This window comes from Lampris incognitus, chromosome 18 (assembly GCF_029633865.1).
Source record: "Lampris incognitus isolate fLamInc1 chromosome 18, fLamInc1.hap2, whole genome shotgun sequence".
NCBI classification, from domain to species: domain Eukaryota; kingdom Metazoa; phylum Chordata; class Actinopteri; order Lampriformes; family Lampridae; genus Lampris; species Lampris incognitus.
Window position 1 is genome coordinate 26,617,084 of NC_079228.1, and position 104,549 is coordinate 26,721,632.

The 104,549-nt window shown below is 42.2% G+C and overlaps 6 protein-coding genes across 8 annotated transcripts; all 6 read right to left on the bottom strand.

The window, feature by feature from the left end:
• Window positions 1-9,822: 9,822 nt before the first annotated feature.
• Window positions 9,823-18,388, bottom strand: apoea (apolipoprotein Ea). The gene is made up of 5 exons (XM_056298702.1): window positions 18,309-18,388; window positions 17,349-17,412; window positions 17,080-17,209; window positions 11,646-11,921; window positions 9,823-10,332 (listed from the first exon to the last, which is right to left on the bottom strand). Exons 2-5 carry the CDS (start codon window positions 17,389-17,391, stop codon window positions 10,017-10,019), a joined length of 765 nt encoding a protein of 254 aa, XP_056154677.1. The 5' UTR covers window positions 17,392-17,412; window positions 18,309-18,388; the 3' UTR covers window positions 9,823-10,016.
• Window positions 18,389-25,642: 7,254 nt separating this feature from the next.
• apoa4a (apolipoprotein A-IV a) lies at window positions 25,643-26,982 on the bottom strand. Of its 2 annotated transcripts, none has more exons than XM_056298886.1 (3): window positions 26,892-26,982; window positions 26,596-26,749; window positions 25,643-26,492 (listed from the first exon to the last, which is right to left on the bottom strand). In XM_056298886.1, exons 1-3 carry the CDS (start codon window positions 26,929-26,931, stop codon window positions 25,910-25,912), a joined length of 777 nt encoding a protein of 258 aa, XP_056154861.1. In that variant the 5' UTR covers window positions 26,932-26,982; the 3' UTR covers window positions 25,643-25,909. The 2 variants fall into 2 exon arrangements, with proteins under 2 accessions (XP_056154861.1, XP_056154862.1); XM_056298887.1 differs by having other exon boundaries at window positions 26,596-26,746; window positions 26,892-26,973.
• A 1,883-nt stretch (window positions 26,983-28,865) lies between these two features.
• tomm40l (translocase of outer mitochondrial membrane 40 homolog, like) lies at window positions 28,866-42,414 on the bottom strand. 2 transcript variants are annotated; one of them, XM_056298555.1, is made up of 10 exons: window positions 42,386-42,414; window positions 41,485-41,696; window positions 40,982-41,049; window positions 40,611-40,703; window positions 40,383-40,484; window positions 31,248-31,353; window positions 30,885-31,007; window positions 30,576-30,652; window positions 30,178-30,280; window positions 28,866-29,703 (listed from the first exon to the last, which is right to left on the bottom strand). In XM_056298555.1, exons 2-10 carry the CDS (start codon window positions 41,693-41,695, stop codon window positions 29,564-29,566), a joined length of 1,023 nt encoding a protein of 340 aa, XP_056154530.1. In that variant the 5' UTR covers window position 41,696; window positions 42,386-42,414; the 3' UTR covers window positions 28,866-29,563. The 2 variants fall into 2 exon arrangements, with proteins under 2 accessions (XP_056154530.1, XP_056154529.1); XM_056298554.1 differs by having other exon boundaries at window positions 41,485-41,736; window positions 42,386-42,410.
• A 699-nt stretch (window positions 42,415-43,113) lies between these two features.
• LOC130128733 (probable ATP-dependent RNA helicase ddx6) lies at window positions 43,114-67,161 on the bottom strand. Its single transcript, XM_056298438.1, has 13 exons — window positions 67,015-67,161; window positions 65,097-66,190; window positions 64,915-65,019; window positions 56,640-56,769; window positions 56,005-56,151; window positions 55,746-55,840; window positions 55,093-55,215; window positions 51,772-51,900; window positions 51,044-51,160; window positions 49,205-49,268; window positions 49,010-49,111; window positions 48,231-48,449; window positions 43,114-47,884 (listed from the first exon to the last, which is right to left on the bottom strand). The coding sequence occupies exons 2-12, from the start codon at window positions 65,337-65,339 to the stop codon at window positions 48,235-48,237; spliced, it is 1,470 nt and encodes a 489-aa protein (XP_056154413.1). The 5' UTR covers window positions 65,340-66,190; window positions 67,015-67,161; the 3' UTR covers window positions 43,114-47,884; window positions 48,231-48,234.
• Window positions 67,162-68,117: 956 nt separating this feature from the next.
• On the bottom strand, window positions 68,118-71,960 carry LOC130128390 (trypsin-2-like). The gene is made up of 6 exons (XM_056298007.1): window positions 71,921-71,960; window positions 71,530-71,680; window positions 70,981-71,237; window positions 69,956-70,092; window positions 69,023-69,124; window positions 68,118-68,296 (listed from the first exon to the last, which is right to left on the bottom strand). Exons 1-6 carry the CDS (start codon window positions 71,958-71,960, stop codon window positions 68,249-68,251), a joined length of 735 nt encoding a protein of 244 aa, XP_056153982.1. The 3' UTR covers window positions 68,118-68,248.
• A 1,154-nt stretch (window positions 71,961-73,114) lies between these two features.
• On the bottom strand, window positions 73,115-82,056 carry lipea (lipase, hormone-sensitive a). Its single transcript, XM_056298762.1, has 11 exons — window positions 82,030-82,056; window positions 80,418-80,659; window positions 79,765-80,049; window positions 78,956-79,046; window positions 78,690-78,835; window positions 78,349-78,534; window positions 78,014-78,166; window positions 77,386-77,530; window positions 76,121-76,348; window positions 74,480-74,871; window positions 73,115-74,239 (listed from the first exon to the last, which is right to left on the bottom strand). The coding sequence occupies exons 1-11, from the start codon at window positions 82,052-82,054 to the stop codon at window positions 73,973-73,975; spliced, it is 2,160 nt and encodes a 719-aa protein (XP_056154737.1). The 5' UTR covers window positions 82,055-82,056; the 3' UTR covers window positions 73,115-73,972.
• Between the last annotated feature and the right edge of the window lie 22,493 nt (window positions 82,057-104,549).

The window sequence follows — 104,549 nt, forward strand, 5'->3', positions numbered from 1 at the left end:
ATAGATGTGAAAATGCTGTAAGACAATACAAACGTTCCATTTTCTGTTTTTTGTTAGAAATCCCATCTAGATCTGTGAAGACATGGTACACAGACGGGGTCGCAGAGGCAGATTAGATCGTAGTTTGGCTGTGACCAATGCACAAAGAAGTGGCTGTGAGAGGGAACGAAGAATAGATGTAAGACAGGATGAGGAGGAAGCCATCATCTCTGCACTCCAAGACGCCTCATCAGGGATTCCACACCAGCATACATTTCATTTAAAGGTGAGCCATTCCAGTTTTCAAGAATTGTAATTGTTCATTGGTTACCTTTTCCATCATAAATGTTACTATAGCTTTGTTCTTACCTGTTTAATTAACAGGAACCTGAACCAGTTGAAGGAGGCAGATTTGACCGCTCATGTCATAGCAGGGCAGACCATGTTACTGATAGACACGACTCTCCACCGCCTCTCCACTGCCTGTCAAAGTCCATGGTTTCAGAGAGAGCTGCTGCAGAGAAACAAGTAAACAATCTCGTCCAAAAGAACTCTCTGTTTTCTTTAGGGTGTTCTCACACCACCTGCTTAACAAATGTTGAAATGGCAGATACAGGGTGTAGAGATTATGTTTGCATGAAGGCGGATGGAGAAGCCTGTACTGTTGAGAAAGGTACAGCAGATTCCTTAACTCCAAGCAATCAAAAAGAGTGCAAGGAAGGCGATGCAATGCCGTCCAATGCAGTCATCAAAACACGGGGAGCTGTAGCCCATTATCCTGCAAATGACCAAACATACACTCCAAAGCAAGATGATGGAAGTGATGCAAATATATCTCATCAGTCTGTTGTAGAGAACCAGGAAGAGAAGGTGAGCTATTGCTCAATTCTTAATCAAATGCAGCAGCAGCAGCAGAAGCGCAAACCTGGCCGGCGATTCAAGAGGAAAACTCTTATGAAAATGGCCAAACTTCTAGTAATAGCTCAAGGATGGAATTCAGAGGTCACAGAAATGTCAAACATAGAATGCTCTGGCAGCCCTCCTATGGAAGTGGAATTGTTAGAAGCCAAGGCCAAATCAGGTACATTAGACTCAGCTTTTTCAAGTCAACCTCCAAGTGACACAGTTAATGTCACAAAGTCCATTGAGGACAGAAGCAATGACTGTCCCAGAGAGACTGAACGTTTAACAGATTCCATAGACTTGAGCTCCACAAGCCAAATGTCAACGTCAAACAGGCTAATGAAACTGAGAAAAACATGCAAAAGAAAAAGGAACGCCTCAAACAATGAAAAGCAAAATGAAGAAGAATCACAGCTGTCAAGAGCATCAAAGAGAGACAACACCACTTCCAGAGATTTTCTTGATGCAGCAGTTTTGGCACAAGAAGCCCCCCTGCTTTGTGGGTCAGTGAAAGCACCAACAATTCAAAGGAAATCCAGTAGATGGATCTCAATGACTTTCAAAGTGGATAATGAAGTCAAAGATAACATTCTACTTAGTAATAATCCAGTAATAGCCAATCACAATGTACCTAACTCACCAAACTCCAAAAGGAAAAAGACACCCAAAGCCTCAAAAAACAGAAGTAGTGGTGCAGTAAAAAGAGTCACTAGAAAAAAGAAATCATCTGAAACATTAGTCGATCATCAGGATGTGACAGAAGGCTCCAAGGATTTAGATGACACTCAGAAAAAGGAAGGAAAGCTAAGTGGCTGTGACAAAGACATAGCAGGCATGACAGAATCAGTAAGCACAATAACAACAGAAATGCCCAATAAGGAATACTGTGAACTCAGTAGCACAGGAGAGGTGCCGAAACTGAAAAGAAAACGTGGCCGACCATTAAAGAAAAAAACATTGATAAAACTGGCTAAATTGTTGCGAGTAGCAGAGGAGAGAAAATCCAACAATCATGGTAAAATGAAGGAGCGAGATTTCGGCAAAGGGCAGGTAATGTCTTCTGAGCAGAAGGATTTTCCACATCCGTCTCAGGCTCCTTACAGAGTTCATCCAGAGCCTATCCATCTGTCTGCTGAAGATAAAATGACCAAGACCATTAAAAAAGATGAGGAGAAAATAAACAATAAATCTAAATCAAACTACAAACAGGATCAAAACACGATTAATTTGCCCTCAGGAAGGAGGAGTTTTTTAAGGAGACAAACCGCAAAGGTTCGTGGTAAAACATGTGACTGCATTTCAACCCTGTCAGTACCAAAGCCAAATCATCAGCCCTGCAAACCACATACATCTGCTCTTAGAAATGTTAAGAAATGCAAAGAAAAAGCTAGAAATGTCCCATTACCTTGCCAGACTGAACCACTGATTTCATATTGTGACAATGGGATGAGATCAATGGGAGATCACTGTGCCTCCTCCAAATCCCTCCTGCAGAAATCCCATATTACAGTGGAGCCAGCACATGACCCAGTTTCACCACCATTAAATAAGAGGAGTCACTCAAAGGCAAGCAGAGCACAAAAAAGGACATCGCAAAAAACTAAATTTGAATCTCCAATAACTTTAAAAGCTAGCAATGGACATGATAGTGAAGGGCCTGATGTGCAATTTCGCCCACACAGTCATGAGAAACAAGCAGAAGAGGGCACATTAGTAAATAATAATGCTCAGATACCACCTGAAGGCAGAGGTCAAGGAAAAAAAAGAAAGGTGAAAGAAAAGAAAGCCAGAATTACGCAAACTGTAAGTCCTGATCTGGGTAAAGGCCATGAACCATATGAAGTAATTGTATTGTGCCAGCCTGATTCTCTTCCAACACAAGAGGAGAAAAAATCAGGAGAGATTCATGGCATTATAAATGCAACAAGAGCTAAATCTTGTAGGAAAAGGAAACTCCCCATAAAGGATAGGAGACATGCAGAGAGAGCTGCTAGACTCACATCAGTTCATGTTAGAGGAGAAGAACATCAATGTTCAGGATTTTCAGATAGTGAAGTTCATAGTGCAAAAGCAAATGAAGAAAAAGATAATAAGTCATTCGAGGACCAGGTAGAGGAAGTATCATCAGGGAGTGGTAGCATGACAGAAATGGCTCTCGAATCACTTTCACGTATGGGGGGGGAAAGGAGGTCAAAAGAAGAACCCAGAATTTTTTTTACTGAAAAGCCACAAAATCACGAGGATAGTGAAGACAATAAACGCAGGCAAAGTAAACGTGGGAGAAAACAGATTTCTGTCAAATCAATTGATAGTGATGAACATGTTGAAGGAATGATCGCACTCTTTGAAGATGGCGTTGATTCTTCTTTTAAAGCTTGCACACGGAGGAAATTGACGTCAAAACACCAACACAAGAACATGTGTAAGGCAAATGAAGAAGCTCCAGTAATGCACAAAGTAACAGAGGAAAATAAAGGTACAGTAGATCAAGTTCAAAATCAAGACACTATCCCAGTTTCTGTGAATGAAAATCTATCAGGTGTTGAAATAAGCGGAAGCAGTGAGACAAAATGCAAAAAAATAAAGAAGAAACAAGAGAGATTTGGTGAAAAAGCTGGCGGTGTCAGTAAGGTCAAAGACAAGGCCGCAAATCCAGAAGACAGCCTGGTGGCCTCCTCAGAAGATGGTTCACTACTAAATAAAAAAGCCAAAGTCGGAGGTAAAAAGAAAAGTTTGGCAGGAAGAAGAACATCAAAAGCGGTGTCTACAATTATGACAAATATACTTGTGGCTGGTCATGTCCCAAGTGCCGAAAGTTGCCAAACAACCAAAACAGAGAAGGCGAAGCATGACAGAAAAGGGAAGGCATTAGTTGACCCTATTGATGGGTTCAATGAAGTATTTGATAATGATTCAAATCCCACCCAAACATCTCTAACTAAACTAAATTCAGTTTATGTAAAAGTGAAGGAAAGGAGGAAATGCAAAGCAGCTAAACAGAAACAGTCTATGGTCAATTCATTGGTGAATGAGCTAACTGTCACTGATGTTGTCTCAAACCCTGAAGATAACAACACAGTTTCTTCAAGTGAAAGTTGGCTAAAGAGTCAAGAGACAATCAAAGACGAAAAGAAAAAAGCAACAGCAGAAAAGAACAGGAAGAATAAAGGAAAGATGTCAACAGCTGAAGTGCCAGACCTTGAAAATAGTTTCACAACTGAGGTGAAGGGTGACACACCAGAAAATCTTAAGGCAAGAAGCAAAGATAAGAAGAAAACTGGAATGACGATGGAGCCAACTGCCTCAACGACATTAGCAGAGGAAATGAAGGCGATTACAGTTAAAGTTTCAAGCTCTGAAAATGACCCACCAGCATCTATTGAGGTTAATTCTGGGGTCCTAAAATCATCCTTAAAAACGGAGCAGGACATCCAAACCGATGTCTCAGCAACAACCAAAAGGCGGTCAAAACGCCTAGCAGTACGGGAGGAATTAACACTGACCACAACTAATTTTACAGAGGAGGCCGGAGAGAAGCAAACTGATACAACAAAAAACAAAAAGAAAGTTGGACGAGCACTCAAAGAAAAGTCATCAGCGGATGTAGAAAATCAAATATTAAGTGGACAGCAAAAGCCTGAGAAGGATACAGATGGTCTTGTAAAACAAAACGTGAATAATACACTAGAGGAAACTAAAATAGGGAAAAAGACAACTGAAGTTCTCCCCACATCAAGAAGGTCTTGCCAGGGATTGAAATTGGCTAAGACTGAAGACGCAGGCTCTATTTGTGAGGCGGCTCTTGCTAATAGCTCATCAGTCCAAGACAAACCCCATTCCCACATCACCCTTTTAAAACAGGGACAAGTTGAAAACAAAATGGCAGACCAGTACTTCATGAACACCAGTGACCAATTGGCACCTAAAAAGCCTCTACCATCATCCTGTTTTGACAGCTGCGATGAAATTGAACAGGTTGAACCCAATCCATTGGTTGTCCCTATTACAATACCACAAGCTAAACCAGGGAGAAAGAAATGGAGGACAAATATAATAAGATGGGATACAAAAAAGAAAACATCTACACGAGCTCCCGCTGGCGCCCTCTGCAGTGACACAGTTGAAGTGATTTCTCAGACCGCTCTTGAAATTTCTGGGTGTTCGTTCAACTCCAGTCTCTCTAATTCCTCATTTGGTAAAATGGACATTTTTACTGGTCCTCAGTCATCTGCAGTGTTACGTGCCACACAAGTCCATAAAATGTCGAACAGAGATCAAACAAATAAGGTGAAAGTTAGAGCTAGATTAGTGCACTCTACAAAATCAAGACAAAAACTGAAATTGAGGAAACCACTCAAGTGTACTTTTTGTGGTCGTTCATTTCGACACATTTCAGCCTTTACAATCCACCAGCGCATTCACACTGGTGAAAAACCTTACAGGTGCAAGAAGTGTGGCAAGTGTTTTGCTCAGCTCCACAAACTACACTTGCATTTAAAAGGCCACAAACAATCTGCAGCTGTTCAGTGTCCGTGCTGTGTCAGTAAGTTCAAAAAGAAAGATGAACTCATCGCTCATTTTAAAATTCACATTAAAAGCACCAGGAAATCCAATGTGACTGTGACAGATGACACTGCAAAAGACACAGATGCAGGCAATCGACGGGAAGGTGCCCACAAGTCCCCACGAGTCACTTCCAAGGATGGTAAGACCTTTCAGTGCTCTCATTGTCTCAAAGAGTTTATTAATATGGCCACATTCATGATGCATCAGCAGACGCACGGTGTCACGAAGCCACTTGCCTGCTCTTTCTGTGGGAAAACATTCCACAAGACTTCAAGTTTGAGTAGTCACGAAAAGACACACTGGCCTGTGAAACCGTACGCTTGTACCGTGTGCGGGAAAGGATTTGCCAAGCTCAAAGAACTTAAAAGTCATTCTCAGATGCATTCGGGGTACATGCCGTTCTTCTGTGCCCAGTGTGATCAAGCCTTCAGCAGCTTTTCGTCACTGCGCTCGCACCAGGTCTCCAAAGTGTGTTCTGACAAATGGTACAGAGGTGATGGAAATAACTCTGACATCAAGGGTTTCCTTGTGACTCAAACTATTGAGGGGCAGATCAATACCCCGATGTATTTCAAATGTGTAATTTGCAAGCAACTTCACCGTTACTGGTGCCAGTATACTCTTCATTTACAAGCACACAGTAGTGGTCAGCCATATCTGTGTGACACCTGCGGACAACAGTACACTCAGACACCTGAAATAAGCATTCATTGCATATTTTGCTGCAAATCAAGTGGAGAGGAAAGGGCATGTGGTTCCTCCCTGTCTGAGATCTGGAAGGAGCCAGAAGCCAGGTGTCACCTTAATTCTCTGCCCAACGATGATCAGAATATATGCCTGAAAACAGAGCAAGAGAATCATGTGGCGGTTTCATCCCTCAAAGAAACAGTTAAAACCAAAACTATAACAAAAAGCCACCTCCACCTCCCGCAAGCACTGTGATCGGTCAGTCTTTAAATATTCACTTGGAAATCCCTCCTCCCTCTCTGAAGTCTGAAAAGTCAGACCCTTTCCCTCCTCGGTGATGAATTGTTGTCAGCAGCCTTGAGATTTTCTCCTCATTCTCCTATTGACAGATATTGTGGAAAACAGGCAAGAGAACAGTGTGGATAAAGTTATTTGACCATCTGAGTAAGCTGTGGTTGCGTCACATTCTTCACCAAATAATTAGAGGTTGCCTCACTGTGGTGTTAAGTTTTGCTTTCCTGGCTCTTATATGGATAATCTTCAATAACACAGCAGCACGGTGGCCCAGGGGTTAGCACTGTTGCCTCACAGCAAGAAGGGCCTGGGTTCGATCCCCAGGCTGTCCCAGGTCCTTTCTGTGTGGAATTTGCATGTTCTCTCCATGTCTGCATGGGTTTCCTCCGGGTGCTCCAGTTTCCTCCCACCATCAAAAAGACATGCATGTTAGGTTTAATACTACTGTCTGTGCCCCTGAGCAAGGCAATGGAAAGAAGAACTGGAGTTTGTCCCTGGATGCTGCAGCTGGCCACTGCTCCTATACAATAGGATGAGTTAAATGCTGAGAACAAATTTCATTGTAACCAAAAACAGCTGTACAATGAAAAAAATAAATTAGCTTTCTAAAAAAAACAAGCAGGCCAGAGGTCCTAGGAACATCTTATATGACACCTTTGTCATTCAGGAAACCTGCATCAGTCATTTCTATGAATGTCATAAGCTACGTGACTGATTAAATGCAGGATTTGTGGAAAGAATCTTACCAGTGGGAAAAGTTTGAGGAAACAGTCGGTTACAAAAGGGGGTCAGCTCGCTTTGTTTGCCACCAGCATAACCTCTCGTGCCCTTTGCTTTACAGAGAACCTCAGCTTGAAGGGCATGTCAATCCACTCATATTTATTCATCCCTGCCAAAGATGCATGACCATAACATGAGCATGGTTTTGCTCCAGCGCCGCCCAGGTTTGCCATTTCATTGCAGGGAAAAAGTCAAGTATCCTATAAGAAAATGTTGTACCAGTTGTTTTCCAGCCAGAGCCCCCCCTCCTCCAAAAAAACAAAACAAAACACAGGGGGTAATTTCAGATTCAACTCAGCAAATACAAAGCATATGAGTAAACAACTAAATGCACCTGATAGAGCACGTACCATACATGTATCCAGGCTGAGTCCTTACGGCAGCGGCCTGGGTTCAAATCCAGCCCAGACCCTTTGCTACATGTCATCCTCTCTCTCTTTCTTGTCTCTCTCTGCTGTTACTGTCAAACAAAGCAGGAAAAGCCAAAAAAAACAAAAAACAAAAACAAAACCTATTCAGGTACCCTCCTCATCAAGGCATATTCCATTGTGCCTATTAGCTCCTCATTCTGACTTGGGATCAGTTCAGATTCAGAGCAAAAATCCCACATGACAGATATTTCAAGTGCTTCCATTCCTACCTCTTCCAGTATCAGTGTGCTAACGCTACTTTATGAAAGACAACCAAGTGCTAATGACAGATATGCAGATATACCTCAATCCTCAGCACCTTATATGCCCATGGATTCTGACTGTCTTTAGCACGCTCAATGTGGACCTCCCACTGAAACACAAAGTCCTCCAGTTCAGTTCAGGATCCTACTCTTTGATTAACACTCCCATCCAAAGAGAATCACAACAGTGTGACATGATGTGGGAAATTGCTACTGTCTGTGACCATGATAATGGTCTGACTGAAGCCTCAGCAGTCTTAATGGCATCCATGGAAGAAGGGTGATGACATGCACGACAATGCAATTTACACAGAAAATTTTGGAGACGTTTCAAAGCTTCTTAAATATTGCTTAGCTCATACAATACAATACAAACAACTTTATTAGTTTTAATTTAATTAAAAGATTAGTTTGAAGCAGCTTGTTGTACACAAAACACTAAAAGATCTATATATTGATAGACTAGACAAACTTGGCAAGGAGAATGTTGAGACGGGACCTATAGAAGTTATTTTGGAAAAAAAAATAGGCTCAGTTTCTTAGACACAAATAATGCAATTTTAGGCAAAAGAGGTTGTATGAAGAGATCTCCTGTGAAGGAGAAACCTTGGGCTTAATCCTTGTCCATGAAGCAAGGCATCTGAATGTGTAGGTAGACTTTAAAGTCATTTCTTTATTACAGTTTCAAGGTGCTGTTGCAATCCAGAGTTGTTTTTCCTTTTCGTTTTGCTTTTGGTAGGCAACACAGATCCTAGTTACAGGTTTTTAATAAAATGTGTTACTGCACATTTTGAACTTTTTGAAGCAGGCCTATAACAGAAAAATACAGTACTTTTTACATGTTTATTTTAGTACTATGATGTTTTTATGCACTGCTGCAGCATTCAGGGTTTACTATTGTTGCGTTTGCTGACAGTTCATAAACATTTTATTAACATAGAAGTTTTCCTACCCTGCTCTAGGATATATGATGTGGGGTTGTTTTGTTTTTGTTTTTTTGTTTTTTTTAACTAATGCGTGTTTCTTTTGTATGCTCTGTACTGCCGCTGTTAGCAAAGTTTCATTTGTCCTCATGGAAAAGATACTTGATACCTGTATGGTGTCACACTGTCATGTCGTTGATATGTCTTGTAGTTATTCTTCGTGCATAATCAATACATTTCATAGCCTATTCAAACATCCACAGTCTGCCAGCCAGCCAGCCATGATGATTAAAGAGTCGTGAATGTTGGGGTTGTGACATTGGTTATCTCAGCTGTGATTTAGTGCAATGCATTGCACGGGTGACTCATTGCACAATGTAAGTCAGTATCTAGTATCCGTTACCATATACATAAATTGTCAGTATGTGATTTTTGATATCTAAAACTTTGTCTTTTGTTTTCATATGATAGGACTGACTATCCTTAGAAAGTTGAATGTGTGTACTGTATTATACAGTATACTTGATGTGAGTCTGTGTTTCTCTGGGAATCTTTTGTACTGTTGCATTTTTTTGCAGAAAAATGTGCAGAAAATTGATTTTTATCATTTAAATTTAATGGTGATTTTTTTATGCTTAAAACCTTTTCATTTCTGATCCATATGTATTGGTGGGAAAATACTGTGAATTGCCTCACAATTGTCACTTGCAAAGCTGACAAAGCACCAGTTGTGAAAATGCATATTATATTTGTGTTGTTTTACATTTTTAACAACAGAGAAGACCTGATCTTTTTTGTTTTTTGTTTTTTTCCGTTGAGCGTAAACTGTGACATACTGTGACTGTGACAACTGTGACTGCGGCATCTGTGACAATGGTGATCGGTCATGCAGAAACTAGGTTTGAATACTCGGGTTCGGAAGAGCAAAGTTGTATGGCTGAAGCCTGTTATCAAAGCCTTGACTTTGTTTTCTTCTTTACAAATAAAAAGTTGTTGAGCAATTATTGTCCACACATGTGTATGCAGGTGTTTTTTATTATTATTATTATTGCTGTTCCTTGAGTGACAGTGAAACAAAGATGCCTTGATTACATATGGACTGTGGTTGGCATTAGCAATGAACAGTTGTTACTTCTGGATGGAGCTATTAGTACAGAAACTAAATGGTAAAGGTGAACAGTCTAGGTTGTTATTATTCAATTTTTTTGTCTTTACAAGGCCTCCATCTTCTCTCTGATCATGGTGGTGTAAGGCTCAAACCACTGACGAAGCTCCACCATCTTCTCCTCCAGTGTGCCACGCAGATTCTCAGCCGTTCTCTCCACCCGTCCGCCGACCTCCACGGCTGTGCTCTGAACCCTGTCCCACATCTGCTCCGCCTGTTTTTTAAGCAGCTGGTTCAGGGTGCTCATCTTTGCCTCGACATTGTCACGCACCTGGGAGAAGTAGGGCTCGATGCGCATCCTCATGGTCTCCATGTTGTCAGAGGTGCGGGACTGAACCTCCTCCAGATAGGTGGTGACTTTCCTGAGACACAGAGGAGGAGGAGAAGGTGGAGGGAGTCAGGGGTCATATGTATTGTGAGGGCAGCTTACCTTTCAAATGAGTGCGCTTTGAAATTCATCACAATGTCCTTGGCACATGCAGATTCACTGAATACTCAGTGGCTTTAATAAGTGCCCTAAAAAAATAGGTAGACGCTTTAAATTGCAGGCCATTCATTATGCAAAATATGAGTTGATTTAACTGAACGATTATGACTGGTAATTACTGAATAATATAGTATGAGTAAAATGGCAGCTTTTTTTGTCTCTAGTTTGCGTTCTTGTCATTATAATGAGCTAAATATAATATTAAATATTATAGTATATTAATAATACTATATATATATACTATATCCATCCATTATCCGAACCGCTTATCCTGCTCTCAGGGTCGCGGGGATGCTGGAGCCTATCCCAGCAGTCATTGGGCGGCAGCTAGGGAGACATATCATAATACGATATAATATAATATTAAATATTATGTACTCCTAAATATAATCTTCATCAAACACTGATGGGATAAATTCACATCATATTGTGCCAAGCACAAGTATCTTGAAGCCTGTTTCAAGGGGGAAGTAATTAGCTGTTAAACTTGAATGTAAGGGCAATACTGAAGGTCCTGCAGAGTAACAACCATAGTAAAACTAGCACAATATTAAATATTCACTCTATATTCAAGAATAATAGCTAATTACTGTCCCTGTGACACAAAGGAGTCAAAATACTTGTGTTTGGTACAATATGCTTTGTGAATTTATCCCATACAGTGTTGAAGATTATATTAAACAGCATATTATAATGATGAGGAAGCTAATTAGCAATATAGACAATCACAAATGTTACTCCTATTTAGCTGTAATTACCACACACCTTAGTTCAATTACATCTATTTCACACATGTTACTCCTAAAAGGCTTCCAAATAGGGTTATCATATTGTTGATAGTCAGGTCCATAGGACTTGCAATTAATTGCATTAACTTTCCTCATTCCTCAGTAGAACACCGAGTGTGTTATAAAAATCAAGTGTTTTATACCACAAACACAGTTGCATTTATGTGGGATTTACGGAGTAAGACCTTTACTGACCTACATCAGAGGCTCACTAAGTTTTCATACTGACGGACAGGTTTGGTAATGCAGAACGCACAGGTTAGCCAAGGAGCTTCTCAACTGAAACTTATTTCTACTTGTTAGAAAAGGTTAAACTGTTCATTTACTTTACAAAATTCCTCACTGACTTCCAGCAAGATGCCTACGGGTCCTCTTCACACAGGTTATATTGTTCACTCACATGTTAATCTGCTGTGTGTCCTTGGTCAGGCGTTTCTTAAGCTTGTGGAGGTAAGCGTTGAATCTGACCCGGACGTCATCTGTGTTTTGCCCCACCACGACCTGCAGCTCTCTGCTGTAGTCGCTGACCTGCTCCATGGCGTCCAAAATGTGAGCACGCAGCTTGGCTGCCAGCAGTTTCAGGTCTTGGCCCAGGCGCTCAGCTGTATCCTGAGCATAGGGGGCCAGCTTGAGCTCCATGTCGATCAGCTCGGCCATGGTGTCCTGCATCAGGGTACTGGGGAGCGAGACATATCATTTCCGCTGTTTCGTTAGCAGTCACTTTTTCCAGTTAATTTACATGTTGTCTCAACAAAACAGTGAGGGATTTTGTTATAAGCGTGTAATAACATGAGGATATACTAGCTCACCCCACTTGACTATCCTGCCTCACACTAATAACACTGTTTTGTATGTGTAGTCAACCTTTCTGTCTCCTGACACACTATAGAAGCAGATGTTTCACATGTACACTAAAAGACAGACGAATCCTGTTTTGCCATGTTTTAATTAAGGCCACCTAATTTGCCTATTTCTCTAAGCATGTCCAGAAGCTGGCTATGCCATCAAAAAGAAACATTTTTGGGATAGAAATGATCAACTGACTGTTCGATTTGGGTACTTTTTTTATGTGGTGCCTTTTGCGTCCCCCAGTACAAATCAATTTGTCTAAATTTGGACAAATACTAATTTCACTTGGTTTTTCATGTATGGTCAATTGTTATTTATTATTAATATAATGATATGGCCTTCTTTCTTTTTTTTTACATTTTAAAAGCTTGGGTTAAACAGGCATTCTGGAATTTTTTCATGTCCCCAGTGCTGTTCATTCAACTTCGATCTAAGAAGTAACTAATAAAAATATACATTTCTGAATATTTTATTATCATTTCATTTTCCGGGGTGCTTCCGTAGCCGAATGGTTACAGTGCATACCACATGGCCACATGGTCGTAACCGTCGCAGGTTTGATTGCAGCTGGTAACCTTTGTTGCATGTCTCTCCCATTTCCTGCCTGGCTCTTCACTGTCAATGTCTAATAAAGGTTAAAAAAAAAAGCCCCCCCCCCCCCCCAAAATATTTCATTTTCATTTCCCTGGTCAAATTCTATTTGATCAAATATGAGTTGTTAAATTTTGTCCAAACATATGCCAGGAAAGAGCTCTACTGATGCAATGTTTGCTTTGAGAATATTGATGGAGAAGTATAGAGAAGGTCAGAAGGAGTTACACTGTGTCTGTGGATTTAGAGAGAGCATAGGACAGGGTACTGAGACAGGAGGTGTGGTATTGTATGAGGAAGTCAGGAGTGGCAGAGAAGTATGTAAGAGAGGTGCAGGATATGTATGAGGGCAGTGTGACAGTGGTGAGGTATGTGGAGGGGGGATTACTTCAAGGGTCGACTCGAAACCCTTTCTTATTTACAATGTTGATGGACAGGTTGATGGACAAGATCAGGCAGGAGTCTCCATGGACTATAATGTTTTCAGATGACATTGTGATCTGTAGCGAGAGTAGGGTGCAGGCTGAGGAGAGCGTGGAGAGGTGGAGGTATGCACTGGAGAGAAGAGGAATGAAAGACAGTTGGAGTAAGATGAAATACATATGCATGAATGAGAGGGACGACAGCGGAATGGTGAGGACGCAAGGAGTAGAATTGACAAAGGTGGATGAGTTTAAATACTTGGGGTCAGCTGTTCAAAGTAATGGGGAGGGAGGAAGAGAGGTGAAGAAGAGACTGCAGGCAGGATGGAGAGGGTGGAGAAGAGTGTCAGGAGTGATTTGCGACAGAAGGGTACCAGCAAGAGTTAAAGGGAAGGTTTACGAGATGGTAGTGAGACCAGCTATGTTATATGGTTTGGAGACAGTGGCACTGATGAAAAGACAGGGGGGTGGGGGGGTGGCAGAGTTGAAGATGCTATGATTTTCGTTGGGAGTGACAAAGATGGACAGGATGAGAAATGCGTATACTAGAGGGACCGCTCAGGTTGGACGGTTTGGAGACAAAGCAAGAGAGGCAAGATTGAGATGGCTTGGACATGTGTGGAGGAGAGATACTGGGTATATTGGGAGAAAGGTGCTGAATATGGAGCTTCCAGGCAAGAGGAAAAGAGAAAGGCCAAAGAGGTTGATGGATGTAGTGAGAGAGGACATGCAGGGGGTTGGCGTGACAGAGGAAGATGCAGAGGACAGGAAGAGATGGAAACGGATGATCCTCTGTGGTGACCCCGTAACGGGAGCAGCTAAAAGAAGAGTACAATATACTGTCGTTTTTAAGACTTTTGTGAGCTTTGAAAAAGTGCTATTTAATATGGCGGGATTTATTATTGTTTGTTTCCTCTGTGTGTGTGTGTGGGTGGGGGGGGGGTGCGCACACACACACGCATGCATGTGTATGCATGCACGTGTATGCATGCATGTTTTAGGCAACGCCTTCAAGGTGACAATAGGGCAAGAAATGGAAGGAGAAAGCTCCAACAGGAGATTGGCCCGTTTAAAGGCCCAACCGGATTGAGAGATAAGAGAGAAGGAGAATTATAAAAAAAAAGATGCTCAAGGTGTAAGACCAACTCCTCACCCCCACATGCATTGGTGAATAGGATGCTACAAAATTAGAGGGTCACTCCACATGACCCCAAGACCCTTATTTTTCACTCTGCCTTAGTTGCAGACATTGCTCAGTCTTACAAAGCCTCAATAAGAGAAAATGATAGCCAACATGACATGTGGTAGGCTATTAAAAAATACCAACTCCAGTCATTTGTTTGTAGTGCTCTTGGTTCTCCAAGGAGAGGGGGAAGTTTGACGGGGTTGCAGACCTGACCATTTTTCAGAGAAAGAAGAGTTCAAGGAGAGCGGAGAGTAAAGCCAGTATCCCTACCTAATTTCTTGTGACGACGCGAGACATATTACATCTGGGCGCAAGCAGACCATAACTGAGGAAGAAGAGGATGCAGAAGCAGCTGCTTACTGACAGGCTGAAGAATCTTCATAGGAGATTTGCATCTGAAAGGTGGAGAGGCTTTACTTCTTCAGCGATGGCCCAGCAACGCAGTACAAACAAAAGAGCAACTTCTACCTCCTGTCCACTGAGCAATTCAGGCATGTTTTCAAAGACCTGTCATGGAATTTCTTTGAGGCCACTCATGGCAAAGGAGGTCCAGATGGCATGGGAGGGACACTGAAGCGGTCAGCTGGCCGGATTGTGTGCTTGGGGGAAGTTATTCCGGATGCCTTCACTTTATTCCAAAAACTGAGGGGACCGGAACCTACAGTTGAGCTCTTCTTTGAAGATGAAGTTGAAGCAAAGGGAGGTAAACATGCCCCCAACCCCTGTAAAAACATTTACAAGTAGCCAAGTACCTCTCTCTCTCTCTGTCTTTCTGTCTCTCTGTCTCACTCTAATGCACGCACACACTCAGCCTGCTTTGTTGTCAGTTCTCAGCCTTTTGTGGCTCTCTATACATTGATTGTTGTTGTGATTGGTAGAATATTTTGAATGTTATATCTCATACTACTCTATGTCATCTCTTCTCGCCTCAGGTCCCTGCTCTGACTCCTTTTAAGGGCACAATGAGGATGCACCAGGTCAGCCTCTTACCTGGGCAAATCGAGTGCAGGGACATCAGTTGTTTCTGATCAGAGGCAAGATGGTCGACTGGATTGTGTCTGTTTCGAGTTGAAAATAACTACTCTGGATGGAGTTCCAGTGACACCCCCCAACACAGAACAGAGAGTCCCCATGGTGATCAGAGGCAGTTGGCAGCCAGTACATTGGCATGTGGTGTGTTGTCAAGTATGACGATGACGTGTACCCCAGCATCATTATGGACGTGGAGGAGCATAGCGTTCAAGTGAAGTGCATGCATAGCAATGGGATGAACAAATACTTCTGGCTAAGACCATGCAAAGATGTCAGCTGGTATTCAGATAAGGAACTTCTATGTCTCATACCGGAGTCACAGGCACTCAACAAGTGCTCTGTCCAACTGGAGAGGTCCACATGGAAATATCTAGAAGACCACTTGGGGAACTATGTAAGTAAACTAGAAATGTGCTCTGAAGTTATTTTCCTTTTTGTGTTCTTCCCGTTCTTCTATGGTCCATCATAAACCCAAGTTTATTCATGATAGAATTAAAGAAAAAAAAATCATTAAATCACATTGAGGTTTTGTCATTTGTTGGTGTTTTGTCCTCCCTGTTAGACCTTTGTCCACCCTGTTATGTTGGTATTTTTCTATCATAGTTTAATGAAACGACCAAATATCAAGTGTAGATTTAGTTATCTAAAGATATGGAAGGGGTTGATTATACATGATAGAAACTTTGAGTAGTCCCTATCAGAATTCACTTTTTTTGGGGGGGGGGGTTTCCCCCCACCTTTTCTCCCCAGTTGTATCTGGCCAATTACCACACTCTCCCTCTGCTGATCTGGGGAGGGCTGCAGTCTACCAGATGCCTCCTCTGATACACGTGGAGTCGCCAGCTGCTTCTTTTCACCTGACAGTGAGGAGTTTCACCAGGGGGACTAGTGCATGGGAGGATCATGCTATTCCCCCCAGCCCCCCCCCCTCTTGAACAGGCGCCCCGACCGACCAGAGGAAGCGGTAGTGCAGCGACCAGGACACACCCACATCCGGCTCCCCACCCGCAGACATGGCCAGTTGTGTCTGTAGGGACCTCTGACCAAACCAGAGGTAACATGGGGATTCGAACCGGTGATCCCCATGTTGGTAGGCAACGGAATAGACCGCCCCACCACCCAGACACCCAAAAAAGTCATTTTAATAGCAATCATGCACTGAAAATACATTTAAACAGTTATGTCTATGTCCTTAACAAGAAGGACATATCGTGTCACATGTTAATATATCTAAATATGATACGATTTAGGTGCCTGAGCTCAACCAGTACTGTTTTTTTAGCAAGTTGAATATGTCCTTTATATAAAAGAACATTAAAATATAGGTAAATCAACTATTTATTTATCCCAAGTTATGAAGTCCGAATGGCACCCTATAAAAATGATCCATTAGTCTCCTGGTGACAACCTGGTTGACAACAGAAAAGTGCCCAGTTAACTTGGAATTCAATCTACTGTGAGTTGCCAATCGAGAGCAACACAATATCTACGGCCCATTAAAGTGACTATAAACAGGCGATTCGTCAGAGCTGTATCCCTAATCACACTGAGGAGGTAGAAAAGCCATAACTATTCTGGTATGGTTGTTTCATATTTTACAGTGAGTTATAGAAGATATTTCGGCAAGAGCTTATGTAGTTTTGAGAAAAAAATCGCTATGTGTTTGGATAATTCGAAATGAATAATCAATCGCATGAGATCCTTTAAGATGTTCCACCCCTTGGACATTTGTTGCTCCCTGAGAATGGACTCACTTCAGTTCTCTGCGGACCTCCGAGCGTTCGATGTAGTCCATCAGGTCATCGGCTTTGGGGCTCAAGTTTCTTAGGTAGTCCTCAAACCTCTCAGCAGTGCTCTCCTGCAGCAGGCTTCGTCCATGGCAGCCTATGTCGGACAGAAACGAGAGCCGCAAAGTTCACCTCCAGCATAGAAACTGGAATTCAAACTGGAATTCAGATGAGAGCGATTCTAATAAGAATGGATGAGTGGACTACTATTCTCTTATTCAAAGCAACTATCTCACCTGAGGTGAGGGCCAGGGCGAGGATCACTGCAAACACCCTCATGATGATCAGAGAGATTGACACCTATAATAAGCATATGATGAACAATGTGAAGACCAAACTGACATTAACGCTGATACTTCCCCCCTTTTCTCCCCAGCCAATTACCCCACTCTTTCGAGCCATCCCAGCCGCTGCACCACCCCCTCTGCCGACCCGGGGAGGGCTGCAGACTACCACATGCCTCCTCCAATACATGTGGAGTCACCAGGCGCTTCTCTTCACCTGACAGTGAGGAGTTTCACCAGGGGGACTTAACACAGGGGAGGATCACGCTATTCCCCCCAGTTCCCCCTCCCCCCCTGAACAGGTGCCCTGACCAGGTGCCCTGACCGACCAGAGGAGGCGCTAGTGCAGCGACCACAACACATATCTGGCTTCCCACCCGCAGACACAGCCAATTGTGTCTGTAGGGACGCCCGACCAAGCTGGAGGCAAGACGGGGATTTGAACCGGAACCCCCGTGTTGGTAGGCAACGGAATAGACCGCTACACTACCCAGACACCCAAGAAATCTTATCCAGAGGAAATATCTTACTGTGCTGGTAGATTATTTTGCTTCTTTTGGGGATTTTTAAAAAAAAAATTGTTTACTTGAATATGCTAAATTTTGTCTCACATTTGACGTGGCAATTGTGAGGTGCTGAATATTGGCAGGCTGACATAATGATGAAATCTTAAACAATGAGTGCCAGTAACGTGTTTTTAGCAACACACATTTTTTAGACCATTTCTTTGTCTATCTGATCATGGCACACATAAACTCAGCAAAAAAAAAGTAATAATAATAACAATCACAATGTCAACTGCATAACACCTGAACATGAGCTATGTAGAGCTATCACTGTGATAACGAACTGATATTATTATTATTATTATTATCATTAATATTAAGGAACATATTGGGGAAATCGTCTTACCTCAGAGACGTTGAATGCACAGAGGGGACGGCTGACAGACTGGTTCAGTATTTATGCCACCTGGAACTGATGATGCTGTCTAATAAATGTCAGGAAAGTTGCTGACGGGTGTCCGAAGTTCCCAACATGACCTGCGTTGTTGTCATCTTTTATTGCTGTTATTATTTTTGCTCCACGTTGTACATCGAAAGTACACATAGAAGTACACCACAGGGTAAAGTGTTATCAGCCTGCACTGGGTTAAAGTAACTCTTCGCAAATGCATGTTTCATTTTCATAGGGAAACTTTGTTATCATGCCTCTTTATTGAATATAAGTACGTTGTGTCTTATTCCAGCTTACATAAAATTTAGATGTAAAAAAATTGAAATGTGCATTGTTTGACAAGTAAAAATCTGCATTGAATTACTTGTGTTTCAAACTCGTATTGGACATGTTAAACAATCACCGTCGTTTCGACCCACGTTACAGATTTCAAACGTTGATGTAAACTGGGAGAATATACGTAGCACCAAAAGGCCAAAGGCCATAATTGCATCATATCACTGTCTACATGACGTGACATGTAGACTGTCCTCACAGTCACCATCCACCTTTGTATTGTACGTTGATGGGAGACTTTCCAATAAGTTATCTCGAGTGGGGGAAGATACAGCGATTGAACAGAAACTTTATTTCCCTTTGGTTTTATTGTGGTAGAAATAAAACAAAAATAGGTCGAATCACGCACTGCAAGACATACTAGGACCATAAACCAGAGCTCAAAATACATGTGCGAGTACAAGTACTATGTTGTTTTACTCTTTATTTTGGCAAGAAGCTCAAATCATATCAAAAATGGTGATATTGGAAAGTCTCATAGTTTTCCATATGCTTTTCCATTGACTCAGAGTTTAGTGTTTGGAAGTTTTGCACTATTGGTAATGGCTGTTGACCTAAAACCCAAGTTCACAGTCCCGAAGGCACGCGATGCTGCATTCCGAACTGGTAATGCGGAGGCCTACAGTTCAACCAGGACTAACCTGAAGAAGAGCATCAAAAGGGCCAAATACACCTACAAACGGCAGATTTATGAGCACTTTGCCAGCTCTGACTCGTGACGCATGTTGCAAGGCATCCAGGCTCTCACTGATTACAAACCCCTAAACCTTGCCCCACAACCGGTGGCACCTCCCTCCTCAATGAGCTTTACCAATTCTATGCTCTGTTCGACTGGGACAACAACGAGACGGTCACCAAAGCTGAACCGCCTACAGCCTCTCTCATCCTCTCCACCACCAATGTGTGCTCCACACTGAGCAAGGTGAATGCACGAAAGGCTGTTGGCCCTGATGGCATCCTTGGGCTGTGTGCTGAAGGCGTGTGCAGGACAGCTGGCCGGGGTTTTCATTGACATGTTCAATCTGTCACTGGCCCAGGCAGCTGTCCCTTCACGCCTCAAAATACCCACCACTGTGCCAGTGCTGAAAAATTGAGCTGCAGCAAGCCTGAATGACTTCTGCCCTGTTGCACTAACACTCATCATTACAAAGTGTTAGTAAAGCTGGTACTCACCCACCTGGAAACCTGCCTACCTCCGGCCCTGGACCCTCACCAGTTTGCTTACCATCCCAACTGGTCAACAGAGGATGCCATCTCCACGACACTACACTCTCCTCTGACTCAAGTTCCTGGGTGTCCACACCTCCAAGGACCTCTCTAGGAGTATCAACTCCTCCACCCTGATCAAAAAGGCTCAGTAGCATCTTTTCTTCCTGAGGAGATGGAAGAAAGCTCACCTGTCTCTCCGGATCCTAGTGAACTTCTACCGCTGCACTAGTGAAAGCATCCTAACTAACAGCAGCTGCTCTGTCTCTGACTGGAAGGCCTTGCAACGGAAAGGGAAAAATGCCCAGCACTTTGACGGCACCCAGCTCCCCTCCATTGAGGACCTCCAACACACATGTTAATCGCAGAGGGCGTGAGGCACCATCAAGGACACCTCCACCAAAACCACAGTCTGGTTACCCTCCTCCCATCCAGAAGGCACTACAGGAGCCTCTGCTCCTGCACCAGCAGGACCGGAAACAGCTTAATCCCTGTTTCTGTTACCCTTTTAAACGCTGGTCCACTGCATTAGCCCCCCCCACCACCACCAAGGACATAACCCCCCCCCCCAAGACTCTTAAACCATATTTATTTCTGCATATCTTTTTGCACTGCTCATCTGTTGTCTGTTCCACTGGACACACTAAACTTTGCACACTATAATGTACATACACTGTATAATACTGTTTATATTTTTACTCTTTGAATTCATTCCCACTCCCATAGCATTACCTTATTTCATACACAATTGCACTACTGTAAATTTATATACCGTATATATACTGTACATCATTCATTACATACTGTATATTCATATTTACTGACATTCCATATTACTTCTGTACACTTGTATTCATTATACTTTGCACTTTACTGTACTATTTTGCACTTTCTGGTTAATGCCAAACTGCATTTCATTGTCTTAGTACTTGTACTGTGTGCAGTGACAATAAAGTTTAATCTAATCTAATCTAAAACATGGAAGCAAGTATCACAGTTTGTAAAACTGACCTGAAACAAATCCAGTGAGCTGGTTATGATTATGTCAAGCCGTTGTCCTTTTGAAACAGTGTTGGAAATAAATAAAATATCAAATCATTTCCCTTTTACACGTTTACTTTTTTTTTTTACACCTATCTTGTTGAGGGGAAGAAAAAAAATATATAAAATTTTAGTTACCAAACACCAAGTCAAATGACTTGGAAATTTCTCTATGCAGTGAATATACACAGCCTGCTATTTTATCTCTGTGATGCAATTTAATATGCGTATTGCTTCTCTCTGTATTTGCTATCCCGTCTGTAGTATTTTTACTGTCTGTTGACTAACAGACCTTGACCTTATGATATCAGCAGACGTGGAAATTAATGACGCTGGATGTCAAAAGTCGAAATCCCTTGATAGCATCCTGTCCCACCTGCCCTGTTATTCTTTTTTTTTTCAAAATAATTTTATTGCTTTTCACACAGGAAGGCAAATGCATTTATACAGTTATACAGTAGAATTAAGAATGATTGTGTTAGCAGTGGAACAATAAAGACAACAGTGTTATAATTGTCCTGCTAGTGATACAAAAACCCATCCCTCAAAGCAAGCCCACCCAATTCTCGAAACCCCCCTACCCACCACCCATCCCATGAACCCCCCTCCCCACCACCCATCCCATGAACCCTCCACCCCACCACCCATCCCATGAACCCCCTTCCCCACCCTCCACTCCAGTCCCCCCCCCCGCCCACTATCCCGCCCGTTCCCCTGGGGTCACATTCATACACACACACATTCATTTCAAGGGAGAGGGGAAGGAGGAGAAAAAAAAAAGAAAAGGGGGCCAACTAAAGAGAGTTGAGAGAAAACATGGTAAACGAAGAGAGATGGGAAACTAAAAGGAATAAAATAAGGATAACATGAAAAGAGTGAATAATGAATAATAAAAAAAAAGGGGGGGTCAGCTCTGATCAGTCAGTTTCTTCATTGATACTTAAGGTGTCAATGTGTTCTAAGAGGGGTTGCAATGTTTTACGGAATGTCTGTAGAGAACCCTTTAATGAGTATCTAATTTTCTCAAGCTTGATGCAGTGTAGTATCTGCTGAATCCAGCTATTGTGAGTGGGAGGGGAAGAGCGGGTCCATTTAAGAAGTATGAGCCTTCGGGCAAGTAGACTAGTAAATGCAATAACTTGGGTTTGTGGCCTTAGGAAACATAGGTTGGGATTCGGCAATTCCAAGGAGGGCAGTGAGAGGGACAGGGTCTATCACTGTCTCCGAGACGGTACTTAATGTATCAAAAATGTTTGTCCAGAATTCAGCAAGCCGCGGACATGACCAGAACATATGTATGTAATCAGCTGGAGACTGTTTACATCTGTTACATGAGTCTGTTCTGTCTGGATAAATCCTAGCTAGTCTAGCGTTGGTATAGTGGACTCTATGTAAAACCTTACACTGCAATAAACTGTGTCTTGCACATATAGAAGAAGTGTGTACAAGGTCTAGTGCCTGCCACCATTGCTCATCTGTCATAGTGGTCCCGAGGTCCTGGTCCCAAGCGGCTCTCAGGGAGTCTAGGTGAGTTGGGTTTAGTCTGAGTATGTTATTGTATAGGATTGAGATGAGACCCTTACGACTAGCGTCTAGACACAGAAACGAGTCTAATTGTGTTTCTGGTGGGCGACCAGGGAATTGTGGGAACTGGTTTTTAACAAAGTGCCTGATTTGGAAGAAGCGGAACAGGTGGGTGTGTGGAAGGTTAAATTTTGTTGACAGCTGTGCAAAGGAGGAGAAAACACCATTAGCGTACAGATTGTAGATGGTTAATAGTCCTTTTTCTAACCAAATTTGGAACACTGGATCACAGCAAGATGGTAAGAAGAGGTGGTTTCTATATACTGGGGCTAGACCCGTTGGAGAGTGCAGGCCAAACTGCTTCCTAAACTGGTTCCAGATCCTTAAAGTGTTTGTGACTACTGGGTTCTGTGATATTTTTCTAGCTGAGGGGGGTAACTGCGAGCAGACCACTGACCAGAGTGAGAGACGTGCAGAGGCCAGCTCCATCTGTGCCCAGAGAGGCAGGTTATCCTGTGCCACCGTGGTTTTCCAGAAGAGAATCTTACCGATATTACACGCCCAGTAATAGTAGTGGATATTTGGCAAGGCCAGACCACCTTCACACTTGGGGAGTTGAAGGGCTGAGCTTTTGATACGTGCCCTTTTACTGCCCCATAGAAATGAGTTAATCATCTGATTGAGTGTAGAAAAAAAAGATTTCTTGATGAAAATCGGGATGTGGAGGAACACATAAAGAAAACGAGGAGCAACTGTCATTTTAATCAGATTTGCGCGTCCTGAAAGTGATAGAGGCAGGGAGGACCACCTAGACAGGTCAGACCTAAGACGATCTAACAGGGGTTGGACATTTTTTACGAATAGCTCAGTAAAAGATTTGGTGAAGAAGACTCCTAAGCATTTGAATGCCTCGGTGACTCGTCTAAAGGGAAATGGAGCCTGGGGGAGTCTCTCCGCGGGAGGGTTAATAGGTAGATATTCACTTTTCTGGAGGTTAAGTTTGTATCCAGAAAGCTTTTTGAATTATTCCAGAATGTTCAGGATTACGGGAATGGAAGACAGTGGGTCGGAAACGTAGAGCAGCAAATCGTCAGCGTATAAGGACAGTTTATGAGACACCCCAAACCGTGTAATGCCCTTAAATCTGTCCTCTCCACGGAGCCAAATGGCTAGTGGTTCCACGGCCAAGGTGAACAATAATGGGGATAATGGACAACCTTGGCGGGTGCCGCGGTAGGGTGAGAACTGGCTTGATCTAGTGCCATTAATATAGACCGACGCTACAGGGGAGGAGTACAGGACTTTTATCCAAGAGACAAAATTGGCACCTAGACCAAATTTTTCAAGTATGTAAAACAAGTACCCCCCACTCCACCCTGTCAAACGCCTTTTCCGCGTCTAAGGAGAGCACTATTTCAGGTGAGTCGGTGGCGGAGGAAACGAGTATATTAAACAACCTTCTAGTGTTAAAAAAGTATTGTCTTCCGTGGATGAAACCCGTCTGATCGGGGTGAATCAGAGCCGGCACAACTTTTTGGAGGCAACACGACAGAACCTTGGCCAGTATTTTTAAGTCCACATTAAGAAGAGAGATCGGCCTGTAACTGCCACAGAGGAGTGGGTCCTTAGACTTTTTGAGCAGCAGTGTAATTGAAGCCTCTGATAAAGTAGAGGGCAAACAGCCTACTAAGAAAGCATCATTGTAGACCCTCACTAAGATTGGGGCGAGTACTTTTGAAAAGGTTTTATAGAACTCAGTGGTGTATCCATCAGGCCCAGGTGCCTTACTGCTTTGTAGTGACTTTATTGCATCCTTAACTTCTAGAATTATTATGGGAGCGCCCAGCTCGCTAGAGTCATCCACCTGGGGAAGAGTCAATAGATCTAGAGGATTCAAGTTGTCCCAGTCAAACAGTGATGACTCGGATGAGTATAATTTAGAGTAGTATTCAGAGAAGACGTTACTAATTTTTATAGGGTCTGTTGTGACCTCGCCAGTGTGTGACTGTATTTTAGGTATCAGCCGGGATGTACTTTCCGCACGTGCTTGGTATGCAAGAAGTTTTCCTGGCTGATTTTGCTTTCCAGTGGGGAGATGGCCATCTTGAATTCTGCAGAGAGAGCTTCCTTGTGGGTTTCAAGCAGGCTGACAATGGCAGCCATGCTCACAGCGCCATTAGCCATGCTAGTAGTCTGGTCGATGACAGCTTCAGCTTTAGACATGATGGCAGGGTCTTTTTTGTTCCTCTCTGACTTCTTATTTACTGGTTTACCTTCAGGCTTCGATTGGCTCATGTTTTTAGCAAGCTAGCGGAGTTTAAGATGTAATAATTCGAAATGCATTTGGGAGGGAGAGTGAAGCGCACCTACTCCTCAGCCACCATTACCGGAAGTCCCTGCCCTGTTATTCTTAATGTGTGTTCATATACATATTGTTAGAGGAAGTTGTGCATTAATTTCACTAATTGCCACCTGCTAGCAATATAGGCTGTTTATAAAAGCCCCATCAGGATGACTTGAGATATAGTTGAGTACTTATGTTTGCTGCTTCCAAAGCTGCCCCCGTCGGCCCTTTTTTTTTTCCTTCTCCCCAATTGTATCTGGCCAATTATCGCACCCTCCGAGCCCTCCTGGTCACTGCTCCACCCCCTCTGATGACGGGGGAGGGCTGCAGACTACCACGTGTCTCCTCCGATACACGTGGAGTCGCCAGCCGCTTCTTTTCACCTGACAGTGAGGAGTTTCACCAGGGGGACATAGCACGTGGGAGGATCACGCTATTCCCCCCCGAACAGGCGCCCCGACCGACCAGAGGAGGTGGTAGTGCAGCGACCAGGACACATACCCACATCCAGCTTCCCACCCGCAGACACGGCCAATTGAGTCTGTAGGGACGCCCGACCAAGCCGGTGGTAACACGGGGATTCGAACCGCCTTTCCCGTGTTGGTAGGCAACGGAATAGACCGCCACGCCACCTGAACGCCCCTCCAAAGCTGCTTTTGAGAGGACTGCCCCTTTTTCTCCCCAATTAAAACCAATAAACCTCTGAATTATTATGATGTTGACGAAACATGGTTTATATTTTCCATTTCAAGACAAAGAAAACTTTGTTGACGACACAAAATACATTAAATCTGTTTATTGTTGCTTCACTGAAAGGCAGAAAGTTGACACGTAAACATTCACCCAGATGGCTAAATAAATAGTCTTACTTTTTTTTAAAGGGCTGATAGCATTTCTCGAGCACATTAACAATTTGAAAATAAAATGTAGTTAAACTGTAAAAGGATTTTTTCCCATTAGTATGTTACACTTTTCATCTGTCCCAATTACAACTACCTTTGTTTAATTTGGAGAGAGGCCCAGACTAAAAAACACAGGGAAAAAGCAATGATGTGTCATCAATGCTATATTCAGTAAGGCCTTGACGACTTATATGTAAGTCCATTTACTGGATCATCTTTGTGAAGGACTTCCAGAGGTCAGCCAGTTGCTCCCTCACATCTTCAGCCTGAACATCTAGCACCTTCTTTAGCTGGCGTTCATAGGGTGCCATGTTCTGCTGAATCTCCTGAGTTTTCTGGACCACCTGGTTCTGGATGTTCTGAGTCAGAGGGATGAGGGTCTTCTCAAACTCTCGCAGGTTCTCCTCCATGTTCTGCTTCAGCTCCTCGCTGTAGGGAGTCATCTGGGTCTGCAGCTCCTGGATCTTCTTCTCCAGAAACCCCCTCAGCTCCTCGCTCCTCTGGAGAAGGGAAGCCTTCAGGCTCTCAGCATCCATAGTGGCCTCGGTGTAAGGGGCCATGTCCCTCCTGAGCTCCTCCACCTGCCTCTGGAGGTCCGCCTTCAGCTCCTCAGCGTAGGGGTGCAGCAGGGTGCTCACAGTGCTCACATCCTTCTCCACACGAGCCCTCAGCAGCTCGGCCTCCTGGGAAAACTTGGCTAAGAGGTCCTGGGTCATAGGGGTCACCTGAGTGTCCAGGGCCATGGTGAGCTTGTTGACGGCATCGGTGCTCTCAGATATAAAGGAGCTGCAATGGGCAGAGATGGTCAAAGGAGTGGAGAGGGTCAATTCAATTTGGAATAAATCTTAATATATGTTATTCTTAGTAACCATTACAAATTGAAACTTACTTAACTTCCTTTCCCAGCTCCGACTGTCTGATTGCATCCAGAGAGTTCCTAGCGGTGAATGTTGCCTTTGCCACGTAGTCCCAGAATGCATCTTTCACCATGTCAAGTTGTTGCTTGGGCTGGTTTTGCCACACGATGTTGGCATTGCTACCTGCTGAAGAAACAGCAAATTGAGGACAATGGGCAAACCAGGAGTATGTGTGCACAAGCACTTACACAACGTAATTTCACTGCCCCCCCGTCTATATATAGGTGGTGGTGTAAACAATCCTTATTTTCACTAAAACCCAATTTACCAGTAAAAGCAGCGAGGGCCAGCACCATGATGAGCTTCATGATCGACACTTCGAGCGGAGCTGAAAAGATCTGAAGATGTACTTGCTTGCTGCTCAGTAGGTTAGTTGCTTGCTGTGAGTGTCAGAGGGGTGGAGGTTGAGTATATATAGAGAGATGAGTGGTTATAACGAGACACATGGAACAAAGTCCATTGGTGAGCTGTACGTCCCTCTGTATCTCCTGTCTCCACATCATGATGACTCTTTCTTACAGTTGGACTTTTGAGGGTAAGATACACGTCAGGGACATCCCCTGACATCATTAAACCCCAACTGCACGTCAACTTACACAGTTCATAGGTCAACTTACACTTTAAGTTGTAGTTTACATTTGTATAGTATATTTAGAAGTTTGATGATGGTAGCGAGATGTTATTGAAATCTCAGAAGCATCTTTTTCTTCGTCTGGGATGAACAGAAGAAACGAGTGAACATACATTATCTTAACCTTAGTAGACACAGATGTGTGTCATCTGTGTGCTAATGTGGGTTCTGTGTATCACTGTGGTGTTCTCCTATATTCTGCTTTTATTTTGAACCTAAAACTACAAAATACTGCTAATTCTTGATATTACAACCCTCGCTTCTGAAATTAATTCATATCTAAACTATGATCACTGTTTCCATTCAGATAAGTTATTTGGCTCATCATGGCTACCCCTAACGGGAGCAGCCAAAAGTAGTAGCAGTAGTAGTAGTAGTAGATAATACATTTTCACACATTATAAACCCTGTATAGTATGTGGCATTAATAAACTAGAGAGGGTTGAAAAATAACAGGAGGAGCGTCTGGGTAGTGTGGCAGTCTACTCCGTTGCCTACCAACACAGGGATCTCCGGTTCGAATCCCTGTTATCTCCAGCTTGGTCGGTTGTCTCTACAGACACAATTGGCCGTGTGTGCGGGTGGGAAGCCGGATGTGGGTATGTGTCCTGATCGCTGCACTAGCGCCTCCTCTGGTCAGTTGGGGCGCCTGTTCGGGGGGGAGGGCTGGGGGGAATAGTGTTATCCTCCCATATGCTGTTTCCCCCTGGTAAAACGCCTCGCTGTCAGGTGAAAAGAAGCGGCGGTTGACTCCACATGCATAGGAGGAGGCATGTGGTAGTCTGCAGCCCTCCCCGGATTGGCAGAGGGGGTGGAGCAGCAACCGGGATGGCTCGGAAGGGTGGGGTAAGACCAAGTACAATTGGGGGGAAAAATCCAATAAAGAAAAATATAACTAAAAACATCTAAATGTGACAATATAGTGTCACAGTAAACCCAGCACTCTCTCACAGAGAAGGATGTGACTAGATTAGGACATGGGGGTCATTGACCCATGTCTTATTTCAGTGTTGTGGTGACGTACAAATGCAAATACTGCACTGTCTATTGATAACACAACATCCTCTAAACCTACTGACACACTGAGTAAACATGAATGTTTTCAGGGTGTCTTTGTAAAGTGGATATATTGGGAGATGTGGAATCAAGATGGACAAACGACACCGTCACACAAAATAAAAGTGTGAGAAGGTGCCAACAGGCTATTACAACCCTAATAGTTGTTCAGGAAGAATCGAGAAAATGCACTTGGAATCACCTTATATAAGTCTAATAGCGTGTGGCTCCACCGCTGCACCACAAAAAGCCTCTTCCAGTTTTATAGCTGCAGCTTTGACCTGCTGTCCCTTTACACATCGAGTGGAGGGAAACCTTTTATTTTGACGGGGACAACGGGTGGCGGATGGAGCCACGCACCACTTTTTTCATGTTAACCATTTTAACTGATGTTCAAATGGTGTGAATGGACTGCACAGGTTCCTATAATTGGGCCTTTAAGTGGGATAGGAATAGGAAGAGCGCCTTATGAAGATGGGAAAATTCACAAACACATTGGGGCAGATATACTGGAACTACGGAAGAAAAAACACCGGAGACAAGGAGCGAGATACTGACTTCCTTTTTTTTGTAAGAAATGTCATTTATCATTTCCTAATAGATATATACAGGTAATATATACTTTTCCATATGTACCATAAAGAAATGGTGAGAAATGACAGGCCGTGAACTGTGATATTCACTGCTTCAATAACCATGTCCCTAACCCGAGAAACCCCACCACCACCACCCACAAACAAATGAGAACATTCACTTCATATCAAGACTTGATTTTACAGTACAAAAATCGAAAAGGGCAAAAAGAAAAAAACAAAACAAAAACACGACAGGCACTGAACTGAGTGTTAAAAACAAAGAGCACTGTAACTGTTAACTCTCCTGACATCAGATGAGTTATGTGTTGCCTTTCTGATGCCAATTGGTCAGATTTTCTGCCATGTCCACCATCACATCCCATTACCAAATTTTCCCCCCAACTCTCAGACAAACAACAATCCTTGTTACAATTTGGATTAATTTCATACTACCGAATGCATTTTTATTTATATAATTATCTTCCAGTGATTTACATACAAATTATGTAACATGACAACAACATCTGGGAAGACCAGTAACTCTACCTGCTAGGAGATGGGAGACAAAATGGAGGTGATGCAACACTGAGTGGCATACATAGCATAGTCGGGTTGTCAATCTTCTGTGCCCTCTGTGAAAGTCTGCCTTGGGGGCTTTTCCCATTTGTTCCAGTTAGTCTACCCAATGGTAACACCAAATCCACACTGGAACTTGTTCTTGCGGTGGTTGAGGAAGGAGCAGAGGGCCAGGGAAAGAGGTAATGGAAGCAACTTCTTTTCTAACGTGGCGCCAACCACCCAGTTACTATCTAATGAACCTGGATTGAGGATACAAAACAGAAATTAAATGTGAGAAACAGGACAATATATAAAATGGGGGTAGTGGGACATAATAATAATTACAATAATAACAATATAGAAAAACATGATAAAGGCGTTACAACCAGGATGTAAAAATCCTACTAGCCAACTGCCAGTAAATGATGGTTGCAGTTTTTAAGTAAATCTATCCTTACAGCTAATTACGACCGGTAACAAACTGTTGATTGGCTGTTCTTTTTCCAAGCTAAAATCCTATTTGGTTGGCAAGTTTTCAAGAAATAAAAATGAGTTGTAACTGAGATTCCAAGCATTCTACAATTACAATTTACAATTTCATTTAGCAGACGCTTTTATCCAAAGCGACATACTACATCTGAGAGTTAACACAATACAAGCAAGGATCTGGTCAGGGAAAAAAAAAGAAAAAAAAAGCCAAATTAAAAAAAGTAAAGTTTATCCACATATTGTACCTTTAAATAGTAAATTAGCTTTAGGCACATCTAGCTGGTAGCCAAACGATACACTTGTGTCCTGCATACGGGTGCTAGCCTCAAACTCCACACCAACTTGCAGCTGCGGAAGATGAGAAACAGGGACAAGGTCAAGGTCAACTTTACTGTCATTACACAAGTTTGCAATTATGAGTTTGCAATTTGGGAAAACGAGTAACGCTTAAAACATACCAGAGTTTTTTGAAGGTTATGTTTGCATACCTCTGTGTACCAACCCTAGCTTGAGTTATCATAATTCAATAAACCCAACACATTCTGTATCTAAGGAGATTAAAAATGAACACTACAAATTCTGTGCAAAAAAATATTTGGCCAGGGTCCGACATAAATGGAAAGTGTAGAGGGTGAAGTTCTACCTGGTCATTGGCTTTGTGGTAGTATGAAGCATGAGCCCCTGCTCCCCCTACTGTCAACGTAGCAATATAGTTGCTTCCTGTAGAGGAATAATTAAAAAAGCAAGACAATGCATCTCTAATCAAATGAACAAAATTAACGTTTTGAAGAGTCAGAGTGAATGTTCCAAGACAACAGTGGAAGTAAGTCATATGACATTAAATCATCCTGATATTTATAATGTGTGTGTATGCATGTGTGTGTACTTGCTGGTATGCTGGTATTCATCACTCAAGACTTTGTGGCACTGTTAAGTTTAAAGTACGTGTCACCTGTATATCTGCCAGCCAAAGACATGACTGTGCCCTCCTCTCCTGGCCTGCGGTGGTAAACTAGCTCCCCTCCCAGTGCCAGGGATGGGGTTACAGACTGGAGGTAGTGTGCTACAACAATTCCTAATGGGTGAACAAGAAGAGAGGAAGAAAAGAACAGTTCATTTCTGCTAGGTTTTGTTCCAAAATGAGACTACATGCACACACTATGATGGACAGTGTATCCAGTATGGAATGAAATTAAAGTCTACTGGATGAAAGCAATTGTCAAATGTGCTAGTTCTATTAAAGACCAAACAACACTGTATTATCAAATGTTTGCAAATTCCCTTCGTAACTGTGACACAATGACAAATGACCTACCAGATCCTACAAGGACATCTGGGTTGCCAAGTGTAATAGCTGCAGTGAAATCCTCTCCCCTTAACTCGGCATCACCTTGCCAGTTCACAAACTTCTGCTGTTGCGTCTGGAGACATTACAGATATTGACAAAGCTGACATCAATTAAACCAACAACAAAACATTAACACACTGCCAGACCGACTTATTACACGAACTAAATCTAAGAAATACTATGACTGTATCAAGAGCAGTGTTGGAAATCATTACTTTTGGCGGTAACTAGAAATGTAGCTATTTTTTTTTCAAATTAAATAACAACAGTTAAAATTACTGAAATCTAAATGAGCTCGTTACTCATTACTTTTGCCTTGATAGCAGACGAACGCAGTCCCTGGATTTTCCGGTTTATGATCTAACATCACCCGGCCTTTATGGCAGTACAATGAGTGAGTGAATCAATCAATCAGCATTAGACTGTTCAGGAAATGTGAGCTTGCTGTCCTGGAAATATGGACATTATTTTTTCCCTCCTCGAGATCAAGGACAAAAACATAGCGCTGAGTTGTACTCTACGTGCAGGTGTAAGAACTTTATCCACATCAAAGAATAGCAATTCCAAGCTTCTGAAAAACCTTGTGAAAACACGCTTCTACAAAGCTAATCGAAAAAGACCCAGGTGCTAGCTCTGCCGACCAAGGAGGAGCCACTCCATCCAAGGCTTGATTTTAAACTCAAGAATTCATCTGCCCAGTCTGGAAGCCAGGCAGAATAAAACAAAACTGATTGCCAAGTATGTTGTTGAAGACTTGCAACCTATGTCAACATGTGGCCATGTGTACTATTCACAGAGGATTGTGGAATAGTTGCAATCACAGGATTGTAAGATGGTGACAGATGTACTCTTAGCCCCCCCCCCGGTTCAGGGATGGTGGTTCCCTCTTCACAACCAGTGTTCCTCCCCATTAAGGATGTGCACATCCTCATCCTGGAAAGAGTATCTACTGGCCTGTAGATGGGTGTAGACCAAGACGGCAATTTGCATGACACCGATCGTTGGTTAGGTCGTTATGCAACTGCTGGTTATAAAGAAACATTTCTCCCAATAAATGTTGTATCCAGATGAACTGATTAAACTTTCTGTGATTTCCTTACCTGGGTTATTGAGCATGCATCAAGACAGTTGAGTCTTCTGCCTTCAGATAACTAATAAGAAAAATACAGTGGCAAATATCTGCACCACTGCACTTTATCCCCTTATTTCACCTGTATATAGTCATACCTTGTGTATCTATCTGAAAATTGTTGTGTTGTGTTGTTATTCTATGTTAAGGACACAGACAGCCATGAAACCAGAGACAAATTCCATGTATGTGCAAACCTATATGGCCAATAAACATGATTCTGATGGATTCTGAAATAAAGACAGTGGACCACCATGGAGAACAAGGTCAAGCTCAAAAAGACATTTGAGGGACGTCCAGGTAGTGTAGCGGTCTATTCCGTTGCCTACCAACACGGGGATCGCTGGTTCGAATCCCCATGTTACCGCTGGCTTGGTCGGGCGTCCCTACAGACACAACTGGCCGTGTCTGCGGGTGGGAAGCTGGATGTGGGTGTGTGTTCTGATCGCTGCACTATCGTCTTCTCTGGTTGGTTGGGGCGCCTGTTCGGGGGGGGGGGACAGGGGGGAATAGCATGATCCTACCAAGCGCTACATCCCCCTGGTGAAACTCCTGTCAGGTGAAAAGAAGCAGCTGGTGACTCCACATGTATCTGAGGAGGCATGTGGTAGTCTGCAGCCCTCCCTGGATTGGCAGAGGGGGTGGAGCAACAACCGGGACAGCTCGGAGGAATGGTGTAATTGTCCAGGTAAAATTGGGGAGAAAAAGGGTGGAAAAAAAATCTAAAAAAAAAAAGACATTTGAGGGATTAGAGCATGTGTCTACCACAGCAAAGTTTTCTTGGCAGAACCGCACATTGGATAAAGCCATACAACATGAAATGCTGAAAAGCAGCACTGGCATTCTAAAGAATCAAGGGTTGGCATTCGTATGACAATATTGCAAGTGAGGTCGATAACATTCACTCGTCCTATGGCCTATCCTTCAAAGTCAACTGTCACAGACAATTGCTCCAATTTCGTTAGGCCTTTCAACTGTACCAGCCACCTGAGTCAGACTCTGAAGATAAAGAGGATGAAGCAACTTTTACTAACATTGGGGATGTGCTGCTTCTGAATAGTACCGCCGATGATGTTGATGACGTGATTTCTTTACCTCAACATCAGGGATGCGTATCACATACCTCGTCTCAGGCACAGATGTGGACATGTGGCTGATGTCAAAACTTGAAACGAAAGCAATTTACAGAAATGCTACCACAAAACAAATAAGGCGAGTCACTCCACATTAGCCTCGGAGATTGTGACGTTATTGCCAAAAGGCTACTTGTACCTTGCACTACCAGGTGAAATTTGTTCAACGACGCCCGGCTTGAATTTGAGTGCATAAGTGCATCTGCATAAGCTGCATATCATAAGTGCATTTATGAGCTCGAATTTATTTACCTATGGTTGAGTTGAACACCATCTCCTCCAAACTACAGTTGAAACGTATCATTGAAAGGGAACATGAGTTCTCACAGTACTGTGCTGTCATGAAGCCACTTACTGTGGCACTGGAAACAGTGGCACACTCCTACCCACACTGGAAACATTGGTGTCCAAGACCCTGGAATACAAATATGGTCTACAAATCCTTGTTTGCCTATCAGATGCAATTGTCCAGGTAAGTGTTATATTCTTTTACATTCATCTTTAATTCAGTCAATCATTCAATTCCCTCATATGGGTGTAGAGGCTATGTGCGACTGCAATTGATTTGTAGCCTACAGGTGTATGCTGATGAGACACTTATCTCAAACGACCTACACACACACCCACACACAGACATAAATATATACATATATATATGTCTATATATGTGTGTGTATATATATACTATATATAGTATATATATATAGACACACACACATATACATTCACTATGCTTTTAATGCTTAATGCAATAATGTTTTTGCACTCGTTATATGTGTCTTATTTTAGGGAATCAAAACAAGATTTGCATTTGTCCTTGAAAGTAAAGATGCTATCCTGACCGCTGTGACACTACCTAAGTTCAGACTACGTTGGTTGCGTGACCTGGGGTCTCATTTATAAAACAGTGCATAGGATCCTTACTACAAGTGTACATGTGCACAAAAGCCGAAAATGGCGTGCGGCCAAAAAAAAAAAACTAACAAGGGACTTAAAATGTGTGAGAGGCATCATTATACAATCTGGCTTCAATTCACCACCTCACCATCTGTGTTTCCGTACAGGTGCGCACATTCTCCCGTCAAGTTTGTTTTTATAGATTACAAATTTTGCATGGGAAGTGGCATATGCATATTTCAGGCTCTGCTTTGTGCGCACGCAACGGTTATAAATGAGACCCCAGGAGAGGAAGGACCTGGCAAAGGCAAGTCTGGTAGCAGAGTGCTGAAAACAGGTCCCTGAGCAGGAGCAGCAACCAGGGAAAAGCCAGACAACACAGCACCTGGGTTCTACCAAAGAGGAGTTATTTTCCTTTGAAGAGGATGAGGAGGACACCTATACCACTGCTGAAACTCAAGTAGCCGAGTACCTCAAATCAGGAGCGACAGACACTCTGAATCAATTCCCAAAATAAAGAAAATCTCTAAAACGTAATGCAGCCACTACGTCCAGCGCCCCAGTAGAAACAGTCTTTAGCCTGGGAAACCTGATTCTCTCTCCAAAGAGGAACAGGCTATCAGATTAAAAGTTTAAGAAGCTTCTCCTCTTGAAGTATAATAACTGGTTGGAGGGCTAGGTATGTTGTTGGTCACTGGCCAGAGATAAGGTAGCCTAGGAGTATTTTGTTAACACATTTAAAGATGGGTACCTTTTGTTAAGCATTGCACACCCAGACATTGCCGTCTTACTGAAAAGCATCTCAAGGTATGTGTTTAGCTTCTCCTTATGAGGCTGAAACTACATCTTAAAATTTATCCACCATTATTGATTTCTTCAGTTGCTAAATGGCCAGAGATGAGGTACATTATTTTTGTTAAACCATTTAAGGATGCCTTTGTTAATTATTATACATCCAGATTACCAGATCTGAGGAAAATATTGGGTAGCATCTCAAGGCAACTGTCTTAAGCTTGTCTTTGTGAAGCTGAAAATACTTTTATGTTTGTCCACCTTTATTGAAGATAATGTCTCCAGCTGGTGAACAGAGTGCAGTTGATATGAATTACCACTGAGATTACAAAGGATGTGTGTTGGTTTTTGTAAATAACTTTTATTACTTTTATTTCATTAGGCCTATCGTGATAATTACTTTCAAATGTCTGAGAAACAGTTATTTCATTTCACATTTCTAAAACAGCTGTCTTTATGCATGCTAAATAATCCAGGTGAGGAAATCACAGAACTTTTTGTGATCATTGCTAAAAGAGTATTAAAAACTGAATTGTGCTGTTTTATTTGAAGGCCTGTCGAGGCTACAATAAATAGGCTTATCAAAACATATCTACTGTGTTTTATTGTTTTGCCAGTTACTTTTCATCGCAGTGATGATGGGTACATTGATGGATAAAATTTTACTCTCTTGTGCCACTGTGCTGCCAGATCCTAAACGAACGGCGGCTTCTATTTTGACACGGAGAACATTGAGTTTGGCGGCTTTCGTGCATAGGCCACAAAGAAGAAGAAGAAAAAAGATTCACGAAGAAGAAAAATAAAAGGGGCTCACGACGGGAGAGACGGAGAGAGTGTGGCGTGAGCTGCGGATGTGTGCTAGTTGAGAGCCAACTAGCGAAAATTGGAGCGGGGGGAGCTTCATCTTGCTGGCCGTCTATAGGGATGCCACTGGTGGGCTAATTAATCCTTTGTTGGAGTTAGAATTCATTGCTGGTTCGCATTGCTGGCTGTTAGAATTCATTGCTAGTTAGCATTCTGTTATTAAGCTAATGTTAAAACGGTTATCTAATCACTCAGATTGCCTTGCTGTGTAGTTTATCTCATGTGTAATTCGCAGTTAGCTTGAGGTTAGCCATGTTATGTGCAATTAAGTACATGTGTATAGTTATACATCAATTTAATTTGGCAAAAGATGTAGAATATGAGTGAGAGTCATACCCTACATACATTTCATATCCTCTCTTTGTATTGTAAAGGTTTTCAACCTAACAACGTAATCATCAGTAAACTTAACAGTTGAAACTAATTCAATAAAACATAAAAAGAAGACTAAAGAAGATTGCTGTTTGAGTTGTGCCATACATTCCCTGCGGTTGGCTAAGGCCTTTTTCAAGTTTGGGCAGAAGCTGAAGCAAATTTCCCTAAATAAATTGACACACACTATGCCACAACAACACTAAAATAATATAGCTATGTGTGCATTAATAAGAGAATTAAAGCATACATTTAAAAGTAATGTAAAAGTTACTTTCCCTTGTAACTAATTACTTTTTATATGCAGTAATCAGTAATAGGGATGGGCACGGTTACACGGTTAAACGTGTACACGAAAAAAAATCATTATCCGTTTAGGACGCAGTACAACGGTTAAATGGAATTAAAATTCATCGCCAATGATATATTGTAAAATATACATTACCTATGTATAACCATTCCTTATTTTGAAAAATCACTTTTAAATGCAAATGCATTATTTTTAAAACAAAAGATAACATTTAGTCTGCATCATTTAAAAAAAAAAGGGGCAGGGGGGGATCAGCACACAGGCAACTAGAATGACGTGAACGGAAGTTTTCAAAATAACGACCGCGGGAAGAAAATAAAGTTGGTAGGCTAATATGAGTGGCGCAAAAGCCCCTGTCTGGAAACATTTTACAAAGAATGGAGAAAACTCTGTTAAATGCACACTTTGCGATGCGATTCTAAGTTATAAAGGTGGTAGCACAGGATCGATGAACAACCATCTGCGACTGAAGCATAGCAACGGTGATGTGCCGTCCAGAGCAGCAGCTAGCACAACCCAAACTAGAATACGTGATTTTGTGGGGTGCTCCCAACAGAGAACGGAGAAAATCAGCAAGCTGATCTCACAGATGATCATCCAAGACACATGACCATTAAGTGAAGTGGATGCACCAGGCTTCAGGGCTCTCATCAACTACATAGAGCCATCATAGTATATCCCAAGTCATAAAGCGATAACAGTGCGGATTCAGCGCTTGTATGATAGCGCCTTGGAGGAAAGGAAGTATCAGTTAGCACAACAAGAACACGTAGCAATAACTACGGATTCTTGGACAGGTCTCGCCGTACAATCGTACACCACAGTTATGGTGCACTACTTGGACAGCACCTGGAAAATGCAAGGTGGGGTCATCAAAACAACTGAAATGCCAGAACGGCACACTGCTGAAAATATAGCGGCCCGTTTGCATGACATAACAAAAGAGTTCGGAATAGAGTCAAAAATTGTCGCATGTGTGCATGACAATGCATCAAACATGATGGCTGCTGGCCGACTGTGCGAGTGGGAGGACGTATCGTGTTTCGCGCATACATTGCAACTGTGTGTGAATGCTGGGTTTGACCAGTCTGGACTGAAGATGACCATAGCAGCAGCTAGCAATTTGGTGCGTTTTTTCAATCGCAGCACTGTTGCTTCAGCTGCCTTAAAAGTAAAGTAAACACAGTTTGACACCCCAAATCATGCCCTGATCCAATCCTGCTGCACCCGCTGGAACAGCATTTACTTCACGTTTGAGCGTCTCGCTGAGCAAAGGTGAGCTTGAGATTCCCCATTTTTTAAAGCTGCTAGCTATATAAATAATCGTCATCATCATTATTATTATTATTGTTGTTGTCATTAACAAATATGCATATATTGTAGGTGGCCTGTTTGTGCTGTGCTAAGCGATCAGGATGTTATGAAGAAGGCCGACGGAAGACTGCTTGAGATGAGAGACAGGGACTGGCAGAACGTTCATGGCATGGTTCCTATTTTAAAACCACTCCAAATAGCAACAGAGGCGATGTCATTGGAGCAAAACGTTTCAATTTCGTCTGTGTACCCAATTGTTCACGGCCTAATTTCGAATCACCTGGTGACAAGTGAAAGTGAAGCAGCACCAGTTAGCAAATTTAAAGAAATCGTGCTTCGGGAGCTACACAGACGATTCAAGATCAACAGTGCCATGCCAGGGAATCCACTGATTATCGTAACAGCCCTCGATCCACGGCACAAGCATCTTTCCTTCGTGGCGCCTGCTCTTCACAACGAAGTTTACGAAAAAAATCAGTGATTTAATTCAAACCACGACAGCTGTCAACAGTGAAGACAATTCACCAGAAAAACGCCAGAGGAACGATCCGCCCACCTCAGCGCTTTCCTTCCTCCTGGGTGAACAGTATGGCGTCGGAGTCGGCATGGGACGATCTGAAGATGAGATGACGAAATACCTCAAGGACCCAGTTGAAGATCTTCAAGCAGACCCCAGTGATTATTGGAGGGCAAACCAGGAGAGATTTCCTGCTCTGTCGAAGTTAGCAAATAAATATCTTTGCATACTCGCGACCTCTGTTCCTTCTGAACGAGTGTTTTCGAATGCAGGCTTGGTGGTTAACAAACTACGAAATCGCCTACTGCCACAAAATGTAGACATGCTACTATTCTTAAAAGCCAATCTGAAATACACAGATATGGTAACACTTTAGTATGGGGAACGTAGTCAGCATTAATTAGGTGCTTATTAGCATGCAAATTAGCAACATATTGGCTCTTAATTGGTCATTATTACGTACTCATTAATGCCTTATTCTGCATGGCCTTATTATACAACCAGTAAGCCATTAACTATGAGTTTTCCCTCTATAACCTCAGAATTATTGCTTATTAGTAGTACCATCTCAATATGCTTTGCTTAGTATGGACTTTATAAGGTGGTAGTACCACAAGAAGAGTTATTCTCCCTTACTAACACTTAATGAATATGGTCTGTTCTTACATAACAAAACACAAAACTACAAGTGTTAATAGTGTTAAATTACTGTAAATTAAGTTTTTGTTACTTAGAATATGTTCCCCATACTAAAGTGACATCTTGATCATTACTAATTCACTAGTAATTAAGTTTTTTTATGTTCCCCATACTAAAGCGTTACCCAGATATGGAGTAAAATACCAGTCACAATCGGCACTATAGTATATGTTAGAATAACGACATTTTTGTTTATTTATGTATTAGTTACGTTTCACAAGAACACGGGACAGTGTACGTTATTTGTTAATTGCTTTTCCAATAGTCTAAGCCTAACCTTGAGTTAGATATTGTTATTGTTATATATAATCCCAAAATATAGGGATTACTTTTTGTGACGTGCACTTTATGGCCTTCTGTTTAAATGTAGGCTACAAGTTAAATAAAAAGCGAATGTCATTCAAGATATTGTTCCAAAATATAGGGATCACTTTTTGTGACGTGCACTTTATATCCAGTTGAATATATGATTTACATTTTTACACTTAAAGTATGCCTTCTTTTTAAATGTACAAGTTAAAACAAAAAAGGCAAATGTCATTCAACAACTGTGTCGTATAATTTTTTATATTCCTACTAGGCTATTAGGATAAATGGCAGTTATGTTGCTACTCGGTCTGTTGCGATTTAAAGCCCAGTTCAGATCAATGATTCGCAACGAGACGCAACGGTTTAGTGTGTTGCAGAGAAAAGTAAAATTGTAATTAATTAAAAAAAATAATTTTATCATGATTTTTTTTAACTTTAATTTTGTGACTGTTATTATTTTTATAATGCCGCGGTTAACCGTTTAACCGTCTAAAATTCCAACGGGTACACGTTTAGTAAATTGATCCCAAACACCCATCCCTAATCAGTAAAGTAATTAATTACTTTTGAGAGAAGTAACTAGTAACTAACTAATCACTAATTTTCAGTAACTTGCACAACACTGATCAACAATGATATGAAATTCCTATTTTTTTTCTCCAGACACTCCTAAACATTGACATTTCGGAAAGTGTGGCTATCTTTGTAAACCAGTGAGGTGAGGATGAATAAAAACATAGAAATAAGTAAGATCGGAATACTGTACCTGGAAGGCCAATTTGGAACGTATTCTGTCTGTGACCTGGTGGATGACCTGGGCATTAAGGCTGCCACTGTTGTCCATGTCCCCCACCATAACTGGAAAAGACTGAACACAGAATATCACACAATTGCATTTGATACAGTCCAGACTTTCAACAGTAAAAAACAAAACAAAAAACAAAAACATCTAATTTCCTAAAGAGGTTAGAATAACAATATTAGTACAGCATACCTCTGCTGGACCTGTCTGTTTTGATCCAACATAGGTTGCACCAAACCTGTAGGTGGAATCCCCCGTAGTGCTCAGCATCACCATATGGTTCACCTAACAGAAGTTTGAAATCACACGAAAAAAAGCCAAGTTACAGGACGACAGTTAACAGCATTTAACCTTGAATAAGTGTAATGACATGAATTACTTGCTTGTTAATCAAATTTGAGTTGTCAAAATCCCTGCACCAGAGCCGTGAGTATAAATTTATTAGACATAAAATTTAGCATTTCTATAACTTATTTTAAATCCAGTTATTTGCATTCACTCTAGTTTATGACTGAAGTCATTCCGATGTTTTGACTGTTCGTAGAAAGTAGAACTTTACTGACCTGGAAGTGATTACTAAGGCCCTTATTGATCATTACTCTGACACCCTCCATCTGCATAGGGAACACCTCTGGTGAAGAAAGAAGGGATTCGCAAAGTAAAAAAATAAGCCAATATAACAAAACAATAACAGGTAACAGATACATTTTTGCTTTGGAACCATGTTAATAATGCCAAGAGGACAGATAAGTTAAATTACATATTCCCAACACAGAATCGCAGGAAGCAGATTATAACTATGTGTCACATTATCAACTTTGTGTGCATACATGTGTGTTGTGTGTGACGGCAATAATAGAGCAGTCAACTTATATCGTACAACAGGATATTGCAAACGAATCCTTGCATTTTTTTCCAAGAAATTATTTTCTTAAGGTTACTTTTATCCATTTATATTGGCAGGAAAAATAGAAAATTATTTTGATGCCTGACCCAAGTTAACATCTAAAACCTAACACAAATGACGACAATGACCGCTGAAAGCATCATTTCGGTCTCAGTTTACCTTTGCACTTGCGGTGGCATTCTTCAAATGCACCTGGGTTGGGCAAGGGATTTTCTCCCTCCCCTTGCTGGCCTGAGTCTGCCCCAGTGGAGGGTATGATGGGTGACACTGGGGGCATGCCAAAGCCTGGTGGAACTGTCATTCCTGGGCCAGCAACACCGCCAGTGGCAGGTGGCGAACTGGGGGAGCTGGCAGCCAAAACACTGCCCATCCTAAAAGCGTGTAAAGGAGCAGTTTGGGGAACAATCCTGGCTATTTGGTGATAGGTGAGTGAGTGACACAAGGGGAGAAGCAATTAAAATGAGTTTATCATTAAGGTTGAGCACGGCTGCGTGCAGTGGTCACATCAGAGCAGTTACAAGCGTTGACTACAGAAGATGTAACTAAAACACACAGCTATCACATTTGATACCTAGGCGGTAACAGATCTACTAACGATACCAACAGACCCACTCAGGCGAAATTATAATGCATCAACAGTTCAACATATGATAACTCAAAACAAGCCAGTTAAGTGAAGACAACCATAACCTTTTGGATAGATTAGTATTGCTTATTCGCTGGAGAAGTAACAACAAAGGAAGATCAGCTAGTTGGCGGCAACAATATTCACATGGACGCCTAGGAAGAACACAGGCATCGCTTTTAGGTACACGTTCATTTCCGTTGTCACTATACTTTATGGTGTAAGGCTTTGAATGAAATCTGGCTCGCTGATTAGCAGTGGCTAGCTTGTTCGCTATTCTGTGAATAGTTAAAGTGCCTGGCAATCTCACAATAAACGAAATATCTGTTCGTTAAGTAAAAAGAAGGGTCAATCTATTAGATCGCCGGTGTACAAAATATAACGTATATTTTTTTCACCCAAACCTCGTGTCATAAACTAAAATTGGATACTCACGTTGTGATTTCCAGAGGACGCCGCAGCCGGAAGTGACATATGACCGTATCCTGTAAGAGAAACGGGACTGAGTCCGCCCAGTTTCTCAAAGAAACGCGCTGATTGGATAATTGATCTTGGCTCTGGAACCTCTTTAGCAGATGCGCTTGTCAGTTATTTGATGTCACCGGCGATTCCAGTCAGCCTGGCGTTGCCAAAGGCGTGGTTTGCTGTGGAGTCACACGTTCACTTACCACTAATTGGCTAATCAAAATGTATCAACTGTAAAGGGGAGGGTCCACATTTTGAGGCGCTACAGATTGGTGGAGAACTCAAACGGGGCTGGGTTGCGGTGCGGTATAATGTATAGGAAGAAACACGTTGAAGGTCAGCTTTGCAGTATGGTTGTCTCAGGTCAAAGTCAACAAAGAATACAAAATCTCTGGTTTGAAGACATTGTCGCCGTCCTTACGTCAAAGCTCAGTAGCAGCTGCCCTTCCTGCGGTAACATATTATATAAAGCCAAAAGGAGCCAATGGTGAGACCACAACGGCGAAACGTCTGCCATGATGTGCATCTTGCATAGGTCAAAGGTGGTAAGATTGCTCGCAACAGACGTTGACCCAAGCTGGAATCTTGGTGACCCTCGGTGTTAGTCATGTTTCTGTTAAATACCCCCCCCCCCGTCTATATATAAGGTTTCTGTGATCAACTGTTTACAACACACAAAAACAAGAGACAGTCAACTTTAATCCAATTTATTGTTTCACACCCGCAGCTCCCCCCATGTTATTACAGTGGTAGAGGACAAATTTGATAGGGCAAGTCTATCTTGTAATTTACGTCACTGCATTTATATGGGCACAAAGGGACAAATTAATTAGCACAAACCATGGAATAATTAAATTTTAGTGTTGCAATACATGCCAATCAAATTGCTAAAAAATTGGGAAAATACTAAACTGAGTACCTGATCACTGAGTTGAGTTTTTAGGTTGATCTAATTCATGTTATTAGTTTTGTTGTGGTAACTTAATATGGTTTTGGGAAGAAAAAAAAAAACAGATTGGCTTTTTAAGCACAAAAAAAATAAAATAATGAACACCGGGGAACTGGATTCTAATTGAGTGACAACAGGAGAGCTCTTAAATACAAAAGGTTATATACCAGGAATAGCAAGACCACAAGCAGTCATTTCAAAAATGTTGACACCTAATTCAGAATAATCAGATCTCTTGCTTTTGTCCATTTTCCAAGGAAAACACCACTGTAATTTTGGCATATACCACTGAGGGAGAAGTTTTTCAGTAAATTTGGCCAATATCTCCTGGAGCATGTTTACATCATGTTTTTAACAGATGAAAAGATCCAAATATCAATATGCACAAAAGAAAAACATGGGACAGATCAGCTAATGACATCAATTTAAATAGGGGGTACATGAGACATCAAATTTCTAAATTTCACAAATTAACACTCAAATACTGAGCAGTAATTCCACAGTTACCACGTTGTGCCCCGAATCCTACTCCTTTTGCAATTACTGTTTACAATCGTGTTTTCCATACCCCATTTTAACAGTCAATCTTTCCAAATTTGTTTCAAATAACACCCCCACCCCCAAAAAAACAAAAACCAACAGAAAACACAAGCAAACCTATTTAGTTAGGAGTGCACACATGAGAGACAAATCTCAAGACCAGATGACAAACATACCACATTACTCAACACTCTTAATTTCATTATCACAGCCTCCTTGGTGACCACAACACATGGACAAAAAGCAAAGAATTAGGTGCTGGATGAATTGTGACATTCATGTCCAATTCCATATTGAGCCCAAGCAAAAACTTCCTGGGAGTCTAAACGTAACCGAAGCATGCAAGACCAATTTTTTTCCCCATTCTATTAAGTTTTCCACTGGCAAGAATGTTTTTGAATTTTAAAATGAACCATTTAAAACCTTCCCGATGCCATCAGGTCTTGCTGGGTTTGGACACAAAAGTCAAACTTTGCACTTTATTTTCTCAAGTTGTAATGTCGGGTCACAAAGAACACCATGTAATGGTAGACAAGTCAGGGATGTGATGAGGAACACAAAAACGAAAAAAAGATGAAAACATTCACTTTCCTTCAGAAAAAGAAATGCTCACAAACCAAAGAGGAGGAGGGAAAAAAAAAAAATCACACCCCTGCCAAACAGAGACAAAAGATAACACATTGTCAATGATAACACATTGAGCCATAATGTGCATGTTAGCGCAACGGAGGAAAGCTAACATATTGCTTATGCTTACATGCGGCCTCAAGCTTTAGGGTCTACTCAACTCATTTGTTAAATGAGGAGCTGAAACTCAAGAATTTTACTGTCTTATGCTTTTATAATGAGACGTAACAAATAAAGAATCTTGAAATCCACTACCCTTAAAAAAAATAAAAACCTCCACTGGTCAACAGTAACCCAGCTAGCCAATTCCAAAGAAAGTTGAAAAACCCAAGGGATTTTCTCAGATAAACTGACCATACAGTTGAGTAAGTGTCCATTTAGGAACAGAGCCCATTTGAAGCTGCATGTAAACGTAGTCACTTGACAAACCTTACAGTCACAGGCATCCGCACACATCCCACATTCACACAAACGTGCTCAACCCTCATTCAGAGTAGCCTACGTCTCTCTCCCGCTCGCTCTTCCTCTCTCTCTCTCTCACACACACACACACACACACACACACACACACACACACACACACACACACACCTGTTTCTCCTCACACAGGCGCACAATACCGCAACATTTCACTTTTTTGGTTTTGCTTCAATGTAAATCCTGAAAGTCAGTATAAAAAATAAAATAAAAATAGAAAAAAAGGAAAATACCTCCACCATCATGAAGCAAATTGTTTTTTGTAATTGTAAACGACTTTTGTAAACAATGAATCATTTACAATTGGTTTCCTCAAAATGATTCTTAACACCTGGTATAAAGACTGCCTTAGTGGAATTGGAGTGTTTCCCTAAAAACAATCATTGCACTTCGGTCATCCATCACATGACCACGAAAAGCGTCGTGAGGATCACAGTGCTTCAATGCTTTCCAAGAACACCCCCCCCTCCCCATAACAACTAAGCACTCTCTCCAGCACTTAAAACAAGCAGCAAACAGATGGCAAGAGGTGTTTACAATGCGTGCTATGGCAGAAAGAAAAGGGGAAGGGGGGAAAAAAAAGTTAGGTTTCAAAATGCTAATGCCTTTGCTTCAGTTCTGCTGGAGGTCTTAAGGGCTAGAGAGAATGGAATAGAAAAAAAGGTGCCCCAAGAACACCCGATAAAAGACTTGGCTTATGTAAACCCACCCAAACCTTTCCCTAGTGCTAAAGCCTCACAATGCCCCCCCATCTGTTTTAAGCATTGTCAAAAATAAAAATTTACAAGAAGCAAAAAAATATTTTTGTCTTTTTTATTATTAGTGAAACTCTTAATGGGGGGGGGGGGGGGGACAAAGAAAAAAAGATCACAGCTGCCTGTTCAAAGATGCTACAGTTTCGCTTTCAAAACAGAACCCATCCCTCACATTTTCACAATGACAAACACAGCTGTGTCAGAGGGGGAGAGATGACATTAAATTAAATGAAATGGGACCCTCCCACCAACCAGGATATTGCTGCAATTGGGGAAAAAAAAATGAACAAAATAAGTAAGTGCATTTTCCAGTGACTTTCATGGTGTTACTTGAATTGATGGTGTACAGGTTCCTTTGCAGGCTGTGCCAGTTTGTGACCCTTGAGGTCCTGAAATCCTGTGTAAACCCACTGGACGATTTCAAAAATGCATGGCTGTCAATTAAAAACAAGGACCCCCCCCCCCCCACACAAAATTCTTGAAAAGGATCTAAAAAATTTTTGCCGATAGAAGGTTTTGATCCAAAAACAGCAACATGTAGCACGACTTGTATGTAAGGTTTGCCATGTCTTACTACAAGTCATGAATGGTTAAGAGCTTGGCATTCACCTCGTGGCAGCAAACACGTACATTGGCAACCAATACATTCATAAATTTGAAATTGCAATGAAGAGGTTTGAAAATAAAAACAAAACACAGAGTAATTTATAGAGCTTCCAAAATTCCTGGTTGGGGGGGGGGGGGGGGAGACCCCTCATATTTACTAGTCACCGTTGTGAAAAGCCAAAATTAATGATAGGGAAGTCAAACCATTATTTTGCAACAACCCCAAAAGAATTGGCCACCTTTCTTTAACCCATCAACCATTGGACCTCTGATGAACATTAACACTCAAATACAGTAAGTTCTGCGAATCATTTTTTTTTTTTTTTTTTAACCCTGACCCAAGTGGCGCTATGACATGCAGGCATGAATTGGTCTGAAACGTGTTGGTCCTGGGCTAGTCATTTGCAGGAAAAAAAAACAAAAAAACAACCCATCCATCAAATCACAGTGGTCGATGAATTTCTAAATTCACTGCTTTTGCAATTTAGCACACAAATATCTATTTTTTGAATGAATATGAGCCTCCAGAGGGTGGTCATCAGCTGGCTTAAAGCAGCTGGTAAGCTGGACCAACTTAAAAGCAATAGCAAAATATACCAGCATCTGGTCAGTGGCTGGTGCAAATGTTCCCACTATGTATTGTTTTCAAGCTAGCATTCAAAGTAGAGATGGAAACTCATGACATTATGCACATATATTCCTAGTGACGGGAAATGGTCACACAGTATTAAAATAAAGCTGCCCTTTTTTATTGCAACGTTCACATTAAAAAAGAAACATTCACATTCAGGATGGTATTCCAGGGGTTTGAGCCATGTTTCTACACACTTCCCACATGGAGAATGTGCAATTTTGCTGTCTCTTGCATAATGGATGTTGAAATAAACCAAGGTTACTGTACAATTCATCTTGTTTGTGCTCATACTCTGTCCGCTATGCACAAGAAGCAAACAGCAAGGTTATGACCAGATGAGATTGCATGTGGGGTTAAGTAAGGCACTTAAGTGGCAACAGCAGTGTTAAGTGGACAGGACTAGGGCTGGTGTAAACACACCATTGTAATATTAGAAAGTAATCGTCCTTTTAATAAGTTGCTGCTGATAACGGCATTCAAGGACAATTTTTTCAGACACGTTCAAAACTGCTTTGTCCAATTATATTGCAGCCCCTCTAAAAAGACAGCGCTCCCTGCTCTACCTTTCCCTTTGCAGACACACAAATAATGATGCTTCAGCAAGGGACAGATTTTGGGGAAGAAAAAAAAAAAGCGCTGGGCATGACAGGCTAACCACAAATACAACGCCTGGGCCATTTCAGGTCTGGTGCAAAACAAATTGGTTTGACTTCCTCAATTAGTGAAATAATCAGTTGAAAGCTCTTACTGAAGAACAAAAGAAAGCTTTTACATCCATTCAGCAGGCTTTGAAGGAATTGTCATATTGCAAGTTGTGAAGCTGAAGAGCTGCTGGAAGCCTGTGTGCAAGCGCTGATGCTTGTGCAAAAGCCTGGTGTGTCCTAGATGGAAGATGACACAGCAAGATAACAAAGAGACCTTATACATCTCAAGTATTACAGTAGACATGCAAGTTGCTGCCTTTGTGTTAACAACTGTCTGAATCTCACAGGTAAAGGCAAACAAAAGTATTTAAGAGAAGCCAACAGAGGAAAAACTGTGCCAATTTCTACAATGCAGACACATCTCCCTTTGAGATGTACAATTACAAATCGAAAAATGCCTTAGCAATTTACTTGAGATCAAGAGTTTAGGTTGTATTACCTGTTTAGACAAGTGTAAATGCAAAAAATTTCCCTTCCTCGATATTCCCGAGGGTGCTGACATTTTACCCAATGAGTTTCTCACCATTTTAGGAGTTGTCTTGTTGGCGTCCCACCTTTTCCTCCACCTCCTCCACCTCACAGTCGGGGTTGACAGAGTGGAACTCTGCCACATAGAGGCTCTTGTCGATGCTGCTGGGAATGGGCTTGATGTCGGTCACCAGCTGGTCTTCAATGGCCTTCAGATTGAAGCGGTCCTCAGAGGTGATCAGGTTGATGGCCAAACCCAAGTGACCAAACCTCCCTGAGAGAGAACAGAAAATAAATGGCGCTCAAGTGAATGTTTTAAAAAGGGTATCTTAACTGAACACCCCCACCCCCCATTTCCTCTGCCTTTGATGTCCAACCCAAGCCACTGTTGAAGAGCATCAGGGACATTTTTTTTAAATTATCGTTTATTTCAGAAGGGACAATTTACATTAATCAACATCAATATTTAGATTAGATCCCTCATACTAGCAAATTCCAAAGTTTTAGGAGTCAAGTAAAATATCTAACTGGGCAAATAAAGAATTGGTATTTCTATTATTCCATAGAATGAACTAATTTAAATAAACACCTTGGTTTAAGCATCATATGTTAAATCAAGGGACACCACGACCACTAGTATTACACGATGGGGATCCACTGACTTTCTATCTGGCTATTTAAACAAATGCTTGTTCATATGGTACATGTTCTCACTTGTTACACATTTTTAATGCCTTTTCTTGAGTTTTTAAAAAAAATAATTTTTTTTAACTGTTGTTCTGTTAAAAGAGGATGAATTACAGTACTTCAGGTCAGTGAGGGCCAGCGTCATACCTGATCTTCCAATGCGATGGAGGTAAGTCTCAGCATTCTTGGGGAAGTCAAAGTTGATGACTACGTTGACTGCCTGGATATCAATACCTCTGGTGAAGAGATCTATTGGAGGCACAGAAAATGTTGCATCTGTTCTCCATCACTTACGTCATATTGCTCTTTTTACAGAATGAATCCAGAATGTGAGAAACTTACCGGTGCAGACTAGGTTTCTGCAAAGTCCGTTCCTGAAGTCATGGAACACACGGTTTCTGTATTCCTGAAAGAGGGGGGGGGGGGCCAGAGAGGGCTAAGGACACTTATTCGCATAACATGGATAGCGTCATTTATTCAAAGATTTGTGCACAACTTTTGTACTTTCCAGAACAATCCAACTCACCATGATTTATCAAATGACCCTTTTCTACTGCATGGTACTGGCTCAAGTCTACGCACTTCTGGTAACAGTTACTTTTTCTCCATTTCATTTTCCACTGCAGATAATACCTCATCAGTATAGCTGGTTGTCATAGAAACACCATGTGAAACTGCTGTAATGTCATCTTCAACGTGATACACACAGAAGCAATGGAGGATATTAAAGGGAGTGTTTTTGATTCTCGGTGTGTGGCAGGTTGCCATTTAACCAGTTAATGTTAGTGCAATGACAAAAAAGAAAAAAAAGAAATTGCGGCCACTACAGTAGCTTGGCTGTTTAAAAATGACCGGTTTGTGCAGGATGTCCCGTGTCGAGCAATGATGACGCAGTGATGACTCTAGTGACGATTCTCTCTGACCAATCACTGGTCTGCAGTGTTTTCACATCACCTTTTAGTATCAGCTCAGCTCACTTGGAACCTTGATGGAGGTGGTACCAAAAAAAGTGCTAGGTACTATCCCCTAACTTTTGCCCAATGGGAAAAAAAAAAAGTGAGTAGAGTCAAGTCGGTACCATGCAGTGGAAAAGGATCATTTACAATGTCAATGCCAAAATCAGTGGTTTACACTGATTTTCTATATCAACCAATAGCAGCAGTTTCTCTCATTACCTGATGCAGGAATACGTTAAATCTAATTTTGTAACAGCTGTGTATCATATTCTTTCAAATAAGCGTTATATAAATGTAATCCATTATTATTATTATAAAGGATTACATTTGCCGCTTCTCCCTCTCATAGCCCCCCTTCCTATTCACCCCTGTACGTCTATGTTATGTTTATCTGTTGTCTTGTTTCACCCCGTTTATTGTAAATCGACTGAGTATTAGAAAAGCACTATGTAAGATTGATTTATTATTATTATTATTATTACTACAAATAAGGACCCCCCCTCAATCTCTTAGTGATTAAGGAGTAAATTAAGAAGCACATAATACAAGCGTGTATTCAGTTAAAGCTGCAGTAGGTAACATTGAACATTCCAATGCAAATCCTTCCGCCTACTCTGCTGCCTTGTACCACTTTGCCAAGTCTCATCCATTCACCAAATGACCTCCGCATCGCTCTTCAGCCCCTTACACTCGTGTACAACCAGAAAATATCAAAGCAATATTTGTATTACAGTGATAATCTATCCAAGTAAAAAATGTAGTTTTTCAGCAAATTTCTTAGTTACACTAATATTATTCATGTGAAGCAGCCATTTCACATTAGTCTTGTTGATTTTTTTAAGGGTTAGTGTTACAACCACAAGCGACCGGTGGGGCAGGGCGGATGCGAATTGATTGCGTACACGTGCATCTGCCCTTGTAGAACAGCTAATAAGAAAGCCCTCTCTCTGACATGACCTGAATACAGAGCCAAAAAGAGGTGTAGAAGTCTAGACCACTTGAATTAAAATATACTGAAAGATAATGGAATTTTTGCCCAGTGATGGCATAAAAATAAATAAATAAACAAAAAACCTGCCTACCCCAGCTTTAATAACATTTTAGTCAGTCATTAATTTTACGTCAGAAAAGAGCATGGTAGGAGTTAACAGGTCCCTGAGGCAACACAAACTATATCACTTAAACTGTTTCAGAATTAAGACAGCTGATGGGCTGGTGCTCTCACCTGCATCATCTTGGCGTGAATGTAGAAGCACGAGTATCCCAGCTGGGTGATCTTCTTGGCCAGGAGCTCAACCCTCTGGGTGGAGTTGCAGAAGATGATGGACTGGTTGATCTGAAGCTGCAAAGGAAAAGAAACGTAATTCTAGTTTCTACAGAGGATTACAGATTTCAAATCCAGGTGGCTGAGATGGACTGGCGGCCTGTCCAGGGTGTCTCCCTGCCTGCCGTCCAATGACCGCTGGGATAGGCTCCAGCATCCCGCGACCCGACTTCGGCTAACCGGCTTGGATAATGGATGGATGGAAATCCAGGTGGAGAAAAGGATTCAGAAAATCTTATGCCCTCCCTTTACAAAGATAAAATAAGGCTGTCATAGAACCCACAATTGCTCCAATGTAGCTAGTAAGCAGAACTGTGTGGTATATGGAGCAGTTCTCACAAGTAAATGCATGCATGCAACTGTGCGAGTATGGGGAAAAGAAGTACTTCTTTAAAGACAAAAAAAGGACATGTTTTCCCAAGATAAACCTTCCCTTAACTTCTCTGCATAACCAAAAGGTTAACTATACTGAATAATCAAATAGAACTATCAAGGTTGCACAGGATGTTGGACTCTCAACCCATCTTTTCAATGGGCCTGTATCCTTTATATCAACTTGTGTATTCTTATATTAACAACAAATGAAACCAATGTATATGTGTTTGTGTGCATAACAATTAGCCCTTTACCCTGGAGAAGAGTGTGTTGAGGCAGTGTACTTTCTGCCTCTCGGTGACATAGGCATAATACTGGGTGATGCCCTTCAGTGTCAGCTCCTCCATCAGGTTTATCTCATAAGGTTTTTGAAGGTGCTTGGCCTGCAGGACAGACAGATTGAGAGAATACAGGACAAAGGAATGAGATGAGGGTAGGGAACCAAAAGACTCAAAACAGGTAAATCAAAGTTTTCATAATTAAATGTAAACAAACATGCAGGGCTGTCAACCTAATTAATAATGATAATAGATTACATTTATATAGCGCTTTATCTTGATACCCAAAGCAGTTCACAGTGAAGGGGGGGAAACTCATCTCCACCACCACCAATGTGCATCAACCATTTGCGCTAGAACGCTCACCACACATCAGCTTGAGGTAGAGAGAGAGGGAATCATTAAGCCAATTATGCTTGAGGATGATTAGATGGGCCAGACTGAGAGCCAGATTGGGAATTTTGCCAGGACACCGGGGAAACCCCCTACTGCTTATGATAAGTGCCATGGGATCTTTAATGACCACAGTGAGTCCAGGACCTCGGTTTAACATCTAATTTGAAGGACGGCATCTCCTACAGCACCTTGTCCCCGTAACTGCACTGGGCCAGTGTGATTCGTTTATTAGGACCAGAGGGAAGACTGCCCCCTACTTGCCCACCAACACCACTTAAATTTAAGTGGCCATATCATGCTCCTTCCAGCTCTATATTCTTATGCTGGAGCTCAGCTTTGCCTGATTTACAGTTCAAAAAAATCCTTATCTTATACTGGCCCTTTATGCAGCCCCTCACTTCATCCTCTATCTGAAACAAGCCGTTTTAGCTTGTTTTAGTTGTCTCTTTAAGGCTCCCCACTTTAAAAGCCCACTGCTTTCTTCTGATTGGCCAACTTCCGGAAGCCTGCCAAGGTGCTTTTAGCACCACCTCATCCTCAGGGAGAAACAGAGCTCAAAGGGGAAACAAAGTTCGATACAAAACTGGTGTAGGAGGTTTCGTAAGCAAACTATGAACTTACTAAGTAACATAATTTCTCATTCTTGATTGTAAATGGCAACTTTTCAAATTCTTCTGTAAATGTTTGAGCCCAAATACGACCCGGAATATGAGTAGACAGCACGAACATCTGCAGCAACAAAGATTACAGCAGGATGTCTCTGGTAAATACTACGCTCATTACCTGCTTAATGTGACATAACTGTGGATTTAGTCTTCCAACCACAAGCCGTATATAAAAATGTTTCTACACATTCTGGTGTACATGTGGGAAATGCACTAAAATTCCAACTGAAGTGGAACATGTCTGCTGACAGGAAATAAATGTTATGTAGTTGGTAAAATGTTATTCTGCTCTGCTGTCCCCAAATGACTGTATAGTATCTCCGTGCATCGTTGGTTATTTGTATGCTGGGGTACATTAAATGCCTATAATACTACTCAAGTAGACCGTTTTGCGAGAACGTGTACAAACCATTTACCCAGAAGATTATAATTTGACAGGCTTAGCATAACTGCTTTTTGCATTATAAAAATGATAGTTGATTGCTTATTACTTGAAAAAAATGGTTTGTGGGATGGTGACATTGAATCTCGGCGGTTGTGTAAATAACGGCATAATCTTGACTGGATATGGTTGAAATAAAGGCATGCAATATGACTGCTCGGTACACGGCTGTATTGTTTTGAGCAAACCGCCATTAGCTCCCTAAATAACTTAAGCTTCATTGTTTATGCCCTTTGTCTGCACTGAAACTGCATTCACAAGCCATTTGGTCCGATTATCAATACAAGACAAACATTTCAGTGACATGTTACTAACAGCTTGTGCTTCTGACTCAACACGGCCCTTTACAGATGTTACAACCCCATCTTTTAGCACTAGCGTAGCTGAAAATGCGGCATGAACAAACAAACATTGGCATATGGCTGTTGTTGGCCCAAAAAAATAAACTTTATTCATGTTGTCTAGTGCCTTCTTCTTTAGGAAAGACGAACAAATCGGAAATCCAGCATTGAACTGTGTCTGTTCAGGAAGTAGTCCTCGGTAAAATGAAGGGGACATACAAGGTTGGGGTTGCACTGCTGAGGAATATTGGTAAAAAGGAATTTTAACCAATGATTCTTCATTCCATCTTCCTTTGTAAGGCCATACAAAGGGAATTTACCTTTGCACTGAAGAAAATGGCGTCTTCAACACTGCGATATGTGCTACCCAAACTCTTCCTGGTGTTGCACCAAAATCTGTGACCCATCCACTCTACCGAACTTTGTTTGAGAGCGGGCCAAACTAGCCCCTATGCGGGCATTATAAAAATGTGTTACATAGTGATGTAGATAAGTAACGGAAGAAAAAGCTGGACTACAAACAAGGCATTTCAGGCCATGTTTTCTGTCAGAAATAACTCCCTTTGTTGTGGACCTTGGGCTTTGCAACTCTACAGACGTTTTATATGCACCTCCCAGCTATATAACACACAAAAAGAAAGGGGGAAAACCCCAGAAGCATGATACAACCTCTTTAAAAGGTGCCATGTGTTAAATTTTGTCATTCTTGAAACATAATATGATGAGAAAATCTCAGGGTCTGCTGAATGGTAGTAATTGAATCAGAGTAAATGACTCACTATCCCTCCCACTCCAGCATAGCTGACTGAGTCATTTTTGTTTTTCGACACCCCACCCCAAGATCTTGGCTTGCATTTACAGCCTAAAGCAAACAATGTAGCAACTGCAGGGAACAATATCTGAGGGTGATCAAAATGGCAGATGTGGGCAAATGTGCCATTTATCAATTACTTCTCAATCTGAATTTGTCTTTCTTGGTTCCGTTTGTTTTCATTCACATTACTGAGCAGTCAAGGATTCAAGCAGAATAACACATAGCACCTTCAGTTTTCAATCACCTTAGAATTTGTTATATTCCTTTGTTGCATTCATAAACATTTTTACGATACAAAAACTTCACCTACACTGAATATTATCAGCACATTTCCTTGATAGCCTAACAATCACAAATATGTATTGTCTTCACCCAGACAGTGAATACCGTTCCATTTACAGGGAATCACAGTGGACTTTTTTTTTTTTTTTTTTACAGATATGCCAATTAAACAGACTATTCGATAATTACAACCACTTGACTAGCGCACGCACGCACGCACGCACGCGCACACACACACACACAAGTATGGTTGGGCATATTATCTGAACAGCTTGGTCTGTTATGAGGAGTCTAGTGCCCGATGGCCCTAAGCCACCAGGGAAGGCTCAGCAGCCAAGTAACCAACTGACTTCTCACCATGAACTTCTGCACGCTGATTGGAAAGGTTGCGGAGTAGAGCAGAATCTGCCTGTTCTTGGCCAGGAAGCTGATGATATCCTCTATGAGCACCACAAAGTCCTGAGACAGAAGCTTATCTGCCTGAAAGGATGCAGAGACATTTTAATGGGTAGAAGGACGCATTGCCAGTTGCATCAATAGGGAGCTGTGCCAGACTTTCATACAGCCAAGATGTCGAAGGACACTGATTTGTAGAACAGCTAATGGAGAATAATTGTCATTTAAATCCTGTTAGCAATAACAGAAACTGCTGAGTAGATGCATGTAAATGTGTTTATTATCATAAACACATTTTATCCACCTCAGCTACATTACCACAAAATAAAAAAAACCCAGGTCCGTCAGTCTAGAAGTGGTAATACTGTGGTAATTTATAATAAAGCACACTGCTGAATGAGCAGTGCCTCTCTGCGTGCAGCCATGTTATGTGTTTGCCACTGGCTCGATTGCTTATCTTAACTCGTAGGCCAAGTAGCATGATGATAGTATAATCTCAATGTAAGAGAATAAATGCAGCTGAACACTACAGGAGGCAAAGAACCAAGATCACAAAAAGACTGCAAAACAACGAAGTCTAAAAGAATCTGCACCAGTGTTGTGTTTAAACTCACTTCATCCATCACCATCATCTGGACTTTATCCACCTTGGCCACTCCCTTTTTTATCAAGTCCAGGATTCTGCCAGGTGTGGCGATGACCACATGCACTGTTGGAGCAGCATGAAGAGAACAGACATTTATACTGGGCATAAAAAGTATTAGTTGTGCACAGTGAGTAAATTTACCCGTGCATGTCACCATGTCAAAATTTTGAAGATTAATAAAGCAGAACTCCATACAGTGACTTCATGGCATTGAAACAGATTCTTACCAGTTTCATCCAGGCGCATGATATCATCTCGTAGATTGGTGCCACCAGTGGTGGCCATCACCTTTACACCTCCCAGGTGCTTGCTGATCTGGATACAGATCTGGCTCACTTGCAGGGCAAGCTCACGGGTGGGCACCATGACCATAGCTATGGTATTGGGGGTAGATGTATAGACAGAAAAATTTATATATCAAGTAAGGAACTCCAATGTCTTACCAAATAATAAACATCCCCAAAGGACTTAACAGAAACATCAGCAAAAGACAAACGATAACCCTGCTAAGTATACAGACTAACATGTTTCATATTCACTCAATTTATTTTATGTATTTACTTGTATTTTTCTGATCGAGTGTAAAGCACTTTGTAACTGTGTTTTTTTTTTAAAGTTCTATATAAATAAAGCTTTACTTACATGTGAGGAGAGAAGGAATGAAAAGGGAAGAGGTGCAAAGTGAGGAGGAGTGGAGTAAAGCAAAGAGACGGAGGCATGAAAGATGGTGACGATAAGTGTGGGACAAAGAGTGTCAAGAGAAATGGGTAAAGTAGAGAGGAGGAAAATGGTGCAAATGCAGAACCAGGGGAAAAGTAGTTTGCAGAGTGAAACAGGCAAGAAGTATATGTCCATCACTCACCCTGAATATGGTCCTTTTTCAGGTCTATTCTCTCTAGTAGTGGGATAAGATACGCTCCACTTTTCCCTGTTCCGTTCTTAGCCCGGGCCAAGATATCACGTCCTGACAGGGCGATGGGGATGCTCTCCTCCTGAGAAGGAATTTCCGTTAATTTTCAGCTAACATTTCTTGCTCTTTTCAATTCAGTCTACAAAAGGTTAGCAACTCCTATATGCTGTGATGCATACCCTTTTGCCCTCAGTAAATCCTTATTCAACGGGGCATGGACAAGATGTTGAAAGCATTCCACTGGGATGTTGACTCATACTGACTAAGGCTGCCCACAGTGTTGAAATGGCTGGTCTTTGAAGACCTTTTTTCAACTAATAGCATACGTGTTTAAATGAATTAAGTATTTTGTGTATGGGCATGATGCTGCGATGAGCTCAATTATTTGTCCTGGTCATGGAACCATTCTTGAATCATCCCAACATTGTGGTATGGGGCATTGCCCTGCTGATAGACACTCCATTCACAGATACACTGCTGCTGTGAACAGATGCACTCGATTGGCACAGATGAACCGATATCCCGTGGCATTCAAATAATTTGCACTTTTTAAATTAAGGGTGGCAAAGTCCATCTTGAAAACTCACACCTCACAGCCTACAATGTAGATTGGAACCCCAATAGACTTAGACTGACTAATATTGTTTTTATTTGTCATTGCCTTATATGCATGTCTCATACATACAAGGGAACGAAATTACATTTCACAAGGACCTCAGTACCACATAAAAACAAATAACACACAATAAATATTAAAAACAAAAAGTGCATTAAAAACATAAATTAATCTTCACAGACCTAAACATCACAAGCACACCTGACACGGACAGTGAGTAAGAAGGTCAAAAAGTCATTTTATGGAAGGTCTCAGTATTCAGGCTGTTGAGGAACCTCACAGCCTGAGGAATGAAACTGTTGCATAGTCTGGTGAAGGTAGCATGGACGCTCCGGTACCTCCTGCCAGAGGGTAGGAGGGTGAAGTGGATGTTGGAAGGGTGGGTGGGGTCCTTCACAATACTAAGAGCCTTTCCGGGTGCACTGTGCATCAAAGATGGCCTGGATGGATGGGAGAGCAATTCCTATGATCTTTCCAGCTGTCTTCACTATCCGCTGTAGGGACTTGCAGTCAGAGGCCTTGCAGTTCCCATGCCAGACAGTGATACAGCTGGTCAAAATTCTCTCTATGGTGCCGCTGTAGAAGGCAATGAGGATGGGTGGTGGGAGACTTGTCTTCTTCAGACGCCGCAGGAAGTGAAGATGCTGCTGGGCCTTCTTGGAGAGCACAGTGACGTGTGAGGACCAGGAGAAGTCCTCTGTGATGTGAACTCATAGGAACTTAACACTGCTGATAAATGGGTTATGATTGGCACTAACATCCATACTGTTTCAATCACTCAGTGACACCCCCGCTATAGGCTTTTTTGGTCTGGTTCTCAAGGGAGCACCTGGAGATGTTGCTTGGTACTTAGTCTTTACGCGGCACGGTTATCCTACAAGCTGTCATCATTCACTACCCTCCTGACAGCTCTCCTCTCTGTCGTCCTCTCTTTCAAACATGGCAAATGAAGATGTAGGCCTACTTCTTTCTCCCTGATTGAGTCTGTAATTAAATGTTTGCATCCATAAGTCAACAGCTGGCTTCAGGTCAACAGTTTCTGTTGTCATCTTAGACAAGTGGATGTGCATCAGAGATTAGAGGTGAGAGTTTGATAGGCAGGATCTGTACTTGCTTTTTATTTATTGAGATGTGAAAATCCCCTCTCACATGCAGCACTGCTCAAGGGCAGTGTAAGGAACAACAGAAGGACTTTATGAATGTTGGAGTAACGATCTGGATTACTTATCTTCACTGTGTTGACCAAGTCATACACAGAGGAGGCTGCCAAACGTTTTCCTACTTGCTTTAAACGCATCCATTCTCTTACAGCGGAGTCTCTGTCAACAAACAAGCTGGCCTCATATTTTTGGAGGATGTTAGTAAGTGTTGTGCTGCCAAAACTGTGGAAATCTTGCATTTCTTGAGGCCAAGTCGAAGGATCAAAAATTTGAAAACTGATCACATGACTTAAGGGATTCATATCTGCTTTCAAACTCATGAATTAGCCCTCTCAATAGATCACCCTTGTCCCTGTCAGCATCAGCATTTGAAACAGTTTCTTTCTTGTACCTGCCTTCACTGTCAAGCAATAGTGTCAGCTGTCAAGCAGCTACCATGAGCTCATCTTTGCATTCACCAATAGTCAATTTATCTTGCTGGAACCTGGGGGAGGTGAGCTGTAAAATGTTTCCAGTGTCAAGCATGTTGGCTAGGAAACACTGAAAATGCTCTGTGCAGATATGTTTTAGGTCCCTGTCATCACTTGTAACAGCTTGAATTTGAAAGGCAGGTAATAGCCTCCATATTTTCAACAGTCTCTCTTGCCTCCATGCAGACCATATGATGTTGTGAAACTTTCCTAGTTTCACAAAGGCAATACCATTCTCATCATATCTTCTTTAGTTGTTCTGTTCTTTTTGCGCCCCCTCTCTGTAAATAAAAGCTCAGCAACTTGACAACGGAGCAATTAAGTGTCTCACAGTATTGTACCATGCGATCAGCTGACTTTGTGCAGTTCTCGAGGGTGTGGGCAGTACACAGAATATGCACAAGGGAATCCCCAATCGCCACCATCTGACGCAATTTGGGAACGACCCCATTAACTCCAACGTTGACTGCTGCTCTGTCTGTACACACTGAGACCACTTGGTCTTCCACTGATCCCCTAAACTGCAAGTATGGAAGAGCTGCTCCAGTCCGTTCACTATGTTCTGTGCCGCTTGGTTCACACCCAAATTAACTAATCCAAGGAAATCTGAAGTAAACTCTGTAGCTAGACAGACACAATGTACACAATTTCCTGCTCCACTTGTGTTAGGTCTTCTGATCCATCAAAGAGCAAGCCCCAAAATTCCGCTGCCTTCAATTTTTCACTCAATTCTAAACTGACTGTCTGTGCGATGGTCTGCATGATGCGGGTCCACCCTTCTCGTGAATGATATGCACGGCCTGGTCTTCATAACCTCAAAGCAGAGGTTTATTCTGACAGAGGCAGTTTACCAATGTAGCCACTGACTTCTTCCATGTTCGAGAAGGAGGAACTGGTGCCATTGGGGTGAAAGATTCTAATGACAGCAGGGTACAAGGAGTACCTTATCCCAGCTTCTCTCCGGAATTTGCAGGTGTTTGCCGACTCCTTCCTCTTCCTCACAACCTCTGTGGAGAAATTCTGATAGAAGGACACGTTTCCACCCTCGATATTTATTGTACCTCTGTTTCTTGCTGCATATAGGATTCTCTGTTTGTCGGTGTAGTTGTGCATCCTGACCAAGATGGCTCTCAGACCCTCCTTACCAGCGAAGTGTCATCGGCGGTCCCTCTCAATCTTGATTTGGTCCTGTTGCATATTCAGGACATCTGGTATCCACTTAGGGAAAAAAAAAAAAAAATAAAATAAAATAAAATAGACCGGTGTTTTACCCTCCATACCTTCTTTCCATCCAACAATCCTTATGTTCTGCCGTCGACTTTGGTTTTCAAAACTTTCCAGGCAATCTAGTGCTTTCTTTAGCTGGACCTCCAGAGCGCTCACCCGGGGTGCAGTAGTAGCCGACATCCTCCAGGTCTGACACCTGCTGTTCTACTGTCCCCATTCTCTCAATCAAGTTGTCTAATTTCTCTGAGAGTTTGCTAACTGGCTTAATCATCTTACCTAATTTACTGTCCAACATCATCTCTATATTAGCAGTAACACTCTCTAGAATTAATTCGTCTCAGTATGCACTTGGGTCTTCATTGTCAGCATGCATTTTGTCACCCTCTCGCCCAAGCTCATTGTATTGACTAGCATGTGTAACATTAACATTGCCGTTACATCCTTTTTTACGTCCATCTTTCTCCTTATTCGATCCGGGATGCGTGAGAAAGTTGTCTAGTGACATTATAGGTGTAATGTGTACCCTAGGCAGCTTTTAACTGGTAGGAAATATGTTTAAAAATGAAATTTGCAGCAATCCAGTGGGGAGGCGAAATTTCTACTTCTGCTCAGATCGGCGCATCACATGAGCCCCCTTTCCAAGATGTTTAGGTGTAGGTAGGGCAGCAATTGACTTAGAATTTCGTTTTCCAGAACCTTTGACAGTCATGTAAGTTTAGAAATAGGTCTGTAGTTACTAGACAAGGTAGGATCTAAGTTGGGGTTTTTTCAGGAGGGGCTGGACTATGCGTGTTTAAAGCAGATTTGGCCAGGGAGCTGTTGATAATGGAGAGTAGGGATGTAACGGTTACTGGTTTAATGATTAACCGAGGTAAAATTCCCGACGGTTAGTATTACCATTTCAAATTTTAATTATCGTTAAAACCGTGTTTGATTACCACGCTTTGAAAAACTCACGGTAAATACTGTCCAGCATAGTCTCTCAGACGCAGGCGCGCAGGCGCAGCATGCAACGTGGGTTTGTTTTGCCTCAATGAAACATAAGGCACAGGCAGTGACGGCGCTCGGGAGATTTTTTCGCCTACTAAGAGGACTAAGTCTGAAGTGTGGTCGTATTTTGGTTTTTGTAAGAGTGCTGAGGGAAAACTGATCGAAGATGGTTACCCTGTCTGCGAAAGGGGGCAACACTTCTAATCTTATGAGTCATCTCCGTGACCACCATCCACAACTTTACAGCGAATGCAAGATAAATTAACTTTTAGCTGAATGCCTGATGTGGGGACTTTGGAATGGGGGAAAATGTCATGGTTTGCAGGTCTAACTTGCTAATAGCTTGTCAATAATGTAAACTTGAGCTTTCATGTTACCAAACTTTACTCTTTTTGAGGGCCGACGGTCCGTTCCACTGGCTAAAGTTAGCTACTCGTGCGTAGTACGTTCTTAAGGAAAAGCAAGGCAAAAACCTCCACAGGTCTCCGGTGTAAAAAGATAACAAAACGAAAATTTATTCCGGTTCCACGGTGAAATCTTCATACAGGAGTAATCAAATAATAATTTCCTAAACTATAACTAAGGCTGGCTATTACTGCCACGTTATTACTATGGCTACGGTAAGAAAACTGTATAGCTTCAGTCTCCAAAATCACTGCCGACTCAACATTCACAAATCTAGATGCTTCCTGGTTCACGTACACAGAAATTTGCGATCTTCTTAAAGTGACAGTAGCCCTAATGTTCAACATGAGCACTGAGCTAAATAAAACCGTTTCATATGCTTATCTATACCAAAACAGCATTCCTAATGCAGATTATATCCAAAGCTTGTTAAAATGTGAAGAAATTTCTTTTTGGTTGCGGTTTTCTTATTTGTAATGTGCAAAAGTGCAGTTACCTCTCATGGCCACATGGTGACATCTTTAATGCACATTTGTATGTTTTTTTTCATATGTTTACATAAGGAATGTTATTATTTTATTTATTTTTATTATTTTAATGTTTATGCAAACAAAAAGTGCATAGTGCTGCTAATTTTGTTTGTGGTTTCAAAACAAAACTTGGTGAAATGATTTCCGTGTGTGTATCGGTACTTTTTGAACATTTTCAGCACATTTTAACAATACTGCGATAATACTGATAACCGTGATAATTTTGGTCACTATAATCGTGATATCAAATTTTCCTACCGTTACATCTCTATTGGAGAGGATGCTGGGACTAGCTATGTCAAAGAAATCCTTCAGGAGGGCAGAAGGGACAATGTCAAGGGAGCAGGTTATAGATTTCATGATGGAAACAATCTTTGTAAGGGAGGGTCACGTGATAAGCTGGAAGCAGTTCAATTTAGAAGAACTGACCAGCAGGTGTCTGGGTGGCATGCTGGTCCATTCCATCGCCTACCAACACGGGGATCGCTGGTTCAAATCCCCGTGTTACCTCTGGCGTCCCTACGGAAGCCAGATGTGTCCTGGTTGCTGCACTAGCATCTCATCTGGTCGGTCGGGGCGCCTGTTTCAGGGGGAGAGGGGGAACTGGGGGAAATAGCGTGATCCTTCCGTGTGCTACGGCCCCCTGGCGAAACCTCTCACTGTCACGTGAAAAGAAGTGGCTGGCGACTCCACATGTATCTGAGGAGGTATGTGGTAGTCTGCAGCCCTTCCCGGATTGGCAGAGGGAGTGAAGCAGAGATCGGGATGGCTAGGAAGAGTGGGATAATTGGCCGGAAACAATTGGGGACAAAAAGGGGGCAAAAAATCCAAAAGAAAAAGACAGTCTCAGAGAATTTACTGGCAGTCGAAGAGTTAATGTAGTGAGAGCATCATACAGTAGTAGAAGAGAAAGGCGGAGATGCATCAACTATGACAGCACTATGATCCGACAGAGAAGCATCCATTATATCCACATTGCAGATTGAAAAAAACAAACTATACGACTAGGTTGCGTGTATGGCCTAGCTTGTAAGTGGGGCCAGTGGTACGCAGAGCAAGATGAAAAGACTCAATCAGCTGTATAAAATCACTTACGAGAGGCTTAGCGGGACAGAAAACATAAATATTAAATCACCAAGAATCAGAACTCAATCAAAGTTGGGCAAAGTGTTTGAAAGGAAGTCCGCAAATTGAGTGATAAAGTCTATGTATTTTTGGTGGACGATACACAAGAGCAATTAAGAGGAGTTTGACCAGGTCCACTTTAATTAATAGCACCTCAAAGCTGGGGAAATAACTAGAGCTCAGTAGGCGGCCATTAAATTTTTTTCTTAAACACAGCAGCCAGCTAGACCCCCCCAACATGCCCAGAAGGTCTAGGCGTACTAAAACAGTCATCTGGACAGAGTTCAACAAGTGGAGCAAGCTCACCAGTGTTCAGCCAGGTTTCTGTCACCAGTAGGAAATTCAGTCCATGGGTGGGTAAAAAGTCATTGAAAATAAGTCTGATTGGATGCTGGCAGCCATACCAACAAGTACCCTGGCTCTGCCAAATGACAGAAGCTAAGCAGGTATGGGCTTGGCTAGTACTTGGATGGGAGACCTGCCGGGAAAATGAGTTGCTGGTGGTAGTGGTGTTGGTGGGCCAGTAGGGGGCAGTCTTCCATTTGGTCCTGATAAAAACAACAAAAATCAAACCTCAATGCCCCAGTGGAGTGATGTAGAGATGCCGTCCTTCAGATGAGACGTTAAACCAAGGTCCTGACTCACTGTGGTCATTAAAGATCCCATGGGACATATTGCAAAGATTAGGGGGTTCCCCCAGTGTCCTGGCAAGATTCCCAACCTGGCTCTCACCATCTGGCCACCTAATCATTCCCCCGTGTAATTGGCTCAATGATTCCCTTCCTCGCCACCTCAAGCTGATGTGTGGTGAGTGTTCTGGTGCAAAATGGCTGCCGTGCATCGCCCAGGTAGGTGATACACGGTGTTGGTTGAGGTGAGGCTCCCACTTCAATGTGAAGCGCTTTGGGCATCTAGATAAAGCGCAATATAAATGTAATCCATTATCATTATTATTATAAGGATTTCACATTGAACAGAGCCACTTTCACTGGAATAGTGGTATAACCTGACAACAGCTCCCACGCCAGAGGGCGGAGATTCTGGAGGACTACACCACCCTGCTTCACAGTTAGCATGGCGGTGAGCCAGCAGGGCAGCGGTCCGTTGTCCAGGTCTGTGTCTGGAATAGTGGGTCAGAGAAAGGCGTACCTGGTCTCGAGGGATTACCAAGGAATGAAGCGACATGGTCAACCAGGTCCATTGTCGAGCTGAAAAGATGAGCCGGTGCCAAGTGAGAGTGGTCAGGATTCCTCAATTTAACCAAGGCGCCTGCACGTTTACTCCGCCTCCTAGCTTATTTCCTACAGTGGTAGCCGCAGGGCCGAGCCCATATATCTTCCAGTAGTTGGGAAAATAGAGCATTGAAAGCTTCTTTTTCCGGGATCCCGAGTGTACAAGTCCATGACAGAGGCTCGAATATTCAGTAGCGTTTAACAATCATAGACAATAGCGGCTTGCACATCATCCATACACAGAGAAACAAAAGAGCCAGGACAAACAGGAACAGCAACAAGCAACAACAAGCAGCCAAACACAGCGCCGCAGTCAGTAATAGTTCACGGTGCCCAATCAGCATTGTGTGAACTCATTTGCAAGGGCTTGAATGTAACGAAAATTCATTTATATGTAAAAGTCCCGCACTCTAGCTTTAAGGTTTAGGTTTTACTGGAGTCAGTCAGGAAAATTAGATATTACAAACCATACCTGGATAGGAGATGGTTTCTCCCAGCCCATCTCAAAGATTCCCATCAGGAGTTCACGTTTGAGGCAGTAGTCCTCAAACTCATTTCCCTTAGTGGCTGTCACATCCTGTGTGGGAAGACAAATTAGTAAGGACATCAGAAAAGTAAATTTAAGACTATGGATCATGTGAACTTCGTACTCACCGAGGTTTTCACCCGGTTGTCTTTTGGAGGGAGCAGCAGACTCTTTTTCCAATCGTCTCCAAACTTAATACCACTTCCCTCCTGTTGGGTACCGGCTGCCTTCTGTGCCATACCCAGGGCTTTTCCATGAGCTGGGGGTCCTGACTGGATTGAAGCTGGTTTAGTCTGCCCTCTGAGCTGCCCGTTCTGTTTGTGCAGTCCCATGACGACCGGGCCGGCATTTTCTGTTCTGGCCGTTGCCATTTTCTTGTTTGCTTTGTTTACGTCAAGATTTTTGCCTCTTAGGTTTAAAAAAAATCTCTTCAATAGTAGAAAAATTTAATAAAGCATTAACAAACAATATTCTCTATCCTTTTGAGTCCAAAACTTGTACAATGGAAGTTGTTTTGAAGTATTTACATATACACATGTACGTCCAGTTCGGTCCCTTTCAACAACGGAGTGACTGACGCACAACTACCAGAAAAAAATTCTTTGTACACCAGCTCTTCAAAATGAAGAGAAATATAAATATACTTGTGCACAATATAGAAAAATTATATGTGAACAAGTATAAAAAGGGGCTTAAGTCCTGAAACAGAACAACTAAGGCAATTTAGACCCAGGGAACAGCTCCTTTAATCAAAGTTCAATGCTTAAATTTCTCCTTTTCTATAAACAAGATTTCCTGCTTCAGTTTGGAGTCCATAAGAATTGCTCAAGATCTCAGACCTTAAAAATAGTAACTTTCACAAACTTTTGTACAAATATTTCCCAAAAACCCAAGTCTGTATTGTTCAATAGTTCCCACTGTGAATGTATATGTTGCTCCACATGTGAGGGTGGCTTCCTGGCATAAAAAAACCCAAATATTTATATATATATATATATTTATATAAACAGACGTAAGGGGCAATCTGGTCCAAAGCAAATGCGCTTTATATGCTTTATATCCTCTTTAGACCCCTCCAAGCCTGTTGTCTTTACAATCCAGGTGTTTGGCCCTTTCCCCAAAGAAGCTGTCTTCGGTTGGAGTATATTCTACCAAGTGCATGTGAGCGCCGGCTTGATCAACCCACTTCTTTCGCAGTCAGCCAACTACTCGAACTTGTCACCTAAAAAGCATAGAGGAACGAAAAACACTTGGTAGAAAGAAGCAAAAGATGAAGAGGTATAATAGACGGACCGTTGCGACTCTTCGCAGAAGTAGCTCCGCAGTTCAGGAAGGCCATCCTAAACGGCATGCAGTCGGCATGCTCTAATTAGCATATTAAAGTGGCAACCTGTAACGGCATGCTACACCCCGACTAGTATAGTTTGGAATATTACTATTGTAAACATTATTTTTTTAAATAAAATTAGCTTTAACTATTAATCAAATTGTTAAGCGGATCAGCGATGTAATTCACACAAAAACAAAACAAAACCAAAAACAACACACCAACGTAGCGTCGGCAACAATTAATTTCTGACTTTTGCATTAACCTCTGCATTCAGATTACCATGACTAGGTGTCAAGTGACTAATGTCGATTAACTAGCCAACACACACAGAAAGCTACATTTGGCTGTTAATTTTTAAATAGAGTTAACAACGAAGATTACTTTTGACAAGGAGCGTCTTATGAGAAACGGAAGCCTATAAACGATAAACTGATCGCAATAATAGTAGACGATATGGCCAATACACATTTCGGAAGATGTAGATTAACTAGGAACCGTGTTGTTCAAGCTGAAATGACACAATATCATGCTTTAAATTGAAGGCTGCCGCCAAGGTTAATTTTTTTCTGAAATGTAAACTGGCCGAACCATGCAATCATCAGCGACCCCGTATCGTTAGCACAGGTAGCGCTAACGATAGCTAGAGCCTAGCATGCTAACAACACTCGGGTGTTTTTCCAACGAAATCAAACCGTGCGAGCACACCGAACACTCACCTTTTTTTGTTTATTTCTTGCCGATGTTACATGCGATACGTTGTCTTCGGTCGATCATCTGCTTCCTTCTCGAATCGGTTTAATGACTGAATTTACTCGACATAAATCCTTTCTTTTGTGTTTATTCTTCCTAGTTTAACATGGTCGCCTACGTCTTCGTCTTCTCTTCTTCGTCGCATTGCTACTGTTTATCAAACGTCCGCGGCCAACACACTGCTGCCATCTGCTGCTAATCAACAGAAGCCCTTTAAAGTGACGACGTCGAAACGCGCAGCAACTCGTCGATCGCTTTAACTCAATAAAATAGGTTGAATATTATAAGTATGGATGTTAAATACGCTGCAGCCTTTATGTTTAAACAAATCACCATATTTAAAAAAGACCTTATGCAAACAGCCATGACGCGGATGGTGTGTTCATCCTTATCAGCCAAATGTTTCCTAGGAAAGGTGCACATGGCTGTGCCTGTAGTAATGTGGTTTGCCGACTTGTTTTTCTCTCCGTGCCCTCTTGATGTTTTATATATATATATATATATATATATATATATATATATATATATATATATATATATATATATATGTGTGTGTGTGTGTGTGTGTGTGTGTGTGTGTGTGTGTGTGAAAGGCGTTAAAAACCACCAGAGTTAATCTCGACAAATACAGAATTGCGACACAAAAGAAAGCAAAATGGTCCAGAGAATACCTCTGGGCTTCATTGGAGACAGTCTCTTTACACTGCACTTTTCCCTGGGTTGATACAGAGATGGATCCAAACCCAAAATTCCATATGTGACCATCAAGATGAGAGCTAAGGCAATAAAGTAAACTATGTTAAATAATCAGTACATTGGATATCGACATTTTTAGAAGATGTGTGTGTGTGTCAACCCTGTGATGGACTGGCGGCCTGTCCAGGGTGCCTCCCCGCCTGGTGCCCAGTGACTGCTGGGATAGGCTACAGCATCCCCGCGACCCGGAGAGCAGGATAAGCGGCTTGAATAATGGATGAATGAATGAATGATTAAATTTGTCTGCATTGGCAGAGGATTTGAGAGGACCCCCCCCCAAAAAAAGAATCCACAGTATAAACAAGTTTCTCATTGTTACAGTTTATTGAAAATCAAACTCCCCAACTCATGCACTTAAGTCATGCCATACTTCTTGAGACATTATTCTCTTAGGATATGGAGTAAGGGAATGAGATGGGATGGACAACAGCAGGGTGGGCAACCTCAGTAAGAGGCCATAGTGGAGTGGATCCAGTCAGTAAATTGGCAGACCTGTGGATGATGAAAACAGGATAAGATCACTCAGGGAGAATGTGCGGCACAGGAGGATAAGGTCAGCTACAACCGGAGCAATGGTTTTGCTGCAAGTCAGTGAACGCAGATTGTGGTGTATGATGTTGCATTCATAAATCTGAAAATTTACGGTCTCCGAGTAAGAGTTTCATTTTAAATAATGTATTCGTGTAAAGAATTACACCTGAAAAAATACAATGAGTTATATTTTTGGCAGATAGCATATTCAGAATAATAGGTTCAAATCTGTTCTCAGCATTCTTTCATATTTTGAGTCTGATAATCGGGCACACATAATTATAGCCTTATAATGTCGAGATTTGCTTGGGGGGCTTACATAACAGGACTGATTGTCATTCAGGACTTTCTCAAAGGTTAAAATAGCCATCTGGGAATGGTACATTACTTTAACAAGAAATTCAACAACAACAGTGTTTAATTCCAAAATGAAACATTCACTGTTTTAGAAACCTTATACTCTTGCAAAAATCCTTGTTAGAAAAAAATCAGACCAAATGGCATTACTTTATAGTGGACAGACCATAAGTGATGTCCCTAGTTACAAAGTGACAGCACCTTTACCAAATGGATTATACACTATATTTATGAAAGAAATTGAAAATTATTTTAAAGTAATGATTTTTTTTGTCTCTTTAGAATAGATTGCTTTGGTGGATACTGCAGGTGTAACAGGAGGGTACCAACCTTAGCATAGACGCCAGGGCGGTTTTCCTCAGCACAGCCCCATCCCCAAGACACCACACCCTGGAGCTCTCCATTACACACCAGAGGACCTCCCGAGTCTCCCTAATGGGGAAACAGACACACACTTCATCAAGAAGAACAAGAACAGAAGAAGACCAGGGAGCAAAAACTATCTTTAGCTGAGTACATCCGTCTCCATCTTACAATGCTGTGATTGCAACTATTCCCAAATCCTCTGTGAATAGAAAAAAATGCCATTGTAACTCTAGTTAATGGTCATTCAATTTGCATATGAAACTGATCATTGTTTTTGATCATTATGCAACTGTATTGTTTATAGGGCTGGGGATACCTGCAGTCATTTAGGACTGAGGAGGTCACTTAGATGAGTGATTAAGTGTATCTCTCTCAATAAACGCTGTGTCCAGATGAACTGATTCAACTTTCTGTGATTTCCTTACCTGGATTACTGAGCATGCATCAAGATAATTTTTAGGATTTGTATTTTCTTATCTTGTATCTTTTTAGTTTTTAGTTATTAGAGTGTGAGTATCTGTAATAGAACTCAATTTCCCCTCAGGGATAAATAAAGTATTCTGATTCTGATTCTGATTCTAAAAGCAGAGTCTGCATAGTGCGTCACAAAAACACATTCAAAAAGAGACTCCAAGAACAAAAATTTGGAAACCCATTCAAAAGAAAAGGAGCAAAACATAACAAAGAACAACCAATCGGGGAATCAATGAATCAATCATTAGTCTATGAAAAAAAATTCCAATGGATTAAATTAAAAATCCTGCTATGAAAGCAAATCTGAAACATATTTTAAGAAAAGATCTAATACATAGTTCTGAGCTGACCCGAGTGATATGATGGATAGTGAAAACAAGACTCTACAAACTCATACATTATTATATTTCTGTCATTACGTACCTGGCAAGAGTCCTTCCCTCCTTCGAGGAAGCCAGCACAGAACATGGAGGAGGTGATTCTGTTGGGGTAAGATTTCTCACATGCCTGCTGGGACAGGATGGGCAGATTCAGGCAGTGCAGGCATTTCAGACAGCCAACTACAAGGGAGAATAACAGAGAAGAAAGAAAAGAAAAATGCCACGTTATTTTGTCCTTGTATTCTTACAAGGAATTGTATTGTTACAATGAATTTGCTCTCTGCATTTAACACCATTCTATTATATAGGAGCAGTGGGCAGCTGCAGCGCCCGGGGACCAACTCCAGTTCTTCTTTCCATTGCCTTGCTCAGGGCACAGACAGGAGTAGTAACCCTAACATGCTTGTCTTTTTGGTGGTGGGAGGAAACCGGAGCACCCGGAGGAAACCCATGCAGACACAGGGAGAACATGCAAACTCCACACAGAAAGGACCTGGGACAGCCTGGGGTTCGAACCCAGGACCTTCTTGCTGTGAGGTAACAGTGCTAACCATTGGGCCACCGTGCCACCCCAACAGAGTCAAATGCTCATTTCATGATAAATGAAATCGAAATTTACATTATTTTACCCTTTTATTACATTACATTACAGTCATTTAGCGGCCGACGCTTTTATCCAAAGCGACTTACAATAAGTGCATTTAACACAGGAAATCAGGAGAACTACTAGTCATCAGAGGTCATAAGTGCATCTAAACAAGCATCTAAGAGCAAAAATAGTGCTAAAGTAAAAGTGCAAGAATGAGATTTTTTTTTTAAAAGAGTGAATACAATAAGTGCTAAGAACAAGTAACAGGGTAGTAGTTCTTGAAGAGGTGAGTTTTCAACCCTATTATTATTTTACCCAAAGAAAAGTAAGGCTTAAATTGTACATATATCATTTTTGCATTACTGTTGCCATCATATTAATAGTGTTATTCTATGTGCTGTCCTGTCCTTCTCTGTAACTTCGCTGCACATACTGTAAGCACAATTGAGCACAAGTCAAAACACACTGTCGAGACTTACAGGGACTCTGGGTGGCTCCCCAGCCAGAGACCAGACACTGTGTGCCAGCAGGAGCGCAGCTGGTGGGCAGAGCAATGGGCTGGACATACTCGTTAAACTTTGCTGGCTCAGCGAGCTTTATCAGCATGATGTCATTGTTGATGGTGTAGCGGTCATATTCTGGATGACGGATGATGACAGCAGGAGCGATGAACTGCTCAGGGCCATCCTTATAGCGAATGTGATGCTCACCCAAACGCAGCTCGATGTCCTCATCCCTGATGGATAATGGGGGGGGGGGGGGGGTGTTAGAGATGGAGAAAGAAAGAAAAAAGAAAGAAAGAAGAGAGATATAAGTTTTTTCAAGGTAACAGCAGGCTTTGCATTCGGTAACCTTATATGGCCCATCTTTGCAGACTACAAACTAACGCATCACAGAAACGAAGTACATATTGAAATGCAACATATGGATGCATATTGAAATATAACATGTGGATGCATATTGAAATGCAGCATGTGGACGCATATTGAAATCCGTGTGAATGCAGACATGACTAAAGGCAAACTCACTTGTAGCAATGTGCAGCACTGACAACCCAGCGGTCGTTGATCAGGGTGCCTCCGCAGTAGTGCCAGCCGTTGTTGAGTGACACTTGCCAGGGGATGGAGTGAGGCCTGCACTCATACCCTCCCACTATCCTATCATCAAAACCAAGGGCCACTGTGCAGGGGACATCCAGGCAGAGAGAAGAAATGAAAAATGAAAAGGGTTAACACGATCCTTTACATGCTGATCAAAGTAATATGTCCCCAGGGGTCCATAAATCCTGCTGAGATGCGATTTGTTTCTTTTCTTAACCTCTGAAAGGTCGGCCCCTTTGGGATGCAAAGTCTTTGAGTGGCAGAAAATATATTTGTCAAACAAAAGAAGAAACGTGTTGATTTTTCCACATAAACTCACCATTGGAAGCTGCCAGTAAAAGCAAAATTGGGAACATCATTGCGGTCTTAGACTCGACTACTCCTGACAAGGAATTATCAAGGTTAACTCGGCAAGTTTAAATAGGGTTTTAACTGTCCCCACCAACGTCACCAAACACACGCCATTGAGGGAGAACCAATAGAAAACTTTGGAACAGGGAATTGGTGCCAAGAATATGTCAAAAATGTCAAAATACGGGAACTTTGACAAGTTAGACAGGTGTAAAAAGTGCAAATACTTGGGAACGAAGACTGGGAAATCTCAAGCTGTTTTAGATCATCCCAACTCCATTTTGTATTTAAGCTTAGCGGTCGAATTTGTGCCGATTGCAAGACTGCAGTGGCTGATAGCTGGCAATGAAAACCACAAAGAGCTCTTTGTGCTTTTGCCATCAATTAAAAAGTGCCATGCATTAACACATTTCTGTGATATATTTGATGTAGTATTTCATTTTCTACATCATATTTTAAAAAAAAAAGTGGAATAAGACATGCTGGGAATTTTGTACAAAGCTCGAGGTTCCCATTCTTCTCCAGGACTTTTCAAGGACATTTTCTTTGACATTTGCTTGGATATACACAACAGCGGTTGCTCTCGGATGGTCATATTATTCAGTGGAAGCCTCAGTCTGTAAATGGGCTGTGTAGCTTTTAGCCAGTCACTGAACATAGCTGCCCCAACCTTCAAGCACAGATGTATAATCTCAGCAGCTAAAAAAAAAGAAAAAAAGAAAAAGTGATTGCAGCTAAAAATTACACCATCTCAGCAGATAGTACAATCTTATAACCTAAACTTACAATATTACATGATCTCAATAACATTTCCAGGACATTTAATCACATTTGATCATTTTCAAGGTGTTTTCCATAACTGGAAAACTATCTAAATTTCCAGGTTTTCCAGGATACGCGGGAACCCTGATAGATTAAGGCGTCATGCCGTTTTCCCCATGGGGGATCCTTAAAATGCATATGTGCCACACGTGACGTGCAGGCGATGTCGGGTCAGGTGGTTTGTCTGTCATCTGTACGTTACGTGCCGTGCTGAATGAGGAGGAACACATTATCTCCTCTGAGTTGTAAAACTTTGCCCTGCACACCTTCTCCGTTTCCTCATCCGTACAACAGCAGGCCACGATTCTCGGGAAAGAGCACACGTCAAAAGACCGAGCGACATCTCGATTTTAATATTTAGGTTTTAAACGTTTCAATACAGGTTAAATATTTAGGATTTCCATTTACAGCGTTACGACTCACATTCACACCAACATACTGCTGCTGGTCAAACAGTTGGTGAAGGCCACCTTATCATTGCCTGTATAGTGGAAAAAAACAAGAAAAACTGGCAACACCAGATTATATAACGCTCCCAGGCATCTAACACAGTATATCCAGAATGTGTTCCCTGCAACATGCAAACTCTGATCCTTCACAACGCGGAAAGGTGAAACAAAGCTTTCATTTACAAAAAAAATGGACAATATTATACAGTGTAGTCTTAAATGTAAGGCACAAAACCAGTAAACAAGCCAAATATCACTTCAGAGATTATTGCAAGGGCTGGTTCCATTATTTTATTTTGTGTCCCCTTGACCCAGAGTATTTCTGATGGCCATTAACTGAATTATCTATGTCAATCTGACGTGGATCATAGCAACTACGAAAAATATACTTCCCTATAATATACTTTAGTTTTCGATCAGTAGTTTACGCCAGTGTGTGCAAAATTATACCTTTTAGTAATTGTTAAATTTCACAAAGTCAATTCTTTGAATCCTTATGTGTAAACAATGTTTTCCCCCTCTAATGTGTTCAAGTGCAATAACCTTATTTAAGCTGCCTTCTATGCTCCGGTTTATTTATTCTCAAAATTGTTCCCTGATTTCTAACCTTTTGTTGGCCTATATTTATTGAATCTTCAACTACATTATTGCAGACAACCATCAAGATTTGTTTTCAAAATCCAAACCACTTTCCCTTCCTTTATTTCCAAAAGGTCCCAATACTTAGAATTTTCAAGATGACGAAGGGATCAGCCACATGGCCCGGTCTTGCTGTTTATCCTATCAAAGTTTGGTTGCATGGAAGGAGAAGGCTGAGGACTTGGTTGCTGGAAGATTTCTCTCATTTGTTTTACACAGATGTCTGAGGCGACCTCTATCTCCTTGGAGAGCTGCGATAGGCTGAGGAAGCCGTGTGGGAGGTCCTCTACCACTGTCAAGCTCACCGGCTGGCCCATATCTCGCAGCTTCTTGGCAAACATCACAGAGTCATCCAGCAAGGCATCAAGACCAGAAGCCTATACAGACACATAAGGAAATAACAACACAAGCATTCATGAGTCATGAAAAGCTACCACAAAGCCATCTCTGGATGGAAAGAAAGAAATAGCAGTTATAATGGGTAAATGGAGATTGGTGGGATAGTCAAAAATAATATTTAAATGCCACAAAGAAATGAAAAAAATATTCAAGGAGGAAAATTCACATTTCAAACTTCTCCCCCCTACTTCCAGCCTCAGCTCTTTCCCCTCTCTCACCACTATGTGTACAGGCGGCAGGCCTCTCAGTAGATTAGTGGGTGCCAGCAGGGGTGACACAAACGGATTCTTGATAATGGGGCAAGTCGTCGGGTGAACAAAAGCCACGCACTCAGACCGCAGCGGCTCAAAGTTTTCTGGGTAATCCCTGTGGCCTGTAGAGTTTGGCGGCGAAGACCGGGTCAATATCCTGCATGTCTCACCGCTCTGTGATTTGTTTTGCTGGGATGACAGTGACTCCGCTGAGCCGGTCGTCCGATGGGGATCCAGAAACGACTGGATCCAGTTGGAGGCCCCCAGTGTGAGGTTACTGAGGAGCAGGGCTGTATCTCTGCCCAGGGCGCTCAGACTGCCGGTCCTCACGGCACGCTGCTCGGTTCGAGAGTCTGCGCCTAAGAGAGTAAGGGTGCACAAGTTGATGGTATGCTATGAAGCCAGAAAGCACAGTGAATCATTAAAATTTGCTGATCTGATTGAGTGAACTTAATTTGCAAGAGATCGGGATTATAAACTTGGCAATGCGAATGAAGGTGAATGTCCACCAGGTGTGTTGCGTGTGTTCTGTCCAGCTCGTAGTTGCATCACAACTGTATTGCAGTTGTAATGTCCACAAGCAGCATCAAACATGTGGCTGAGTGGCGGGTTATCTGTGCTGTTTTTGTGTCAACCTGTTGTGGGTGAATGAGCAATGCATCGACTGAAATGCATGCATATTTTTTTCTAAACTGGGTTTTTGCTTGTTATTGTCTGCCTGTCGGTCCAGCTGCAATGACACAGGAGGTCAATCAAACAAGTGAAGTGAAATGTCAAGAATCATTCATAAGTGTATTTTGACCCTTCACTGATGCATGCAGGCCCTAAGAAATAGATTTGCCTCTGAAGGGGGGGGGGGGACTCTGGAAAAATAAGGCTCATCTGACAACCATCTCATGCATGTCAATCACTCTAAATGGACAAAATGGCTGCATTATCGGTTCCAGCATGCTCATTGGCCTCTAGAAATAAGGTTTCTCATTAGTATTATCAGTGAACATGGGTAATTTAGGACATCAGACATTTCATCCCTTTAGAAATGAACATATCAGTGTTTTTCTCCAGCCATCCCACCAGGGATTTTTATCTGAAACTAACTATTTTACTAAACTACCCTATTTTAAGTCAACTTTAATGGTAATTGGATTAATTAATCAATTGGATTAATGGTAATTAAATCTATGGTAATTTCAATACCTTCCTAACTGACATCTGCTGTTTCACACACAATTATACACTTCATCTTGGTGATAAGAGCCATTTATGTGGTAGGAAATACTATCATCCCTGGAACAACTTGAAGAGGAATGTGTTGCGTCTTGAACTACAGGTACATGGTGTTAAAATTCTGAAAAAGGGAAGTGATGATGTGTGGCAAATTTGTATAAATGTTGCCCAGTAATTTTCTTACTGCCCAGACAATTAACTAAAGAGAGCTTAAATTGTGGGTAATTTTCATCTTACTTTCCTCACATCGCCCATCTGAATTGTTCATAAATTCCTGACATTTTGCCCAGATGAAAACTGAAGATGATTTGACTTTTTCTCCCCTTCTTTTAAATGGGTTGTGAAATAATATATACAAACACACAATCTATTATCACATACCTGCATAAGCATTTAGGCACTTCGTAAGAACACCCAAAGGCAGCAGCGGGTCAATAAGCGTCAACAGGCGGGATGGCGAGGCATCAGTGGTGAGTAAGGTTGCGGGGTAAGCAGCCATGATGCCATCCGGGACCCGTATCCCATTGGCTAAAGCCTTCATGGACACTGTGATGCAGAGATTCCCACCAGCGCTATCCCCAGCCAGGCAAACTCGCTCTGCTGTGGAGCCTAGAGACACAGGCGCCGACCTGTCATTTAATTGTTCGGGCTACTGGATTTCCATTGAGGGCCACCATCCCCTATTAACAATAATTCAGTATCATCACATATGGTATGCCTTTAAATTAATGCAGTCATAAAGTGCACCAGAACCACTGAAACCCCAGTTGTGGCTTTGCTGGTACAATGCTATAGCAAATGTGCTATCAGTTACAGGGCCACAAAAACAAAGGAAAGAAGACCGGAAAAAAAGGTTTCCTCTAATCAGAAATGAATGGAATTCAAATGTAACAAAAAGCTTTCCAAGGCCGAAAAACATGAAAATCACCACCCTGAGCAGCGACAGCTAATGAAGATTTAATATCTTCTCCAGTTGCTAACAGATTCACAAATCAAACACATTCTCTCTGTGGCAGTGCGGGTGGGGCTTTTTAGAACCAGTGGGGAGGGAAGACACACCTGAGGTGAGTTGGCATGATTGCGGAGCCTTTATCCTCCCTGCTGACCCACTGGATCACTCTCTTGGGCCAGCATGGCAGCCGGAGCCTCACTACCACTGTCATACCGGGTGGAGGCGCATACGCAAGACGAACAAGACGGACAGATACAACAAGCTGCCGCGGATGGAGAGAGGGACCGAGGGAGAGCTGGAGCAGACTGATGCCACAAGGGAGTGCTGGGTCATGGACATGGGCAGGGGTATGCCGCGTGTACCACAGACAGCATAGCACACCAGGCAGGGCCATTGCTCGCTGGCAATCCCCTCAAGGACGTGGAGCCAAGGAAGGGAGGAAAGGGTCCAATGTGCGCCAGGGAAAGATCTTGTGCGGGCCAGACCTGGGTGTGGTGCTGTGTACTCTTCGTATGTTCTGTAGGTCTGTTGGCTTAATAAATAAAACTGGTATGGCCAATATTTGCTTCCATCCCTCTGTCCAAACCCCCACAATGACACAGGCTTGTCTAAGAAGCCACTATGGTCCTATATTGTTGGCCTCCAATCACACACACACACACACACACACACACACACACACACACACACATACCCAGGAGATGAGAGTTTTTCAGGGCCCAGCAGTAGGCGTAGAAGCATTCCTCAAGGGCTCTAGGATACGGGGCCTCAGGTGATAGAGAGTAGTCCACAGATAGGATGGGGACATTCAGGTCCTTGGACCAGGCTCTCAGGTAATTCTGAGATAGGAGAGAGTTCATGAAGAATGGAATAAAACATGTTTGATGAGCAAAGGGAGCAATAGCGGCAAAAATGCTGGTTTGCACAAAGTGTACCCTCAGAAGGATACACTTTGTGCCGATCAAAAGAGTACCTTCAGAAGGGTGTGAAATGGAGTTATTTCTCATTTAATATCATTTTTAAAATTTTCTATAGCTATCTTGAGTTATTATGTTACTTACTCGGTGCTTGTCTTTCCCTAACATTTTATCTATTTAAAATTCACTGAATTTCAATGTATCTACTTGTTCCTTAACATACTATGTTGCCCTTATCCATACTGCTTTTAAGATATTACAGCAAAACATTATTGATGGTAGCACTTAGTAGTATTGGTAGTGCCATTAATATGCTAGTAGGGGTATTAGTAACATTGTGATTATTGCTTCACAGTGTCTACCAAAGCTAAAGCTATTATTAATGTTAGTCATGTATATGTTTACCTCATGGGACTTGGAGGTCTGGGCCACAAACCCCCCTCCGTGAAAATGGATGAGCAGCCAGGGGGAGAGGGACCGTCTCTGATGCCTGGGGACCAAGGAAACGGAAACGGGGGGAGGCTCAGTGCGAGAGAAGGCCAGCAACTCCTGACTGTCCTGTAAAGCAGGACATGTAACAAGATAATGGGGGGGGGGTGCAATGTATAATCTTCGCTGTCACACAGTGGAATAGTTCCAAGGTAAAAAAGTTACAACACCCCCAAAAATCCCCCCCTTTTTTGTTGGTAATTTAATTAAACCCCTGAATATAATAGGCAACCAAGAATGAGGAGCTTCACCTGTCCTTTTCTCAGCTCATAGGAGATCAAGCGCATGTGGACCGGCCCCGGGCCCGAGTGGGCGACTGGAGGTGACACGGTAGCTGAGAAATTGGGATCTGAGGCCAAGGGGAGACGCAAAGGCACAGGGGGTATAGTCAGGGTGAAGTTGACTTGAACAGGGTTGGAGGTCATTCTGTTAAAACCCTGGGGGAGAGAAGAAAGGATACCTAAGGAGAGCAATGCAAGCGAACAAGTAGTGAAAACAGATGTACAACAATGAGAGACAGTAAGAAGATATCTGACCAGTTTTTTGGTAACTAGTAACATGGCAATTATATCAATGTTTAGGCCCTGCCTACTGTAATAAATCCAGACTCTGTGAGGTTCCAGAAAGACTTCCAGAACTGTAGGTCCAGATTCTGGGTAATGCGCTCAAATTCTGCCCCTCTTAACTCCGGATCGAGGACATACTTCCCAGATGTAAGGAGTGAGAGGGCTGCCGTGCCTTAAGCAGAAAAGAACAGGACAGACTTTTTAATTGAAGGCAATTAGAAAAGGCAAAACAGGCAGTGGAATTTCACTGCCACCAACACAAGAAAATCAAGACAAAAACGAAAAGACTAACCGATCCCAGATTGCTGTTTGCCATAGGTCTCTCCATAAGAAACCATGCTGATAACAACAGTCTGGAGAAATGGACGGAGGGTTGGCAAGAACTGTTAAGAGAAATCATCAGACATTCAATAACGGGAAGCGTAGCTGCAAAATGAGCAATCCAACACTTAACTAAAATGATTACTACTCTTAAACAACGGTTCATTTTTGTAAAGTTAAAATCCTGTGGTACTTCCTAAAGCCTCTTTCACAAACAAAACCTTTGTATGACACAGGCTGCTGAACAGGGGTTCAACTTGCGTTTTGACCATTCATACCAGGTTATGGTCACAGGTAAATAGCAGGTTAGGGTTATTTCACATAAAGCCTGGGTCTGCAATTTTATTTCCATACACAGGGTGGTTGCATGTAGAAGTGGTCATTTCAATGCTTGTTTACAACGGAGAGTCAATATGCCAGATGGAATTAATTTCAAAGGTCCCATGAAAGAGTATTTAGAGCCCCGTCAACTTTCAGGGTGAGACGTTTATCCAAATGAAACAGAATGGTCGAGTGGGATTTTGTGAGGGGAAGGAACTTGAGTCAACTACCAGCCAATAATGGCCAATGTAATAAAAAGTTCACCTGTTTGAATCCTCCCTCAACAACAATTATTGACAAGGTGTCCTTGACTAAGGAGCTTGAAGCCAGAATTCTCCGCTGTAGCTGCTCATTAGTCGACAGTAGAAAAGAGTAGGCTGGATAGAATATGATTGGACTGGATAGGTTTGACTGTGTTTATGTATGGTCAGAAATTACTCTCAATGTGTGCCGACTGACCTGAAAACCCAGGCAGCGTCCATAGAAACAGGCTTTGTGCATGGAGGTGTACTCCTGCACAAACCTCTGGCTCAAGTCTGCATCCTGCAGAGAGTACAGCTGCCCATAGCCGTTGTCATGGATTAACCGCTGAGCAAGGTAGAGGAGGGCGCGCAGCTGGCACAGGGCATTGCAGTAGGCTTCCATCTCGGTGGCATTGTGATCCGCTCTGAAGAAGGCTCCGTGGCAGTTGGAGGCAATGTAGCGGCCCTTGTTGATAATGTGCAAAAGGCAAGACTGCAAGACCTGTTGACGACAACGGAAAGGGGGAGGGAGAGAGAGAAAAAAACAAATACATAGTATTTCAGAGAAAACAAACACTTTCTCTATTTTGCCCAAAGGCAAGAGAGAGCTTGTATTTTGTAAATTTACATTTCCACTCTTTGCCCTACAACGCACCAAGGTGAAACACCAGATTTAAGAAAAGCAGACCCCAAACCAAAACTAAAGGCGATGAAATACAGAATGTGAATGTTTAAATCCAACTTAACTTACTGTGATACTGAGTCTCTTTAGTCTAGCAAAAAGTGTATCCCTTTTGAACATAGCAAACACCTTATTGGTAACAAACACATTATAGTGGAATACTTAGCAGTACTATAACAGTTACATACCTTGACCAGAGTGCGGTAGCCATTCCCAGGCGTTTGTGCGTCAAAATCGTAATGGTGGTAAATCTCAGTGAGGCCGGCAACCACAGGTAACAGAGCTTGGCCATGTTCCTGAACATTCCTCATAGAGGTCACCAAGCGCTTGGCAATGTCTCCATGTGGTATGTCAGAAGGCTCACACAGCGCAGCAACGGTTTCTTCGCACACTCTCTCCAAGGCTGTAAACACAGCCTTGAAATCCATGGCTGAGACGGGGGGAGGGAGAGAGAGAGAGAGACAGCACATATCCCGTCAAAACTCAACCACTTTCTTAGCTTTATACCGACGTCTGATTCCAACCCGGTCAGACAGGACATGTGATGTGTGCACTGAATTCCTTCCCAAACATGGACCATCAACCCAAGTGTAAACAATCAGATAATCATGACCTTATCACATCGCTTAAGTAACCTCGTTCCTTCTGTGATTATACTCTTCTGTTTTTCTCAACATTTCCAGTTCTGGTAAAGCCACAAGATTAGCCATAAACTTTGACACCAGTCTCCGCTGACTGATATTACATCGTCTTCCATAGGATCAAGAAACGCAGACATAATACAGTATGACGTGAGATATTTCTCATTAAAAATCGTTTTTCCAGTCATGTTGTGCAACCGAGTGGAACGCACCACGTCAAATCCCCTGCATATAATCGATCTTAGCGAATAAAAACTGCCTTGACTTTTATCATTGTGGAAAAACTGTCAAATGTGCCGTCCAATAAAGGTCGAATATTGCCGATAACTGGAATACAGCATATGGATACGGTTCTGTAGAGGGCTTGTTTTTAACATATAGCAGAGTGGTGACAATTGTTTGAGAAGAGAAGAAGCTGAGGGGCTGTTAAATGATCTTGTCAGTAGTTTAGTAAACAGCAAGTCTACAGCACACAGCCCGGGGCGAGAGCTGAAATCAGAACAACTTTACTTGAGAAGGCCCTTTTCATAGACGCTGATAAGCAAAAGATTGTGGTGAAGCTAACAATTTGGTCTGCTATAAAAAAAATCCTCAAAGAAATGAAAGGTTAAAAAAAATAATGCATGTCTTGAGATGACAGAAATCTGCTGGGAAAACAGTCGACAGCGTTCATGTTAGCGCGCTCAAGAGTTTCATAACCGTCCATTTACTTTAGTCTGTCTGCAACGTGAACCGACGCATCCATCCATTCCACCGTCCAGCTCAACAGCTGACGGATGACGTGTAATTTGGCACCAGATTCGCAGCTTGTGTCCGCGGCACAACATCAGCTTTCATCGGCAGGGCCGGCAGTGGGGATCACATTTCGGTGTGTGGGAATGCGAGTTTCCCTTCGGAGGAAATAGTCGGTTGCATAAGCAGTGATCGCTTTGCGCCCCCCATACATAAACACCCCTTCTGACTGGTTTAAAAGGCGTCTTGTAACGAATGCGTAGTATGGAAGTTGGGACCGCCGGTGTTGTATCTGCCCTGCGAGTGCGACTGGTCGGGTGTTGGATGATTAGTGTTGTGTCGACGCCAGAGGCGCTAAAAAAAAGAGAAGAAGAAGCATATATATACGTCAAAAACTGTGAGATACTGACACCTAAAGTTAGCTTACCACCGAGAGCCGACTCGATTCGCATCCTGTCCCCGGTGGACAGTTTCGATTCCACGGCCCGGAGTGCGCAAGCGCGTCATGTGGTACGAAGCGGGGCTGGTCGTCCTCCGACCTGAAGCGCCAGGTACTGCCTGTCAACACACGAACGCCACAGCACTCGTTTCATTGATTACTATTGATTAATCTCTCACTTACCATCGTGAGTTTTCCCGCGTCATTTTCTCGGGCAATAGAGAGATTCAAACCTCGGAGAAGACGAGAGAAGAAACTGCGGTCATTATATAATGACGGAGGCTCGGTAATAACTTGTCGTTCTCTTGTCTTTTCCTCTCGTCGTTGCTTTCAAAAAAGCCTTAAGATCACCCTAGCTTGGTTGTAGGCCAGCCAATCAATCAAACGTTATATAGCGCATTTTGTTCATTCAAATGCTATGCCGTTTACATTTAGTTAAAGTGCACATATAAAAAAGGTATATATGGGAAAAAAACAGACTATGTAAACCGTCACAAAATGGACTGAAGAACTGATGAGAGAATAATAAAACACGACATGAATCAAAATAAAACTGTTTTTAAATTAGAGCAGACAGAATATGTAATTTGTCAAAAAGCAGATTAGATGAGATTCAGGCTTGGTTTTAGATTAATTTATATTGACCGCCCTTCTCTGATTTTGGGGGTCTAGTAAAACCTTATTTTGAGGTGTCCTTGCTCAATGCAGGCCAATATTTTCAAACCACAAATACTGTTTGATGCTGACATGGCGCTCAAACACTTTTAATGAGGTGGTCGTTACAAATTACCTACCACAGATTTTATAAAACCTCACCCAAAAATACACGATTTCACTCACACAAAAAAAAAGCTTAAGGAAAACCTGGATGGTGTTTGTGACAGATCAGAAAAGACAGCATTCTCTGTACAGGCAAGTGTGTATCATATATTTTCCATTAGATATTACCAATAAATGTGGTCACATCTCTTCCCTCCCACGCTGTGATGTGCAGTCACAAGATGACATGTGATTCTTTCTATCAGCAAACTGCTTTACAGCACAGCAGCCAGATGTATAAAAATGCATGAATACAAAACAGGCTTATGAGCAGTGAGGGCCCGTGTGGTTAATTAGATATCACAGATGCCTGTCGGGTGTCTCTTGATAAAAAAAAAAAAAGGATGGTGAGTTATCTGCATCTTAGAAGGGTCAGCACATTTCACAAATTTTCAAGAAGAACACTGCACCGTTTGCTCTTTCAGGTCAGCATGAACTGCTGATGTTAGTTCTGAACAGTTGCCAGGCAGCACATTCCCCGTTTGAATGAACTGTGTGCATCGAGCAAAATAATTCAGTTTAATGCAATTGTTTTATCCTAAGTGACCACTGATGTCATAATTAGTCTCTCACAGCAAACACAGGCCATAATACCAATGCTCTCCTCAAACCGGAGAAACATAAAGTATGTGGAGATATCTTTTCAGGTCAAAACGGAGCAAAAACACGCATTGTCGTCGTTCAAATGGTTCGTTTAATTGTTCTGTACTGAAAATATTTCACAGCGTCAACACAAATCCTCAGATGATAGGGGATGGTATTGCTTGCTTGCACTGGACCGAGTAGGAACCCAGTGTGTGGAAAACATACAATCTCTACCCTGTGCTCGCTTCATTTTGAATGGCAAGGACATGTCAAGGTTCTTCTGAAATGCAAAAAAAAAAATCGTTTGGAAAACACCCAAGAGCTGGTCGAACCTTAGAGTTTGGCCTTTTGCACCATGTCTTTCCTGGTGAAATAATTGGTGGAGGATGATTCATCTTTTCATGGAATACAACAGGTGTTGAGTGACATAACAGAGACACATATTGCTCACTTGACTCAACACATCTTGTATCTTGTTGCCTTGGAAGTGGATCGATTGAGTTTATTTACAGCACTTAAATCTAAAGATATAAAATTCTGATGATTTATTCTGATGATATAAAACTGTGTGGGATTCCACACAATTCAGCAGATGTTTGAAATGAAGCGAGAGATCGCACAAGTTGAGTGTTATAACATAAGAAGAGTTAGAAAAAGACAATTTATCGACCTTATGTTGATACAGCAACATCTCTACAGCGTACACCACACCTGTAAACTTACGTGTGTCCTCCATCCGATCTGACGGATCCACATGCAGGTGCGGCAACTTTTAATCAGGGTCCTATTCCTCTACAGTCTGACACCATAAACAGCCAATGTAGCAGATGAAAACACGACCGAGTTGACATTTCCTCAGTGCTGACTTCCAGCACTGGGAGAGGTACTATTTTGATTCCTTGTGCCAATTCCAGAGTCTGAGACTAATATTCATCCTTACTTCTCTGTTTTGTCACAACACAAAGTTCTTCCTCATGGAAAAGATTATGAGGCACCAAAAACAATCAGTATGACTTGTTGTAATGAAAAATGCATGCTTCAAGGATTTTCTCCAAATATATAAACCAACTTCCTTTACATTTTGGTCAGAGCTCTAACAGAAACAAAATATGGCAGCGAATAGGAAAAGAACAAATATTTTGATTCCTGAATGTGTGTTTTACAAGAATTTTGCATGCTGGGCAGCAAAAAAAAAGAAAAAAGTCCAAGTCAATTTACACAAAACATTATTTATTATAATACTGTTGAAAAGAGCCATACTAGTCATCACTCCTGAGCCACTTCCTTGAAAGGGACCTGTCCATTCTTATCTGAACTCACTTTCAACTGCCTGCCCGTATATATCCTCCTCCTTTCCATTGTTCTGTTTGGCAGTAAAGAGGGTCCTCTGCACCTATGTCAGACCAACACCAGTGATCATGCGTAACTGATGTGAGTCATTCTGTCTTTATATTGCTGCAGTTGTGCACTTTGTTTGCCTCGATAGTACAGACTGGCTGTTGTGTGCAAGTGGCCAGTGCGCAAGATTTGTTAACTGTAATTCGTGATTAAGGAGACGCAATTACGCAAATCCCTAGAACCTATTTTGTTATGTAGAATTCTTGTTTATACCATACTTGTGATGTAGTACTCTGCTCACTTAATTAGTGACAGGCCTAACCCCCCACCTGGGAGGTAGAGTACTAATATTAATTGACTTGAATTAATATTATTATTAATTATTTTCATTATTATTAATTATTGTGCTGTATTACCAATATTTGTTTATTTGTTTGTCACTCATAGATATAAACCATAAAAACCATAACCCTGGTCAAGCCTCAACACTCAACTGCTCTGTATGTGTGCACTGTGGCAATAAATGTCATAAACAGGAACAGCAGTAGTCTCCTCGCATTAATACTGATGCACCCATGGTCATGTTAACATTCCTGCGAACCACTCCAGCTATACAGATACTGTAATCGATTAGATGGGTATTGTATTCTGTGATGGCCTGGTGGCCTGTCCAGGGTGTCCCCTCGCCTGCCACCCAGTGACTGCTGGGATAGGCTCCAGCATCCCCGTGACCCTGTGTAGGATAAGCGGTTTGGTTAATGGATGGATGGGTAATGTTTTTCCACCCGCCACACACTCCATTGCACAAGAAATATCACGGACGTCTTGAGGTCTTACAATTTAATCAGACCAGAGTCGTCCTGCCCGTTGAACATCGAGATGGAAGTTGTCACAAGGCCAATAAAAAAAAAGTTGGAGAAGTTGACCGAAAGCTTGGAACAAAATTCCATGGTAACAAAACTGAAAAAGAAAATATGGCACAAACCAGTATCCACCAAGATAACAATAATCATGATAATTATAATACATCGGAATTACATAACGCATTTCTAAATACTTGGAGACGCTTTATGTAAGAGGCAAAAATAGACAAGCAAATAACAAAACTGTTCATAAAAGATCATATAATAAATGGCAATAAAATAAGAAATAAAAAACACAGAGATGGGAGGGGAAGGAGGCTAGTTGGGAAAGGCTAGGCCATTCAGCCAAAGTGAGCAATCAGACAACCAACAGACCACCTTAAAGAGACAGTTCACCCCAAAATCAAAAATACATGATTCTGTATCTGGCGGGAGTGTCGGAAAAAAATACACGTCTCGGTTGCTTTCAAACCCCAAAACACGCTGCGCCAGAAGTTGGTCCACCCCAAGGATGGGGTCCCTCGTCACAAACAGAGCAATATAGTGTATGCTGTTATGAGCCGGGAGGATTGCTGTGACTTGTAGATTGGGGAAACTAAACAGACCCTGGCCAAGAGAATGGCACTACACAAGAGAGCTAACGTACCAGGCCAGGACTTCACAGTTTGTAGTTAATGGTCACGCCTATTTCCATAAACTGGTCGTTGGTTTCGGTCATTATGCAACGGTATTGTTTATAAGGGGTGGGGATACCTGCAATCAGTTTAGGCTGAAGATGTCACTTAGTTGAGTGATGAAACGTATCTGTCAGTAAACGTTGTATCCAGATGAACTGATTCAACCTTCATTGATTTTCTTACCTGGATTATTGGGCATGCATGCATCAAGACATAAAAATACATGTTTTCCCTCTTACCTGTAGTGATATTTATCCATCTAGATAGTTTTGGTCTGCGTTGCTGAGTTTTGCAGATATCGGCCATAGAGATGTCTGACTTCTCTCGAATACAGTGGGACTGGATGGCAATCGGCCTGTGTTGCTCAAAGTGCCAAAAAGAAGTTTTGTTGCTTTTTTTTTTTTAAACTCAACAGCAATGTCTCTTTCCAGAAATCATGACCCGGTGACTCAAGATAATCCACAGACCTGTTGTTGTGAGTAGTTTCATGTAGGTGTAGTTCGGTCTAAGAAAATAGTCCCAACAAGGTCTGTCGCCAAAACTAGATGGATAAATAGCGCTAGGGAAAACATGTATTATTTTTTAATTTTGGGGTGAACTGTCTCTTTAATAGAATGAAAGTAAAATCTTTCATCTTAGAAAAGCAAATGTTATTCAATGAAAAAAAGAGTTACGAATAAAAGAATAAAAATGTTTTTCTTCCGCGCTCATTCACTAACACAAATTTTTTTATTAAAGGGAGAATAAATGCATCGTATCATGTTTCGGTGGATTATAATTTGAAAGTAACAGAAAAATATAAACGGAGGTACTATCTATAGAAAATTATTCTGACCTTATTCTCACGCTGACAACTCGAAATGGTGGTAAGCGTGAGAATAAGGAAGGAAATAATTCAAGGAATCAGTTTTTCCACTGTTGGTTTGAGTCTTCAGATATCGAAGAGTTTTTATGTTGGAGTAGTGCAATTTTCATAATAGTTTGTTCTTTTATGACTGCCTATGTCTATTCTGATAATGGTTTCTTATTCTATCTAACTTCCTTTATTTGACAACTCTGATTATAGGGCTTCCCTATAAGTGACATGGTGTGGGAGTGCAGGAATGAGGAGACGGAGGGATCGAGTCGAGTCAGTTCCGTTTACTCGCCACACAAAACAACTCCGATACAGCACAATCCCTCGTGGCAACCAGCTAACCGCTAGGCTACTGCAAACATAGCTCCCGCGGAAACTCTAAGCAGTGCCCACGTCAGCACTCTGAATGTCCGCCCCAAAGGAGCAGCAGCCCCTGGTGAATCTACCCTCAAATGTGTATCACCACAATGGCACTTTTATCTACACATATTGCAACACACGTTTTAGAACTGTTGTTTGAGATGGTTGTGACCAAATGCCTTCTTTAACGTCCACGTAAACTTCCTTTAACTTCAAACTTCCTTTAACCATCCTCCTAACGTTCTTATAATCATCTTATAATGATTATTTTCATTGTTGTTTTATTGATGCACCATTGCAATATATTATATAGCACAGCTATTGGGCTTCATCCGTCAATCCTTCGTACGTACAAATTTATTCTTACACACCCATGGAAGTTCTTAGCCCTGAAGTTTGTCTCAGACACCAGTGTCGAACCTGGGTAACCCCTGAATTTAAACACTAATTGGCTGACACTGATGTCTTTGCAAAGCCTGGGTGATTGCTCGTTGCAAGAAGCAGACAATAGATGTTAGGTGGAAGGAATTACAAATAACCACCAGGCTTTGCTTCTGAGTGTCAAACGATTGATTGAGAGCTAAAAAAAATAATTCCATGGATGTGTGAGAACATATTTGTACGTACAAACAAGGACAAACACTTGGAGAATTTCTGTCCCCATCAACCTGCCAATCATATCTTTGTCCATGATTGCCTGTGTCAGTATGTATTGTGAAAAGATGTTTATTTATTTTTTTTAATTAAAATTTTGAACAAAGGAAATATACAATTACAAAAACAGCAACCACCCCCACCCACAAAAAATAAAATAAAATAAATGTACATCATACACATATGGCATTTCAGTCACGCTATACACCATACTCCACACATCATACAAATAAAGTGAGGTATAATCACATAAGCTTACACTCTATACCACAGTTCCAATTGTGATAATTGATCAATAAAATAAGAAAAAAAATAAGAGGGGCGTCTATATGATTCACTCAGGAACAGCCGGGAAACTGAACACCTCTACAAGTCTAAAGAACGTGCCCTACATCTTACTGAATTTATTTATTGACTCCCAGACCGTACATTTTATCTTCTCAAGTTTGATATGGTTAAGAACATGAACAACCCAAAGGTTGCGAGAAGGGGGTAAAGAGTTCCATTTCAGAAGGATTAAGCATCTGGCCAGCAAAGTGGCAAATGCAATCAAATCTGCTTCTAAGGCTGAGAGTGAGAATAGGGGTAGGGCAACCCCAAATATTGCAATCATAGAATGTGGTTTAAACAGTTCCCCAACTGTTCCCAAAAATGTCTCAAAAAGCTCAGACCAAAAGGTTTGTAAAGATGGACAGGACAAAAACATATGCGCATGTGTAGCTGGAGCTAGATGACATCTGTTACAGATTGGGTCTACATCTCCGTAAATCATAGAAAGTCGGACCTTTGTAATATGAGAGTGGTGAATAATTTTGCACTGTATGAGCCCATGTCTGGCATGGATAGAAGATGTATGCACTCTATTAAGACCTTTTTTTCCAGAGTTCTTCTGTAATTTCCTCTCCGAGATCACTGTCCCATAGGGTTCTTACAGTCTAAAGGAGCCAGACATAGCATGTGTATCTCACCATAAAGATAAGACAACTTGACTTCCAGTTAGGGATAGGGATCGGAAAGCAATCCAAAGGCATAATCTGCTGATTTAGTAACAATGAACTTGTAAATTTCTAAAGAAGTGACGTCCATGGAGACAATACCCTCATAACTACTGGAAGGAGGCAAACGTATTATAAAGATAAAGGTCTTAGAACATTTGGATTCCAAGATTGGGCCATATTTTCAATGCAGTTATATTCTTTGTGTATGGAGACGAAGGGTGTGATTTAGGGGAGTGAGCCAGAGCTCCAAGTGATTCAATCACAAGCCAGGAAGGGGAGTGGAGGGATGCTCAGTGTTTCTTGTAACCAATATTATATGATTCTAAGATTGGCAAACCAATAACAAGTAAAAGTGAAAGCAAATAAAAGTACCTGAAACCTAAAATTGGAGAGGGACAGTCCAACTAGTGGTTTAGGACCTTTTAAGATTTGTCTGCACAATCTTGGAAGATTTTTTTTTTTAAATTTTATCACCAGATGAATTCAGAAATGAAAGTGTCTAATTTTCTTTAAAAAAAAAGAAAGTCTGAGGGAGAAAAATTGGAAGACATTGAAACAAGTACAGGAATTTTGGAAGAGTGGTCATCTTCACTGAATTAACTCTCGCGGCCAAAGATAAGATTTAACAGTGACCTCTCCTCAAAACCAATTAGCGGGAAGTGGGGCAAAATTGGCTTCATACTGTGTTTGTTCTCAGCCAATCCTGTATGGAGGCTCGACTGATCCGGTATGGTCTTGTCTGTCCGCATAATTATTTGGCAAAATTTCACACTGGATGCCCTTCCTGACACAACCACTATGTCTATGGACATACTATGTACTATGGATGGGGGCACAGGTAAAGCGCTGGATACCATCCCAGTATTCATGGACTTTCGCCCATGCCTGTCGCTATTATTTGATTATTAGTATTAGGCCCTAAGTTGTTTGTTCTGTATATCAATGATATATGTAAGGTATCAAATCTATTGAAATTAATTTTAGTTGCGGATGACACAACCATTTTTTGTTCCGGGGAGAATTTACAGGAGCTCTTGGAACTGATCACAGCTGAAATGAAAATGTTAAAAATGTGGTTTGACAAAAAAAAAAAATCATTACATGTAAACAAAACTAATTTTATGTTATTTGGAAATCATAAAATAGACACACAAGTAGAAGTAATGATCAACAATATTTACTTTGAAAGAGTATATGAAAATACATTTCTGGGTGTGATACTTTACCATAAAATCTGCTGGAAACCTCATATAAGATTCGTGAGAACAAAAATGGCAAGCTGCCTTGGAGTTCAGGGAAAGGCAAGGCACATTCTGGATCATAAAGCATTGTACATTCTGTATTGTTCACTCATATTGCCATATTTGAATTATGCTGTGGAGGCATGGGGGAACACCTACAAAAGCAACCTACAATCATTATGTGTACTACAAAAAAGAGCAATAAGGATAGTAAACAGGATAGGACATTGGGAACACACTAACTATTTTTAAATTCACAGGCTATGAAGTTCATGGACCTGGTAGAATTTAAGACTGCACAAATGTTGCACAAAGCGAGACATAATTTACTTCCTGGCAGCATACAACAACTGTTCTCAGATAGAGAGAGGAGGTAGAATTTAAGAGGAAAATTGAATTTTAAGCAACACTGTGTTCATCCTACTTACAAAAGTATGTGTATTTCAAATTATGGGGTAAGTTTGTGGAATGGTTTAGATGAAGAGGAAAGCACGAGTTTAAATCAATTCAAAAAGAGGTTGATGATGATGAGGAGGTTTTGCTTCTCTCATGACCATGACACCCATGGTGGTTGCTGTTATTGTTAATTTTGGAAACCTTATTGTTCTTTTTTTTAATTGTTTTTATTTTCTATTGCTTTTATTGTTTTTATTGAGTCATTCTGAGATAGATATTGAGAATGACACGCTCTGATGTGTGAAGAACGGAGTTTATTATTTAGGTTTAGTAATTGAGCATTAGAGAGGGTGCAGGAAATTATAAGTAATAGCTTCCTCCTGCTCCTTTTCGAACATATAATGTTTGTTGGATTCTCTGCTGAGAATTCTTTTTGTTGAATTCTTTTGGTTTTATTTTTATTTTTATCATTTGAATTTGTTTTTTTTGTTTTGTTTTTTTATTCATGCTTGGTCATTTTTTCTCTTTTATTTTGCATGTTCGAAATAAAGACATTTGATTTGATTTACTAAGAAATGTTACAATATCTTCATTTGATAGCAAGTGGGTGTTTAGATGTGATGACGGGTGTAGGTTATCCAAATCTTTTAAATGAAGAGTCATAATGAGAGGGGCATTGTCAGATATTAACAACACTGCATCATATGAGTATGATCACGCCGATGGCAGAATTCTGTCATCAATGAGAAAATAGTTGATGCATGTGAAAGCACAGTGTACATGAGAGAAGAAAGAATATTCCTCACTGTTAGGATCAAGGTGTTGTCAAGGGTCAGAGACAGCAAATCAGACATAAAGTTCTTAACTGTTTTAGCTGATTTCAAAAGCGAAGTGGTCCTCTGAGAGGAGTGATCCAACTTAGGGTCAAGCCTGCAATAAAAATCTCCTGCTAAAATAAGAAAATGTGAAGACATATCAGGCAGGTCAGAAAAAAATGTTTATAAAATCTGTTGTTATCCCAATTAGGGGCATAAATGTTTACAAGGAGGACTGAAGCTCCAGCTCTCTTTTAACTTATTTTTAGCTTTTGGTCTTCATGTGTGTATATCTTATATTGTGTTTGCTGTGTCTGTCTTGCACTGTTTGGTGAAGCCACAGCCCTCATTTCATTTGTAACATGTGCCTGCACATTGTTTTTAATGACGATAAAATTGAACTGAATTGAATTGAATTGAATTGAAGTATTGTATATCTTGCCAGTCACACTTAAATATTGTGGCGAATTCTACTGGAGTGTTCCTGCTCGAAGTCATTTGCATATTACCCACGATGCAACTGAAGTGTCAATGTTTTGGTTATGTTGTGGGATATTGAACACGTTAAAAACGGGCATATCTGTTACAGATAGCGTGGATGTGGTTGAAGGTAATGGGGACGTTATGAGAGAAGTTGTATTAGACAACATGCTATTTCCCATCATGAGTGTAAAAAGTAGGCAAATAGATAAGGTCGCTTCTGTGGCCTAGAAAAAGATAAGCGGACACCAATATGAATTTGTGTCTGTTATGACTAGCTTGGTTTGCGGTCATTAAAAGCTTGTTTGTTAACTCTGAATGGTTGGCTGAGAAGTCCGTTATTTGACCACGTCACAATATCTTTCGTTGGGGTCAGAGACCATCCCGGAGCAAATAAAACGGAATGATTTATGTAATAAAATTGATACTCCTCTCGATTTATTCTGAAAGGATGAGTAGAGAGCCAGACCAATCCACCCACTCCTTAATTTTGGATGATCAGATACTTTTTACTGAGTCTGTTTTGCAGGTATACAATTTGAGCACCTACGTGTTGAAGATGGTCCAACTAACGGGGCAGCGTCCGAGTGATGTCACAGCATCGCTGTCGCTATGGACTCATCACAGGAAATCAGACATGCGGAGCACGTTAGACAGTACAGCATGGTTGTGTTTACAACACAAACTCATGTATACGCTGCCATAAATCCGATAATATTAACCCTGAATTATGTTCCCGGTGCCAAGTTTACATCAGAGATTGAGGTGCACAGTAATCTGCGACTAACACATGGCTGCAAGCACTATAACAATACTACCCCAGTAATGCAAAAGGCAGTAACAGACAGAGTATGTGTAATCGGTGGTCAAAATGTATTTGATTTATTTTAATGTCATTATGATTATTATTTTACCATGCGTGACGTGTGTAACGTGGATGGATAAGCAGACATGCTGGCAGACGAGTTTGATCCTTTAGTCGAGCGGTTAGCGATGTCTCCTGCGGTGCGGGCGATACGGGTTCGCGTCCCGCCTGCGGCAGTTCCTGTGGTTGCCCCCCGAATTCGCTACAATATGTTAAGTGAATATGTGCAGTATTAAAATTGTGCCACTGTGAGGCGCTAAGGCGCTGCGTATAGAGGACGCATGCTTGCGTCATTACGTTCCTTATATAGGAGACGCGCCATGTGACGAATCAGTTCAGATGTGTGTACAGCTCGCTAATAAATACGCTAGGCTTGGCTAAATGTTTCCTCATCTCCGCCGTCCATCGTTTCTCCGAATGCAACGTTAGTTGCAACAGTATTACAACGTAACACAGATGGACGTCATTGTTATGGACTTTGTCAATGTTGAATTGCTCGTGTGGACGGCCGCAAGCTCTGATCCAACGTAAACACTTCTCCAGTTGCTGCTTGGGTTTCGGAAAATTAAGGAACTGTACACCCATCATATGTGGACTGTCCGCGTATTTGGAGTCACTATTGCATTCCCCATAGCAGCAATGTTTTATGTACACCATGGCACACTAGAAAAAATAGGTGAAAACGGCAAAAAATACGCAAAAAACGAAGAAAATTACAACAAACTGCTTACTTCTAATGTAGTCTAGTGCATCCGATGTCTGACTTCCGTTTCCTGTGAAACTTCCGCTTCCGCTCGGGAAGGGCTAAAAATAGCTCATGGACGCTGCGCCGTTCTCTTTCAATTCTAGCTAATGAATTTGAGTTCGCTCCCACCAGAGTGTCTTGTGCTTGACTGGGCCATGTACAAGAAAGGAAATATGTGGCTAGTACTGAGAAAGAACAATAGGTAAAATGCAATCGGTGCAAGGAATGACCAAAATACTGTATAACGGTGTACAAAAAGATAAAAAATACAAAAAGCAAATTAAACCTGGTAAAACAAAAATAAACCCCTACTCCCCAGTTCCCTTGGTGCAAGGCATCTCCCCAACTGAGACATCTGCAAAAATTCCCCATAAGATATCCAAAGGAGTTGAATCAAGTGCAACTGGACTTCCCCATAAGAGAACAAACAGCACATACCAAAAAGCACGTCCCTGCGCTTCAGCATATCAGCTCCCTAACGCCTCTGGGCGCACGCGCTTCTGATGACCTCACGGTATCACCATCCCACTTCTGACACCAATGTAGCGAATTCGGGGGGAGGGGGCAGTCCGGGAACCGCTACCCGTATCTCCCGTGCCGCGGGAGACATCGCTAACCGCTCGACTAAAGGGTCAGACTCGTCAGTCAGCGGCCAACGTGTCTACTTATCCATGCACGTTAAAAATGTGTAGCGAATTCGAGGGGCAGTCGAGAACCGCCACAGCCGGGACGCGAACTCGGATCTCCCACATCGCGGGCGACAACGTTAACCAGTTGACTAAAGGGTTCGTGTACGCTACACTACCCCCCTCCTTCGGGAAGCGCGTCCCCGCGCTTCAGCATATCAGCCCCCTCACGCCTCCGGGCGCACGCGCTTCCGATGGCCTCACGGTTTCACCATCCCACTTCTGACACCAAAGTAGCGAATTCGGGGGGGGGGGGGGCAGTCCAGAACCGCCTCAGCCAGCAGACCGAAGCGGTAAAATGGACGTTAAATTATAGGGTAGGCTGTATGTTCAGTTAAAACTGCTGTAATTTGTGGTTACAAAACGACCCCACTGATAGGCTAGTTGTTACTATTCAAGTGTAGGGTATGCAACTATTCTTAGTATAGTCGTATATGATTGGGTTAGTATCAGGCAAGCCCCCTCCATTGTAGCCAATCAGAGTGAGGCTCTCTAACACACGGGGGGGGGGCGGAAGGAAAAAAGAAGAAGAGAGTCGCGGTGTGCGAGAGCTTTGCGGCTGTGTGTGGGTCGCTGAACAAAGAAAAAAATACGAAATCCAGAGAGAGAGAGAGAGAGAGAGAGAGACAGACACGTACTGTACGTGGAGTGAATATGTTACCGTCTACAAAAATCCTTTGGGACGAATTCGTGTGTCCTGGTGTGCGTCGGAGAAGGTGTCCTGCCTGGAGGCTGCGAGTGACGACCAGCTAGCATGAATTCCCCCGACTAGCAATGGAGTGTTTGAAATGGTCGTGAACTCAGGACGTGGAAGTCAGTGATTCGTCGGTGCCGTGAGTTTCAGAGGAACATTTGCCATTGTTGTAGTGTGCATGAGGCACGAAGAGGATTCTAGACAGACGTAAGTATACTGTAACATGCATGGATAAGAAGACACACTGGCCGCTGGCTCGCGGGTCTGACCCTTTAGTCAAGCGGTTAGCGATGTCTCCTGCGGTGCGGGCGATACGGGTTCGCTTCCCGGCCGCGGCAATTCCTGTGGTTGCGTTGTCCCCCGAATTCGCTACATTGGTGTTAGAAGTGGGATGGAGAGACCGTAAGGCCATCGGAAGCGTATGCACCATGAGGCGTGAAGGAGCTGATGTGCTTAAGCGCGGGGACGCGCTTCCCGAAGGAGGGGGTAGTGTAACGTGCATGGATAAGAAGACGCGCTGGCTCGTGGGTCTGACCCTTTAGTCGAGCGGTTAGCGATGTCTCCTGCGGTGCGGGCGATACGGGTTCGCTTCCCGGCCGCGGCAGTTCCTGTGGTCGCGTTGTCCCCCGAATTCGCTACAATACATTAGTGTTTGGACTCTCTCCAGCACTAGCTTAGTAACGCACTGGATAAGCCTATAGTATTAACGTTAGTCTATTTGTCAGTGAAGCTAGCTAGCTCACTGGTCGTAGTGGCTCGTTAGTTGTCAATACTGTGACTGCGCGCGTTCGGATGAACTGTTGGATGCTGAGAAGAGGACTCGGAGGACAGTCGTGTTTTTTTTTGTGACGGAAGATTGCTTGCCTGAGTTAAAGTTATTTCAAGAGCAGTGTGAACATTGAACGCATTGCATTGCTGTTGGCGCCATCTAACTTCTACAGTGAGTCACCTATACCAGAGCCCTAGAAAGAGAGAGTTACGTCAATGAGGGGGTCAGAACGCGAGAGGGTCACGTGGTTCATGTAGCCGCCGAATAGTTCCAAACGAAGCTTGGCGGGTCATTTAAATGAACTGCTTAGCCGCGATTTCTGGTAACTACATTTATTTTTTTCGCCGGTTTACATTTATATATAGATGTGAACTACTAATAAGACACGTTAGCCCCTAGCTAACGTGTCTTATTAGTAGTTAGTAGATAACGGGTCTGACCCTTTAGCCGAGCGGTTAGTGATGTCGCCTTGTGGTGCAGTACACCCCGTATCGAATCCCGCACCGGGCAAGAAAATAACCGGTTACATTGGTGGCAGCGGTGGGATCCGGAAGTGTGCGGATCCTCAGAAGTCTCCTCGCAGCGCGGGAATAACAAAGCGCGAGGGCACGCTTCCGGGGAGGGTGACGACTGTAAACTACTAATAAGACACGTTAGCCCCTAGCTAACGGGTCTGATCCTTTAGCTGAGCGGTTAGTGATGTCGCCTTGAGGTGCAGTACACCCCGTATCGAATCCCGCACCGAGCAAGAAAATAACCGGTTACATAGACATTGATATATTCCAACGTGACACATATTCTATGCGCATGTGTAGGAATTGATGAGCTGTCACGCTTTAAATTACATCGTTAATTTGATTCAAACGTGCTTGTAAAATGGTCATCGTTAAAATGTCAACTGTAGCTTCTGACCTGTAAATTAACCTTTGATTAATGCGAGAAACATACCTTCGCCATAGAAATCCTATTGCCCCGGGTCGCACTGTTTGGAACTATCCGGGGCTCCCATGATCCGCCATTGCTGTTAAATAATTGGCCCATTGACGTCTACGGAGTTGACGTAACTCTCTCTTTCTAGGGCTCTGACGTAGACTACATGCACGTCACGTGGTTTGCCCTGCCATACAGTCGTCTCTCTAGCGCAGGGGTCGGGAACCTTTTTGACTGGGAGAGCCATAAAAGCCAAATATTTCTAAATATATTTCATTGAGAGCCATATAGTATTTTTAACGTATAATAAATTAAATATGTCTTACTTTTAATGCGACTTCTGGTGCTGCATGGTTTTGCTGATGGCCTTGTAGTCTGGTTCATACGTGGTGAGGTTGAGCTTCATGCAGGCGTTGAGGCTTCCATCAGTTAAACGTGAGCGTAGGTTGGTCTTAATGTTCCTCATATGCGAGAATGACTGTTCACATGCATATGTAGAGCCAAACATGGTCAATACGGCAATACTCACACGCTGCATTGTGTGGTATGTCACAGGAAGCTCGTTCCAAGTTTTAAGAATCAGCTGGTCTTCAGGTTGAAGATTTTTAATTTCTGTCCACTTGTGTTCCCTCGCCAGCTCTGCTTGCTGTCGCGCAAGACTTTCCAACTCTCCATTAAGTGACTTGAACTTACTCATCCACATGTCTGATGCCTTCAGGTCAGCAACTTCCAGCTCAAAGTCTCCGATAGAGACCCCGGGGATGCATGTCAGGTCGATTTTGTCCACTGCACACTCATGTGGATGAGTGATGAACTTGAAAAGACCAGTGCGCGCACGAAATTCTCCAAAACGTGCTTTGAATGACTGCAGGAGATTGAACGTAAAGCCAGCTAGCTGCTGGAGATCCAGATGTTGAGTGGAGTCACTTGCTAAGCATGCATCTCTAAATTGTTGCAGTCTTTCAAAGTGCAGAAGACGACCTGTTTCAATGTCCCTGAGAAAGACTTCCAGCTTGCTTTCAAATGCAAACACTGCTTGTTGAAGGGATGAGATTGTATTTCCAATACCTTGCATTTTCACATTGAGCTGGTTCAGATGGCCAGTTATGTCCACGAGATAGTGAAACTGCAGGAGCCAGTCAGTGTTGTCTAGCTCAGGATGCTTGACGCCTTTCATTTCAAGAAAAGTCCGGATTTCACTCAGGCAAGCTGCAAAACGGCTGAGCACCTTCCCCCTTGACAACCAATGCACGTTGCTGTGTAAAAGCAGACCGGGATAATGATTCCCAACTTCTTCTAACAGAGCTTTAAACTGGCGATCATTTAAAGCTCGGGAAACAATAAAGTTGACCACTCGAATGACCAGAGACATCACCTCGCCAAGCTCCTGGCCACACGTCTGAGCGCAAAGCGCCTCCTGGTGCAGGATGCAATGAAAACTTAGGATGGCTCTCTTTTCATGTTCACGGAGAAGCGCTACAAATCCTTTGTTCTTCCCCAACATACAGGGTGCACCATCAGTACAGACAGAAATAAGATTATCCATCGGTAGTTTTTTTTCTTTAGCAAACTCCATGAAAGACATGAATAAATCCTCTCCTCTTGTTGTCCCTTTCATTGGCAAAACAGCCAAGCTTTCCTCACGCAGTGTGTCACCTGCAGCATACCTGGCAATGATACTGCACTGAGATAGATGGCTAACGTCTGTTGACTCATCTAACGCGAGAGAAAAGTATGTCCCGGCGTTTATGTCCTTAATTTGTGTTTCCTCGACTTGATTTGCCATCATGATGCTACGATCGTGCACAGTTCTTGCTGACAGGGGCATGTCTTTTATTCGTTTGATTATCTTGTCTTTATTTGGGAAGTCATCAAACAGTTCATTGGCCACATCAAGCATGAATGTTTTGGCATACTCGCCATCTGTGAATGACTTTCCATTCCTTACTATTGCCAAAGCCCCCGCAAAGCTAGCGGAATTCCCGTCACCTTGCTTGGTCCACACACGTAGTTGCTGCTGACTCGTCTGCACTCTCCGCTGTAGCTCCTCGCATGCCCTTTTCCTGCTGTCCCCCGCTGGATATTTCGATGCAAATGAAGCATGGTGCGTATCGAAGTGCCGCTTTATATTTGACCGTTTCATCGATGCAATTTTATCATTGCATATTAGACATACCGCAGATCCTGCTCTCTCCACAAATGCAAATTCCTCTGTCCACGCAGCCTGGAATGCACGGTAATCATCGTCTTTTTTTCTTTTCGCCATCTTTTCCGTTACAAGGGTTGAAGCGGATAAACTAGTTGGCTATCTGATAAAATTGATTTCTTCACCTTTACAATGACCCGGACATGCTCGCGAGCCATTGGTTCCCGACCCGACCCACGGGTGACCCGTGACCCGTGAAATTTATCTTCAAAACTAATTTCTGTTTACTTTAAAATGACACAGTATTATTAAGAAATATCACAAGTATTTTAAAATCAGTTCCAAACTGATTTTTTTGAAAAAAAAATAATTTTCAACTCAAAATTGTCTGGGAGCCATATGCCGTCACCGGAAGAGCCATATATGGCTCGCGAGCCATAGGTTACCGACCGCTGCTCTAGCGGCTCATCTCGTGTGCCCAGGATTCATCAGACTGGTATTTGTGTCAATTTCGTTATTACTCATTACTAGACTGTGTTAAAAAACGAACTGAACTGTTTATGGTTGAACATTCATTGGTTTTGATACTCAACATTTAGAGTGAGTTTCTCATTTGAGGTTGTGTTGATATTGTGTATACCAAGAGATACTGTGTATACAAAGAAAGTCAAACTCTGGTTTTTTGCATTTTATTTTTATTTTTTGCTCTTGTCATCCTATAGTATTACATTCAATTAATACTAAACTGTTGCTGCCTATTGAATCATCGTTACTGTGTTTGGAGTTTAGGGCTCATTACAATACTTACCTGAGGGTTTATAAGTATTTTAGAGTCGTGTACTTACCTTGGAGTAAGGGCATCTCAACTGTCCTGTTGGTTCTGGGGAGGGACGGTTATGCTGAGTTGGACCCATAGCATAGCATACACTCTACACGTCAGGGGCCGCCGTGTCAAATACCTTAGCATGAAGCCCACCCCACGATATCTTATAGGGTGTAACGTACTAACCACTCTGTTCAGCAGGACAGGCATCCACGTACTTACCCACGTAGATACTGAGACTAAATGCATTGGGAATGGAGACCAAGATCCCTTCATTAACCTAATCTTTCAAGGTAAATAAGTACTATTACTACCCCTACAAGGCGTGGCTTATTATGCCCGCTACACAAGCCATGCTGATGGCGTGTTACAATATAAATCTCTGCCTACTGAAATATGTCCTGGAATAGACATCTTCTACTTTCCATTGCAAAAGCCTTTGAATGTGCTCAGAATCACCTGTCAACAAGAAAAGACTATATCATTACCAGCAAGGATGGGGTGCTAAATCTAGTGGGCTATGTCCTGTAATTACATTACACCCCCCCCCAACTGTAACTGACTGTCGTGTATATATACTGTACATATGTAATCGACCCTCACCCACCCCCACCCCCTACCCTGGGCTGGTCCCAGTGGATAAGTCCAGGCTGAATTTCATTCCCAGTAAACCCCTAACTCTGACTATGAATGGACAAGGTGGTTCACCATCTTTCAGTTTTGTCTATAGGGAACGCTGGGCATTATTTTATTTCTTTTACTCTTATTTTTTTATCTTGTACTGTGGTTTTATTTCTTGTCTTGTTTTATGTTTTTTTGCCTAGGTCTGTGTTTTATTACTTTTAACTTATTTTATCTGTATTGTTGTTGATTTTTATTATTTCCCTTGTTTTTAATGTAAAGCACTTTGAGCTGCATTTTATGTATGACAGGTGCTATATAAATAAAGTTTATTATTGTTATTATCATTATTATTATTATTATTATCGAGTAAGGGCTTGTCCTCCAGGCCGAGTAGCTGTTGCAAAAATTGGGCCATAAAGTGGCTCTCTGTGTCTTCTGAGATGCCCGTCACGTGGATGTTGTTACTCCTAGAGCTGGCTTCCAGGTCCTCACACTTGTCATTCAGCCGCCTGAGTTGGGTAGTCAGCGTAGCCACTGTGGACTCCAGCTCGTTTATGCGGGCGCTGTGACCAGTGGACACCAATTCCAGCTCTTGTATAGTTTCCCCTGGGAGTCGATCTTTCGTTGTATTGAGTCAATCGAATTCTTCAGCTCCTCTTTGAAGGAAGATCTTTCCGCACATAGTGTGGAGGATAATAAATTTATTTTCCCAAAATATCAAGTTTGGGCGATTCCGTCACAGAATGAAGTAGTGTAGCATCCAAAGCACTGCTAGCGCCCCCATATCTCACTTTCGGAGGTGAGGCAGGGTCTGGTTGCGGCCTGCGCTTTCGGAGTCTGTTTTGCATTTTATTGATAACACCCACCAAATTATTGATTTACCTCAGTCTGAAAGTTGTCCAACAAACGCCAGACAGTAAAAATAGGCACAACTGGGCGTCCGGGTAGTGTAGCGGTTCCATTGCCTACCAACATGGGGATCGCCTGTTCGAATCCCCGCGTACCTCCGGCTTGGTCGGACGTCCCTACAGACACAATTGGCTGTGTCTGCGGGTGGGAAACCGGATGTGGGTATGTGTCCTGGTCACTGCACTGGGGCCTCCTCTGGTCGGTCAGGGCGCCTGTTAGGGGGGGGGGACTGGGGGGAATGGTGTGATCCTCCCACGCGTTACGTCCCCCTGTCGAAACGCCTCACCGTCAGGTGAAAAGAAGCGGCTGGCGACTCCATATACGTATCGGAGGAGGCATGTGGTAGTCTGCAGCCCTCCCCGGGTCGGCAGAGCGGGTGGAGCGGCGACCGGGACGGTTCGGAAGAGTGGGGTACAATTGGGGAGAAAAAATGGGGGGTAGGCACGACTGTGCCGAAAATAAGTGATTTTTTTCCCCTAATTTAAAAAAAAATTCTGATTTTTCCCTTTTTCTCCAAATTTAGTGGCCAGTCGCTCCCTATTCTAATTCAAACACCAACCCTCGTACTGTATGCGTTCGCCAACTGCATCTCTCCAGCCGGCAGTCTCGAAGGAGACGCCTCGCCACTTTCGTGACAAGGCGAATCCAGGCCGAACCACTGCTTTTTCTGACACACCCGACTCCGCCCCCGTCCCGAAGACAGCGCCGCCAATTATTGCTGCTTCATCGAATCTGGCCATAGTGGGATCTGACGAGATCCCCAGTGGGCAACTGCATCGACACAAAGCCGACGCTTAGACTGCTACACGGACCTTTTTCAATTTTCTCCCTTTTTCTCCCCAATTGAATCTAGCCAATTAACCCCATGCTTTTTGAGCCGTCCCGGTCGCTGCTCCAACGCCTCTCTGCCCATCCGGGGGGCGCCCCGACTGACCAGAGGAGGCGCTAGTGCAGCGACCAGGATAAATACCCACATCCGACTTCCTACCCGCAGACACGGCCAGTTGTATCTGTAGGGACGCCCGACCAAGCCTGAGGTAACATGGAGATTCGAACCGCCGACCCCCGTGTTGGTAAGCGAAGGAAAAGACAGCTACGCTACCCGGGCACCCGAAAATAAGTAATTTTAAGTCACGTTTTCTCGGAGCAGGGTGGAACACATCTTACCTCCTCGACATACCGGAAGTCCCCCCCCCCCCGAAATGTCTATGGCTAAGTCCTCTACATATGATTTTAAATCAATTTGAGATAAATAGAGATCTACCTATCTATCTAGAATCTACCCAGAATAGATTAGATAGATAGATAGATAGATAGATAGATAGATAGATAGATAGATAGATAGATAGATAGATAGATAGATAGATAGATACTTTATTTGTCCTGAAATTAAATTCTATGTTATTTTTAAGCTATACTTAGGGGGAAAAAATCCAGTCTGATCGGGTTACCACCAACAACTTTAAAAGGTCAGGTCCCTCCCATTGAGACTCTCCTCTTGCTCCCAGCAACCTTTGATTACCTCTGACCTTAGGTATCAGGCCCAGAGCCTATCCTAGACCAGGATAACAATAAACTCAACCAGTTTACTCATAAACTGTCAACATGGCTACTGTGCAAACAGTCCTGAAACCCATGCTGGTGTTGAACAAGAACATTCATACCAGCATAAAACCAATGGCACCGGTTTTGATGGGGGTGCCGGGTGTATTATAATGCTTAATTAAAAAGTACACAGTGAAAAGTAATAGAAAAGATTGGTCGGTGAGAAGGAATGGAATTCAGAATCAGAAATACTTTATTGGCAGTTTTATAAGACAGATTCAAATTTTTGGGGTTGCAAGTACATGTTATGCGCCTTCATTTGCTTAATCATTGAGACGCCTTGACCTAAAAATCAAACTCAATATGTATGTGAATTATAAAATGAGCAGCTAGCACTAATGTTGTAAGACTGATGTTTTGTGTAACATCATGTTGTATAAATCAAATAACCTGTGGTTTTAAGATGACATGCCCAAAATGAAGGCCCTCATTCTCCCCACAACTGCACGCATGCCCACACACGCACGCACGCCCACGAAGTAGGATCCTCAGGCCGTTAACAACTTAGTTCCTGTCATCGCTTTATCTCATTTCTTCTACCTTTTTCCTTGATTAATTAAACCGTAAAAAAATCCTATCATAACTGTTAACCTATTTCTTCTCTGGCTGTTTAATCTTGTGTGCTCCTCACCCTTGCACTCTGGACTTTTGATTGCAGTTACGTTTTTTCAACATAGGAACAGAATTTACTTAGGCAATTATTTGAAATAGCTTTACATAGAAACATGTCATATGTAAATTGCATTATATAACTCTCATTAAGTTTTTATGCTATATTCTATAAAAGGATAATATAGTAGCTATTGTCTAAACTCATTTAGGGAGCCTTAAAATATATGGCCCCCAGAAATCAAGGAAACAAAAAAATATAAACAACTTCCCATCATCTTACCACTCAAGGATGTGACCTTTTGTGTTGGGGATAGCCATTCAGATTGCTAAACTCTGATTCTACATTCCCTAATAAATCTGTTCCCTGTGATGACTCACGTTACAAGGCGGGCCCTGACCTGTTATTCAGTACGAATGTATGTCAATTGTAATCTAAAGAGAAAGTGATGGCTGTTTGAGTTGCAACCGAAGGGATTGCACGAAGTTAGAGAAGGGACTCTTGATAGATGGCAAGAAATTTAGTGTCTACACTAAGGTTCATTTACAAGAGTCTGTCCCATAAACATACATGTATAGTGGCAATGAAGGCTCAAAACAGTAGCTGTTGTGGAGGGCAGCACTGGAGAGGATGTGGGGTTGCCAACGTGGCTTTGTAATGTGGGTGGCAAATGGGTCACTCTGCCTTGCTCTTGTCGTCTTCAGCATCAAACTTATGTGCCCATGAACATACAGGCAGCTGAACCATAATGCGGTAAACAAGTTCTATCAAAGTGGTTCAGACAATCAAGTGGTTAGTGGGATCGTCCCGTAATAAGAAGGTCCAAATTTGATTCCCGTATCACCATGAATGTCACAGTATGCATGTGCAAGATACCTAGCCCTACCTTCCCCTCCTCTCCGCCTGCCTACTATCATTCACTCATTTGCTGTGTCTGTCCTGGCAAATAAAGCCCATTGCAGTTGGCTTCACCCTGTCAAACTTATAAAATAATGGAATCAGCTATAATAAAATAATAGA

Bases quoted from the DNA above. Each gene is read 5' to 3' on its own strand.
- LOC130128390 (XM_056298007.1), bottom strand. From the start codon at position 71,960: ATGATGTTCCCAATTTTGCTTTTACTGGCAGCTTCCAATG. The intron at 71,681-71,920 runs GTGAGTTTATGT...TCCCCTGCACAG, and splicing joins TTTACTGGCAGCTTCCAATG to TGGCCCTTGGTTTTGATGAT. The intron at 71,238-71,529 runs GTGAGTTTGCCT...ATTATCCATCAG, and splicing joins AGTGCTGCACATTGCTACAA to GGATGAGGACATCGAGCTGC.
- apoa4a (XM_056298886.1), bottom strand. From the start codon at position 26,931: ATGAAGCTCATCATGGTGCTGGCCCTCGCTGCTTTTACTG. The intron at 26,750-26,891 runs GTAAATTGGGTT...CTGTTTCTTCAG, and splicing joins GGCCCTCGCTGCTTTTACTG to CAGGTAGCAATGCCAACATC. The intron at 26,493-26,595 runs GTAAGTTTCAAT...TGCCCATTGCAG, and splicing joins GAGCTGGGAAAGGAAGTTAA to CTCCTTTATATCTGAGAGCA.
- LOC130128733 (XM_056298438.1), bottom strand. From the start codon at position 65,339: ATGGCAACGGCCAGAACAGAAAATGCCGGCCCGGTCGTCATGGGACTG. The intron at 55,216-55,745 runs GTGAGTTTAAAC...GCATCCTTTCAG, and splicing joins AGATGATGGTGATGGATGAA to GCAGATAAGCTTCTGTCTCA. The intron at 51,901-55,092 runs GTGAGAAGTCAG...TCTGTCCTGCAG, and splicing joins TCAGCGTGCAGAAGTTCATG to GCCAAGCACCTTCAAAAACC.
- apoea (XM_056298702.1), bottom strand. From the start codon at position 17,391: ATGAGGGTGTTTGCAGTGATCCTCGCCCTGGCCCTCACCTCAG. The intron at 17,210-17,348 runs GTGAGATAGTTG...TGTCCGACATAG, and splicing joins CGCCCTGGCCCTCACCTCAG to GCTGCCATGGACGAAGCCTG. The intron at 11,922-17,079 runs GTGAGTCCATTC...CTCGCTCCCCAG, and splicing joins GAGGTCCGCAGAGAACTGAA to TACCCTGATGCAGGACACCA.
- lipea (XM_056298762.1), bottom strand. From the start codon at position 82,054: ATGCGAATCGAGTCGGCTCTCGGTG. The intron at 78,836-78,955 runs GTTAGTCTTTTC...TTTCTGCTTAAG, and splicing joins CAAACAGCAATCTGGGATCG to GCACGGCAGCCCTCTCACTC. The intron at 78,535-78,689 runs GTAGGCAGGGCC...TCTCTCCCCCAG, and splicing joins CAGAGTCTGGATTTATTACA to GGTTTTAACAGAATGACCTC.
- tomm40l (XM_056298555.1), bottom strand. From the start codon at position 41,695: ATGGGCAGTGTTTTGGCTGCCAGCTCCCCCAGTTCGCCACCTGCCACT. The intron at 40,485-40,610 runs GTATGCTGTACT...TTCTGTGTTCAG, and splicing joins AACAGACAGGTCCAGCAGAG to TCTTTTCCAGTTATGGTGGG. The intron at 30,653-30,884 runs GTGACACGTACT...ATTCCTCTACAG, and splicing joins TTTGGCTGGCAGATATACAG to GAAGCAACTATATTGCTACG.